Source organism: Oncorhynchus mykiss, chromosome 5 (assembly GCF_057628025.1).
Source record: "Oncorhynchus mykiss isolate SJ-2025 chromosome 5, ASM5762802v1, whole genome shotgun sequence".
Taxonomy (NCBI): domain Eukaryota; kingdom Metazoa; phylum Chordata; class Actinopteri; order Salmoniformes; family Salmonidae; genus Oncorhynchus; species Oncorhynchus mykiss.
In genome coordinates, this window is record NC_143026.1 from 36888423 (window position 1) to 37032601 (window position 144179).

At 42.1% G+C, this 144179-nt stretch overlaps 5 protein-coding genes across 51 annotated transcripts; 2 read left to right on the forward strand and 3 right to left on the reverse strand.

Moving 5' to 3' along the window:
- Nucleotides 1-13834: 13834 nt before the first annotated feature.
- Nucleotides 13835-16505, reverse strand: LOC110523709 (neuropeptide FF receptor 1). The gene is made up of 3 exons (XM_021602649.3): nt 16067-16505; nt 15321-15420; nt 13835-14911 (listed from the first exon to the last, which is right to left on the reverse strand). The coding sequence occupies exons 1-3, from the start codon at nt 16428-16430 to the stop codon at nt 14086-14088; spliced, it is 1290 nt and encodes a 429-aa protein (XP_021458324.3). The 5' UTR covers nt 16431-16505; the 3' UTR covers nt 13835-14085.
- Nucleotides 16506-25069: 8564 nt separating this feature from the next.
- On the forward strand, nt 25070-71756 carry antxr1b (ANTXR cell adhesion molecule 1b). 3 transcript variants are annotated; one of them, XM_036977388.2, is made up of 19 exons: nt 25070-25366; nt 25462-25637; nt 45300-45371; nt 45574-45645; nt 45856-45937; nt 46128-46158; nt 46465-46544; nt 47837-47905; nt 48009-48089; nt 48281-48341; nt 48772-48870; nt 51809-51878; nt 52627-52705; nt 52896-52991; nt 53142-53183; nt 53853-53948; nt 54074-54241; nt 58484-58564; nt 70197-71756. In XM_036977388.2, exons 2-19 carry the CDS (start codon nt 25483-25485, stop codon nt 70566-70568), a joined length of 1806 nt encoding a protein of 601 aa, XP_036833283.2. In that variant the 5' UTR covers nt 25070-25366; nt 25462-25482; the 3' UTR covers nt 70569-71756. The 3 variants fall into 3 exon arrangements, with proteins under 3 accessions (XP_036833283.2, XP_090090842.1, XP_036833285.2); XM_090234716.1 differs by having other exon boundaries at nt 25224-25361; XM_036977390.2 differs by having other exon boundaries at nt 25253-25366; nt 25497-25637.
- LOC110523713 (DNA sliding clamp PCNA) lies at nt 61904-79455 on the reverse strand. The gene is made up of 3 exons (XM_021602652.3): nt 79317-79455; nt 62780-62847; nt 61904-62642 (listed from the first exon to the last, which is right to left on the reverse strand). Exons 1-3 carry the CDS (start codon nt 79402-79404, stop codon nt 62433-62435), a joined length of 366 nt encoding a protein of 121 aa, XP_021458327.1. The 5' UTR covers nt 79405-79455; the 3' UTR covers nt 61904-62432.
- Nucleotides 75781-111004, reverse strand: LOC110523706 (AP2-associated protein kinase 1). Of its 44 annotated transcripts, none has more exons than XM_090234682.1 (21): nt 109934-111004; nt 105879-105997; nt 105542-105650; nt 103954-104096; nt 102299-102420; nt 101986-102067; nt 101571-101703; nt 101234-101337; nt 100881-100975; nt 100538-100689; nt 98544-98704; nt 97111-97506; nt 96474-96634; nt 92984-93213; nt 92733-92828; nt 92048-92137; nt 89111-89215; nt 88744-88842; nt 87501-87656; nt 87089-87199; nt 75781-80265 (listed from the first exon to the last, which is right to left on the reverse strand). In XM_090234682.1, exons 1-21 carry the CDS (start codon nt 110091-110093, stop codon nt 79493-79495), a joined length of 3597 nt encoding a protein of 1198 aa, XP_090090808.1. In that variant the 5' UTR covers nt 110094-111004; the 3' UTR covers nt 75781-79492. The 44 variants fall into 44 exon arrangements, with proteins under 44 accessions (XP_090090808.1, XP_021458313.3, XP_036833279.2 ...); XM_021602638.3 differs by having other exon boundaries at nt 88744-88845; XM_036977384.2 differs by having other exon boundaries at nt 92048-92140.
- anxa4 (annexin A4) lies at nt 110868-118572 on the forward strand. Of its 2 annotated transcripts, XM_021602650.3 has the most exons (13): nt 110868-111481; nt 112750-112808; nt 113456-113543; nt 114483-114577; nt 115750-115863; nt 116059-116149; nt 116538-116617; nt 116886-116942; nt 117167-117260; nt 117643-117738; nt 117892-117950; nt 118083-118205; nt 118318-118572. In XM_021602650.3, the coding sequence occupies exons 2-13, from the start codon at nt 112800-112802 to the stop codon at nt 118369-118371; spliced, it is 960 nt and encodes a 319-aa protein (XP_021458325.2). In that variant the 5' UTR covers nt 110868-111481; nt 112750-112799; the 3' UTR covers nt 118372-118572. The 2 variants fall into 2 exon arrangements, with proteins under 2 accessions (XP_021458325.2, XP_090090845.1); XM_090234719.1 differs by lacking the exons at nt 110868-111481; nt 112750-112808; nt 113456-113543 and adding an exon at nt 114236-114326.
- The last annotated feature ends 25607 nt before the right edge of the window (nt 118573-144179 follow it).

The following is a 144179-nucleotide window of genomic DNA, read 5'->3' on the forward strand; positions in this document are numbered from 1 at the left end:
CCTAGACCTTAGTGCTGCTTTTGATACCATCGATCACCACATTCTTTTGGAGAGATTGGAAACCCAAATTGGTCTACACGGACAAGTTCTGGCCTGGTTTAGATCTTATCTGTCGGAAAGATATCAGTTTGTCTCTGTGAATGGTCTGTCCTCTGACAAATCAACTGTAAATTTCGGTGTTCCTCAAGGTTCCGTTTTAGGACCACTATTGTTTTCACTATATATTTTACCTCTTGGGGATGTTATTCGAAAACATAATGTTAACTTTCACTGCTATGCGGATGACACACAGCTGTACATTTCAATTAAACATGGTGAAGCCCCAAAATTGCCCTTGCTAGAAGAATGTGTTTCAGACATAAGGAAGTGGATGGCTGCAAACTTTCTACTTTTAAACTCGGACAAAACAGAGATGCTTGTTCTAGGTCCCAAGAAACAAAGAGATCTTCTGTTGAATCTGACAATTAATCTTAATGGTTGTACAGTCGTCTCAAATAAAACTGTGAAGGACCTCGGCGTTACTCTGGACCCTGATCTCTCTTTTGAAGAACATATCAAGACCATTTCAAGGACAGCTTTTTTCCATCTACGTAACATTGCAAAAATCAGGAACTTTCTGTCCAAAAATGATGCAGAAAAATTAATCCATGCTTTTGTCACTTCCAGGTTAGACTACTGCAATGCTCTACTTTCCGGCTACCCGGATAAAGCACTAAATAAACTTCAGTTAGTGCTAAATACGGCTGCTAGAATCCTGACTAGAACCAAAAAATTTGATCATATTACTCCAGTGCTAGCCTCTCTACACTGGCTTCCTGTCAAAGCAAGGGCTGATTTCAAGGTTTTACTGCTAACCTACAAAGCATTACATGGGCTTGCTCCTATCTATCTCTCTGATTTGGTCCTGCCGTACATACCTACACGTACGCTACGGTCACAAGACGCAGGCCTCCTAATTGTCCCTAGAATTTTTAAGCAAACAGCTGGAGGCAGGGCTTTCTCCTATAGAGCTCCATTTTTATGGAACGGTCTGCCTACCCATGTCAGAGACGCAAACTCGGTCTCAACCTTTAAGTCTCTACTGAAGACTCATCTCTTCAGTGGGTCATATGATTGAGTGTAGTCTGGCCCAGGAGTGGGAGGGTGAACGGAAAGGCTCTGGAGCAACGAACCACCCTTGCTGTCTCTGCCTGGCCGGTTCCCCTCTTTCCACTGGGATTCTCTGCCTCTAACCCTATTACAGGGGCTGAGTCACTGGCTTTACTGGGGCTCTCTCATGCCGTCCCTGGAGGGGGTGCGTCACCTGAGTGGGTTGAGTCACTGATGTGGTCATCCTGTCTGGGTTGGCGCCCCCCCCCCCCCCCCCTAAGTTGTGCCGTGGCGGAGGTCTTTGTGGGCTATACTCAGCCTTGTCTCAGGATGGTATGTTGGTGGTTGAAGATATCCCTCTAGTGGTGTGGGGGCTGTGCTTTGGCAAAGTGGGTGGGGTTATATCCTTCCTGTTTGGCCCTGTCCGGGGGTGTCCTCGGAGTGGGCCACAGTGTCTCCTGACCCCTCCTGTCTCAGCCTCCAGTATTTATGCTGCAGTAGTTTATGTGTCGGGGGGCTAGGGTCAGTTTGTTATATCTGGAGTACTTCTCCTGTCCTATTCGGTGTCCTGTGTGAATCTAAGTGTGCGTTCTCTAATTCTCTCCTTCTCTCTTTCTCTCTCTCGGAGGACCTGAGCCCTAGGACCATGCCCCAGGACTACCTGACATGATGACTCCTTGCTGTCCCCAGTCCACCTGGCTGTGCTGCTGCTCCAGTTTCAACTGTTCTGCCTTATTATTATTCGACCATGCTGATCATTTATGAACATTTGAACATCTTGGCCATGTTCTGTTATAATCTCCACCCGGCACAGCCAGAAGAGGACTGGCCATCCCACATATGCTCTCTCTAATTCTCTCTTTCTTTCTCTCTCTCGGAGGACCTGAGCCCTAGGACCATGCCCCAGGAATACCTGACATGATGACTCCTTGCTGTCCCCAGTCCACCTGACTGTGCTGCTGCTCCAGTTTCAACTATTCTGCCTTATTATTATTCGACCATGCTGGTCATTTATGAACATTTGAACATCTTGACCATGTTTTGTTATAATCTCCACCCGGCACAGCCAGAAGAGGACTGGCCACCCCACATAGCCTGGTTCCTCTCTAGGTTTCTTCCTAGGTTTTGGCCTTTCTAGGGAGTTTTTCCTAGCCACCGTGCTTCTTCACCTGCATTGCTTGCTGTTTGGGGTTTTAGGCTGGGTTTCTGTACAGCACTTTGAGATATCAGCTGATGTACGAAGGGCTATATAAAATAAATTTGATTGATTGATTGATTGAGTGTATAATACTCAACTGAAGGTTAGACTAAATCAAATGTACAAGGAATAACAATATAAGCTCAACATGCAACAATTTCAACGATTTTACCGAGTTACAGTTCATATAAGGATATCAGTCCATTGAAATAAATTTAATAGGCCATAATCTATGGATTTCACATTACAGGGCAGGGGTGCAGGCAGCCATGGGTGGCCTGGGAGGGCACACACTTGGAAGCCAGGCCCACTGTCACGCCCTGACCTTAGTTATCTATGTTTTCTTTATTATTTTGGTTAGGTCAGGGTGTGACTAGGGTGGGTATGCTAGTTTTTGTCTTGTCTAGGGTTTTTGTATATCTCAGGTTTTTTGTAGGTCTAGGTATATGTACAGTATGTCTATGGTGGCCTGATATGGTTCCCAATCAGAGGCAGCTGTTTATCGTTGTCTCTGATTGGGGACCATATTTAGGTAGCCATTTTCCCTTGGGTATTTGTGGGTTCTTGATCTATGTTTAGTTGCCTGTTTGCACTATCCATATTAGCTTCACGGTTCGTTTTGTTGTTTTGTTAGTTTGTTCAGTGTTCTTTCTTTATTAAAAGAAGAATGTACGAATACCACACTGCACCTTGGTCTCCTCCTTACAACGGATGTGACACCCACCTACTAGGGAGCCAGGCCCAGCCAATCAGACTTGAGTTTTTTCCCACAAAAGGGCTTTATTACAGACAGAAATGCTAATCAGTTTTATCAGCTGTCCAGGTGGCTGGTCTCTGACAATCCCGTAGGTGAAGAAGCCAGATGTGGAGGTCCTGGGGTGGCGTGGTTACACGTGGTCTGCAGTTGTGAGGCTGGTTGGATGTACTTACAAATCCTCTAAAATGACTTTGGAGGCAGCTTATGGTAGAGCAATGAACATTCAAGTCTCATGCCAATTGCACACTCCTTCAAAACTTGAGACATCTGTGGCATTGTGTTGTGTGACAAAACTGCACATTTTAGAGTGCCTTTTATTGTCCACAGCACAAGGTGCACCTGTGTAATGATCATGCTGTTTAATCAGCTTCTTGATATGCCACACCTGTCAGGTCAATGGATTATCTTGGCAAAGGAGAAATGCACACATTTGTGCACAGAATGTAAGATAAATATGTCAGAATGTGTGCGTACTGTTAGCGAAGTCAGGTGCAGAGGAGAGCAGAGATTTGTGAACAGGCGCACACTTTATTTAGGCAAAAGTGCAAAACAGTCACAAGGATTATGTTTAACAATAAACATCTTCGTGAAAAATAACACGGAAAAAACAAGCCAGTCTGGCGTGTCAACAATACACACGTAACACAAACAATCTCACACAAAGACATGATGGGGAACAGAGGAATAAATAAATGTACAGTGGGGCAAAAAAAGTATTTAGTCAGCCACCAATTGTGCAAGTTCTCCCACTTAAAAAGATGAGAGAGGCCTGTAATTTCATCATAGGTACACGTCAACTATGACAGACAAAATTAGAAAAGAAAATCCAGAAAATCACATTGTAGGATTTTTAATGAATTTATTTGCAAATGATGGTGGAAAATAAGTATTTGTTCACCTATAAACAAGCAAGATTTCTGTCTCTCGCAGACCTGTTGTCAGCGCCGTGTGTATAGGTGGCAAGGAAGTCAGGCGCAGGAGAGTCGAAATAGAGTGTAAATGGAGTCTTTTAATAACTGTCCACAGAACATGCTCTATAAAACTAAATAGTATAGACATGAAAAAACATGGGTACGAGGACCCGTCGCGCACCAATACAACAAATAAACAACACTGACAATAAAACAATCTCTGACAAAGACATGAGGGGAAACAGAGGGTTAAATACACAACAGTTAAAGAATGGGATTGAAAACAGGTGTGTGGGAAGACAAGACAAAACCAATGGAAAAAGAAAAATAGATCAATGATGGCTAGAAGACCGGTGACGTCGAACGCCGAGCACCGCCCAAACAAGGAGAGGCAACGACTTCGGCAGAACCTCAAAAAGTCACACTCCAAACTCCACTATGGCCAAGACCAAAGAGCTGTCAAAGGACACCAGAAACAAAATTGTAGACCTGCACCAGGCTAGGAAGACTGAATCTGCAATAGGTAAGCAGCTTGGTTTGAAGAAATCAACTGTGGGAGCAATTATTAGGAAATGGAAGACATACAAGACCACGGATAATCTCCCTCGATCTGGTGCTCCACGCAAGATCTCACCCCGTGGGGTCAAAATGATCACAAGAACGGTGAGCAAAAATCCCAGAACCACACGGGGGGACCTAGTGAATGACCTGCAGAGAGCTGGGACCAAAGTAACAAAGCCTACCATCAGTAACACACTACGCCGCCAGGGACTCAAATCCTGTAGTGCTAGACGTGTCCCCCTGCTTAAGCCAGTACATGTCCAGGCCTGTCTGAAGTTTGCTAGAGAGCATTTGGATGATCCAGAAGAATATTGGGAGAATGTCATATGATCAGATGAAACCAAAATAGAACATTTTGGTAAAAACTCAACTCGTCGTGTTCGGAGGACAAAGATTACTGAGTTGCATCCAAAGAACACCATACCTACTGTGAAGCATTTCTGCAAAGGGACCAGCATGACTGATCCGTGTAAAGGAAGAATGAATGGGGCCATGTATTGTGAGATTTTGAGTGAAAACCTACCAGCATGACAATGATCCAAAACACACAGCCAGGGCAACTAAGGAGTGGCTCCGTAAGAAGCATCTCTAGGTCCTGGAGTGGCCTAGCCAGTCTCCAGATCTGAACCCAATGGAAAATCTTTGGAGGGAGCTGAAAGTCCGTATTGCCCAGCGACAGCCCAGAAACCTGAAGGATCTGGAGAAGGTCTGTATGGAGGAGTGGGCCAAAATCCCTGCTGCAGTGTGTGCAAACCTGGTCAAGAACTACAGGAAACGTATGATCTCTGCAATTGCAAACAAAGGTTTCTGTACCAAATATTAAGTTCTGCTTTTCTGATGTATCAAATACTTATGTCATGCAATAAAATGCAAATTAATTACTTAAAAATCATACAATGTGATCTTCTGGATTTTTTTTTTTTCTTCTGGATTTTTTTAGATTCCATCTCTCACAGTTGAAGTGTACCTATGATAAAAATTACAGACCTCTACGTGCTTTGTAAGTAGGAATACCTGCAAAATCAGCAGTGCATACCACCCTGCATACCACTGCTGGTTTGCTTCTGATGCTAAGCAGGGTTGGTCCTGGTCAGTCCCTGGATGGGAGACCAGATGCTGCTGGAAGTGGTGTTGGAGGGCCAGTAGGATGCACTCTTTCCTCTGGTCTAAAAAAGTAAATATCCCAATGCCAGTGTTTGACACTGCCCTGTGTAGGGTGCCATCTTTCGGATGGGATGTTAAATGGGTGTCCTGACTCTCTGAGGTCATTAAAGATCCCATGGCACTTATCGTAAGAGTAGGGGTGTTAAGCCTGGTGTCCTGGCTTAACTATTCCCCAGGTTGTTGCTGCAAATGAGAACAAGTTCTCAGTCAATTTACCTGGTAAAATACCGGATATTTTTTTTAAAAGTATCAAATACTTGTTCTCCCCGCTGTACATATATGAGGTCTCCAATCCAACCCAATTACATAAAATGGTTGAAATAGATGTGCTTTCTATTCTTGGCTCATTTTCCCTGATGAAATAATCATATCAATACTTTTACCCCAAATAAAGTTATACATTATTTTTGTGTGCTTCCAAATGAAGGAGAATCATGTATACAACCGACCCCACACAAACTCTACGGCCATGTTCCAATACCCACACTACAACATAAATGGGCATGATAGTGTTCAGCAGATGTAGAGTTGAGCTGAAGGCATACTCTTTAATATCCACTGGCTGCTACTTGTCAGTTAGCATCACTTGTCAAAAACATAACAATCAGAAGGGTTAATTAGTACAGTGGGTTAGGAGAAATTGCTCCGGTAACAGGTTAAATCCAACCTGCCATGTCACGCTGAGCTTTAGTAGCAACAGTGTCATATAGACTGGCAAATATCAGATGTGATACTCAAAATTCATTAAAATATAGTCAAAGCAATATGGTAAAGTTGCCTTCTGGGAAATATGGGAAATATGCTGACACCTGTCCATAGGGAATGAGGCTAGTGGGATTGTTTGAAACATTCAATATTTAATGAGCCTTTTGTAAATGGTCTCTTGGTGTGGGAGTACAATATATGGTGAGATTGCCAGGCAATATAGAACTGAGAGAACAGGGTTGCAGAACAGAATACAGAAAGCAGTGGTACAATCTCCAGTCTACAGGGGCCGGTGTCTGTGAGTGTTTGCTCCATTTGTGTTTTACAGTGCCTAGTGAAGGTCTGTACACCCCCTGCACAGTCTTCACATTTTGAGGCCTTAAAATAACATCTTAATTAGGGATTACGTTGGATTTACTTTCCTGCAGATCTGGGGGATTTTGCAGCTACGGGCACATTTGGCATTTCTTTCTTTTTTTATGTAGTTTCTTGAAAAAAAACTTTTATCAATACAAATACTTATCTCATTTTGTCAGGAACCATAAACTGGTATTGATTGTGACCATTTTATTCGACAATACATGGATTTTACTCAGTTTTCCAGAAAACATTACCATCACATCATGAAACATTACATTTTTGTTAAAAACTAAATGACAAAAAAAAATGGACTTTTGGATGATTTGATTTATATGTCTATAAGATTTGGTACTATGGGCCTGTGCCGGCTGTGCTTGTATACCTGCATACCTACCATCAACAACGCCATTTATTTTTGCAATAGTTATATATTTATCATTTTTACAGTAGTTATATAGGAACACGTTGAAGTAGACAGTAGACACTGTACACTTGAAGTAGACAGAAGTGTGATATTTAATGTGTAAATACACGATATATACAAAACCCCTTCAAATTAGTGGATTTGGCTATTTCAGCCACACCCGTTGGTGACAGGTGTGTAAAATCGAGCACACATCTGAACCAATCAGAGACGTCTATGTTTCACAAGATTGGACAGCACAGTATAGTACAGTAGAGCTCAGTACAGTACAACAGAGCATACTAGATTAGAGTACAGTAAGAATCTAAAATCTATTTTGACATGTTTAACACTTTTTGGTTACCACGTCATTCCATATGTGTTATTTCATAGTTTTGATGTTTTCACTATTATTCCACAATGTAGAAAATAGTAAAAATAAAGAAAAACCCTTGCGTGAGAAGGCGTGTCCAAACTTTTGACTGGTACTGTATATATTAGCCAAAGTGCAAGTAATCTTCAACTGTCCCTCAGGGAATCAATTGACATTGTAATTACACACTTAGGAGTCATTCATAAACATTTACTGCCACAGAAAAATACATTTTTGGGGGCGAAAATGATATCAAATCCTGTTGAATAATATCATGCAATTTACAGACGAACGGGGCAAAGTACAGAAAGATCCCTGATGAAAACCTGCTCCAGAGCACTCAGGACCTCGGACTGGGGCGAAGGTTCACCTGAAAATAACTATGCAGCGACGTTCCCCCTCCAACCTGACGGAGCTTGAGATGATCTGCAGAGAAGAATGGGAGAAACAACCCAAATACATGTGTGCCACGCAAGAAGATTTGAGGGCTGTAACGTACAAAATGTGGAAAAAGAGGTCTGAAAACTATCCGAATGCACTGTAGATTCATGCAAAAAAATAGAAAATAGACTAGCTTTGTCCTATAGGAAATGATTTGAGACTAGAATGTTTTTTATTTTAGAACCATATAAGATTAAGCATTGATTTGGGTATTTTAGCAGCTATTCAGTTAGATAGTGTTGAATTCGATTCCATATTTATACTCTGTAAAAGTAAGTAAATGCTAATACAAAAATCTACTTTCCATATTTCTAACCATGAGGAAAAACTAGTTTGGTTCTCAGTTTTAAGGCATATACGTGGAGTTAAATGGAGGACTACTATTTATATTAGTTTCATTATAGCATCTGTGACAACATGGGAAGTGCCATTGAGGCTATCTCCACCTGAAAGAAGTACATTTTCTTATTATTTTGTGTTTTATTAGTGTCAAGCTAATATTGCTGATTTACTGCCCCCTGATGTGCTTGAGTCCTGGACCAAATCTTTTGTCATTCATTTATTGTGGCCATTAGATAGCAGTGATATAGCTTAATGACATTAATGAACCTTTGGCAACCCAATATGAAGAAGAAGACAATGCTCTGATCGATCCCAACCCTTAGGAATCCACCCAGTTGATTCATTGAAAATGTTGGAAGCCCTCAATGTCAATGTCCATGCCTGCTAACACAGGTTGTATCCATCTAGATTATTCTATCTATCTCTATGGGCATACACCATCTCTAGACACCTGTTCCGGCAAATTGATTGGAGTATATCATTCAGAGAACACATTCATTGATGAACATGCTTTTAGGTTTAATTGCAGGATCTTATGCTATTCTAGATAGACATGGATTTTGACTGCACTGGATATTCAATTGAGACAGGTCTCTTTTTCAAGGGAGCCCTGCATGAAAAGATTGTTTCATTTGTTTTAATTTTATTACGATCCCCATTAGCCATGATGCCATGATGACAGCTAATCTTCCTTGGGGCTGACACATAATGAACAATACATTACAAACAAAAACAATTTACAATTTATATTTACAATTAAAAACAATGAACAAGGAGACATTACAGACAGTTAAAATACCTGAAAGGTAACTTTAACATTCAATTAGCGTGTTCAGGGATCGGTATCTGTCAAGTGATATGGTCGATCACATTTTTTCTTGAATGTGAATTTACTTTTTGCTTGGGAAATGTGAGTTGGTAAGGAGTTCCATTCAGTGATGACTTGAGGAGATTTGTCATTGCTAAGGTTTGGTGATTATATCTACTACTGGTATACACTAATTGGACTGAGAAATTATGGGGTTTCTTGAACTGGATTACATTTCTGAGAAAATTCTAAAGACCGGAGAGTCATTTACTTTTAACACAAAGCCATGGCCAAGGCAATGAGTAGTTAGTCTGACAGCTCTGTTTTGAGCTAGCTTGAGTTTTTGTAAGATTCTGTGTTGCTGCAGGTGATCATATGAATGGACAGTAGTCTAGGTGTGACAGGACCAAAGATTTAATCACCTTACAAATGTTAGATATTAGTATATTTCTCGGGGGTTCACACCTATACATTTTCCCATCTTAATAACAATGTGGTCAATATGATCAGACCAGGATAGCAATGCTTCCAATGTGTCACCCCATCTATTGACAAGTTTAATTGCGGGTCACCAGCAAGCATATTTCTAGGGCCAAACACAATTATTTTTTAAAATAATTAAGAACAAATTCAGATTTAACAGCATTCATACATGGAAAAACATAGTCAAAAAATGTTTGTTTTAAAGTGTCTATCCTATATCTGAGAGATGGAAAAAATATCAGGAAATTATTATACTGTATATATTTTTCCCCCCATATTTAACCCCTTTTGTTGGCACTAAACTATTTCCATATATACTTCCATGAATTTGTTTTACTGTTACCGGGCTACCTTCAGACAAGTCTTGTGAGACTGTTGGGCGTCCTAGAGTAGAATATGTACAGTTGAAGTCAGAGGTTTACATACACTTAGGTTGGAGTCGTTAAAACTCGTTTTTCAACCACTCCACAAATGTTTTGTTAACAAACTATAGTTTTGGCAAGTCGGTTAGGACATCTACTTCGTGTATGACACAAGTAATTTTTCAAAAAATTGATTACAGACAGATTATTTCACTTATAACTCACTGTATCACAATTCCAGTGGGTCAGAAGTGCACATACACGAAGTTGACTGTGCCTTTAAACAGCTTGGAAAATTCCAGAAAATGATGTCATGGCTTTAGAAGCTTCTGATAGGCTAATTGACATCATTTGAGTCAATTGGAGGTATACCTGTGGATGTATTTCAAGGCCTACCTTCAAACTCAGTGCCTCTTTGCTTGACATCATGGGAAAATCAAAAGAAAACAGCCAAGACCGCAGAAAAAAATGGTAGACCTCCACAAGTTTGGTTCATCCTTGGGAGCAATTTCCAAACACATTGAGGTACCACGTTCATCTGTACAAACAATAGTACGCAAGTATAAACACCATGGGACTACGCAGCCGTCATACTGCTCAGGAAGGAGACACATTCTGTCTACTTGAGATGAACGTACTTTGGTGCGAAAAGTTCAAATCAATCCCAGAACAACAGCAAAGGATCTTGTGAAGATGCTTGAGGAAACAGGTACAAAAGTATCTATATCCACAGTAAAGAGAGTCCTATATCAACATAACCTGAAAGGTCGCCCAGCAAGGAAGAAGCCACTGCTCAAAAACCGCCATAAAAAAGCCAGACTACGGTTTGCAACTGCACATGGGGACAAAGATCGTACTTTTTGGAGAAATATCCTCTCGTCTGATGAAACAAAAATAGAACTGTTTGGCCGTATTGACCATCGTTATGTTTGGAGGAATAAGGGGGGGGGGGTCTTGCAAGCCGAAGAACACCATCCCAAATGTGAAGCACGGGGGTGGCAGCATCATGTTGTGGGGGTGCTTTGCTGCAGGAGGGATGGCATCATGAGGAAGGACAATTATGTGGATATATTGAAGCAACATCTCAAGACATCCGTAAGGAAGTTATAGCTTGGTTGCACATGGGTCTTCCAAATGGAGAATGAAGTTGCAGCAAAATGGCTTATGGACAACAAAGTCAAGGTATTGGAGTGGCCATCACAAAGCCCTGAACTCAATCCTATGGAACATTTGTGGGCAGAACTGAAAAAGTGTGTGTGAGCAAGGAGGACTAAAAGCCTGACTCAGTTACACCAGCTCTGTCAGGAGGAATGGGTCAAAATTCACCCAACTTATTGTGGGATGCTTGTGGAAGGCTACCCGAAATGTTTGACCCAAGTTAAACAATTTAAAGGCAATGCTACCAAATACTAATTGAGTGTATGAAAACTTCTGACCCACTGGGAATGTGATGAAATAAATAATTCTCTCTACTATTATTCTGACATTTCACATTCTTAAAATAAAGCAGTGATCTTAACTGACAAGGAATTTTTCCTAGGATTAAATGTCAGGAATTGTGAAAAACTGAGTTTAGCTGTATTTGGTTAAGGTGTATGTAAACGTCCGACTTCAACTGTATGTGTTCGTGAGATACATGTACGTGCCCGTGAGAGTCTCCCCATTCTAAAGACGGGTCATGTTAGTGTGTAGCCCAAACTGTTCAGACTCATGGTCTGACAAACATCACTGTAGCTTGGCCACCTTCCATTGGATTGAATATAAATAAATATATCTCTACCTTAAACAGATGGATTTTGATGGGGATTGTTTTTATTATGGTAATAATATTTCCGCTAATTTGATTTCTGCGAGTGCGGGGACATCAACTCAAGGGGGTTAATGGATAGTGTGAAATTTTGGCAACTACGCCTTTTTTCAACTTACTCAGAGTTAGACTTCAAGTCATTGCGCAAGTTGGCAATGTCTCCAGGAACTGCCTTAAATGTCTTTAAAACTGCAAGGAGAGACATCAAAATGGTATCCATTAGTTCATCTGGCTCTGGGTAAGTAGAAAAAGGGGCTTAATGGACACAATGTCGAAACAGCCCTATTAAAAGGAGGTTTGATTTAGCTTTTTTAGTCAATTACAGGACAGTTGCCTAAAATATTGCCAATCACCTTGTTTGGTTTGCCTTGCTTTGGACCAGGCCTGATTTCTAAGCTGAAAAAATCCAGATTGCTTTGGTGTGTATCAAGGATTTTATCTTGACTATGAATCCTTTAAAAAGTATGTTTATCTGCCAGATAAAATAAATGACAAAATATTTTAAAAAAATAAATAAATAAGAAATGTTCCAGAGCTAACTCAGGGTCAGGCGTACAGGAAACACTGGATAAATAAACAACATTTTAAAATATCAGACGAGGATAAGGTTTTTGTAGTTGAGTATCTCTAATACACACTATGGAGAGATGATCGTTAAGATCATAGGTAAAGACTCCACTAGACATGTTTTTATGTTGGTTCTTTGTTTGAATTACAAATTAGAGAAGATTTTGTCAGAGTTTTCACATTAAGACGACTAGGTTCGGAATCTGTCTTGAGTTAAATTCAGCTTTGATTTAACTTTATTAAATGAGTACCATTCGCCAGAGTAGCCTGTTGTCTGGGCAGCCGAATGAGTAGAGCAGAGACTGTCCGTAAAGTAGAGAGTTCTGCACATTCTGACCTTTAGCTGTTGGGAAGAAGGGTTCAGAAATGTTGGGTCCACAGCCACTCCTGAGTTAAAATCAATACAGATGCTCTTTAATTGATCAAAGTCTGGGGATAGCCAGTCAAGATTCCCCAAACTGTCTATGAGGACAGAAAAGGGGTTATCAACTCAGATAAAGCACTAACTGTACCCAAATGGGAACCATTCAATGACTGACGTCTCATCATGTGTAACCAGAAATACTCTCATCTGTTGTAATGTCATTTCACTGGCCCAGAGGACCAACTCACACAACCACATTTACATATAATGGCTTTGGGGGCTGTTTGATGTGTGTATATCCACACCTGTGTGTGTGTGTGTGTGTGTGTGTGTGTGTGTGTGTGTGTGTGTGCGTGTGCGTGTGCGTGTGAGAATGAGTGTCTGCATGCGTGCATGTGTTTGTGTGATCCTATTGATATTGATGGTATAAGGTTTCGATTGTATCTTATCGTCCTAAAGTCAATCAACAGGTGTTACTCCAAAAGGGAAACCTCTAGCCCCTAACCCTAACCCTAAGCCTAACCCTGATATAAATGCAAACTGAGTGTGATGGAATCTGATGGTGTGCACTTGTCCATGGTGCATCTCCAGGGTAATCAGGACATGCTGGGAATGAATATGATATCCAGCATGGACATCTCATCAGCATACCAATTCCTCTGTGTAACCAGGGCAAAACTAATAGATTTGGCGCCCTCTAGCAGCCATTTTTTGTACACTTTAAAATGAAAACTTCCCCCTTTCCCATATTTTCACTAGATGGCCATGCTGCACAGTCTTATGAATAAGGAATTAACTATTTGGTCTTGAATGAGGGTTAGCGTTCGGCTTATGTTAGGGGTGAGGTTAAGGTTATGGTAAAGATGTTGTGATAAATACATCCCAAAAGTGTTGTATTAGATTTGGGGCTGGGACAATGATCATTTAATTGTGTAACCAACAGTTTACCCAATAGCATTTTTTTTTAACATTAAGTGGGTAATGTTGGTAATCATTTTACAAGCAGAATGGTGCATGTCAAGAGATTTTATAATTATTTTTGTTCCTGATGCTTTTTGTTTCAGACACATCAAATCATACTTCCTTTTTAATTATTTTTGGAACATGTTTTGCCATGTATGAATGTGGTATTCAATGTGTTTCTATAGGCTATTAGATGTAAAGCCAAATTCAATGTTTTATTTTAAAAAATGTCATATATTTTTTATACATACAGGGGTCCTGCAATTCAAAATCAAATAGCTAAATGATCTACGGTATGACATCTTAAAACAATTATATGCGTTAGCTTAGTAGAACCCCGCCTGTAACTGTTATGACAAAAAAAACATGACAATTTGCATGACAATCGTTGCCCAAAATTCCATAATCGTCATAGCCCTAATTACAGTCACTCCACCCAGGCACCAATCACCCTGTTGGGTGCAACATTCCTGTCATCCAGGACGATTCCATGGGTTACATGTGGGATAATCTTGGGAGTGGCCTTGGAGCAGTGGCCTTTCTTCCCACCAGATGACTCAGGGTTATCATTGAATACTCTGTTAGGAGGCGGGAAGTTGAAGCGTGTATTAACCACAACTGTTGTTATTGTTTGTGAACAGGGCCTGCAGGCCACTGCAGCCTGGAACCCCCTGCGGAAGTTCTCATTGAAGAAGCCATAGATGATGGGGTTAATCCCACTGTTAAAGAAGGCCAGCCAGTGGGCGACAGGGAATAGGTAGCTGCTGAGGAAGTCAATCTGCTGCGTGTCCAGATCCCTATAGTCAGTCAGCAGCATTAACGTCCACAGAGGTAGCCATGACACCATGAAGAGCACAGCCACCATGGTCAGCATCTTGATCACTTTAACACGGCGTTGGGAGCGGGCCCTTCGCACTTTTGCCAGCCTCACCTGCCTCAGGTTGATAGAGAGCTTGGCAGCGATGCAGCCATACATTATGCTGATGATGCCCAGGGGGGCCAGGTACACGTGCACAAAGATGACCATGGTGTAGACCCGACGCATCTCGGGTCGGGGCCAGTTCTCGAAGCAGACAAAGACAGGGTAGGTCTGGTTGTCCTGGAGCATGTAGGTGTCCTCCAGCTGGATGACAGTCAGGTTGGCGGCCGAGGGGCAGATGACAGCAAACGCCAGCACCCAGATGAAGAGGATGGTGAGGAGAGCAGTCACAGGCCTTATCCGATGTCTAAAGGGGTACACAATACCTGTGAACCTGAGAAAGGACGGAGAGGTAGAGAAAGAAAGAGAGACATCACCCTTCAGATGGCACCAGTGGCATTGTGAATATTACTCACTGATTATTTGTGCTAAATTATTATCACAAAATGCAATATAGTCCCTGCATTAGTAAAGCAATTAAACATTTCTCTGTCAGCCATTACTAGATTCCCTCTTCTTTTCCAGTCCTTTACCATCATTGAGATGGTAATAGACCATTATTTTGGTCATCCATTCTTTACCATCATTAAGGCTACCCAATAACAAAACGCTGAATATGATGAAAGAGGACCCTTTACAAATGTGTGGCTTGACACTTAAAGCAATGAAATTCACAAGAGCACAACCAGATGAGGGACAGGGCTAGTGTGGTGGTCTATCAGACTAGCCCACTGGGGTATTACCTGTCAACAGCTATGGCCACCAGAGTGAAGACGGATGCTGACACTGACATCCCCTGGACCAGGTTACTCATGGTGCATGTAATCTGGCCAAATGGCCATCCTGAAAAGACAAACTTCATTACACAAGCAGTAGCCTGGTTGCCAGTCTGTTTCTGCTCTCCCTCGCCGACTCATTAAAGAATTGTCATGCCAAACATGTTTGGCTTAAGACAGCCATGGAGTCAGCATGAGCAGATCTGGGACCAGGCTACATATGCATAGCTGGCAGGGATTAAGAAGGACACTATTGACTTGTTGTTTCACTGTGTATTTTTAGGTTTTCTTAATGTTTTGTATACTCAGTGTAAATATATGTGAAGGGAGCAAAGGGGTGAAAAGGTGGGAAAACGCATACATGTAATAGATATTCACTTTTTAAATCATATCAACACCAAGTTGATTGAAATTCAGCGTTTTCACTCCACTCCACAGGGAAACCTTTGATAAATACAAAGAAAGTCCCATTTGAATCAAAATACAAGCACTATTCCAATATTATGCTAAATTCCCAAGAGGTTAAGAAAATGTTAAATCAAAGCAGACTGGGAATTTAGATGTCTGGATTTAATGATGCAGACAAAAGGACTGCAGAACAGTTCTGATCACTCATTCGCAAAGCAACAAATGTATGCACCAGTAGTAACTATAATTTGTCACGACAAGCGTCCCAATAATGAGTCCAGGCTATAACAAGCAAAACTCCCCACCTGATATCAGGCTGTCAATCAAAGTCGTTGGAACACAGAACACTCCAATGAGCAGGTCACTGATGGCCAAGTTGAGGATGAAGAGGTTAGTGACAGAGCGCATGTTGCGGTTCCGGAGGACCACCAGGGAGACTAGCACGTTCCCCCCGACACAGAGCAGGAGAACCACCACATAGCATAGGATGTAGCTGATGGCCATGCCGGTGGAATGCAGGTAATAAGGCATATAGGTGCGGTTGGCGCTGTCCATAGCGACGCCGTGCATGTTGCTGTTCACAGCAGTTTCATTCAGTGACGCAATCTCCATTTTCACAAGTCCCCTTCCAAGTGGAATCACATTAGAAAAATGAGGTATAGTGTACATTTTGCCATTAAAAACTTTGCAGATACAGACAGATTTGTTTTAAGAAAAGGAAAGAATGGAAAAGGAAAACGATCAGATCGGTGTTCAAATACTATTGAAGGTATTGGAAAGACATTTGGGAGTAAGTATTTAGATATTTTTTATTTGTAAAGACAAATAGTTGAATATTGGAATGTATTTAGAAATACTCAAATACACTGACTCAAATACACTCCCATGCATTTAACCCAGGTATTTGAAAATAGTATTTGAAATAAGTATTTGGTAGTTGGCTATTTATAGGAAATTATTTGAAAATCCTCAAAATCCTAACAAATAATCAAATACAGATGTATTTGAACACAGTTCGAAAATGATAAAGCCATACACAACAACATTCCCTCAAAAAAAAAATCATCATAACCATACTCATTCATGAAAGGTTGACATTTGGACAAATCCCCTCCATCATGATTTGTTGTTATTATATTTTACTATAACTTATCAAATGGCACTTATGTTCTTACTGAAACAATTGCTTTACTGTATAAGCTCAGCGAGAATGGTGAGTGAAATTCATATGACTGAGAAGACCAAAGTTCCCATTTCATAGAAATCTGCAGGATGACTATTGTCAGAGAGGCACTTACCTTTGGAAGAGCTCCACAATAGTTATTTTGTCCGGTCTTGTCTGTGCAGCAGGTACGCTCTACTGTGCCTCGTAATGACTCTAGTCTGTCTCTAGACCCGCATCAGCATCCCTCATACTTTACAATGATTAGGCTACTGTACCACATGATAGTGCAACCAATAAATGCAGCCTATACTACAGGATGGAAAAATTATATTTATGTAAATTCATGCTTTCCATTTGGATTTATAGTAAGCCTACAGAACAACTTAAATGAAATTTGATGATCAGACTATAGTTCCTTGAAATAGCCTAATCTATTTTCCCCACCACTATAAGACTGTTGCCTATTCATTATCCTGAATAATGACACAATAACAAGTGAATTAGACACTTCCAGATCTGTCTAGAAACATGTAAATGGAGTGTAAGCTACTGTATGTATGATCATCTACAAGGAGAGTTATAAGGAAAGTCCCAAGAGACTTGAAATCAACAAGTAACAAAGTAGTTAGCAGATGTGACTGTACAGTATAGATACCAGCAGTGGTGTAAAGTACTTAATTAAGTTTTTAAAAAACGTTTAAGAATTACTTAAGTCGTTTTTTGGGATATCTGTACTTTACTATATATATTTTTGACAACTTTTACTTTTACTGTCTACCAGTGGACATCTAAGAGGGTTGCAAAATCCTGTTATATTTCAATTACTTGTTAGGTCTCTCACTTATGGGTAGTGTCTCCTTTTATGGGCAGAGTAAAGGAAGGTTCCTATCACAAAACGTCTGTTGTAGAGAGACAGGAGCAACGGACAATAGTGGACCACTCCACTTCCTATATGGGCCCATAGTTCACTCCTATCTTTGCTTCTTTTATCTCTCTTACGGATTTGATCAACTTGGACATCTGCTTTCCTGCTAAACTGTTCACATGTGGACCGTCAAGGACCCCACCGAACATAAGAAAGCAACTTCTCATTGAGCTCACAATGAAGAAAACGTTTCAGTCTGTAGTTCATGGCTAGCTCTTGCCCACTTAGCTACCTACTTTGTGGCACTTATTCCCACCTAGGTGGAAAAATAACATTTTTGACAGCTATGAAGAACACACATTCTCTTCCACTAACAACATGCTTGCTATAGCTAGGCTACCAAAGTGAACACTAGCTAGCTAACAACATGTTTGCTATAGCTAGGCTACCAAAGTGAACACTAGCTGGCTAACAACAGTCTACTAGCTACACGGTTACAGTGTCGAAAAGTGTCAATGCTCGAGCTATGGCAAATTCTAGCCTCAAACGTCGGGTACGATAGGCTACCGCTCCACGCTCATCGTCCTCCCAGCTTTCGGGTGAACAGACAACTGAACAACCCATACTTGCCCATACTGAGCACAACTGGGCTGAGGTTATGGACATTCTCCCCCCGTATATGCGGTTTGACAGCCTAGCATTAGGGGAAGATGACTTGATCATGGACGAGAATGAAGACGATATACTGTGTCTCTTCCATAGAGAAGAGGAGGTGGAGGAGGTTGGGAGGACAGAATGCTGAGAGGGACAGGTTCGAGGGAAAGAGGCTTCTGTCCCGTACCACCTCGGGAAAGCAACGTATCCCAGCCATACCAACCTGCTTGTTGTAGGCCAAATACAACTGGGACAAGCCCATATCTGGCAAAGCCCTAGCCAGGGACACCACTGCCATGGTATTGCACAATATGGAGTTCCTCCAGTCGTAGAATGCTCTCTGGACAGCCACCTCAACCCAGAACGCCGTGCCTCTGCTCTCTGTCCTGACTTTCCCTGGGAAGTTGGAACGTTTTTCTGCCTCCATCCACCACGAGGTGACATATCAGAGCGAGCTACTGGAAGAGATGGGCAACCTCCTTGACAAGAGCCAGCCAAACTCACTACTCTTCGAAGAGATCTGTGTAGTCTCAAACCTCAACCTCTGCGCCTCCAGGGGAGCTAACCAAGGCTGTGGGTGCGTCACGTTTGGGTGAGAGAGCTCTGTGGCTGAACCTGTCCAGCCTCACAGAGAAGGAGAAGGCAGACTTCCTAGATGCTCCCATCGAGCCAAAGGAACTGTTTGGCCCCACTGTCGCTACTATGCGGCAGAGTGTGGAACTGCACAGAGCAAAAGGAGAGGCTTTCGACCCGGATCCTGTCCCAACACAACTTCCACAATCCAAATCCAACTTCCACAATCCAAGAGTCCAAGTCAAACTAAGATTCTTTCTTTTCTGAGCTCAGAGAGAATAACAGAGTTACACAGTGCAGTGTAGACACTGAATTCCAAAGCATTGGGTGATAAGCACATATCTTTATAGTTTCCTGTTCTTGGGCGGGACTTTCAGTTCTCCTTTTATCCATACAAGGACACAGGAGCAAGCTGGTTTGCAACACAGGATGATACTCCCAAGAACAGGAGATTATAATATGATAGTTTTACAAGGTTAGTCACATACTCAGTTATATGGACACATACAATACAAATTTCCCCATTACACGAGCCAGTGTGCCAACTCGGCAGGAAGAGGTCAGTACCAGCGGCCCAGCATACTGCTAATCCACATCCGCTCAAAACAGAAACTGGGGCAGACAGTCCTACACCACAGCCACCCCAACTATATGAATATATGAGTCAAATGAACAGTGGCCACCTCGCCACACAGGCAGTCCATGGGTCCTGGGTCCTGACTACGGTTACGAGAGGCTACAGGCTTCAGTTCGCCAGAAAATTCCCCTCATTCAATGGAGTGGTGGTTTCAGTGGCGAATGGCGATTTAGCTCGAATACTAGAGGAGGAGAACTCCTTTCTGTTGAGCAAAAGGGCTTCTACTCTCCTTACTTCCTGATTCCCAAAAGGGTTGTGGTGGGGGGGGGGGGGTATCAGAATAAATAATATTTCCTTCTTAAATAATACTTCATATCAGAAGCGCGAGTCATACCATTCCGCCAGTGCCTCACCCTGTTCCAACTTCGCCAAAGGCCAAAGTCTCTATCCTAGGGCTAGTAGCTGTGAGGAAGGTGATGACTGAGGACAGATGCAGTTTACCAAGGCAGAGATATGAACAGACTATGGCCCACACAACTCCACCTCACTCACAAAAACTACCTCTAATTGCTTACAGTGCTTTAAGCCCTAAAGCAATTTCTGCCTTTTCTCTGGAATTGCAATATCCTGACCAGAACAGACAATACAATACATTACAATGGCATACATCAACCGCCAGGGTGGTGCCCGATTTCTGCGCCTGCACAAACTAGCCCACAAACTCCCTTTGTGGAACAGAGCACATCTCTTATCATTACACACGACCAATGTCCCAGGCGTACTGAAAACAGGGGCGGACTTGTTGTCCAGGGGGAATACCCTATATGGGGAGTGGGCACTCCATCACCAGATACTGGCCCAAATATGGGACAATTAAGGACAGGCATCTATAGATCTCTTTGCATTGCGCAAAAACGCACACTGCCTGCAATTTTCACGAACAGGCAATAGGGGTAAACGAGTTGGCACACCAATGGACCAACAACTTCAAGTGTTCCCACCTCTCAGTTTAATTCTCGCCACCCTATTCAGGGTGAGAGAACAGCAGGACCTATTGGACAAGGGGAAAGCCTTTTTTTCCCGTTTTTTTTTTTTACCCCTGGAGGGTCTGAGGGCTCACTTCACCAGAGCTATGGCTACAACATGGGCATTGTTCAAAGGCATCTCTGTTCAAGAGATCTGAATGTGTTGGGGTATTCCCCATACCTTTATGAGGTTCTACCGACTGGACATCACTGTGCCCTCAATAGCGCATATGGTGCTTGGTGTTGCTTCTGTTGACCTTGTATTTTTCACAACAGCATATTTGCACTTCTCATCATACAGTGGAACAAAAAAGTATTTAGTCAGCCACCAATTGTGCAAGTTCTCCCACTTAAAAAGATGAGAGAGGCCTGTAATTTTCATCATAGGTACACTTCAACTATGACAGACAAAATGTGAAAAAAATTCCAGAAAATCACATTGTAGGATTTTTAATGAATTTATTTGCAAATTATGGTGGAAAATAAGTATTCGGTCACCTACAAACAAGCAAGATTTCTGGCTCTCACAAACCTGTAACTTCTTCTTTAAGAGGCTCCTCTGTCCTCCACTCTTTACCTGTATTAATGGCACCTGTTTGAACTTGTTATCAGTATAAAAGACACCTGTCCACAACCTCAAACAGTCACACTCCAAACTCCACTATGGCCAAGACCAAAGAGCTGTCAAAGGACACCAGAAACAGAATTGTAGACCTGCACCAGGCTGGGAAGACTGAATCTGCAATAGGTAAGCAGCTTGGTTTGAAGAAATCAACTGTGGGAGCAATTATTAGGAAATGGAAGACATTCAAGACCACTGATAATCTCCCTCGATCTGGGGCTCCACGCAAGATCTCACCCCGTGGGGTCAAAATGATCAGAAGAACGGTGAGCAAAAATCCCAGAACCACATGGGGGGACCTAGTGAATGACCTGCAGAGAGCTGGGACCAAAGTAACAAAGCCTACCATCAGTAACACATTACGCCGCCAGGGACTCAAATACTGCAGTGCCAGACGTGTCCCCCTGCTTAAGCCAGTACATATCCAGGCCCATCTGAAGTTTGCTAGAGAGCATTTGGATGATCCAGAAGAAGATTGGGAGAATGTCATATGGTCAGATGAAACCAAAATATAACTTTTTGGTAAAAACTCAACTCGTCGTGTTTGGAGGACAAAGAATGCTGAGTTGCTACCAAAGAACACCATACCTACTGTGAAGCATGGGGGTGGAAACATCATGCTTTGGGGCTGTTTTTCTGCAAAGGGACCAGGACGACTGATCCGTGTAAAGGAAAGAATGAATGGGGCCATGTATCGTGAGATTTTGAGTGAAAATCTCCTTCCATCAGCAAAGGCATTGAAGATGAAACGTGGCTGGGTCTTTCAGCTTGACAATGATCCCAAACACACTGCCCGGGCAACGAAGGAGTGGCTTCGTAAGAAGCATTTCAAGGTCCTGGAGTGGCCTAGCCAGTCTCCAGATCTCAACCCCATAGAAAATCTTTGGAGGGAGTTGAAAGTCCGTGTTGCCCAGCAACAGCCCCAAAACATCACTGCTCTAGAGGAGATCTGCATGGAGGAATGGGCCAAAATACCAGCAAAAGTGTGTGAAAACCTTGTGAAGACTTACAGAACATGTTTGATCTTTGTCATTGCCAACAAAGGGTATATAACAAAGTATTGAGAAACTTTTGTTATTGACCAAATGCTTATTTTCCACCATAATTTGCAAATTCATTAAAAATCCTACAATGTGATTTTTCTGGGTTTTTTTTCTTCTCATTTTTTCATCTCATCTTTTTAAGAGGGAGAACTTGCACAACTGGTGGCTGACTAAATACTTTTTTTGCCGCACTGTATAGTAACCTACTTGCATGTATTCCTTATGTATATACAGTTAAAGTCGGAAGTTTACGTACACTTAGGTTGGAGTCATTAAAACTAATTTTTCAACCACTCCACAAATTTCTTGTAAACAGACTATAGTTTTGGCAAGTCAGTTAGGACATCTACTTTGTGCATGACACAAGTCACTTTTCCAAAAATTGTTTACAGACAGATTATTTCACTTATAATTCAAAGTATCACAATTCCATTGGGTCAGAAGTGTACATACACTAAGTTGACTGTGCCTTTAAACAGCTTGGAAAACTCCAGAAAATGATGTCATGGCTTTAGAAGCTTCAGACAGGCTAATTAACATCATTTGGAGGTGGAGGAGTACCTGTGGATGTATTTCAAGGCCTACCTTCAAACTCAGTGCCTCTTTGCTTGGCATCATGGGAAAATCAAAATATATCAAATATTGTAGACCTCCACAATTCTGGTTCATCCTTGGGAGCAATTTCCAAACACCTGAAGGTACCACGTTCATCTGTACAAACAATAGTACGCAAGTATAAACACCATGGGACCACGCAGCCATCAAACAGCTCAGGAAGGAGACGCGTTCTGTCTCCTAGAGATGAACATACTTTGGTGGAAAAAGTGCAAATCAATCCCAGAACAACAGCACAGGTTGTTGTGAAAATGCTGGAGGAAACAGGTACAAACGTATCTATATCCACAGTAAAACAAGTCTTATATCGACATAACCTGAAAGGCCGCCCAGCAAGGAAGAAGCCACTCATCCAAAACCGTCATAAAAAGCCAGACTACGGTTTGCAACTGCACATGGGGACAAAGATCGTATGTTTAGTAGAAATGTCCTCTGGTCTGATGAACTGCTTGGCCATATTGACCATCTTTATGTTTGGAGGAAAAAGGGGGATGCTTGCAAGCCGAAGAACACCATCCCAACCGTTAAGCATGGGGGTGGCAGCATCATGTTGTGGGGGTGTTTGCTGCAGGAGGGACTGGTGCACTTCACAAAATAGATGGCATCATGAGGAGGGACAATTATGTGGCTATATTGAAGCAACATCTTAAGACATCAGTCAGGAAGTTAAAGCTTGGTCGCAAATGGGTCTTCCAAATGGACAATGACCCCAAGCATACTTACAAAGTTGTGGCAAAATGGCTTAAGGACAACAAAGTCAAGGTATTGGAGTGGCCATCACAAAGCCCTGACCTCAATCCTATAGAATATTTGTGGGCAGAACTGAAAAAGCGTGTGCGAGCAAGGAGGCCTACAAACCTGATTCAGTTACACCAGCTCTGTCAGGAGGAATGGGCCAAAATTCACCAAACTTATTGTGGGAAGCTTGTGGAAGGCTACCCAAAACTGTTGACCCAAGTTAAAAAGTTTAAATACAATGCTACCAAATACTAATTGAGTGTATGTAAACTTCTGACCCACTGGGAATGTGATGAATGAAATAAAAGCTGAAATAAATAATTCTCTCTACTATTATTCTGACATTTCACATTCTTAAAATTAAGTGGTTATCCTAACTGACCTAAAACAGGGAATTTTTACTGGGATTAAATGTCAGGAATTGTGAAAACTGAGTTCAAATGTATTTGGCTAAGGTGTATTAAACTTCCGACTTCAACTGTATGTTGGATTATATGGTTTTATTTTATGTTGTGTATTTTGGATGTGTTTCAGATTATTTTGTGCCCAATAGAAGTCAGTGCTGTCTTATTCAATAGAAATGAATGGTAAATAATGTATTGTATCATTTTGCAGTCACTTTAATTGTAAATAAGAATAGAATATGTTTCTAAACACTTCTGTATTCATGTGGATGCTATCATGATTACAGATAATCCTAATTGAATCATGCATTTAAAAAAAATGCTAACCTCCTTTGTTATTGTAATGGTGAGAGGTTAGCATGTCTTGGGGGTGTGATGTGCTTCTGTAACTTTCTCACTTATCATTATTCACGATTCATCAGGATTATTCGTAATCATAGTAGCATCCATATCAATGTAGAAGGGTTTAGAAACATATCGAACAACATAATTAGCACCCTTAGGTTAGTCAATGCATATGATTAAAATAACATTTATGTAGAAAACAAGATTATGTTCTTATTAATGATCTGTGTCTTTGAGTGTGTAACAAGTTAAACCTGTAATCACTACAACCTATTGGAAAGCAATGGCTTTTACCAATTTAGCCAGATTTGATTGATTGTGACAGGTTTAAATTAAACTGCTGCTACTGACTAGTTCCAGTGTACGATAGATGTGTTGCTTCAAAACATGTGAAGCAACAAATATGAAAGACTTATCCACTAAAACATTTGCATAATTTAACATATTGTACATCAGACAGGATTTGTTACAAGTTTTTGCTGTTATAAACTTTACATAAAGTTTTTTGAAAAGTGTGCTAATGTGTTTTAAAATGAAAAGGAACAAGAGACTGAAGGGGAATCATGATCAGTGTAGTCATATCACACCTACCACTAAGTGGCGCTATTGCTGATGTAGGGAACAGTCAAAAACACTTTTTTTAAAGAAAGACAAAAGAAAGAGAGAAAGGAAAAAGTAATGAGGGACAAAAGTGTATCCCCTCTGCCAGTGTGTGTGTGTGTGTGTGTGTGTGTGTGTGTGTGTGTGTGTGTGTGTGTGTGTGTGTGTGTGTGTGTGTGTGTGTGTGTGTGTGTGTGTGTGTGTGTGTGTGTGTTTGAGAGAGGGAGTGTGTTTGTCCTGGAACAGCTCTTCCTGATTCAGGCCAAGCAGCTCCACTTCCCGTCTCCCAGCACAGGACTGCTGCTGTGGAGGAGATGGGACGCTGATCCAGACTGGGAATATTTCATTCCTGGAATCTTACATTTTAGAGCATTGTGAGGTACTGGGGAACACAGGAACTACTTTAAACAATCTGAAAGGAGATCATTTGGACTTGCTCTGGATTTTTTTTATGTGTTAATTTTGTCGTTGCAGCCTTCTCCTGAAGCTGGAATAATGTCTCTGTGCAGTTGCAGGCAGGCCATGCTTGCAGCAGAGATCTGCACACTGATGGCCATTCTGGTGGCAGGCACTGCAGGACAAAGCCCTGACAGGAGGGAGGCAGGGTCCTCCTGCTATGGGGGGTTTGACCTTTACTTCGTTTTGGACAAGTGAGTGTGCTCCTCTGTCTTCTTGCAAGCTCCCAGTCTCACCTTACTGTAGAAGCATCCATAGCGGCTCTGTAAGATTCTGCTTCCTTTTAGTCCCAGGAAGTCACCTGTTTCTGGCCGTTTCTCTGCATTCTTTTCAATTTTACCCAGATAAATACACTGAGCAATTACAATTTTCTTTACAAACTTCTCTAAACAAAAGGTAGTCTAATATTAATGTTTTGATAGCCAGATTAGCCATACTGTATTGCTCCAGGGCTAATTGGAAATGTGTTAGTGTGTTGGGGGGGGGGGGGGGGGGCTAAATCTGAGGAAGTAAATAAAGTTCCTCAGCTTCCCCACCTGCTCTATCACGAGGCTTCATACATTTCTACAGGAAAATGGAAAGTAGAAATGGAAAAAACTGCCAACTAAACATATCTATAAACTTGTCGTGCTCTTATTGGCCTTAGAATAAGTTAGTGCTGTCTTATTCAATAGGCATCCTCTTGTGAGCAGTCACACTATTCAGGATATTGGAAAGTTGCTTCGCAAACGAGATGTTTTTAGAACAAAATAGCCTCGCGAAACCATTAGTTCATATATTTTTGTTACAAGTTATTTGGATGCATATGGTACTTACCATAAAAATAACAATAAAAAAAAAAGTTAAAGTCAGCTCTTGAAACTGCAAAAGCAACCACATCAGTTAGGAAGTGGCAAAACAGTGCATTGGTACGTTAGATTTGCTTTACTACTTTACCGTTCATCTCTCAGAGCAAATTCAAATCATTCAGATGGAATGTTCTATGGATCACATGCAGTATTTCACACACTTTAATCATAATACAGTATGCATGTGTGTGACTGTGTTCATAGAGCCTGCAGGACAATGAATGGTAGGCTCCTTCACTTCCCTTTCATAGTGTAATGTGGAGTGAGTTGGGAGAGCTCCTGTCTTTCTCTAGACCCCAACCCCCTCTCCATGTCTGTCTGGTCTGCAGAACCCTTTCACCATTAGGCCCAGATGTTCCAAAGCTCCAGAGTTTCTGGCAGCTGTGTCAGAACTGGGACTCATATCACAGTACGGAGGATGGAAAAATGGGAGGGAAGCAAAGGGAGGAAGAGAAAGAGAGGTGGAGAGAGAGAGAAAAGGAGAGATCTTTTGATTCATCCTTTCCAATCAATGTATTCAGACTTTCAAGAAACAACATCTTTGAAGTATTTAATTAAACGGATCCAGAAAATATGTGGGACATTCTATAACTATTCATATCTGCAGTATTGCTATTGTGTCAGTCGGAATCGGCCAATCACTCAAAACCTCTGGCACATCTGTGGGCTTATAGAAAAAGGCACGTGTTGCGATCCATCCATCCATGCATTGCTCTATGTGCCATACTTTTCAAGTCTAAAGTGTTCACATCTCAAAGTCGCAGGGACATTATCCTATTTGACTGGTGTTTTGGAAAATGCTGTGCTCACTTTGTGCTGCACCAGTGAATAATCATCTGAATAATATTTTTTCCTTAATGCTGTCCAAACTACTCCCCATTTTAAAAGGTCCCTGCTTTTGTGACTGCACTAAAAAAACATATTTCTATGAAAACGTATTACATTAGTGCACACTTTTTCTCATTCTCTTGCTCTCTTTCGCTCCCACACACACACACACACACACACACACACACACACGCACACGTACACACACACACACACACACAATCCTCTTTCTGCTGGTTCTGCAGGGCAAAGATCATCTCTTCACTCAGACTAACTTTGATGTGATTCTGAAAAGATGCCTGATAGAAGTAAATCATAATGACATTTGTATAACATGCATTCAAATGAACACCCCAAAGAGGATAAAGGATTATTCCACCACGTCTCTTGTCGAAATGAAAAAAGCTAAGGAAGTACACAGTATTCTCAGAGGTGTCAGTAAAAGTGGGGGGGAAACGATATTGATTTGCTCTGTGGTTTTATCGGTAACATTGTCATTACAGAGTTTCTCTTGGTTTCTTTCTTTCTCTATCACCCCAGATATGGTATATAATTGTATAGAGTTCTCTTTTTTATTTTAATGCATCTGTTTCTGCTCTCTGGCCAACTCCTTATGACATTAAGATGTTCTATCAACAAATATGTCTGAATAAGCAGTAAGCAGGCCCAGGTAGACTTGAAGATAAAATTATCCATGGCAAGTGTATCAACATGCTTACATGCTTAGATGCTTGTGACTACTGCATGAGTTGAAATTGCATTCATCTCAGAATGCAGAATATTGAATGAACTGACTTCTGGCCTGCTTAAAGGCCCAGAGCAGTCAAAAACTAAATTGTCCTGTATTTTATATATATTTCCAACCTATGAGGTTGGAATAACACTGTGAAAATTGTGATAATGCCCTTTTAGTGTAAGAGCTGTTTGAAAATATGACCTTTACTCAAGTAGGAGTTTGCTGGGTGACTTTCACTTTTACTTGAGTAATTTTCTATTAAAGTATCTTTACTTTTACTCAAGTATGGGAGTTGGTACTTTTTCCACCACTGGCCGCAGTTATTGTAAAGTTTTACCCAGCAAATATAAATTTTATGTGATTGAACTATGTGATATTTGGCTATTCTGTTTTCATACATCATCTGAGTGATCTAACCAAATATAGTTAGCTAAAAGAAGAATACAATTTGACCCATTCTGAGACTTTGGCTTTTAGATGAACGTTAACCTAATTTACACAGACAAAGTAAATAGCAAAAAATCCTAGGTCTTTAAATATGTCATAACCAAGAATGCTAATGCTAGCTAGCTCGCTATCTTGTTCACTTGCTGACGTTAGCTTAGCTAATGTTGTTAGCTAACCCAGATCACAGACATTAAAACCAGTAGATACTGATAGCGCTGACGTTATCCATGTATTCCTATGGAAAACTCTCAATGGTGCAGAAGCCGGAAGTATTTCAATTTGAAGCGTGCCATATTGCTGAATGGGGCTGAATGGCACCAAAACAATCGCTATGGATAATGGTTCAAATGTCTGTAACTAGCAAAGGATCATGGTCGATGTAGTCGTTTTCATGTTGCCTGAGAAAGTCTTATTGTCTATGGATCCTCCTCTTAGCCTGCCAGCCCATGATTGTCTGTGTCAGCACATGGTCCTGCATTATGACAAATGTAGTAGTCAGAATGGATCACTATGTAATGAAATATCTTGATTTCTAGCAAACTTTTAAAATAATTTACTGTGGAGATCGAACTTGATCATAATATACCAATTTTAAAGGGCAAAACGTCTGTATAAAACATTTTTGTTTGGCCGTTCTAGCCATTGTAATTTACATAGGCTTTCTATGGCAGACCATGGCTTTTGGCACTGCTAGGTTGCTATATAGTAGCCGACCAGCAGAGTTCATGACTCCACGCTCCAGACTGGGGGCACTGGGGGCCTGGCCCGGATACCTTGCATGGCTAGCTAGTTAGCCACCAACACACATAGTGACAATGACATGCTAGCCACAATAATGGCTAATATCAATGGGTGGTAGTTAGCCATGTAGCTATCTAGATAACTTAGCTGCAAGGATAGCTAGCTAATGTTAGCATGCTAGACAACAAGGCTACTAGCTGCAACCTAAAACAAATATGTGTTTTATTTACACTTTCTTATCTTGTGAATGTAGCCTAATGCAAGGATTGCGTCGAGACGGATGGCAAGTGCCTGTCAGGCTCAAAGGCTGCCCCCGAACTCCTGTCATGGACGATTTGTATAGCCACAATTTTTTTTGCAATGCATCAGTGTGATAACTTCCCCGCCAGCTCATTGCCAACACTGTAGCCTATTTAATAGCAATTCGGCAAGAAAGAGGATCAATCAATGCTTCCCACCTCGAATAGGCCTATGCCTATTCATATTTACAAATTGTTTCAAACTATGTCGCTGTTCACGGTCAATATATAGCTATAGGCGGCTCGTTTAAGAGCTAGAGAGAGGGGGAAGAGATAGGCGAGTTGCCAGCTGAGATATGTGAATTATAAGAAAGGAACAGTGAAATATCCGTTGGAGTTTAGGCTACCCTTAAGTGGTTGCACAGATTTCGATTTTATCACAACTATAGTTGAAGTCGGAAATTTACATACACAAATTTCTTGTTAACAAACTATAGTTTTGGCAAGTCGGTTAGGACATCTACTTTGTGCATGACACAGTAATTTGTCCAACAAATGTTCACAGACAGATTATTTCACTTATAATTCACTGTATCACAATGCCAGTGTTTCAGAAGTTTACCTACACTAATTTGACTGTGCCTTTAAACAGCTTGGAAAATTCCAGAAAATAACATCATGGCTTTAGAAGCTTCTGATAGGCTAATTGACATCATTTGAGTCAATTGGAGGTGTACCTCAAGGCCTACCCTCAAACTCAGTGCCTCTTTGCTTGACATCATGGGAAAATCTAAAGAAATCAGCCAAGACCTCCGTAAAAAATGCCGTCATACCGCTCAGGAAGGAGACGCGTTCTGTCTCCTAGAGATGAATCAATCCCAGAACAACAGCAAAGGACCATGAGAAGATGCTGGAGGAAACAGGTACAAAAGTATCTATATCCACAGTAAAAATTAGTCCTATTTCGACTTAACCTGAAAGGCCGCTCAGCAAGGAAGAAGCCACTGCTCCAAAACTGACATAAAAAAGCCTGCACATGGGGACAAAGATCGTACTTTATGGAGAAATGTCATCTGGTCTGATGAAACAAAAATAGAACTGCTTGGCCAAAATGACCATCATTATGTTTGGAGGAAAAAGGGGGAGGCTTGCAAGCCGAAGAACACCATCCCAACCATGAAGCACGGGGTGGCAGCATCATGTTGTGGGGGTGCTTTGCTGCAGGAGGGACTGGTGTACTTCACAAAATAGATGGCATCATGAGGTAGGAAATTATGTGGATATATTGAAGCAACATCTCAAGACATCAGTCAGGAAGTTAAAGCTTGGTCGCAAATGGGTCTTCCAAATGGACAATGACCCCAAGCATACTTCCAGTTGTAGCAAAATGGCTTATGGACAACAAAGTCAAGGTATTGGAGTGGCCATCACAAAGCCCTGACCTCAATCCCATAGAATATTTGTGGGCAGAACTGAAAAAGCGTGTGCGAGCAAGGAGGCCTACAAACCTGTCTCAGTTACACCAGCTCTGTCAGAAGGAATGGGCCAAAATTCACCAAACTGTATAATATATAAGCTAGATGATTGTGATAATACATACATTCTTAGATTTATTTATTTTTTTATTTTTTTATTTCACCTTTATTTAACCAGGTAGGCTAGTTGAGAACAAGTTCTCATTTGCAACTGCGACCTGGCCAAGATAAAGCAAAGCAGTGTGAACAGACAACACAGAGTTACACATGGAGTAAACAATTAACAAGTCAATAACACAGTAGAAAAAAGGGGAGTCTATATATACATTGTGTGCAAAAGGCATGAGAAGGTAGGCAAATAATTACAATTATGCAGATTAACACTGGAGTGATAAATGATCAGATGGTTATGTAAAGGTAGAGATATTGGTGTGCAAAAGAGCAGAAAAATAAATAAATAAAAACAGTATGGGGATGAGGTAGGTGAAAATGGGTGGGCTATTTACCAATAGACTATGTACAGCTGCAGCGATCGGTTAGCTGCTCAGATAGCAGATGTTTGAAGTTGGTGAGGGAGATAAAAGTCTCCAACTTCAGCGATTTTTGCAATTCGTTCCAATCACAGGCAGCAGAGAACTGGAACGAAAGGCGGCCAAATGAGGTGTTGGCTTTAGGGATGATCAGTGAGATACACCTGCTGGAGCGCGTGCTACGGATGGGTGTTGCCATCGTAACCAGTGAACTGAGATAAGGCGGAGCTTTACCTAGCATGGACTTGTAGATGACCTGGAGCCAGTGGGTCTGGCGACGAATATGTAGCGAGGGCCAGCCGACTAGAGCATACAGGTCGCAGTGGTGGGTGGTATAAGGTGCTTTAGTGACAAAACGGATGGCACTGTGATAAACTGCATCCAGTTTGCTGAGTAGAGTGTTGGAAGCAATTTTGTAGATGACATCGCCGAAGTCGAGGATCGGTAGGATAGTCAGTTTTACTAGGGTAAGTTTGGCGGCGTGAGTGAAGGAGGCTTTGTTGCGGAATAGAAAGCCGACTCTTGATTTGATTTTCGATTGGAGATGTTTGATATGGGTCTGGAAGGAGAGTTTAGAGTCTAGCCAGACACCTAGGTACTTATAGATGTCCACATATTCAAGGTCGGAACCATCCAGGGTGGTGATGCTGGTCAGGCGTGCGGGTGCAGGCAGCGAACGGTTGAAAAGCATGCATTTGGTTTTACTAGCGTTTAAGAGCAGTTGGAGGCCACGGAAGGAGTGCTGTATGGCATTGAAGCTCGTTTGGAGGTTAGATAGCACAGTGTCCAAGGACGGGCCGGAAGTATATAGAATGGTGTCGTCTGCGTAGAGGTGGATCAGGGAATCGCCCGCAGCATGAGAAACATCATTGATATATACAGAGAAAAGAGTCGGCCCGAGAATTGAACCCTGTGGCACCCCCATAGAGACTGCCAGAGGACCGGACAGCATGCCCTCCGATTTGACACACTGAACTCTGTCTGCAAAGTAATTGGTGAACCAGGCAAGGCAGTCATCCGAAAAACCGAGGCTACTGAGTCTGCCAATAAGAATACGGCGATTGACAGAGTCGAAAGCCTTGGCAAGGTCTATGAAGACGGCTGCACAGTACTGTCTTTTATCGATGGCGGTTATGATATCGTTTAGTACCTTGAGCGTGGCTGAGGTACACCCGTGACCGGCTCGGAAACCAGATTGCACAGCGGAGAAGGTACGGTGGGATTCAAGATGGTCAGTGATCTGTTTGTTGACTTGGCTTTCGAAGACCTTAGATAGGCAGGGCAGGATGGATATTGGTCTGTAACAGTTTGGGTCCAGGGTGTCGCCCCCTTTGAAGAGGGGGATGACTGCGGCAGCTTTCCAATCCTTGGGGATCTCAGACGATATGAAAGAGAGGTTGAACAGGCTGGTAATAGGGGTTGCGACAATGGCGGCGGATAGTTTCAGGAATAGAGGGTCCAGATTGTCAAGCCCAGCTGATTTGTACGGGTCCAGGTTTTGCAGCTCTTTCAGAACATCTGCTATCTGGATTTGGGTAAAGGAGAACCTGGAGAGGCTTGGGCGAGTAGCTGCGGGGGGGGGGGAGCTGTTGGACGAGGTTGGAGTAGCCAGGCGGAAGGCATGGCCAGCCGTTGAGAAATGCTTGTTGAAGTTTTCGATAATCATGGATTTATCGGTGGTGACCGTGTTACCTAGCCTCAGTGCAGTGGGCAGCTGGGAGGAGGTGCTCTTGTTCTCCATGGACTTCACAGTGTCCCAGAACTTTTTGGAGTTGGAGCTACAGGATGCAAACTTCTGCCTGAAGAAGTTGGCTTTAGCTTTCCTGACTGACTGTGTGTATTGGTTCCTGACTTCCCTGAACAGTTGCATATCGCGGGGACTGTTCGATGTTAGTGCAGTCCGCCACAGGATGTTTTTGTGCTGGTCGAGGGCAGTCAGGTCTGGAGTGAACCAGGGGCTATATCTGTTCTTAGTTCTGCATTTTTTGAACGGAGCATGCTTATCTAAAATGGTGAGGAAGTTACTTTTAAAGAAAGACCAGGCATCCTCAACTGACGGGATGAGGTCAATGTCCTTCCAGGATACCCGGGCCAGGTCGATTAGAAAGGCCTGCTCACAGAAGTGTTTTAGGGAGCGTTTGACAGTGATGAGGGGTGGTCGTTTGACTGCGGCTCCGTAGCGGATACAGGCAATGAGGCAGTGATCGCTGAGATCCTGGTTGAAGACAGCGGAGGTGTATTTGGAGGGCCAGTTGGTCAGGATGACGTCAATGAGGGTGCCCTTGTTTACAGAGTTAGGGTTGTACCTGGTGGGTTCCTTGATGATTTGAGTGAGATTGAGGGCATCTAGCTTAGATTGTAGGACTGCCGGGGTGTTAAGCATATCCCAGTTTAGGTCACCTAACAGAACAAACTCTGAAGCTAGATGGGGGCGATCAATTCACAAATGGTGTCCAGGGCACAGCTGGGAGCTGAGGGGGGTCGGTAGCAGGCGGCAACAGTGAGAGACTTATTTCTGGAGAGAGTAATTTTCTAAATTAGTAGTTCGAACTGTTTGGGTATGGACCTGGAAAGTATGACATTACTTTGCAGGCTATCTCTGCAATAGACTGCAACTCCTCCTCCTTTGGCAGTTCTATCTTGACGGAAGATGTTATAGTTGGGTATGGAAATCTCAGAATTTTTGGTGGCCTTCCTGAGCCAGGATTCAGACACGGCAAGGACATCAGGGTTAGCAGAGTGTGCTAGAGCAGTGAGTAAGACAAACTTAGGGAGGAGGCTTCTGATGTTGACATGCATGAAACCAAGGCTTTTTCGATCACAGAAGTCAACAAATGAGGGTGCCTGGGGACATGCAGGGCCTGGGTTTACCTCCACATCACCCGCGGAACAGAGAAGGAGTAGTATGAGGGTGCGGCTGAAGGCTATCAAAACTGGTCGCCTAGGGCGTTGGGGACAGAGAATAAGAGGAGCAGGTTTCTGGGCATGGTAGAATATATTCAGGGCATAATGCGCAAACAGGGGTATGGTGGGGTGCGGGTACAGCGGAGGTAAGCCCAGGCACTGGGTGATGATGAGAGAGGTTGTATCTCTGGACATGCTGGTTGTAATGGGTGAGGTCACCGCATGTGTGGGGGGTGGGACAAAGGAGGTAACAGGGGTATAAAGAGTGGAACTAGGGGCTCCATTGTAAACTAAAACAATGATAACTAACCTGCACAACAGTATACAAGGCATATTGACATTTGAGAGAGACATACAGCGAGGCATACAGTAATCACAGGTGTTGAATTGGGAGAGCTAGCTAAAACAGTAGGTGAGACAACAGCTAATCAGCTAGCACAACAACAGCAGGTAGAATGGCGATTGATTAGGCAGAGAGGGTCGGATTAACTACACACAGAGCCTAAGTGCGGCTGGGGCCGACAGATAAAACATAAACAAGCAGAATGGATTACCGTGATTAATGGACAGTCCAGCATGCATCAGCTATGTAGCCAAGTGATCAGTGTCCAAGGGTCAGCGGTGGATGGGGCAGGGAAGCTGGACTGGCGAGTGTTATCCAGGTTAGAAAACTAACAATGACCAAATAGCTTGTAGCCAGTTAGCTGGTTAGCTTCTGGAGGTTCTTGAGTGTGTTCTAAAAATGTAAAGATAATAGCGGTTCCGTATCACATTGGGTGAGGCAGGTTACCTGAAGGTATAAACAAATTAAAAATCGAAAAGGGATAGAAAGTAAATATGGGTTCAGTGAGTGTTTGGGACGCGGCGATTCAGACGGTTAGCAGGCCTGTGCTAACAAGCTAACAGTTAGTAGACGGTGCTAAACACGGTAGCAGTTAGCGGACCGGGCTAAACAAGCTAGCAGTTAGCAGGCCGAATTTGCAAGCAAGGAGAATAGCAAGGGCTAGAGAGTTAGCCTTTGGGGACGTCGCGATGGGGGTATCTGTTTATTCCTCTTCATGCAGTGACATCGATGGACCGGTCGTGGGTCTGGATATTGTAGCCCAGGAGCTCAAAATGTTCCGTTTGCGATGGGAATCCGGGGATGAAAAATAAAATAAAATAATAAATAGGTCCGTTATGCTCTGGTTAGAGTCGCGTTGTTCGAACTGGCGAGAGCTTTCCGAGCTAAAGGTTAGCTGATGACCGGTTAGCTGAAGACCGCTAGCAATGTTTTGCTGAAGCTGGTAGTTCGTTGGCTAGCTTCAGTTGAGGGGTTCCAGGTCCGAAGTAAATATAAATACTTTAGGAAAAATAGCTACGTTGGGTGAGGCGGGTTGCAGGAGAGTATTTAGAAGAAGTTGAGGTTCAGCAAAAAGTTTTAAAGATATGTGAAGAAAAAAACGAAAACAAACGATATATACAAGGGACACGACACGACAATACGTCCTACTGCTACGCCATATTGGATATGGAGTACAGGGGATTGATGCATGTTGCATATAATTACCGTTAGAGTGCGTAATTGCCATGCGGTTTACATCAAATGCAACGGTGCCAAAATAATAACAACAGCAGAATATAGGCTACAGTTGCCAGCAGAGGACTTCTTTGTTACCTAAAATAAAGAAAATAGAATCAAAATTGAATGAGTAGACCTTGCCACAGTTGAGAGGCTTATGGTATTATAAAAGCCTGCAGATTACCAATATAGCGCAATGCTATTTTTTAAGACGCAGGTGTCACGCAGAGGTTAGTCAGGCGTTGGTATCAGGACATGTCAGTTAGACGTTCAATCCACAGGAGGTTGGTGGCACCCTAATTGTGGAGAACGGGCTTGGGGTAATGACTGGAGCGGAATCAGTGGAATAGTATCAAATACATCAAACACATGGTTTCCAGGTGTTTGATGCCATTCCATTTGCTCCGTTCCGACCATTATTATGAGCCATCCTCCCCTCAGCATTCTCCTGTGGTTTAATGGTAGGTGACAGTAGGTAGTTTGGCTCATTTTTGGCTCTTTTCACCCACCATATTCTAATTATTTTCACTTGCACACTGTAACTATTCACCTTCAGGTAATGGGCACTCAATCTAGTGGGCCACTGTAGGGTGTATACTTCTGTATACTTCTGGCCCTTCTTTGGACACTGTGTTAACAACACTCCAGGCAAGCTTCAATGCCATACAACTCTCCTTCCGTGGCCTCCAATTGCTCTTAAATACAAGTAAAACTAAATGCATGCTCTTCAACCGATCGCTGCCTGCACCTGCCCGCCTGTCCAACATCACTACTCTGGACGGCTCTGACTTAGAATACGTGGACAACTACAAATACCTAGGTGTCTGGTTAGACTGTAAACTCTCCTTCCAGACCCACATCAAACATCTCCAATCCAAAGTTAAATCTAGAATTGGCTTCCTATTTCGCAACAAAGCATCCTTCACTCATGCTGCCAAACATACCTTTGTAAAACTGATCGTCCTACCAATCCTCGACTTCGGCGATGTCATTTACAAAATAGCCTCCAATACCCTACTCAACAAATTGGATGCAGTCTATCACAGTGCAATCCGTTTTGTCACCAAAGCCCCATATACTACTCACCATTGTGACCTGTTCGCTCTCGTTGGCTGGCCCTCGCTTCATACTCGTCGCCAAACCCACTGGCTCCATGTCATCTACAAAACCCTGCTAGGTAAAGTCTCCCCTTATCTCAGCTCGCTGGTCACCATAGCATCACCCACCTGTAGCACGCGCTCCAGCAGGTATATCTCTCTGGTCACCCCCAAAACCAATTATTTCTTTGGCCGCCTCTCCTTCTAGTTCTCTGCTGCCAATGACTGGAACGAACTACAAAAATATCTGATACTGGAAACACTTATCTCCCTCACTAGATTTAAGCACCAACTGTGCAGCTCACAGATTACTGCACCTGTACATAGCCCACCTATAATTTAGCCCAAACAACTACCTCGTTCCCTACTGTAATTATTTTATTTATTTATTTATTTTGCTCCTTTGCACCCCATTATTTTTATTTCTACTTTGCACGTTCTTCCACTGCAAATCTACCATTCCAGTGTTTTACTTGCTATATTGTATTTACTTTGCCTCCATGGCCTTTTTTTGCCTTTACCTCCCTTATCTCACCTCATTTGCTCACATCGTATATACACTTGTTTATACTGTATTATTGACTGTATGTTTGTTTTACTCCATGTGTAACTCTGTGTCTGTAACTCTGTTGTATGTGTCGAACTGCTTTGCTTTATCTTGGCCAGGTCGCAATTGTAAATGAGAACTTGTTCTCAACTTGCCTACCTGGTTAAATAAAGGTGAAATAAAAAAATAATAAAAGGGTTATAATGGCCTGCAAAATAGAGGTGTTGTTGCGAATTTGCAGGGCAGGTTGACATGGGACACACAGGCTACACAAGCACAGCCCCCAGTCTCCAGAATCCCAATATTATTTGTTTTATTGGGTCTGCTCATGTAGACTACTAACCTACAGTCATTAGAAAGATAGTTGCCATAAGGTTGGAAATACTACTGTTAGTAAAGCACCATGAATAAAGTTGTTAAAGTTGAATAAAGTTGTTATTATAAACTTCCCTTTTGTCATATAAACCTATAGGTTGGATGTAGGGTCTTAATTTGAGACAGTTTTCAACAGCAGGAAAATAATCCTGCAGCGACAGGAAATGGTAATTATTATGTGGATTAGAATTCATATTTATTTAGAGGTTGATACATCTTTCATTAGGGCAAATCAAGTCTGATATTTTAAAGTGGAAATTACACACTTTAGAAGCCTTTTTAAACCTCATGCAGGAAAATTCTCAGCAACAAAAGAGTAATCAAATTAAGAGTCTACATCTGTAGCTGTTAGACTCTCTAAGATACTGTAGGCTATGCAAGGTGTTCGCTTAGGCTAAGCAGCAGAACGTTGTAGCGAATTTGAATGGCAGTCACAAGGACTCAAATGTATGGAGCGAGATACCTGCCAAAAGTTGAACGTACGTATCGTTAGGATCGTAAGAAACTCCCTACGTAATTGTTAGGATCGTAAGAAAACCCATGCGTGAAACATGAAACGTAAACGTAGCATTTAATCTATGAATGTACAAACACCATGTTCCGATTACGGACTAACATTTTAGGCTTGAACAAATCTTGTGTTGCAATTTTGACGTACAATAACACCTTACGGAGTTTTGGTAGTTTCATCTCACCAACAAACAAAACAAAATCCCCACATGGCCTTTCAGGAGTGCCTCGTGAACAATCATAACACAATATAAAAAAAATGTAAGCCAGGGAAAACGGAAAGAGGTATCCTGCACGTTTTCAAGTTAAAAGTCTCCATTTATTACTCCTCAGTTAAGTTTACATCACATTTAGGTAGCTAATGTAATGTATTTGTTTGCCAGCGCAAGTATAGGTAGTAATAACTGTATTATGCCTACAACAGTTCACTAGGTGTGTCTCTATAGCATGGGCATAATTATCTCTGGGTGACGTGGACATCCCCATGCATGCACCTTATCAAAATATGACTAATTAAACATGGCACCATCCCATTCTCTGGGCTCTGTCTGCAATCATAAACAGTAGTATCTACCAGGAATAATGAAACATATAATAGATGTTTGGTGAATCTATGAATTAGGTATGACCAATGGATTCTTTGCCACTCAAAATTGTTTTTTTTTTATAGATTATTTTCATATTTATTTCACCACTCAAAATCTTGCCAAAGCATAATCTGTAGGAGGGTTTAATATGAATTTATATGAATCGGGTCATGAACATATGAACTTTGAAATTAACAAGGGAGAGGTTAAACATAGTGTCACACCCTGATCTGTTTCACCTGTCCTTGACTCCACCCCCTCCAGGTGTCGCTCATCATCAGTGGTGTATTTATATGTGTGTTTTCTGTCTCTTTGTGCCAGTTTGTCTGGTTTGCCAAGTCATCTCTTAGCTCCTAGCCTGCCTTACGTCTTGTACTGTTCGGACTCTGACCCGGTTTATGAACTCTCACCTGTATCCGACCTGCCTTTTGCCTACCACTTGTGTTATAATAGGTATCGGAGCTCAACCATCTGCCACGTGTCTGCATATAGATCTCGCCTTGTGCCCTTATACATAGGCTAAATCTGGCATAAGCTTATTCCCACACTTTCCAATAACTCTGTTGCAGTGGTCTTGGGTAGTCTCCGTATAGGCTCCATCACGACACTGTTGCCCAGCTGAAGAGCTTGTGATCTCCGTGCAGCAACACAGTACTATGAGCCTTCGAAACAGCACCCCTCAGCCTCAGAAGATGCCCTTCTGGGGGCATGCATCAATAGAGTCATTATACTCTATTTGGGTAGTAGGCAAATATTAAAGTGCAGAGCGTGCATGATGCGTGCAACTCGTCATTCCAACACATTTGAACATTTAATTCATCCTTCATTTAGTTCAGTCAGTCAGTATGTCAGTCATTTGTCTGAGTTGCAATAGGAACTCAATCAAAGAGAATAGAACAGACTTATCCATTTCTTTATTGAAATCCATGTGAGTATTCAAAATTATCTAAATTCTCAAGTTCTTTAGCCTGTCACTTTAATAATTCAATGTTAAATGTAGGCCTGTTGTGGTGGAAATTCTAACCAAGTGAGAGATGCTTCAAACAATCATACTTTAATATTGATTAATTATTGCAGTACTGGAGCTGGTCAACAATCACTCGAAGTTGATTGCTGAGAGAACCCAACGAGTAGAACAAAGCCACAGCATTTTATAGTTAAGACACATCCTCCTGAATACATGACTAACAACAGATGTGTGGAATGAGTCAAAAGGTTAGGATTTGTATGTGAGAAAGGAGTATCCCCAGCCAGATAGCATTTGCTGTGAAGACTGTTCCAATTGTATAGAAATCAGCGTTCTTCTTCTTATCCGCTATCCATACCAAAGCCATCTCCTCCCTGGTACCTCAGTACACAAACACCAATTCAATCTAGGTTCTATCACCAAGCCATCATAAATCAATTGCCAGCGCCAAGCCCCAGAGGCCCAACTCAGTCCACACAGACACAGATGACAGAGTACTCATCAAAGCTATTCGATGCATAAACAGTGTTAAAACAATCTTGGCATTTTCCACCATTATATCCAAATAAAAAATAGTCCTTCGACTTGTAGAAATTGCAATTTAGGCTATCATTTTGTGTGCTGGTATCTTGCAGAGTAATTTAGAACTCTTTGTGTTTTATAACTGTTTTTATCACAGGCCTATAAATATAGCCTCTAAATAAATGTTTAACAAAATATTTGAAGAAGCATGTGCAGTGGCTGATAGGGAAAACAGATCTGGCAAGACGAATAGGCTACAAATAGTCTTGATCATTTGGGACCCCGTGGACATTTCGCCCAGAACAGGTTATAGCCAAGATTTAATCAATATTTTGTTTTGTCTCATTTATTGATATGGATACAGAGGCTGTGCAATGTAATGTGCAATAAAAATGGCTATAGTAAGCCAACATAGAGAGTGGAATTTACTAATACAACAGTCAAAATGCCTAATATAAGTCCTACAGTCTGTGCTCCCAAATACTGGAAAAAGTGTGATTCATTAGGTTACATGATCACCACAGTAGCCACACGCAGCTATAAAAATAAACAATGCAATTGTATGGCCATTAAATAACACAACAGCATGGCATATTTAGAGAGCGGAATAGGCCAAGCCTAAGTCATAAATACTTTCTATTTTGCAGCTCAAGCGGTTATTCTAGACAACGCTCTTCTGTGCCGTTTATCATTCTCACAGAAGTCATTTGCTGAAGGCCCAAGCCTATACTCCGCTATTAACTGGTATCATGTCGTTATTGAATGCAGTTCTAAAACAAGCTCTAGACTTTTATTTTGGAAATGAAACCCGAAGATGCAAAGCAACTCTAACATCTGGGCTAGAGTTGCTTGATTGACTAGCTAACTTCGACTAGATACATTCGGTTCATGTCCTTTACTGATGCCACATTACTGACAAAAGTTTGTACATATAAAAAAAGATCTGTAACCGATTAAAGGGAGACGTCAAGTAAGAATTGAATGTGTAAATGTCAATTTATAGTTGTAACATAGGGTTTGTATGTTTACAGATCTAATTTCAAGTTTACGTTTCATGTTTCACACATGGCTTTTCTTACAATCTTAACAATTTAGGTATGTATTTTCTTACAATCCTAATGATACGTACGTTCAACCTTTTGGCAGCTATCTCACTCCATAAACATGTCTCTTTGCAGCAGACCAGGCGCCAGAATGAATCAGTTGGACGGGCCTTTGATTTCCATATTTCTGTTTATGTATGTAGGTGCTTGCATTTTCCAATTTGTTTTATATGGCTGTAATAGTAAAGCCCTTAGGCAGCTTGTGTGTTTTAAGTTTGGCTGAAACTTACAATTGCATCCATCCATTTCTCCCGATCTGCATGATAGTTTCATTTCAATAATAATATTTTCATTTCTCTAAATCATTGTCTCGTGGTTAACAATCTAAAGTGAAATTGTAAAAATCTAAAAGTTCAAATTTAACTATGGCAAGAGCACTAACCTCTGCATATGGACACATTGATACACTGTGATCAATTGGCAGATAAAGAAATGAGAGCATAGAACTCAGAGAGAGCCTCTAGGCCAATGCAGCAGTAGGCCTAAAACTTCCATCGCCAACTAATTAAAATACGTAGGCCTAAAGCCGACAAATAAAAACAGTAGAAAATATCTTGATGAAAATGTTGGTTCTTTCAATCATATTCATCTCTCTCTCTGCCTCCCTTTCTATCTGTCTCGACTTGAGCTATTGCTAGTGTATCAAATCATCACTGGGTCCAGCCTGAAGCAGTGGCTAGCAAACTTGCAACATTGTATCAACCAGCCTATTCCCGGCCCTCAGAGTTTCCTGCACCAGTGAGCTCAGGACAGAAAGCTGTTTCTTATCAAATTTCCACTGGATATGTACAGTGCATCCGGAAAGTATTCAGACCCTTTGACTTTTCCATATTTTGTTAGGTTACAGCCTTATTATAAAATTGATTGAATATTTTTTTCTCCTCATCAATCTGCAGTCGTGGCCAAAAGTTTGTGAAAATTAATATTTGTGTAATTCTCAAAAGTCTGCTGCCTCAATTTCTTTAGATATTTTTGTCAGATGTTACTATGGAATACTGAAGTATAATTACAAGAATTTCATAAGTGTCAAAGGCTTTTATTGACAATTACATGAAGTTGATGCAAAGAGTCAATATTTTGCAGTGTTGACCCTTCTTTTTCAAGGCCTCTGCAATCTGCCCTGGCATGATGCCAATTCACTTCTGGGCCACATCCTGATTGATGGCAGCCCATTCTTGCATAATCAATGCTTGGAGTTTGTCAGAATTTGTGGGTTTTTGTTTGTTCACCCGCCTCTTCAGGATTGACCACAAGTTCTCAATGGGATTAAGGTCTGGGGAGTTTCCTGGCCATGGACCCAAAATATTGAAGTTTTGTTCCCCGAGCCACTTAGTTATCACTTTTGCCTTATGGCAAGGTGCTTCATCATGCTGGAAAAGGCATTGTTCGTCACCAAACTCTTCCTGGATGGTTGGGAGAAGTTACTCTCGGAGGATATGTTGGTACCATTCTTTATTCATGGCTGTGTTCTTAGGCAAAATTGTGAGTGAGGCCACTCCCTTAGCTGAGAAGCAACCCCACACATGAATGTGGATGCTTTATTGTTGACATGACACAGGAGTGATGATAGCGCTCACCTTGTCTTCTGCACACAAGCTTTTTTTTCAGATGCCCCAAACAATCGGAAAGGGGATTCATCAGAGAAAATTACTTTACCGTAGTCCTCAGCAGTCCAATCCCTGTACCTTTTGCAGAATATCAGTCTGTCCCTGATGTTTTTCCTGGAGAGAAGTGGCTTCTTTGCTGCCCTTCTTGACACCAGGCCATCCTCCAAAAGTCTTCGCCTCACTGTGCGTGCAGATGCACTCACACCTGCCTTCTGCAATTCCTGAGCAAGCTCTGTACTGGTGGTGCCCCGATCCCGCAGCTGAATCAACTTTAGGACATGGTCCTGGCGCTTGCTGGACTTTTTTGGGCGCCCTGAAGCCTTCTTCACAACAATTGAACTGCTCTCCTTGAAGTTATTGATGATCTGATAAATGGTTGATTTAGGTGCAATCTTACTGGCAGCAATATCCTTGCCTGTGAAGCCCTTGTTGTGCAAAGCAATGATGACGGCACGTGTTTCCTTGCAGGTAACCATGGTTGACAGAGGAAGACCAATGATTCCAAGCACCACCCTCCTTTTGATGCTTCCAGTCTGTTATTTGAACTCCATGACAGAGTGATCTCCAGCCTTGTCCTCATTAACACTCACACCTGTGTTAACGAGAGAATCACTGACATGATGTCAGCTGGTCCTTTTGTGGCAGGGCTGAAATGCAGTGGAAATGTTTTTTGGGGATTCAGTTCATTTGCATGGCAAAGAGGGACTTGGCAATTCATTGCAATTCATCTGATCCCTCTTCATAACATTCTGGAGTATATGCAAATTGCCATCATACACACTGAGGCAGCAGAAAATTAATATTTGTGTCATTCTCAAAACTTTTGGCCACGACTGTACACACAATAGCCCATAATGACAAAGCAAAAGCAAATGTATACAAATAAATAAACTAAAATCACACATTTACATAAGTATGGCACACCTGTATTTAGGGAGTTTCTCCCATTCTTTTCTGCAGATCCTCTCAAGCTCTGTCAGGTTGGATGGGGAGTGTTGCTGCACAGTTATTTTCAGGTCTCTCCAGAGATATTAGATCGGGTGCAAGTCTGGGCTCTGGCTGGGCCACCGATAGGCCATTGAGACTTGTCCCAAAGCCACTCCTGCGTTGTCTTGGCTGTGTGCTTAAGGTCATTGTCCGAAGGTGAACCTTCGCCCCAGTCTGAGGTCCTGAGTGCTTTGGAGCAGCTTTTCATCTAGGATCACTCTGTACTTTGCTCCCTTCATCTTCCACTTTATCCTAATTAGTCTCCCAGTCCCCACATTAACTTCCCCACATTATGATGCTGCAACCACCATGTTTCACCATAGAGAGGGTGCCAGGTTTCCTGAAGCTTTTCATTCAGGCCAAGGAGTTCAATCTTGGTATCTCCAGACTAGAGAATCTAGTTTATCATGGTTTGAGAGTCTTTAGAATGCCTTTTGGCAAAATCCAAGTGGGCTGTCATGTGCCTTTTACTGAGTGGCTTCCGTCTGGCCACTCTACCATAAAGGCCTGATTGGTGGAGTGCTGTAGAGATGGTTGTCCTTCTGGAAGGTTCTCCCATCCTCACAGAGGAACTCTGGAGCTCTGTCAGAGTGACCATTGGGTTCGTGGTCACCTCCCTGATCAAGGCCCTTCTCCCTCAATTGCACAGAAGGTTACAAAAAGTGCATTTACTGTTGGTGTAATTAAGCATGATCCAGGAGAATGATCCAATATCACTATGTCATGGATTTCTTTAACCCAGTTAATTGTAGAGAGCATTTTTTTAAATAAAAGTGTAATAAATTCTTGAATAGCATTTCTTACTTGGAGAAAAAAAAATAGTTGTCTTTTGTAGTTGGGAATAGTAATCTCCAGGTGTCCTGTAAATTATTTGTAGAGATTACATTTTTCAGCCTCCTTGGAGTTTCCTTGGATTTGCCTTTTTATTGCTACGTCTGTCGATTTTATCGACTGTATGACTTTGGTGCCATGCCATCGACTGTGCTGTCATGCACCAGATTGCTATAACATATGATGTGGTTAGCTGAAACCTAAAATACCTATCCAGGCTTTGTAATATCTGGCATGCATCAGAAACGTCTGAGCAGGGGAACACAACCTTTATCAAATTAGGTAATGCCCTGTAGGCGGGGTGCCATTGAGCTGATTGGAGGACACACAGGAGCAGTGATTGGTTTGTGGATAGGTCAATCATGGTAGCTTTACAGCTCCACAATAACAGACATCTTCCAACCTTTCTTTCAGGTCAGGGAGTGTACAGCACCACTGGAATGAGATATATTACTTTGTTGATCATCTGGCTCATAAATTCATAAGGTATAGTATAGTGTCACCTGGATACACCACTACATGTCCCAGAGAGCTCAATTAATATACACTGGTCAAGTCCAGTAAGGATGTAAACAGACATGTTATTGAACAAAGTATTTGGACAAAACAGCAACACACAAAGAGATTATGTCAGTCAACTGTGGAAATAACCCAACCCCCCCCCCCCCCCATCCTTCTCTCTCGCTAGTCCTCAGCTGCGGATGTCCTTCATTGTGTTTTCTACAGAGGGACGGATCCTGATGAAACTAACAGAAGACAGGCAAGGCATAATCCCTCAAACCGTTGTGCTTATGCTTTAACTACTCACAACTAACATAGGCAGGATTTACACAATACACCACCTTTAGTGACCTACTCATTTTCTTCATTGGTCAATCTTTTTGTGGAAGGTACTGTGTGCCAATCTTTCTATTGTGGGGTACAAATGACAGTACAAATGGCCTGTATTTTTATGTGTGTGTGTGAGCAGGGAGCAGATTCGGGCAGGCCTGGAGGAGCTCCGTATGGTGCACCCTGGGGGAGACACTTTCATGCACAAAGGGTTCCAAAGGGTGAGTAGTGGACTGGAAGCCAGTAGCTGAAGGTAACTAGGCAACAGCTTGACTTCCTACTGCAAAAATTAGAACAAGATATTTTTGTGTTCCAATAACCATTCTTATCTCTCTATATGGGTAAAAGCAGAAGACAAAATGCTGTCTCAATAAAGTATTCTTCTAAAAACCCTTCTATCTGCTCTTCCAGGCCAGTGAACAAATATACTATGCTGGAGACAGTGAGTAAATTATTCTTGTTATTTGCACTTGGAAAAAATTATTTGGGTAGCTCTCATTATGCTCCCAGTCATAAGCAGACACGGATGAAAAGCTACCAGTACAATTCAAACCTATTTATACTTGTTGAACCCTTTACTGAGAAACTATGGTGTCAGAAGTGTTAGAATTGAAGAGGTGTCCGATTGAATTATCCTATTATTTTCTTCCCCTTCAGTGACAGTACAGTCTGTCCTCTGAGAAGTCTTCTGTTCTGCTCTGTTGTCTTGTTCTAACTGTTGTCTTGTTGTCTTGTCCTGGTCCATCAGGTTTCCGTACAGCCAGCGTCATCATTGCCTTGACAGATGGCGAACTGAGGGAGAATCAGTTCGATCTGGCAGAGAGAGAGGTGAGAGAAATGCTTGTTTTAGACCTGCAGTAATAGATGATCTATTGGCAATTGTAACGTTCGTCGTCTTCCTCTGATGAGGAGTAAGAGAGGTCGGACCAATTTGCAGCGTGGTACGTGTCCACTTTGATAAGACAAACTGAACACTACAGAAATACAAAATAACAAAGTGAAACAAATGAAACAGTCCCGTGTGGTAACTAACACAGAAAATAATCACCCACAACTCAAAAGTGAAACCAGGCTACCTAAATATGGTTCTCAATCAGGGACAACGATAAACAGCTGCCTCTGATTGAGAATCATACCAGGCCAAACACAGAAATCCCAAAACATAGAAAAAGGAACATAGACAACCCACCCAACTCACGCCCTGACCATACTAAAACAAAGACATAATAAAATAACTAAGGTCAGAACGTGACAGCAATATCTATCTATACACTCAGCGTGGGCCGAGTGGAAATAGTCAGCCACATTCCACAGGATATTCCATTCCTGGAAGAGCAGAATTTCATACTCTACTCCCTGTCATCATATGTAATTATTATTATTAGAGTTGCCATTTCCATGTATCTCTACAGCTGGTTACATCAGTTGTTTCAGCTGGTCATTTCAGCCTTTTAATTACCGGATGTTTCAATCTTGTTTATACATTGGCCGGTGGCCAGTAGTGCAGAACTTCCTAGACTTGATTAAATGTCATCAAGACCCAAGAAGTCATCATTGGCTGTGGAAGAACACTCAAAGCACTACATTTAACCATCAACAATCGATAGGGTGGACTGCTACAAAATCGCCTGCCCCATTATAGACAGCAAACGCCTGTGTCTCCAAACGTCAGTCACGACTTAAGGCTAAGTACCTGCACAAACCTGCAGTAAGTAAGCCTTGGACAAGTATGCGTTGTCCGAGTCAGGGTCTTGGCCGTATGGGCATTTTCTATCTTTCTGTAGCGTAAGGCAGCTCAATGTACATGTATACAGCCCCTGGACAGGACGCTAGTCTGCCACAGGGCCTTACCCCGAATCGATCTCCTTAATGTTGAGTGCCAATCTAACCACCAGGCCACTGAGTTGGTTGCACAAACTGAGAAGGCTAGACAGAAACCCATCTGTCTTGCAAGCCTTCCATAGATGCTTCATAAAACACATCCTCATCCTTTACGGATACACCTTTATACAGTGCATTGTATTGGTTTTCAAAGTATCTGACACCACAAATGAAGTTCTCTCTACTTTGGTCAATATAGAGTTATAAAAGAGCATTCGTGTCTATTTGCGTGTCACTAGGCCGGCCGATCGCGTCAACTGGGTGCCTCTGTCTACTGTGTGGGAGTAAAAGACTTCAATGAAACCCAGGTGAGCCACATGTTTCTGTTGTGAGCAGGGGATTTAGCAGTTGGCTAGTCTCACATTATTGTTATTCCACTGTTATTAAATAAAACTTCTTCTCCCTCCGCAGCTTTGGACAATAGCCGACAGTAAGGACCATGTTTTCCCTGTAAATGATGGGTTTGAGGCACTGCAAGGAGCCATTGATTCCGTAAGTAGGGCAACAATGTCAGGGGCTGATAGAATGATGTAAACATCTGTTCACTATTGTAAGGTATAGTTTCAACATGGTTGAAAGTATACCAAGGCATACGTACTTTCAACAAATCTAACTCTAACATATTTACAGTTTGTGCTGTTCACCGCTGTCTCCATTATCCACATCTCTCTCTCTCTCCTAAGATCCTGAAGAGATCATGCATTGAGATACTGGCAGCAGAGCCCTCTAGTATCTGTGCAGGAGGTGAGTGGTGTATTGGAGTGGGTTTCATAATGGGCTCCAGCTGCATGACACTGCCACTTGTTTATTGATACGCTGACGACACGGATCAATCCACTATGTGTTTCTACTGTGTCTAATGACACAGCAAGGGGGAAACAGATTGACTTAAATATGTGTTTGACTCTGTGTAAATGAAAAGTGCCAGCTGAAGATAAATAGGCACGGTTAAAACGTTACATCCTCTCTAGCTCAGCCTAGCCTGCATTTGGCCTGAATATTGTCCGATTTCAGATAATCACAGATCATTATGGATAATTGCTGAGCTTTTGGCCTCAGGAAATAAGGACTTGAAAATATTATTATCAACTGTAATTCCTCTTTACCAATGTTATCAAGGTGATCAAATGCCATTGATGATTCTCCCTGTTCCCTCCCTTTCATCCTGTCTTAGAGTCCTTCCAGGTGGTAGTGAAAGGAAATGGTTTCTCACATGCCCGTGAGGTGGGGAAGGTCCTTTGTAGCTTCCGCATCAATGACACTCTTACTTTGAGTAAGTGGAAGTTACGGTACCAACAATTTCCGACCATTAACCCTAATGAATCTCATCAGCAACACCCCTGTTTTTAATGAGCAGGAAACAATCTCTTTAACTTTCACACAGGATTCTAGGTGCAGGGTAATGAGGCTTAGAAAGACATCTATTTCAGCAATGCCACAGTGAGTTGGCTGTTATTGACTGTGTCATCAGGCTGTGTGAGAAAAAGGCAAAGAGAAAGGATTTCAACCATGAAAGAGCTTAAAGGAATGAGCCTGAAAGAATACTCATTAGTTCAAGCAGGCGCCAGTTGGCCTAGCTAGCAAATAACATTCTGAGAACCATATGTTTCTTGGAGCTTGGTGAGAGCCTGGTTGTCCTATGGTTATTTTGCATACAACCTTCCACAACTTTTTGGGAATGATGCAGGATAGTGGCTTGGCGTTGGAACATTCTCACCACATTTAATAATTAAGGAATTTTGTTATTTTCTTGGTAATTCATTACTTTACCAGAATGTTTACTTGGGAGTTGAAACATAGTTACATTTCATTTCAATTTTGGTAATGTTCTAGGAACGTTATCCAACTGGTTTGACATTGGGAATGTTCTCAAATAGTTTAGAGAATGTTAAGAAACAACATTCTTCTGTTGGAATTTCAGTACTTCAGCATAACTTTTCCTACATGTTTCCTCATGGTTCAATTTAAGACGTTCTCAAATTGTTTGGAGAACGTTAAAACGTTCTATAAAAAAACAAGAAACCTTGAGTAAAGTTCAGAGAATGTTCTAAGAATGTTATTTAATATGCAGTCCATTCTCAGCATCAACAAAACTCTGTCCTCTATCTTGTTAAGTGTGTTCAGGTGTGTTGGCCGCACCCACTAATTGGCCACACCTGATCTTAATGAGTGCTTGTTTCCTATGAAATTAGGTCCGTTTGAATAGACTAAAATGAACAACTTTGTATGTCAAAAAATGGCATGCTAGCCCCATCCTGGTTCCGCAGTGGACTAATTCTATAGCTAAAGAACAGAAGATTATGGGTTTGAATCTCACTGATGCTGTGTCACAATAAAAAAAAAAACATGTTTTTGCATGATTAATATCTAAGGAAATGTATTTCTGTGTGTTCTATCTGTGCTTAGTTTTAAAAAGTTAACCCAAAATAAGGTAGCAGTATTGTTAAAAGTAATTAAACCTCCCATGAAAACTTTAAAGGAACCAGAGTAAAAAGTTCCCTGAACCTTGGGCCAATGTAGAGCAGCAGAATCCCACAAGGTGGCCTACACATGACAAAAAATGTGACTTTGGGCCAAGAAAGAACTTCTTTGCAACTGTGGTACAAACCTTTTGATGCAAGACCCTCACTGGCGGCGAATTACAACTAATGGAGTCTGCAGCAGTGCATTGACAGATCTGAGTTAGCGATGTAATGTGATTTCTTTGTTCCTTTGCATTCATCCACAACTAATATAGCACATCTGCTGTAGGCTGGGTGCCTCTGGGGATCATTGGGGATCAAGCCAGGTAAAAGGCTCTCTGAAGCTTCAAGAGCCAGGGTTTATTTCCTGTAAAAAATTCTAATTTCCAATAGATCAGGGACTTGCAATCACATCCTTTGATAAGCAATCTTAAGTATAGAGAGCAGTCCAATTCTTACACTGAAGTCTAATTTCTGCATTCTTCCCTCAGGCAGTAGGGGAAATTGGGCTATGTTTGCCTTGGCCACAAGCAAGAGCAACCTGGTCTCATATGATTCTGTATGTAAATCCGAGACACCCATTTAGTATGATACTGTATGTTACGTTTCCTATGGTATCTAGTAATTTGTGGATGTCCATCATCCAATTAGTATGATATGATACGAATTACAATTCATATATGTGACGAATTTTCAAAAAGTACAATATGTTATGAATTTACAAAACGTTAAATAATGTTACGAATTTGCAAAATGTATGATATGTTCCGAATTCTACTTTGGTTTGCTAACGTTAGCTAGCTGGCTAACATTAGCTAGGCTAGGGGTTTGGGTTAATGTTAGGAGTAAGGGGAAGGGTTAGGTAAAAGGGTTAAGGTTAGGGTTAGCTAACATGCTTAGTAGTTGCAAAGTAGCTAAAAAGTAGTAAGTAGTTTAAAAGTTACTAATTGGCTAAAATGCTAAAGTTGTCCGTGATGAGATTCGAACATGCAAACTTTGGGTTGCTAGACCCACCCAACCAACCACCCTGCTTTCATTTTTGCCTTAAGCAACCTTCTGCCTTATGTACTGTAACCAGACCAAACGTAACATATCATACTCATTTGAGTGTCCTGGATTTACATTTACTATGTTACACCTAGTCTATGAGACCAGGCTGTCAAGAGGGGTTTAGCATGCCTACTGTTCTTACAAATCCTAATGATTTTTGGTCTGTGTGTACACACACACACATACACACACACACACACACACACACACACACACACACACACACACACACACACACACACACACACACACACACACACACACACACAGAGCTTTCCTTCAGCTGGTTTAATACTTAAGGCTTCTCAGATGTACAGAGGGAATGTGGATCTCCTGACATTCTGTCAGCCAGGCTAAATAAACCATACTCACGCTGAACGATTTCAGTTGATTTAAGGTCTAGAAAGACAATATTTCAATTTGAACTATATTCTTTGAATCACTTTGATCTACAACTCGTTGGAATTATGCTAATCTAACTATGATTATTACGTTAATACTACAGTTTGTAAATGAACTTGCTCTAGTACACTATTTTGCTTGTTTTTGTTTTTATTTCCATGCACCTCTTGCTGAATGCATAGCTATAGGATTTCTAGTCTGGGGATTATCTATATACAGGTGACTTGTCTACTGTATACAGTATTAGGTATTCATATACACACATAATCTAAAGTGTTATCTTCTATAATCCCATAGTGAAAAGGCCATTGGTAGTGAGAGACACCTACCTTCTGTGCCCAGCTCCCATATTGGAAGAAGAAGGGACGTAAGTGACTCTTTAACTCTCACATCCCCACTGCTTTAATTGATGCATGTCAAACCCAACTCATGAAATGCAACCCATCTCTCTTGCTCTCAAGTCAATACAGTATTTTCTCAGAAAAGCAGCTATCCTTGGTCTCTGGAATGAAAAGAGGGATGTGTTGATTAGAGGAAAACAAATAAACAGTGTAGGTAATTATACCCTCCCTCACCTCTCACTTCCTCTCACCTCCACCATCCCCCCTCTCACCTCTCCCCTCCCTCTCACCTCCTCCATCCCCCTTCTCCTCCCTCTCACCTCTCCCCTCCCCTCTCTCTCACCTTCCCCTCCCTCTCACCTATCCCCTCTCTCCCTCTCACCTCCCCATCCCCTCTCTCCCTCCTTCTCAACTCCCCATCCCTCTCTCTCACTCACCTCACCTCTCCCCTCCCTCCCTCCCTCCCTCCCTCCCTCCCTCCCTCCCTCCCTCCCTCCCTCCCTCCCTCCCTCCCTCCCTCCCTCCTCTCAATATCCTCTCTCACCTCTCCCTCCTCATCTCCCCATCCCCTCTCTCTCACATCTCTCTCACCTCTCCATCTCCTTCCCTCTCACCTCCCCATCCCCTCTCTCTCACATCCTCTCACCTCCCCATCCCCTCTCACCTCCCCCATCCCCTCTCTCTCACCTCTCCCCTCACTCTCACCTCCCCATCCTCTCTTTCACCTCTCCCTCCCTCCCGCTCACCTCCCTTATCCCCTTTCACCTCCTTCAGGGAAGCTACCCTCCACGTCAGCATGAACAATGGCCTGAGTTTCATATCTAGCTCCGTCACCATCACCACAGTCAGCTGTGTAAGTACCAACCCTTCTCTACACAGGAAATCTCTCAACCATGGTTACATGGAGTATTGTGCTTCTAATAGAATGGTTTATTTTAGTACTTTACTCTTCTGTATCTATTCCTAGGAGGTGATAGAGCTTGTGTTCAAGCAGAGTAAGTACACCCGGTTCTAACCTTATTTCCTCTCCCTGCCTCCCCTAGTCTGATGGGATGTTCTTGGCCATAGCTCTGCTCATCCTGCTGCTCCTGCTGACGCTGGCTCTGCTCTGGTGGTTCTGGCCTCTCTGCTGCACAGTGGTAACATCTCTCTCATTATCAACCTCTCTCATTCAAAACAATTTCCTGTACCCAAGCAGAGACTCTGCCATGTATGCATGTGTCAATAGGATAGTCATTAACTCCTGTGGAACAGAATATTAGGATTCTGTGTCTTTTCCATCTTTGCAGATCATCCACGAGCCTCCACCTCCAGTAATGGAGGACAGCTCAGTGAGTAAAGCTTTTTTTCTTATTATTTACTGTCTCTAGGCCCGTGCCTCTGTAGAGTTGAAACGCCACTATCATACCATAAAATCAGACTCTCTGTGTGTCTCTCTGTCTCCTGTTGTCCGATCTGAAAACAGCCAGCAGCCTCTACCTCAAAGAGCTCTGAGAACCTGTAGAAGCATAATAGGGATTAGACTGAGTTATTGACTCACAGCTGACATTTTCCATTTTGACCCGACACAAGTTCCACTCAATGGTGCTGGATGCAGCCAGGACCAGACTGGGCAGATTGTCTGATCTTGTTTGTTTTTTTTAAATATGTTTTTTCTGTCCGGTAAACTGGATAGCAGCCCAGCTCTTTAGATAGAGAGGAGTTTAGTTATGCTACAAGTTTAGTTACAACTATTTTCAGGCTCTCAGACGTGGTTGGAGCTTCTAACAGGATGACTCCCTGGCCACACCACACATGGATGCCATGCTACCTACTTCTTTGTGAGACTTGGTTGAACTTGATCAGGACATCAAGTTTAGCGTGATGCCTGCCTTACTTGTTTGGCACAATACCACTGGTATTGTTGACTTGAGCTGGCTGAAGGGAGTAGTAGGCATCTGATATCATGAACATTTTAGGGCAAAGCTACCATCTGAGGGATCTATTTTTCCCCGTGTTAGGATGAGGATGAGGACGGGTGTCCCAAGAAGAGGTGGCCCACTGTGGATGCCTCATACTACGGTGGCCGAGGTGTTGGTGGCATCAAGAGAATGGAGGTGAGAAAGACATACACTGACTGTTGTACTCGGCCTGGTGTGCCCTTCATCCAACTTCATCCAACTGCTCATTATAATACCATTCCCCTGCCACTGACTGGCTGCTGTTGCTTGTCCTTGCTCAGGTCCGCTGGGGTGACAAGGGTTCCACTGAGGAGGGGGCCAAACTGGAGAAAGCCAAGAATGCCCGTGTCAGGATGCCAGAGCAGGAGTTTGACATGCCACTAACACACACTTTCAACAATGGCATTCACAAACCAATCAGTCCCCAGAAGTGGTACTCTCCTATAAAGGTATTGTATCCAGCTAGCATATTTGGTTCCTTGGAAGTTGTGTGAAGCTATTATAGGTAATAAAATAACATTCTGAGAACATGTTTCAATAAGACTTCTAATAACACTACTAGCTTAGGTTAACTGTTTTGACACTCCTTCGCTTAGGCATTAATCATGCAAACACATTCATTTTTTTAATTGTGGCATGGCCTCAGTGAGATTCAAACCCATGATCTTCTGTTCTCTATCCATGGAATTAGTCCACTGCACCACAGGGATGGAGCTAGCATCTCATGTTTTTTTTTACACATACAAAGCTTTTCATTTTAGTCTATTCAAACAGGCCCACTTTCAAAGGAAACAAGACTCATTAAGATCCGGTGTGCCCAATTAGTGGGCGCGGCCAACACATCTGAACAGCTTAACAAGATAGAGGTTAGTGAGAGTTTTGTTGACGCTGAGGACAGAATGTATATGTTTTAAAATAACATTCTTAGAATGTTAATGTTTTCTAGAACGTTGTTTCTTAATGTTCTTGAAACAATTTGAGAACATTACTTTAAATAGAACCATGAGGAAACCTGTAGGAAATGGGCCTTATGCGCATTCCATGATCGAACGTTCTAAACACACTTCCTATCGGTTTGGAAATTTCCGGTCAGTCTATTTGTTATCTACGGTATAACGTTACTACCACTATGTCGCATTTTTTTACTAGGTGTCTTCAGGACTTGCCTCAAATTAATATTGTACATCGAATTGTTACATCAACCTCCAAGACTCCAGCTAGCAAGATTGAAAAGGGGTTCAAGATGTCTATGTAGCTTCCTATATACAACTATGAAGGTGAGTACCAAGTCAGTGACATATATAACGTTAGCTAGTTACACTCATTAGCTAGCTAATTTAACTATTAACTGTAACTAGCTAGTTAGTAAAATGACGTGACTTTGACTGAGAATGTGTGTGTTTTCGTTAGCTTGGTTAAGTTATGCTTGCTAGCTAAAAATAATTATTAGTCATGTCTTCTACACAGTATCTAACAAATATACATTGACAGGGGAGATGACCGCGAGGGCTGCCTGCCACAGGTCCATGAGGATGAGTGAAAAGCCGCACAGCATGAGAGTAGAGAAAGGTTATAGATAGCTACTAGGGACCTTGTTAAACATCTCCTGTGAGACACTGTCATCATGGTCAAAATGTGTTGGAGACAGTGTCAACGTTTAATCTTATCAGTAGATAGATATTAAGGATGGGTCCCAATCCCAATTTAGAATTGCCCACTTAACAGGTTATTTCATAAAGATCTGTTGATGCAGTGTTTGGTAGTTTTGTTACTGAAACACAATGTATTCCTGTATAGTTAAATGAGCCCCTAGTTAAGAAGACTATGTTTATTGTTATTCATTCTCACTTCAGTCTTTCATCACACTTATCTTCACAGTGTTAAAGCACCCCGTACCAGTGATAGTGGTCCAAAGCCACTGCTCCTGTGTTGCAGGAAGTGTTCTGTGTATGCAGACCATGGAGATGAAGAGGGGGCTGGGCATGGAGCCAGTGGCTGTACAGGAGTACTGCACACTGAAGAATGTTAACTTCTTTCCATGTGGCTTCGTAGTGCACCAAGATGCTCCGTGGTTAGGATCCTCTCCAGATGGAATCATATTTGATCCCAGTGTGAGACCACACTGTCAGAGCAAAAACCAAGCCATGAGATCGAAGGAATTGTCCATAGAGCTCCTAGACAGAATTGTGTCTAGGCACAGATATGGGGAAGGGTACCAAAACACTTCTGCAGCATTGAAGGTCCCCAAGAACACACTGGCCTCCATCATTCTTAAATGGAAGAAGTTTGGAACCACCAAGACTCTTTCTAGAGCTAGCCACCTGGCCAAACTGAGCAATCGGGGGAGAAGGGCCTTGGTCAGGGAGGTGACAAAGAACCTGATGGTCACTCTGACAGAGCTCTAGAGTTCCTCTGTGGAGATGGGAGAACCTTCGAGAAGGACAACCATCTCTGCAGCACTCCACCAGGCCTTTATGGTAGTTTGGCCATACGGAAGCCACTCCTCAGTAAAAGCACATGACAGCCCTCTTGGAGTTTGCCAAAAGGCACCTAAAGACTCTCAGACCATGAGCAACAAGATTCTCTAGTCTGATGAAACCAAAATTGAACTCTTTGGCCTGAATGCCAAGCATCACGTCTGGAGGAAACCTGACACCATCCCTATGGTGAAGCATGGTGCTGGCAGCATCATGCTGTAGGGATGTTTTTCAGCGGCATGGACTGGTATACTAGTCAGGATCGAGGCAAAGATCAACGGTGCAATGTACATGAGATCCTTGATGAAAACCTTCCAACAGGACAATGACACTAAGCACACAGCCAAGACAACGTAGGAGTGGCTTCGGGACAAGTCTCTGAATGTCCTTGAGTGGCCCAGCCAGAGCCCGGCTTAAACACAATCTAACGTCTCTGGAATGACCTACAAATAGCTCCCCATCCAACCGGACACAGTTTGAGAGGATCTGCAGAGAGGAATGGGAGAAACTCCCCAAATACAGGTGTGCCAAGCTTGTAGCGTCATACCCAAGAAGACTAGGCTGTAATCGATGCCGAAGGTGCTTTAACAAAGTACTGCGTAAAGGGTCCGAATAGTTATGTAACTGTAATATTTTATTTATTAAATTTGAAAAAAAGTTTTTGCTTTGTCATATTGTAAGTAGATTGATGAGGAAAAAATATAATTTAATACATTTTAGAATAAAGCTGTAACAAAATGTGGAAAAAGTCAAGGGGTCTGAATACTTTATGAATGCACTCTATATACTGTATATATTAAACATAAGTTATCAAGTGCAAACTATCTACCAATCAGGGTTGGGGTCAATTAGGAAAATTATGAATGAATTTGAATTGGCCACACCCCACAGGAAGCAGAATTTGAAATTAATTTCAATTAAATTAAATAGAATTCAATTCAAAGCAATTCAACTGAGAAGTGAAACCTGAGTCTCATTTCTTTGACAAATATTTTATCAAAAGGATATGCCACATACAGTACTAATTCAAAGAATACACATACCATTTGAAATATTAGTTTGATTGTAACTCAAAGACCTCATACAGTATTTTTCTTTGTCATGAGATGTTGGGGCTCTCAAGTGGCGCAGCGGTCTAAGGCACTTCATCCCAGTGCTTGAGGCATCACTACAGACACTCTGGTTTGAATCCAGGCTGGATCACAACTGGCCGTCATTGGGAGTCCCATAGGGCGGCGCACAACTGGCCCAGCGTCGTCCGGTGTAGGCCATCATTGTAAATAAGAAATGTGTTCTTAAATCACTTGCTTAGTTAAATAAAGGTTACATTTGAAAAAATAATATATACAAATATTACATTTTTCCCTTCCGTACTACAATGTCCGATCGAATGCATTCTGGGAAATGTGTTTTTTTCTGATATTTAAAAACATTAAGGGAATTATTAATCATAGACAACCCACAACACAATCTTATAATATTTCCAGACCTCTGTAATTGTTTCTAATTGTTTTAGGAGAATGAGAATGTTTCAACCTTATGCAACCTGGTATAAATATTTTCATGGTGATGTGTAGTATAAATAAGCCATTTAAATGTAATTTAATTACATTTTACTTCCTCTAATTCAAATTATGCTTCCTGTGGGGTGTGGCCAATTCAATTAAGATTTAAGAATTGAATTGGAATTAAAGAGAAATTCACAAACTCAATTCGGAATTGACTCCAACCCCTACCAAAACCCAATCTATGATCAAAACACTTCTTAATTAGTTGCAGCCTTCCTGTAGTGTCATTGTTTCCAGGAAGTTTGCTTCAAAACATCTCAGTCAGCTGGATGAGTGGTTATATGAACCAGACATGAACTGAAATGACCTCAGGAAGATGAGATCTGCAGAGCATAGGGAAGCTGGTACTAGTCCCAACACAATACATTCTTTGCCCTTTATCTCTACTTACTCTCCTCACTGACTATTATTATGTCATGGAGCATAGCTTTTGATAGTCAAACAGCACCAGACAGTCAGCTAGCCAGACACACACAGATAGTTGTTAGACTGATCTAAAGACCTGTTTACTGGCATATACAGAATAGAAACAAACCAGAGGGGAGTAAAGCATCTGACAGGCATTCAGGCAGGCAATATTATCATCATATTGTCATCTACTATGTGACATTCTTCTCTTTCATTTATTGTGCCCATCTCTGTTCAGGGCAAGCTGGATGCTCTGTGGGTGTTTCTGAGGAAAGGCTATGATAGGGTGTCTCTGATGAGACCCTATCCTGGAGACAAGGTAAGACACAAAAAACAAACGGCATAGAGAAAGACACGTCCCACACTTGCTACCAGCTGTCACTGCACTGTACGGGATGATACGAGGATATGCAGAGTCATGGAAGGCACTTTTAGCAACTTATTAAGAAAGCCAGTGTGTGACTGAGGCTTACATGTAGGTCAGAGAAGGATAGCTTCCAGGGGCTTTTCCTTCAGAGCTCTTCTAAGGGATGGTAAGGCCCACTGGCCCAGCACTTCATTATACTGTTATGTAAGAAAAGTGTTTTTTTAAATGAAATCAGATGAAACCGTTTAGGAGGTAGAGACCACAATATGAAATGCCTAGGCCGACTCCGTTGCAAATCCTCAACAGAAAGAACTCAAACCCCTGGAAAATTATGGGAAAGAATAAGGTCTGGAGCCAAGACCACAGTCAGAGGAGCAAAGCAGACAGAATGGAAAATAGAGAGGGGTAGGCTTCAGTACCATCTTTATTTTTTATTCTCTTTTTGCACTTTACATTTTTTTTTGCAATGGTTCTTCCAGCAGTTTTTTCTAACTTTTTTTCTCCATCAAAACTATTCCACCAGGCAGCCGAGGAGAGGGAATTTTGATGAACTCCTTACAAACTCATCACGTTGGCAATTTTGGAAGCCAATTAAAGCTTTTAAATGCCTTCAATGCCCATTTCTTCATTAAATCATCTGCCGTGGCCCAATGCTTTTAAAACACTTCCAGCCAGGCAGTAAATAATCCACTAGAAAGGTTGCAGCTGATTGTAATAATAGCGGTGTACAGACAGAGCGGCTGTGAGGAAGGCATAACGTATCCTGGCATATACAGGCTGAAGAAGCTGAGGTGCTAATATTGCTCCAACCTGAAGGAATGTGTTTAAATCTGCTGAAGCCATTAAGGACAGATGACTAGTCACTACCCACATCCCCACCTTCCCGTAACTCAAGCCTAGCTGGGAGTTTTGTTTTTATATGGCCTCAATGACAGCTGTGGATAGTAGGATAGGGCGAACCATCCACACAATTCCCTCCCTTCCCATCTTTTATAAGCTGTTGCTACCTCATTAAATCTCCTTGTTTTTTTTGACTGAATTGAACATTTACAGCCAAACAAAAGACAAGATGGAGTCAGCATAATATTCAGAAAGGAAAACAATGAAGATGATAATGAGAGATTGGTCATACTAATTAGAATATGTTCAAAGATTCATCCACTTAGGACACATACATTAACATTGAGGAAAATACATGGTCAGTAACAGGCCTCATTAGGATATGTGTTGATGATAATGTATCCACGATAACAATCCGGACATACTCCAACCGAATGGAGAGATCCGTACCATGCTAGAGCCTGTACTGCAGCATTCAATGTCAGCAGAATGAACCCCGATGACTCCATGGTGTGTGACATGTACAAGGCAAGCATGTACGAGCTCCGCAAATCCATTAGGGATGCAAAAAGTTAATACAGACTCAAACTTCAATTGATGTTTGGACAACTCAGACTCTCAACGCATCTGGCAAGGACTACAGACCATCACGGACTACAAAGGCAAATCCAACTGTGGTACCCACCGAAGCCTCCCTCCCAGATGAGCTCAACACATTCTATGCTCGCTTCGAGGCAGACAATACCGAGCCATCCTGGAGGACTCTTGCTGCTCCGGACGACCAAGTGCTTTCGCTCTCCGAGGCTGATGTGAGGGAAAACTCTCAAGAGTGAACACTTAGATGGCATCCCTGGCTGCTTCTTCAGAGTGTGTGCTGACCAGCTGGCATACGTCTTCTCTGACATCTTCAACCTGTCCCTCTTCTAGGCTGTAGTCTCCACCTGCTTCAAGGAGACCATCATCATCCCAGTGCCAAAGAAAAACTAAGTGACATGCCCAAATGACTATCGCCCCCATCGCACTCACTACATCATGAAGTGCCTCGAGAGGCTGGTCGTGGCCCACATCAAGGCCCAGGCACCCGAATACCCGAGACACGATCCGGGACCTGAGAGGTTTCAGATCCAGAATTCTAAATAATGTCACAGGTCTGGGTCGGATCTGATATAATTGTCACAGGTCTTGGGGTAGGTGTAATTTTAACGGACTTGTTCAAAAGTTTGGGGTCACTTAGAAATATCCTTATTTAAAAAAAAAAAAAAAACATATTTTTTGTCCATTAAAATAACATAAAATTGATCAGAAATACAGTGTAGACGTTGTTAATGTTGTAAATGACTATTGTAGCTGGAAACAGCATAATAAGGCACGGCCCCATGTCACAAGGATCTGTACACAATTCTTGGAAGCTGAAAATGTCTCAGTTCTTCCATGGTCTGCATACTCACCAGACATGTCACCCATTGAGCATGTTTGGGATGCTCTGGATCAACGTGTACGACAGAGGGTTTCAGTTCCCACCAATATCCAGCAACTTCACACAGCCATTGAAGTGGAGTGAGACAACATTCCACAGGTCACAATCAACAGCCTGATCAACTCTATGCAAAGGAGATATGTCGCGCTGCATGAGCCAAATGGTGGTCACACCAGATACTGACTGGTTTTCTGATCCACGGCCCTACTTATTTTTTACTTATTGTGGGACAGAAGAAGCCTTGTGAAATCATGTGAAATCCATAGATTAGGGCCGAATGAATTTATTTCAATTGACTAATTTCCTTATATGAACTGTAGCTCAGTAAAATTGTTAATTGTTGCATGTTGCATTCATATTTTTGTTCAGTGTAGTTCACTTAAATCCATTCCCCTATGACAGTGTAGAAGTAGTACCATAACCTGTCCAATAGATGGCACGGTGTAGGCCTGTTCAAAGCACAAACAAATCTGGATTCTGTGATCTTAATATTGTGGTATCTGGATCAGAATGATCTTATCTGAGCCTTTTCTGAAAAACTTGGTCAAAATCAATCACATTGTATGGCAAAAAAAGGGGATTACAGTATCCAGGTCATTCTAAATCAAATCAAATGTTATTTGTCACATACACATGGTTAGCAGATGTTAATGCGAATGTAGCGAAATGCTTCTGCTTCTAGTTCCGACAATGCAGTAATATCCAATGAGTAATCTAACCTAACAATTTCACAACAACTACCTTGTACACACAAGTGTAAAGGAATGAATATGTACATAAAGATATATGAGTGACGGTATAGAACGGCATAGGCAAGATGCAGTAGATGGTATAGAGTACAGTATATACAGTGCCTTGCAAAAGTATTCGGCCCCCTTGAACTTTGCGACCTTTTACCACATTTCAGGCTTCAAACATAAAGATATAAAACTGTATTTGTTTGCGAAGAATCAACAACAAGTGGGACACAATCATGAAGTGGAACAACATTTATTGGATATTTCAAACTTTTTTAACAAATCAAAAACTGAAAAATTGGGTGTGCAAAATTAAAAAACACTCAACTCCCATTTCCTCTGTTACTTCTTTGAAGCTCTAAGAATAGAAACGGAGCGCCTTGAGGATTCGACAATTGGGGCGGTCTTAACCATTTGGTTGATGAAAAATATGTTGATGTGACCTTGAGCAAGGCACTTAACCTTAATTGCTTCAGGGTCACTGGATAATAATGGATGATTCCTGGCACTGATCCCGCTTTCAAGGGGAGCGGGATATGCAAAAAACACATTTCCAGTTCACACGTGTATAATACACACTTGAAACAAATGTAAGCACCCATCTAATTATTAAGTGTGCAGTGCACTTGGCTCAAGTCAACAATCCAAACAACTACAGTAATTGCTATTGAAGTGGTCGGCCTAGTGGTTAGTTGCCTGACTACAAATTATGTCCTGTGTCTGTTGATTTGACTGTCAGGGCGTGTGAGTATGTGTGTGGAGGCAGTCAGGCCTCTCTCACTGACTCATCCTCATTGTCCACAATGTTGGTCTGGGACAGCTTGATGTTGCCAGTGCCCAACTCCCCACTGGCTGAGAACTGGACCCCGCCTTCCGCACAAGTGATCAGGACAGCATCCCCGATTTGGGACAGGTCTCTACAAATCCGTGAGAATTCGCCAGATGGCATTTTCACCACACAATTGTGCTCTTGTTCCTAAAGAGAGAACAGGATATGGTGCGAGCGAAACATTTTGCCAGCTCCTCCACTTTCACTGTACATCAATGGACATTGAAAAGATCACATCTAACTTGCACTGAACCGATTGTGAATAAGGAATAAAGATTGCTTACTGGAATACGGAGCTGTTCCACATCCGAGTCCATTAACTTAGTCTCATAGTCAGAGACTTTCTCCTGATCTAACAACACAGAGACAAGGTTATCCATTAGGACATGCCCCAGAAAATATGACCTTCATACATGGAACAGGTCACTCAGCAGGTGTTTACAAAGAGTGTGTGTATGTGGCCAGCCTGGTCTCATAGACTAGACATAACATAGTAAATGTAAATCCGGGACAAATTATTTGTTAAGTTTGGTATGGTTACATAAGACAGTTACTTAATATCCTTTTTACTGCAGCGGGCTAAATCAGGGTTACACAGAGTGATTCTTGGTAGTCTTGAACAAATCTACTTTGAAACAAAAGTATACACCTCACACACATGGTTATGGGCTTATGTAGCATGTTAGATATAGAGTTGAAATGTATTCAATCTTGAGTTTGCATCCCAATATTACACTTTATATTCATCACAGAAGACTGAAGTATATCAAAACTGTTTGACATACTGTAGAAACCGAGTTTTCATTGTAAATAATAAATAAGTATTTATTATGAAAAATATGAATAACATTCCACCTAAGAGGCCAAAGACGGTGCTTTTTGTCATTGACTGCAGCAAAGGGCTAAGGCCAAAATGAAAGTAGAGTGGTTGGTCGGTTGGGGTGGGTGGGTAGGCATATAACACGAACATCTAGCAACCCAAATCTCATCACGTACAACTTTAGTATTTGAACTAATTAGCAACTTTTCAACTACTTACTACTTTTTAGCTACTTATAATATTAGCTAACCCTTCCCCTAACCCAGGTCCTGGGCACCCTCTCACACCCGGGTGCACGTTTTGGCTTTTGCCCTAGCAATACACAGCTGATTAAAATAACCAAGTCATCCTCAAGCTTTGATTATTTGAATCTGCTGTGTAGTGCTAGGGCAAAAAACTAAATCTGCACCCGGGGGGCCCTGGACCAAGTTTGATAACCTACCCTTCCCCTAACCCTTTTAGCTAACTCTTCCCCTAACCATAACCCTTTTAGTTAACCCTTCCCCTAACCATAACCATTTTAGCTAACCCTTCCCCAACCATAACCCTTTTAGTTAACCCTTCCCCTAACCCTTTAAGCTAACCCTTCCCCTAACCCTTTTAGCTAACTCTTCCCCTAACCATAACCCTTTTAGCTAACCCTTCACCTAACCATAACCCTTTTAGCTAACTCTTCCCCTAACCATAACCCTTTTAGCTAACCCTTCACCTAACCATTACCCTTTTAGCTAACCCTTCACCTAACCATAACCCTTTAAGCTAACCCTTCCCCTAACCCTTTTAGCTAACCTTTCCCCTAACCATAACCCTTTAAGCTAACCCTTCCCCTAACCATAACCATTTTAGCTAACCCTTCCCCAACCATAACCCTTTTAGTTAACCCTTCCCCTAACCCTTTAAGCTAACCCTTCCCCTAACCCTTCCCCTAACCCTTTTAGCTAACCCTTCCCCTAACCATAACCATTTTAGCTAACCCTTCCCCAACCATAACCCTTTTAGTTAACCCTTCCCCTAACCCTTTAAGCTAACCCTTCCCCTAACCCTTTTAGCTAACTCTTCCCCTAACCATAACCATTTGAGCTAACCCTTCACCTAACCATAACCCTTTTAGCTAACCCTTCACCTAACCATAACCCTTTTAGCTAACCATAACCCTTTTAGTTAACCCTTCCCCTAACCCTTTTAGCTAACCCTTCCCCTAACCCTTTTAGCTAACCCTTACCCTAACCATAACCCTTTTAGCTAACCCTTCCAGCTAACCCTTCCCCTAACCAAAACCATTTAACCTTACTTCTAAACTTAACCCTAACCCCTAGCCTAGCTAACATTAACCACCTAGCTAGAATTCGTAACATATCATAAGTTTAGCAGATTTGTAACATTGTATGTTTTGCTAATTCATAACATACTGTACGTTTAGCAAATTCGTAACATGTAATACCAATTGTAATTTGTAACATATCATACGAAATGGGTGATGGACGTCCACAATATATACCATACGAAACATGACATATCATACTACACTGAACAAAAATACAAACACAAGATGTAAAGTGCTGGTCCCATGTTTCATGAGCTGAAATAACATTTCCCAGAAATTGTCCATTTGTACACAAAATAATATTTCTCTCAAATGTTGTGCACAAATTTGTTTACATCCCTGTTAGTGAGCCTTTCTCCTTTGCCAAAATAATCCATCCACCTGACAGGTGTGGCATATTAAGAAGCTTTATTGCTGGGGACAATAAAAGGCCACTCTAAAAATGTGCAGTTTTGTCACACAACACAATGCCACAAATGTCATGCAATTGGCATGATGACTGCAGGAATGTTGACCAGAGCTGTTGCCAGACAATTGAATGTTAATTTCTCTACCATAAGCCGCCTCAAGTTGTGTTAGAGAATTTGACAGCATGTTCAACCGGCCTCACAACCACGTGTATGGCGTCGTGTGGGTGAGCGGTTTGCTGATGACTGTTGTTAACAGTGTTCCCCATGGTGGCGGTGGGGTTACAGTATGGGCAGGCTTAAGCTATGGACAACTAACACAATTGTATTTTATCGATGACTATTTGAATTCATAGAGATAGAGTATCAAAGGAATTTGATTCCTATATGTTTATCAACCAATTCAATTAAAACACTCTGCCCATTTCTAAGGATTTGTAAGATACTTATTTGCATAAAATAGACAGAGACCAGTCTCAAAATCAATCACTAGTGTTTATTCTCGAGAGTACTGATCATGGTACAATTCACAACAGGTTATAAACTAAAAATGACATCATAGGTTTTAAACTGTCTCTCCTCCACTCCGAATCAATGGCAGTATAGTTCACAAGCCTTCCCACATCGTCCACCACCTGTTAAATAATTTACTACTAGCCCAATGTCTCTGCTCCCCCTGTGCAGAGATAAGATAAGACATCTTATCTCTGCACAGGGGGAGCAGAGACATTGGGCTAGTAGTAAATTAAGGAACACAGCATTCTAGCCAGTCTGACGATAACTCCATTCATTTCTAACAAGGAACAGACAGTCCAAAAACTACACACATTACATTCAGTATTATGATTATAATAAGATTAATACATCCATACAGTAACATAGTAGTATTATGTTTAGTCATAATTCTGACTGAAATGTATACATAATTTAGTCATTATTCATAAAAATCCCTTAACATAGAGTGACGAGATCCTGAGGCCCATTGTCGTGCCATTCATCACCTCATGTTTCAGCACTATAATTCCTGGAAGCTGAAAATGTCCCAGTTCTTCCATGGCCTGCATGCTCACTTGACATGTCCCATTGAGCATGTGTGGGATGCTCTGGATCGACGTGTATGACAGGATGTATCCAGCAACTTCACACAGCCATTGAAGTGGAGTGGGACAACATTCCACAGGCCACAATCAACAGCCTGATCAACTCTATGCAAAGGAGATATGTCGCGCTGCATGAGCCAAATGGTGGTCACACCAGATACTGACTGGTTTTCTGATCCACGGCCCTACTTATTTTTTACTTATTGTGGGACAGAAGAAGCCTTGTGAAATCATGTGAAATCCATAGATAAGGGCCGAATGAATTTATTTCAATTGACTAATTTCCTTATATGAACTGTAGCTCAGTAAAATTGTTAATTGTTGCATTCATATTTTTGTTCAGTGTAGTTCACTCATATCCATTCCCGTATGACAGTGTAGAAGTAGTACCATAACCTGTCCAATAGATGGCACGGTGTAGGCCTGTTCAAAGCACAAACAAATCTGGATTCTGTGATCTTAATATTGTGGTATCTGGATCAGAATGATCTTATCTGAGCCTTTTCTGAAAAACTTGGTCAAAATCAATCACATTGTATGGCAAAAAAAGGGGATTACAGTATCCAGGTCATTCTAAATCAAATCAAATGTTATTTGTCACATACACATGGTTAGCAGATGTTAATGCGAATGTAGCGAAATGCTTCTGCTTCTAGTTCCGACAATGCAGTAATATCCAATGAGTAATCTAACCTAACAATTTCACAACAACTACCTTGTACACACAAGTGTAAAGAAATTAATAAGAATATGTACATAAAGATATGAGTGATGGTATAGAACGGCATAGGCAAGATGCAGTAGATGGTATAGAGTACAGTATATACAGTGCCTTGCGAAAGTATTCGGCCCCCTTGAACTTTGCGACCTTTTGCCACATTTCAGGCTTCAAACATAAAGATATAAAACTGTATTTTTTTGTGAAGAATCAACAACAAGTTGGACACAATCATGAAGTGGAAGGACATTTATTGGATATTTCAAACTTTAACAAATCAAAAACTGAAAAATTGGGCGTGCAAAATTATTCAGCCCCTTTACTTTCAGTGCAGCAAACTCTCTCCAGAAGTTCAGTGAGGATCTCTGAATGATCCAATGTTGACCTAAATGACTAATGATGATAAATACAATCCACCTGTGTGTAATCAAGTCTCCGTATAAATGCACCTGCACTGTGATAGTCTCAGAGGTCCGTTAAAAGCGCAGAGAGCATCATGAAGAACAAGGAACACACCAGGCAGGTCCGAGATACTGTTGTGAAGAAGTTTGGGAAGAGATTTGGATACAAAAAGATTTCCCAAGCTTTAAACATCCCAAGGAGCACTGTGCAAGCGATAATATTGAAATGGAAGGAGTATCAGACCACTGCAAATCTACCAAGACCTGGCCGTCCCTCTAAACTTTCAGCTCATACAAGGAGAAGACTGATCAGAGATGCAGCCAAGAGGCCCATGATCACTCTGGATGAACTGCAGAGATCTACAGCTGAGGTGGGAGACTCTGTCCATAGGACAACAATCAGTCGTATATTGCACAAATCTGGCCTTTATGGAAGAGTGGCAAGAAGAAAGCAATTTCTTAAAGATATCCATAAAAAGTGTTGTTTAAAGTTTGCCACAAGACACCTGGGAGACACACCAAACATGTGGAAGAAGGTGCTCTGGTCAGATGAAACCAAAATTGAACTTTTTGGCAACAATGCAAAACGTTATGTTTGGCGTAAAAGCAACACAGCTGAACACACCATCCCCACTGTCAAACATGGTGGTGGCAGCATCATGGTTTGGGCCTGCTTTTCTTCAGCAGGGACAGGGAAGATGGTTAAAATTGATGGGAAGATGGATGGAGCCAAATACAGGACCATTCTGGAAGGAAACCTGCAAAAGACCTGAGACTGGGACGGAGATTTGTCTTCCAACAAGACAATGATCCAAAACATAAAGAAAAATCTACAATGGAATGGTTCAAAAATAAACATATCCAGGTGTTAGAATGGCCAAGTCAAAGTCCAGACCTGAATCCAATCGAGAATCTGTGGAAAGAACTGAAAACTGCTGTTCACAAATGCTCTCCATCCAACCTCACTGAGCTCGAGCTGTTTTGCAAGGAGGAATGGGAAAACATTTCAGTCTCTCGATGTGCAAAACTGATAGAGACATACCCCAAGCGACTTACAGCTGTAATCGCAGCAAAAGGTGGCGCTACAAAGTATTAACTTAAGGGGGCTGAATAATTTTGCACGCCCAATTTTTCAGTTTTTGATTTGTTAATATCCAATAAATGTCGTTCCACTTCATGATTGTGTCCCACTTGTTGTTGATTCTTCACAAAAAAATACAGTTTTATATCTTTATGTTTGAAGCCTGAAATGTGGCAAAAGGTCGCAAAGTTCAAGGGGGCCGAATATTTTCGCAAGGCACTGTACATATGAGATGAGTAATGTAGGGTATGTAAACATTATATAAAGTGGCATAGTTTCTTATCCTGATTAAATGTTTAAAAAAAAGAAGAAAAAAAAGGCCCAGGTTGCACAGGTTGTTTCTGCATTTATTTGACACTACTCAATATAACAACTGACTGGATACATTTACCCTACATGATCAAAAGTATGTGGATGCCTGCTCGTCGAATATCTCATTCCAACATGATGAGCATTAATATAAAGTTGGTCCCCCCTTTGCTGCTATAACAGCCTCCACTCTTCTGTCAAGGCTTTCCGCTAGATATTGGAACATTGCTGCGGGGACTTGGTTCCATTCAGCCACGAGAGCATTAATGAGGTCGGGCACTGATGTTGAGCAATTAGGCTTGGCTCGCAGTCAATGTTCCAATTCATCCCAAAGGTGTTCGATGGGGTTGAGGTCAGGGATTTGTGCAGGTCAGTCAAGTTCTTCCACACCAATCTTGACAAACCATTTCTGCATGGATCTCGATTTGTGCACCACGAAAAAAAGCCCCAGACCATTATTCTTCTTCCACCAAACTTTACAGTTGGCACTATGCATTGGGTCAGGTAGCTTCCTGGAATCTGCCAAACCTAGATTCGTCCGTTGGACTGCCAGATGGTGACGTGTGATTCACCACTCCACTGCTCCAGAGTCCAATGGCGACGAGCTTTACACCACTCCAGCCGATGCTTGGCTTTGCGTATGGTGAGATTAGGTTTGTGTGCGGCTGCTCGGCCATGGAAACCCATTTCATGAAGCTCCCGTTTAACAGTTCTTGTGCTGACGTTGCTGTCAGAGGCAGTTTGGAACTCGGTAGTGAGTGTTGCAACCGAGGACAGATGTTTTTTATGTGCTAAGTGCTTTAGCACTCAGTGGCTTCGTGCTGTGAGCTTGTGTGGCCTACCACTTCACGGCTGAGCCGTTGTTGCTCCTAGACATTTCCACTTCACAATAACAGCACTTACAGTTGTCCGGGACAGCTCTACCAGGGCAGAAATTTGACGAATTGACTTTCTGGAAAAGTGGCATCATGATGGTGCCATGTTAAAAGTCACTGAGCTCTTCAGTAAGGCCATTGTACTAACAATGTTTGTTTGAGATTGCATGGCTGTGTTCTCAATTTTATACACTTTTCAGCAATGGGTGTGGCTAAAATAGCCGAATCCACTAAGGGGTGTCCACAGTATACTGCAGTAAATTTAACGTAATGAAGCTTTAATTATCATAATAAAGAACGTTTTTTTAAGCCTCCCCATTTAAGTTACATTTGAAATATCTCTGTTGTAGTGCCTTTCACCTTTCTAAATTCCTCTTTCTGTGGGTTCAAGATTATCCTGATTTTCTGCATCAAAACTATATTAGTCACTGCCTTTAGAATTTTGAAAAACGCGAAATCAACATTTTAATCCTGATTCAAGGTCAGATTGGATTACTGAATCCTTATCCGGAAGTTCAAAATGTAATTTTTTCGTTTTTAAATAACAAATTCTAACATTTAATCGAATTCGATTGCTAAAATTGAAAAAAGTGTAATAAACTGGGCCCTGATGACTGCCTCTTATTGCTCTCTTCCCTGTTTTTATCCCCCTCTCCTAATTTACAGGGCAGGTGCATTAGCTTCACCAGGGTGAAATCCTACCCGGCTCCTCGTTATCCAATCTACCACCAGCCCTCAACGCCAATCTACAGTCTGCCTCACACCTACAGTCACGCTTCCTCACATGGCAACCTCTCCCACATGCCCCCCTCTCCCACCTCCACTCTTCCACCCCTGCCATCCACTCCTCCTCCGTCCTGCATCACCCCCCCTCCTTACACCCCCCATCCAAACCAAGCTCTGCCCCCAACTTCTGTAAGTCCTCCCCTACCTGCTGCTCCACCCAACCCTCCACCTGTTTTTTCTCAGGCCCCACCCTCATGCAGAGCCCCTCCCCCTTCCCGCCCTCCCCCACACCCATCTGACCAATTTCTCTGAGGAAAAAGAAGGGAAGGAAGGCCAATGCATCTGTTAAAGAACTGAGCTGCAAGGACCCTGAGGGCCCCTGAAAATGTCCCGAATACTGTGCCTTTCTCTTCTCCACCAATCCAAACCACTATCAACAGATTGACAGGCAGGACAGCAAGTCCAGCTCTACTTCACTCAACGGTTCAGAGAGAAGCTGAGCAATTGATCTGTAAAACAATGTTCCATTAGATTTTCCATGTTCTCTATTCTAACTGATCAGGAAGTTGTATCATATTTTTTACTGTACAAGACTACAGTGAAGTTAATACCAACTCTTTACTGCTTTGCTTAATCAATGGAAACAGAATATTGACATCTTTAGCAGAAGGGATAAACAAAGTATTTCACAAGTTAAAAGATCAATGGCTCAGCTTTCAACTCTGTCTTTTATGTGTTATATAGGTACATCTTACATGTTGATTGATACAAACCTATGTGTATTATGGATGAATCACTGAATGAAATTTTTTATAAATCAATCAATAAGTATATTGCAAGGAATGACAAACATGTCAAACACATTAGCAATGAGGAAAACCTCTGACTGGGGAAGAACGGATGACTTTATTTGCTTGTTTACACAGAAATCATGTGAAGAGTTTAAGCCAAAGGAATGAAAAGCATGTCCTGTGGAATGTTAAATGCACAATACGTGATTTCAACAGCCGGATCCTGCTACTTGAGCTGATGGATGGAGCTTATTGATATTTTGAACCTTTTACATTGTTACAAAAAACAGTAACAACCTTAGATATTGGGTTATGACAGTTGTACTGAGCTCATACGGTATTATTGTAATATGTCATTAATTCAAATTATCATTGGAAATCTCCAAATCTGACAGATTATGCTTTTAAAATCAGCATGGCTGACCTACCATTGGCCAAATCAGGGACCAGCCAGAGCACACTGACCTTTTGACGTGACCTTTGGCTGTTGTTAACTGGGGAATTTTGGTTGTGTAACCATTCCTACAGCAGAACTAGGAATGAGGATCTGTGAATCCACTAGGGTCTAATTCCATTTCCAATCCAGATAAGTGTGTATTGAATGTGCTTACTGAGTACCTCCAATTAATGTATAGAATGTACAGAATGTATCCAAAACCAGCCAGGCCTTTTTTTCAGATTGTAATAAAATATTGAATTTCAGAACAAAGATGGCCTGTTATGTCATTAACCAAAATTACATACTGCATGAGAGCAGAGTACACAGATAAAGTTCAGGAAAAGTAAGGACGCTGTAGGCTATTTCATGCAGAGTACTTAACGTCAAACAGAATGCGTCTCAGAGGAAATAGCTAGACATGAATAATGCATTGAGAAGTCTGTACTGGGTTTGAGGTGAGACTGATAAATCAGTAAATAGCCCCTGTACAATGAGCTTTATGTGTTTGTAATATCATTTTAGATGTTCTCTCCCACTGCTCTCCCAGTTCATCTTCCCTGGCCCAGATAGACACACAAGAGGTGCGTTCAGTACAACAAAACAGAAACGGTACTGTACTGATCGACCAGTTGAAAAACTGTGTGATTATGGTGGCTTAGAGGGATAATGTGTATGTAGTGTGCTGCACACAAGTTTTGAAATTTAAAATGGTCACATCCATACGGATCAGGCCATACCCACCAAACAGAAGCAAACATACTTCAAAGGCTGTTGAAGAATGGTGAGCACCGTTTGAAAGTGGTTTTCCTTTAACTTTCTACCTGGGCTTTGCCCCTTTCATATTTATTTTGATCCTGACAAACTCCCCAGTTCCTGCCAATGACAAGCATATCCATAACACGATGCTGCCACCACAATATTTCAAAATAGAGAGGGCTTCACGTTGTGTTTTGTTGTATTTGATTTGACCCACACTTGTAGTTTTTAATTTAGAATGGATAACAGAATGGAAAATTTGTAATGGAATTTTTAACACAGGCTCCTTCTTTTCACTTTATCATACAGGCCAGTAAATGTGGAGTGAATGCAATGTTTTTGATCCCTTAGTATTTAAGTATTGTGGTGGCAGCATCATGTTATGGGTATGCTTGTCACTGGCATATACTGAAGAGTGTGATAAAATCAAAATAAATATGAAATGAGAACAAAGCCCAGGTAAAAAGTTAAAGGAAAGCCTTCCTCTTCTGAAAATCGAACCCTGGGATAGAGTTTTATTTTTGAGCATGGCAATTACACAAATTTGAATGCCAAAAACACACTAGAATGGCTTTCCAAGGGGTGTTGAGTGTTCGTGAATGGTCCAGTCTCAGTCCTGACTTAAATCAGCTTAAAAATCAGAAACAAGGCTTGAATATTGTTGTCCAATAATGATTCCCATCCAAATTTACTGAGCTTCAGCAATTTTGACCCCCAAAAAGTGATATACAGTATGTTGTACAAGGTTGGTAGAATCTTCTTTAAAATAATTCACAGCTGTAATGGCTGCCAAAGGTGCTTACACCAAGTATTAACTCTGGGGTGTGAAGACATACGCAATTGATACATCCTCATTTTGTATTATGTTAGTCATTTAAAAAAAAAAATCTATATTTTTTTCCATTAGTTTATGTAGATCGATAGGAATACAAAATGTAATTGAATCCATTTTATGATTACATTTTGAGGCAGCAACATGTGAAGACTGTGCAAGGGGTATGTAGACTTTCATTATCGACTGTACTGTATATCCTTAATACCTCTGGATATAACCACCATCTGCCAAGACCCGGTGCAGTGTTCCTGCCAGCACAGAGACGATACACCTGCTCTATAAGATTCATGCCCCAAGCTACCTATGCTTAGAACACTTCCTGGATGCTGACCAAGTCATTTGCTTGAGTTAACAGTGGCTAACTCCTTAAGGCTAAATAGAAAATGCTTATCCAAATTTTTCCCAGACATGACACGATGCAAATCTTATTAGTAACCCTAACATGTAATCCATATTGCTTTAGTCCTCAACTGGCAGCTTCATTAAATAGTACCCGCAAAACTCAAAATCTCAACATCAACAGTGAAGAGGCGACTCCAGGATGATGGCCTTCTAGGTAGAGTTGTAAAGAAAAAGCCACATCTCAGACTGGCCAATAAAAAAGAAAAGATTAAGATGGGCAAAATAACACAGACACTGGACAGAGGAACTCTGCCTAGGCCAGTGAAGTAATCTTTCACTGTAACACAATTCCAGTGGGTCAGAAGTTTACCTACACTAAGTTGACTGTGCCTTTAAACAGCTTGGAAAATTCCAGAAAATGATGTCATGGCTTTAGAAGCTTCTGATAGGCTAATTTACATAATTTAAGTCAATTGGAGGTGTACCTGTGGATGTATTTCAAGGCCTACCTTCAAACTCAGTGCCTCTTTGTTTGACATCATGGGAAAATCAAAATATATACGCCAGGACCTCAGAAACAAAATTGTAGACCTCCACAAGTCTGGTTCATCCTTGGGGGCAATTTCCAAACGACTGACGGTACCACGTTCATCTGTACAAAAATAGTACGCAAGTATAAACACCATGGGACCACACAGCCGTCATACCGCTCAGGAAGGAAGCGCGTTCTGTCTCTTAGAGATGAACGTACTTTGGTGCGAAAAGTGCAATCAATCAATCCCAGAACAACAGCAAAGGACCTTGTGAATATGCTGGAGGAAACAGGTACAAAAGTATCTATATCCACAGTAAAACGAGTCCTATATCGACATAACCTGAAAGGCCGCTCAGCAAGGAAGAAGCCACAGTTCCAAAACCGCCATAAAAAAGCCAGACTACGGTTTGCAACTGCACATGGGGACAAAGATCGTACTTTGTGGAGAAATGTCCTCTGGTCTGATGAAACAAAAACAGAACCATTTGGCCATAATGACCATTGTTATGTTTGGAGGAAAAAGGGGGAGGCTTGCAAGCCGAAGAACACCATCCCAAACGTGAAGCACAAGGGTGGCAGCATCATGTTGTGGGGGTGCTTTGCTGCAGGAGAGACTGGTGCACTTCACAAAATAGGTGGTGGATCGTACCTCAATCCTATAGAACATTTGTGGGTAGAACTGAAAAAGTGTGTGCGAGCAAGGAGGCCAACAAACCTGACCCAGTTACACCAGCTCTGTCAGGAGGAATGAGACAAAATTCACCAAACTTATTGTGGGAAGCTTGTGGAAGGCTACCCGAAACATTTGACCGAAGTTAAACAATTTAAAGGCAATGCTACCAAATACTAATTGAGTGTATGTAAACTTCTGACCCACAGGGAATGTGATGAAAGAAATAAAAGCTGGAATAAATAATTCTCTCTACTATTATTTCACATTCTTAAAATAAAGTGGTGATCCTAACTGACCTAAGACACGGAATTTTTACTAGATTTAATATCAGGAATTGTGAAAAACTGAGTTTAAATGTATTTGGCTAAGGTGTATGTAAACTTCCGACTTCATCTGTACAACTGGTCTACTGCTACATGTGAGCCCCAATTGTCATTAAAATGTGTAATTCCACATATCAGTCCCAATTTATACACCTGTACTTCAGGTCCAAATTACACACGGTACCTAAAGTCTGCACCTGTGCTTGAATCCAATTAGTCAACTAAGCCTGGCCTGAGCCGGAATACTCAAACTGTAAACCAAGTCTACCCCTGCACCTCAGCTCAAGTATAAACCAGGTCTACACCTTTGACTGAGTCCCAATACTAATTTAAACCAGATCTACACCTCCATATCTCAGCCCAAATACCCATAAAAACCAGGTGTACACCTGTGGCTATGTCCCAGTACTCTGATAAACCAGGTCTATCCTTGTGAAAGAGATACTAAACACACCTACTGACATTATATATTTAAGTTATATTACACTAATTGAGTGTATGGGTCTACACATGGCCAATTCTCCCTGAAATAACACAATATGACATTTACAATTAAAATCATTGATTTAAATATGTGTTTGGCTAATGGATAATGGTAAAATCATCTACAAGATCATCTTGATCATGTATATCCATTATCTAACTCAACTTCAATCTATTGAAAAATAAATAATCTTCTATGAATTTAGAGCCACTATATTTTCCCATTGGTCACAAATGTGACCACTAAGATATTTCCATTTACCACGAGCATCAGGAATGCAATGTATCAAAAATGAAGGCACATATGTAAACTAGACCCTTTAAAAATGACAGGTACAAGGACAATATTTGAACATTTCAACAATGTATTTGTTTTTTTTAAACAGTTGAATACAGACTTCTAGTACCAAATGTTTCTGTAAAAGTACACCTTGTAGATGAATGCTTGATGTCTTGTGACCATTTTGAAAAATCATATGAAACATCTCTGAATCACACTAGACACATTCATCATATAATACTTGTTTTTGATAAGTACAACTAACTTCTCTAGAGCCTGTAAAGTACAAACTTTTCCCCCCCACTATTGTGACTGATGGGATTAAAATGGGTTAAATGAGCTATTATAGAAGGACACAGAGAGACAATCCTGTTGGGAGTGACCTCATATAGGCATGCCTGTGGTAAATCACAGCGCCAACGGCAACGAGCTAAACTAGGTGGCAGAGGGGCTGGAGGCAGTAAAAGCAAAGGCCAACTATGATGCCATAGAGCCCTGGCAGAGAAGGTTAGGCACTAGACTCACACACCCAAGGGAGCGCTGAGCCTCTGTGGCCTGCCCCTGGATCAACTCCTTCTGTGTGACAGACAGGTAGATCACTCTACTACCGCTATTTCTGTTGCAATTTCCTACATGGTGAGGGTGATGCTGAGAACATCTGAAGCAATCAGAGATATAAAGACTCTTCACTTCCATAGTGTATAAGGACTACATTTGGTAAAATACCCTTCTGACCGATCAATCTGGATCCAAACAATGACCCAAACAATTGAGTCATTAGTGGTAAGAATGCCACTTGACAGTGAGTACAATCACAAATGTGTAAATAAGCATATTGTTAACATGAATGTTTAATCAGATTGGTAGACATGTAAAGCGACTGAATAATAAGAAACAAGCAGCCTACTACATCATTTCATGAAAAATCCTTCATTCTGTTTACAGCACAGTGTGGATGTTAACAAAGCATTGACCAGTGAGGGTGTTGTTGAACAGTAATCACAGGTGAGAGCATCAGACTGCTGTGCTGTCCTCAACAACCCCTTCCTATGAATGGAACTTCATAGATTAATACCAGGAATAGACACACATCCAGAGTGAGAGAGATAACAGGAGAGCATATTAAATCCGTACAGCATTCGTCCAAATGACGCACACAAAGTGAGAGAAAAAAAATACGGCAACATACGCCATCCATACAGTATTAATCGAATGTGGAACATTTGGAAAATGATCGGTCAGAGGTTCCTGATCTGAAGTGCAATGTAAGGCACAACAAGGAAGTCTTTCATTTACATCATCAATATTATGTGGCATATTATTAAATGTTTTGCCTTTGGGTGGTACATAGAGACTTTTCCTATTGCCTGTAGGGTGAAAAGGTTTGAGAATCATTGCTGTAAGTAGGTTATTAAGCATTAAAGGGAAATAGATGTACAATATATACTGAGTGTACAAAACATTAGGAACATCTGCTCTTTCCATGACACAGGCTGACCAGGGGATTCCAGGTGAAAGCTATGATCCCTTATTGATGTCAAATATTAAATCCACTTCAAATCAGTGGAGAGGAGACAGGTTAAAGAAGGATTTTTAAGCCTTGAGACAAGTGAGACATGGATTGTGTATGTGTGCCATTCAGAGGGTGAATGGGCAAAACAAAATATTTAAGTGCCTTTGAACGGGGATATGATAGTAGGGTCCAGGTGCACCGGTTTGTGTCAAGAACTGCAATGCTGCTGGGCTTTTCACACAACAGTTTCCCATATGTATCAAGAATTGTCCACCACCCAAAGGACATCCAGCCAACTTGACAACTGTGGGAAGCATTGGAGTCAACATGGGCAGGCATCAATGTTCCCTCAAAAATTTTTCATCATTGAGCAAATTTCTGCTGAGCGCAAACTTCAATGTGTAAATTCTGTGCAACTTCCGGCACGCGTTTTCTGTGAACACTGACGCTGTACCCGCTTTAAAAGTTAAAACTAACAGTGGTCAAGTAGGCTACTTGCTCATAATGTAGTCCTACAAGAGTGGCCAACCATCAAAAACAATGGGGAAAATGCATCCCATAACATTTTAACATGGAAATAGCTGTTCTATCATTCAGCCTACAATAGCAGCCAATGTGTGGTGTTCACTTTGATATCAAAACAAGTGCATCTACCCATGACCGCTGATGCTGTAAACACAGTCCAGTTCAAAGGAATGGTACAGATACATATATGGCAATGGTCTATTTGCATATAGGCCTACTGCAGCTTTGATTGGTTATGCCGCACCGGTCTGTGTAGAGTATGTGCCCGAGTCATGCCTGTCAATGTAATAGAATCCTGCTCTGATGTGTTCTGCCAACAAACAAAATCTCTTGTAAAGTTAGTTTTGCATACTAGGTCTTGCATATTTTGTTTTGTTTCGAGATGTTGCATTGAAAGTTGCTAATATTGCGTTGATTCGATCACAATTCCCACAGTAAAGGGAAACGGTGATTGTGTTAACAGGGAAAACTAGACAGTTGCGTGAGGTTCAATCTCGTGCTTCTCTGCGCGCTCAGATATTTCTTGTAGCAGTTCCAGGGAGCTGCGTGCCCGAGCGCAGCTTAGACGGAACATTGGCCAGCATCCCTGTGGAACACTTTCAACATCTTGTAGAGTCAATGCGAATTGAGGCTGTTCTGAGGACAAGGGGGAGGGGAGGGGGGGGGGGGGGGGGGGGGGGGGGTGGTGCAACTCAATATTAGGAAGGTGTTCCTAATGTTTGGAATACTCAGTGTCAAGCTGCTGTCTCTTGGCCTCCATACAACATTACTATATGTTAGAGTGCATTTTGATCCATAGTAACTTACCAAGACATTCAAATAGAGCATAGAGACTCTGCTATGGTTATGGACCAAAGCTAAGTTTCCTTCACAATAAGCCTTTCCTCTTGCTGTTGACAACAGGTCTTTTTATAAAACATTTAAAGACCTGTTGACATGTGAAGAAGGAAACTGCGTAAAACAACAGTTTTAAAAGTATGGAGTAATAGAGGGAGAATATACACGTTTGACAGAGGTCAAATGTCACCAGCTCATCAGGCAAATACTCAACTGATGTAATTTAGTACCATAGTATATCAAGTCGAACCATATAAACCCAATGTGATTTACACAACATTAGTATATTATTAACATGGTGTTGAAAACAATGTAAAAAAAATATATATACAGTAAGTATACAAACACAAACCTTTAACAAATAAAACAAAATCCTTTGTTCTTCTTTTCCTTTTACACGGGAGATTTCTCAAATTCAGAAAGTGTAGATTGCCATTAGTACCTTTAAAGTGAAACGATCCTGGACAATCTTTATTTTCAATATAGTTTTAGCAGTTTGATGTGTCCTGGAAATCCTCATGAAATGCAAATGAAGTGCCGCAATCTACCAGTGTTTCATCTGAAGGCAAATCAGAAAGCTGAGGTAGAACGAGCGTGTAAAAAAACAAGTTGAATATGGGCAAGATGGAGCGAGTCATGATTAATACTGCAATTGCACAGAAAAACAGTCAGTCTACCTATTACATCCTCAACAGAGGGAGCCAGATTAATCTAGATTGCATACTTACAAGAGGGCTGCTGGGACTGGGTTATGCCCTCCACAGGGGGAAAGAGCAGGGCTGGCCTGGGACAGACTTCCGCTGATAACCTCCCCATTACGTGTAGGCACTAGATGGAGGCCAGCTTTGGCATTTGGTGTGGGGCCAGATTTTGAATTTGGGGAGAGGGAAGGGGGGTCCAGATATCAAGGCTTTCCCTGTTGGCATCTGGGGTGGAAGGGGGCCCTGATGAATGGATCCACTATAGCTCTGCCTCCAATGGTCCAGGAGTGCAGGGGGCCCACAGCCACCGAGCCCACAGCAGCCTGCTGCCCCACACTGGAGACCACTCGGTGGGCTGCGACAGGCTGCTGGGGCAGGGGGACCTCTGAGCACCGGGAGTACCTGGGCTGGGCCTGCCAGATGATGGGCCTAGGGGCAGCAACCGGTGTGAACAGGGCCTTCCCCTGGACACTGGGATGTAAAAGACTATGGGGATGGTGGGTGTTTGGCTGGACCTGGCAGAGGGGCTGTTTGTTGGGCTGTGGAGGGTGGGAGACAGAGACAGCAGCTCCAGCTATCTCATTCCTCTTCCCAAAGGGGGCCTGGAGAAAAGGATCAGATGGCAGAGCAGGCTTGTGGGCCAGAGGGAAAGGAGAGTTGGTAAACACATCTCTCCCTTCTTTCCCTGCAATCCTGAAAGGGGCCTGCAGGAAGATATCAGGGGAGGGGACTGTGTGCTGCTGTGTAGGAGGTGAGAGACACTGGGACTGTTTCTGGCCAGGCTTGATTGGCTGGTCAGAGGACTTAGAAAGGAACGGGCGAGAGTTTATCTCATCTGGGTACAGTGAGGGGGGAATGATGCTGCTGTGGGCAAAGGGAAGTCTCTGTCTGTGCTCCTCTTCAACAGCTGGTCCAGAGCTGTCGGTCCTGGAGGAACCTGGTAGTGTCTCACAGCTGCTAGGTTCCCTCTGCAGGTCTGTAGGGTACAGAGGACAACAGTCAGACTGACAGGCTGTTTAAATAAACCAGGATAGTCAACTAACATTCAAGTTCATTACACATTGTAATGACTAGTTTTGTTATGGTGTGCACAGAATGTGACGGAAAATGATATACAAATCTAAACATGATTTGACATACCATTCACTTACAGAAGTAACTAGTGTATTCGGCACTGAAAATCAAAATGTGTCAATTGAATTTCTGAATGGTAAGTCAAGCAAGACCAGACAGGAGAGCAATCTGAAGCTACCATTGCCCCTCAGAAAGTATAGTGTGAGAACAGGGGAGTGGGGCAATCCTTTTCTGAGAACTAGCAAGCTCTAACAGATAATATATTAATATTTAGAAATAAAACAAAATTGGGCGGGGAATTAACTCAGTAATACTTTAAAAGGTGTAAAACCAAATCGAAAGTGTCAATTTGATAATGGACATACAGTGCCTTCAGAAAGTATTCACACCACTTGACTTTTCACACATTTTGTTGTTACAGCCTGAATTTAAAATGGATTACATTTGGATTTTGTGTCACTGATCTACACACATTGTCTTGAGTCAATAAGTATTCGACACTTTTGTTATAGCAAGCCTAAATAAATTCAGGAGTAAAGATGATGTGCAATAATAGTGGTTAACATGATCTTTGAATGACTACTTCATCTTTGTACCCCACACATACAGTTAACTGTAAGGTCCCTCAGTTGAGTAGTGAATTTCAAGCACAGATTCAACAACAAAAGACCAGGGAGGTTTTCCAATGTCTCGCAAAGAAGGGCACCTATTGGTAGATGGGTAAAATTAAAGAAGATACTGAATATCCATTGGAGCATGGTGAAGATATTACTTACACTTTGGATGGTGTATCAATACACACAGTCACGACAAAGATACAGGCGTCCTTCCTAACTCAGTTGCCGGAGAGGAAGGAAATTACTCAGGGATTTCCCCATGAGGCCAATGGTGATTTTAAAACAGTTACAGAGTTGAATGGTTGTGAAAGGAGAAAACTAAGGATGGATGAACAACATTGTAGTTACTCCATAATACTAATCTAAATGACAGAAGACGATTAAACTTGACTATCTAGAGGAAGTAAAAGTCGTAACAAGGTAGCCTGTACAGAAGAAAAAAATATTCCAAAACATGCATCCTGTTTGACACTAAAGTAATACTGCAAAAAATGTGGCAAAGAAATAGTTTTTTTTCCTGAATACAAAGCGTTATGTTTGGGGCAAATCCAACACATCACTGAGTACCAGTCTTCATATTTTCAAATATGGTGGTGGCTACATCATGTTATTAGTATGCTTGTCATCAAAAAAGACCAGGGAAGTGTTTTTTTGAGGACAAAAACTTAGAGCTAAGCACAGGCAAAATCCTAGGGGAAAACTTGTTTCGCTCTGCTTTCCAACAGACACAGGAGCATACCAACCTGCATCACACTGCCTGCTGCTTCTGAAGCTAAGCAGGTTCGGTCCTGGTCAGTCCCTGGATGGGAGACCAGATGCTGCTGGAAGTGGTGTTCAAGGGCCAGTAGGAGGCACCCTTTCCTCTGGTCTAAAGAAATATCGCAATGCCCCAGGGCAGTGATTGGGGACATTGCCCTGTGTAGGGTGCTGTCTTTTGGCTGGGACATTAAAAGATCCCCTGGCTAAATTCCCAATCTGGCCTTCATACCATCTTGGCCACCTAATCATCCCCTGTAACTAATTGACTGTGTTCTCAGTCAATTTATCAGGTGAAATAAGTTTTTTTTAAATGTACCTTTCAGCAAGACTAGAACACGAAGCCAAATATACACTTGAGTTGCTTGCCAAGATAACACTATGCCACTTAGGAACAATTACAGTTTTGCCTTGAAAATGGCTGTCTAGCAATGATCAAACCAAACGGTTCTTCCACTTTGACAAGACAGATTGTGTGTAGCGCGATTACAAATCCATTTTAATCCCACTTTGTATGACAAAATATGGAAAAAGTCAAGGAGTGTGACTTGACTGTGTCCACCTCACTAATAATCACCAACATGAAAGCTTGACAGTCAGGAATCATAGAAAATATGGAGATGACTATTTTCTGCAAATTTTGATGGCAAAAAAATGACACATTTTCAGTGCGGCCCTTCAGACCTCATTGAAGACTGAATGCAGCCCCCGGGGCAAAATGAGATTGACAACACTGGGCTAGAGTATGATATTTACAACAAAACCTACTTGAAATATATTTATACAGAATGAAAATACATTTAAAAAAACAATACATGATAAACAAGAGTTATAGAATCAGATAAAAATATGAACAAGGATGGAGAAAAAAAAAACTAGTCGCAGGGAACTCAGTGACATTTGATCAAAATATGTTTTGCGAAGGAACAACATGAAAACAGATGGAAGGAAAATAATTCAATCCTCCAAAGGGTTTGTAGGGTCTGTATGCAATTTTCCATGATAATAGTTATATTGATTGTGCCTCTCTTTAATAGTAGTATATAAAAGAAAACTAATTGGTCCACAGTAAGGAAGAGACAGAGGGGCAAGCAGGCAGGCAGGCATGCATTTCCACAGAGGCAGTCTTACCTGTGCAGACAGGGAGCAGACAGAGAGCAGTGTTAGCTTGCAGTTCCAGAAGGGGAGGGTTAATGGGGTTAACCCCATTTTAAAAGAGTTAATATGACATGAGAGCCACCATGGAAATAAGTATGTGTGTGAGTTCTTGTATAGGAGTTATCCCTATCAAAATTCTAAGTGTGTGTGTGAGTTCTTGTATAGGAGTTATCTCTATCAAAATTCTAAGTGTGTGTGTGAGTTCTTGTATAGGAGTTATCTCTATCAAAATGCTAAGTGTGTGAATGTATTCAAAGCAAGGATTAGGAATATTTTCCATCATATTTTCTCAAGAAACTATGAAATCCACTCCGAATGTCGTCTCCCAAACATGAGTAATTAAACCTCTGTGCATGTGTAAATAAGGTAAAAATAACTAGTGATTCATTTGCAGTACATGATTGAATTGATGGTACTTCAGTAGAAGCAGTTTTTTTTTTTAAAGGCAACAGCTAGTTAAAATGTGTCGCCCCTCTCCCTCTGAATCAATCTTTCTGCCAATCCATTACGTTAACCACATGATTGCCACTGTGAGGGTGTCAAATTCCCAACAACCCCCCCCCCCCCCACTCAATCAATACTCCACACAACAGTACATTTACATGAATATGTTTATTCGACATCCCTTTCTTTGTAATTCTTTAGTTATCTCACAAAAATAGATTTGTGCACACAGAAATCACAGCTCTGACGCAGGATTGGGTGTCATAGAAACGGACAGGGATCCAGAACAACAGTTTTTTCCACTTTTTGCAAAAACAACAGGGTAACATGAAGGTTCTCGTTTTTTTACAACAACAAATGTAACTACCTGGAGGGCAAGACCTTTACAACAGCACAGTGGTGTCTACAGGAAGAAGCAAGGATTGCATAGGTCAATAGCCACATGAGTATCTATCTATCTATCTGCAGATGGTGTGAGGAGGGGGGGCTAAGATGTGAACTTCAGCCTTCCATTGGTTGCACATGTCTACAAAAGCCTGAGAAAGATGGGACACAACATTGGATTTCAGAATACTGTCAATAAATGTTGTTGCTTGGCATGCCTTGTTTTCGAATACTGCAGTAGAGCAATTATCTGTAATTCCTTAAATGCCCAACAGCATAACAGCATAGCGAGCAGTCCTATCAGGGCGTGTATGTGGTGGTCGTGGAGTCCTGTGTAGTGCTTGCCCCTATGTCTGATACACAACCACTTCGTTATACACTTTGCAGTCATGACAACATGATATGACGAGTCATTATTTCTTTCCGTTCACCATATTCAATCAGATCACAGACTCCAGTGGTCCCACTCAAAAAGACACAGATGCCCTACTCTCAGATACAGTGGCTTGCTTCCTCTATAGGCAACAGAGTGACTCGGCGCAATTCAAGACGGCCTGTGCTTTTCAATATGACGAACACCAACACCACTGTCGATGTCACTGTTTTTGCAGCGAGTTCAAACAACAACACAACCGCATCACATCCAACAACTCAGACTAGCTAGGAGTTACATTACTCTATGTCCACACATACACACACACACCAATGACAACACTGTCTACCAACAAACCAGAACATTCAACAACACGGTCATGCTTCGATATGCATCTTTTTGATCATGTAAAATCTGTGCCGGAGAAAGCATGGAGTCGCAGCACTATTTCAGCGAAGACTGTAGTTCTGCCTTTGTACAGCGTGAGTAAGTATGGTACAGTATAAGACATGGTAAAGTTCCCTGTGTAGTGGTCCCATTGCACAACAAACTAGTTTGTTTATAATACAATCCTCCTTAGGTGAAGGCAAGTAAACAGATGCTACTTGGAGAAATCCTACCCAACCCTCAACAGATCAAAGCTAAGGTTGTCATAACTGTATGTTTTTACTGATGTCACAACGGCAACCCGGGGAGAAATATGGCGAGAAACACATTCTCAAACACAGCTGCACAAACAGGAAAAACATCATGTATTTCTTCTATAATAGTCATCTTTAGAATTATATTTATATATATATATATATATTATCCATCTTTATTTATAGACTAATATTCAGTTCATACATTCATTCTCTAACACTATTCATACTCACATTTAATATTAGTTACATATGAAATTAATTTTTCTATATATATTTTTTTTTTTATTCTCACAATGTAACGCTATGATGACAGATGAAGAACAGAGCACATTTGACCAATTACTTTTTGAGGAACCAAAACGTTAAGACCACTGGGTCCGTGGGTATTGCAGGTAAACATACATTTACAGTATGTAGGGCCGATAAATGACTATGATATAGGACCTATGTACAAGTAGGAATGCACGTTTGCAGGGAATGATTGCGTGGGCACATACAGCCTGAAATGAAAGGGATGATATGGACTGTCTGTATACATGTAGTCAGACTAAAGAGGGCAAGAAAAGAAAAACGAGCAAATAAATGCTTTCGAAAAGCATCAACGTTGTCAACGTGTAGCCGACTCCCTAGCCAAGCTCGTGTTTTCACATCTTAGCTTCTTCCTTTGGGAATGTTAACTCCACATTTCTGTTATTGTAGGCTTAAAGCCTTATGTTGGTGCAAATGTATTCGCTTTTTGAGAAGAACTGACTCGCTAATTTCCACATATAAGGAAGGCTCAACCTCTGGAACAGCTGGTGGACTGTTCCAGTCATTTTAGATCTGACATCCCATCCATCCCGCCTGCAGGCTATGATACCTCATGCTAAGTGCTAAAACACAAGCCCTGGCAACACAGCCACTGAACAGGTAGATAATTAAATTGGCAGATATACCCATGAAATAATTCTGTCTACAATATACAATAAATCAATGGTGTGATATTGGTGTTACCAAATGTGCGCAAACAAATAATAACCCAAGTGAAACATAACAGTGGAAAAAGGAGACAACACATCTACTTGTGCACCATAACAACGAGCCAACAACTACAAGAGTGGAGTTCTCTGGTTCCTTATAGGACACAATGCCGTGTGACTGGACACTGTTCCTAGACATACCAGAGACAGGAATAAAACATGGTGAAACATTCTACAGAAAGAAGAACTCTTGGATGAAGTTAGTGTGTCGTGAACGCAAAAGGTAGAAGCAGCGTGACGTTGTTTGCCATGATGACCCCAGAAGGGCAAGAGAATATAAATGCTGTGAAAGCATGAAATGAGAGGGCAGAGGGGAGAAGAAGAAAAGTGGTGGGCATGATGGGAATCAATACCAGAGGCATGATGGGAATCAATACCAGAGGCATGATGGGAATCAATACCAGGGGCACGATGGAAATCAATACCAGAGGCACGATGGGAATCAATACCAGGGGCACGATGGGAATCAATACCAGGGGCACGATGGACGATGGGAATCAATACCAGAGGCACGATGGGAATCAATACCAGAGGCACGATGGGAATCAATACCAGAGGCACGATGGGAATCAATACCAGAGGCATAGGACAAACACGAACAGGACAATGGCCCAGTGTGTTTGGAATCACAGATGGAGTTTACATGGAACAAGCGTTAGTCACGGGAACGAATAGTGGAACGGGGGTGTAACAATTAATGGTGGGGTCTACTCTCCTCTCGAGCGTCACTACTTCTACCCCCCCCCCCCTCTCTATTTAGTTTCCCGGCTCCCCAGCGCCCTCTACAGGTCGATGAGCTGGTCCACCATGAGCAGGGAGCGGGCCAGGCTGGGCAGGCTGGATTCAGAGCTGCCACTGTTACTGCGAGAGTGGCCTCCTGAAACTGGCCGGACAGAGACGAGGGGGGCAGGGGGTGGGCCAGGGCGAAGCAGGGGGGAGGAAGGACAGGGAGAGAAAGCAGGGGAAGGAATAAAGAACAGACAGAGAAGCCAGGGAAAAGAGGAAGAGAAGATGCAGTTACAGAAGACAGAGAAAGACAGGAAGTAAGCGGAATTGCTCTCCACATACAATCTATGAGCGTCGTTAGAAGAAGGAATAACTACACACAGGGAGAATGTCTACTCAGATTAATCTAAGAGGGGAAGATGAGCAGGGTTCAATTACACTACTGAGGACACTGACTGGAATCAATCCCAGAATTCATCTGACCATGGCTGAGGAACAGTAGGACATCATCATCTCAGAGTGTGGGACAAGGCCCACAAACCCATTCTCTGCCCTTCCTCCTGGCCCTGCATGAAGGCTGCCTTGAACACCACCCTGTCCTTACCTTGAGAGGAGTTTTTGGAGCCCATGACAGGGATGGGGTCAAACTCATCCTCGTTGCCCGTATCTGCACTTGGCACAGGCTCAAAGCCTGAGATCAGGAGATCAGAGGAGTCTGCAGAGGAGGAAGCCGGAGAAAGGAGGAAGGGGAGGTTAAGGTGTTTGGGAGAGGAATAAGAAATGGCTGAAATAGAGATAAAGGAGGAATAGGAGGCGGTGACGCGCAGCTACAGAGGTTCAGAGTAAGAATGCAAGTCAGTAGAGCCTGCTAGCGTAGTTGTGACTAGAGCTAGCCTCTTAACAGGGATAACCTAATCAGTTGTTCCTACGGGGCACATCACGTTTAAACGGGAGCACACTCGCCTCTCCAATTGTAGGCCTAAGTGGCACAGTTCGGGCTTGTGGGTGTGCCTTACCTGCCAGCAGCTGGGTGCAACTCGCAGATACCAGGTCAAACTCATCCAGAACAGACCCAGTGCCAGTGGAAGCGGGAGCAGAGGAGAGAGAGGAGGCTCCAGAGGGGGGAGAGATGAGAGAGCAGCCCAGCAGAGTGTCTTCCCCAAGCAGGGGGTCTGGGGGAGGGAGGGCAGAGGAGGCGAGAGTTAGACAAGATAACAGGAATTGTTAGTTAGTTTAGTAAAACATTTTAAAGAACCAAGGACAAAGTATGAATAATATTATACATGTTCCTAGTAGCACTTATTAAAGGCTCAGCGCAGTCAAAATTCTGTTTTGCCTGTGTTTTGTATCATATTGTACAACAGCTGATGAAACGAACACTGTAAAAGTGTGAGCAAATTTGATCAGTGTTATTCCGGAGGGTTGCTGGTTGTATACAATCTACATAGGACCTTCTAACCAGCAGGTTTGCACGGGCGGGAGTTTTGGCTTTCCCAAGGCGATGTCACCATGTGATAAATTGGTTAATAGACCAATAACAAAGAACCTTCTAAAACCCCTCTGCCAATAACAGCTAGTTTTCAGTTTTCCCTTCCCCACCCACGCCATTCCCAGACAGTCCTAGCAAAACTCTTGCTTGAGATTTTTGGGGGCAAAAAAAAGCTAATTTCGCCCTTGCTACTGATATAAAAATAGAATGTATGGTAATAGAGGCACTACACATCTAAGTTTCCAACCGTAAGTGAGTCATTGTACTATGCCCTGTCCAGTAATAAGCCGACACAGATGTGATGCATTTTTGCTTGCATCATCAAATCATTCAACAAAGCCCCAGGTGAGGCAATTACAGAGCCCTGCATGATATATACAGCATAGTAAACGTCCCAATTCTCAAAAAAAAAACAGGACGTCATCTCTTTTTCACAGAGTTGAAGTGGGCCTATGCTTTTTCATTTCAATTAGCCATTTTATTTCATGTCAGTTTGAATCAGAACATTGGTTGTGAATGACATGTTAGTATCTAACCAGGCTAATAATAGACAAACACTCCAAATATCAATCAACTGTGGTCATTGTACTCAATGGCTTCATTCCATCCTCTGAAAACCTTACACAATGACCCAATACCATTGTGGAGCTGGTATTATCAGTAAAAATGTCAACCTAATCCTCGGATCTAAATCATCATCTTCCACTGTTGCATTGTATTCTGGGAACATCTAGATTGTGTGTTGTCTTGCCTGTGAGACAGAAACTAACCAGGAAGCAGTGCAGAGTCTGTCTCAGACTGGGACACAGGAGCTTCCAGACCAGGGATGAGAAAGTCCAGACTCACCAGAGACTCCTCTATTGGACCCACTACTGTACACGTAGAGAGAGAGAGGGAAGAGAAGGCGAGCGGGAAGCAGAGAAAGGGAGGAGGAGAACAAGGAAGGGAGGCAGAGACAGGGAGAAAGTGAGGGATTAAGAGGACACCCACAAGAGAACAAAATAAGATAAACACAGGGCAGATAGAGGACATTGCCAATGGAGCATTCAATGGAAAACCTTGACTTTTGGAGAGCAATGTAAAAGTGGGTAAAGTTGTGAAATCTCCAGGAGAGGCTGAAAGACAAAGTACTTTTACCATTGACAGCCTCCTCCATAGTTCCACTAAAAGGATCAGCCATGGACAGGAGGTCAGGGAGCAGGAGGTGTGTATCTGGGGACTTCAGTCCCTCAATAAGCTTCTCTATAGGCCCAGAGAGAAAAGAATAGCGAGGAGGAGAAAATGGAGAGAGAGAGAGAGAGAACAGTAAGAAAAAGTGAGAGGCAGTATTACTCCATCTAGCGAGTACAGCATTACATATAGTCATGGCCAGGACAGCAAACACCATCAAATTGAGCAGTGCAAGTGAGGATGGAGAAAAGGGGTGAAGAGAGAGAGAGAGATGAGAAGAGAGTGAAGGACAAGTGATGAATAGAAAGGAAGAAATGCTATAGGGAATGTGGGAGAATGGGTGTTCAATGAGGGCAAATGATGGCACAGCTCCAGCACATCATGTGATGGAAGTATAGAAACCACAATATCGTATTTACATTTTTTTTTTTTTAATCTAGGCCTATATAGATTGGCTCATGTACATTTTCTGGAACTAATCTACTCCAAAGATGCACTCCGTGGATCCTCCAAGCCTGCGTCACCCATTATTTGCAGAGAATGTACAGAACATCATTTATCGCTTATGTATAGGCCTATACAACTACTACAACTATGACCACATTCAATCCACGCATATCGTTAAGGGCCATTTCCTGGTATAGTGTAAACAGTAGCACCGCAGTTCATGGGGAGCCAATAAAGGAACATTGCTGATTAATTCATATTTACATTTGAGTAATTTAGGAGACGCTCTAATCCAGAGTGATTTACAGTAGTGAGGGCATAGTTTTTAAAAACGTTTTTCGTACTGGTCACCAGTGGGAATCAAACCCCCAACCCTGGTGTGACATGTTTGGGGCGCCAGGTAGCCTAGTGGTTAGGGCGTTGGGTCAGTAACCAAAAGGTTGCTGGATTGAGACCCCGAGCTGACAAGATAAAAATCTGTCGTTCTGCCCCTGAACAAGGCATTTAACCCACTGTTCCTAGGCCGTTATTGTAAATAAGAATTTGTTCTTCACCGACTTGCCTAGTTAAATAAAGGTTAAATAAAAAATGTGCCATGCACCACCAACTGGGTCACACGAGTGGCCACTAGTGTCCCCTAGCTCCAAATATGAGATGTAATGATATGACAATCTATTCCAGTCAGTAGTGATTGAGAGCCCCCATGGAGATCATCTACCATGGTATTTACTGTACATTATCAACATTGAGGTTGTTTTAATCAATAGAAGCTCTAAAAAAAACTGGAAAAGTTTTCAATTGTTAAAGTAAGCTATTGACTTTTTCATTAGCTTTGAAGGGTTTTGTAAATCGATTATGTTGATAAATAAATGCAACAAAAATAGTAGAAAATGTTTTTTTTTATCGTACCAGTGGCTTAAACAAAAAAGAGATAAAGAAATGAGAAAATTGATAAAATAGTTTGGGGATAAATTAATTGATTACAGATGGATAAGACAAAGGTGATAACAGAATGACATATTAGGACAAAGAAGCAAGAGACAGAGCTAAAGAGAGGAAATAATCTCTCCCTACAGGAGAGCAAGAGGTTCTTCTAGGGCAAAGAAACAGTTTGCTTGAGGAACCGCTCACATTCAAGAAATGTTTTTATATAAGCTTTCTTTCCACCACATTCCATCAGGCCAGTTAAAATGCATTTAGAATTAGTACTCTCAAAGCAAAAGAGATGTTTGTTCACACAGCCACAAAACCCGAAATGTTACTTTCACACCAGATGAATAAAACGGTCACACAGAGAGCGCTAGCTAGTAGCTACATCCACTAGCTGGGGTTAACCCTAAAGACCACTCTGCACACCGGGTTCTCACAGCACAATACAACCCACACCTGTCTCTCCACTATGTACTTACAGCTGAGCCAGTGGACTGTCACGGACCAAGGTACAGAAAACAAGTCCACTACAGCCCCTTAAACTGGGGGGGGAGAGAGAGCACTGTACATCAGTGCTAGCAACGTGACTAGCAGTACTTTGGCTTCCTTAGACCAAAATGCCACGTTACAATTTGAAGTGCTGCAATATTTGGGGCTTTATTTTAGGCTGAATCAAGAAAAGAGGAGGCTTTGAAAGGTTTTTGAGAACCACTAAGTAGAACAGTCCAGGGTTGCAATGACCACTAATTGTGTGTGGATACCAAGGGTGCCTTCGTAAATTAACTCTGGGCCGTTTGTAAATTCAGAGCCTTTTGCTCTCGGAGCGTTCAGGGTGCATACTGGAGACACTGGCCCGAGGAGTAGGGTTGATCAGAGCGTTCTGACCTCACAACAGCAGTCAAGCACCGAAGCTAACTAGCGAACATTGGCTAGATTGCTAGCTACTTTTAGACACACAGAGAGAGATCACTCTAACCATTTTACCCACCATAGCAGAGCTGGTTAGACTGTTTTCATGTAATTATTATTATTTATTTTTTTAAATGTAAGTCAGTTAAGAACAAGTCAGTAAAGAACCAATTCTTATTTCCAATGACGGCCTACCGGGGAATAGTGGGTTAACTGCCTTGTTCAGGGGCAGAACGACAGATTTTTACCTTGTCAGCTCGGGGATTCGACCTTGCAAACTTTCAATTACTGGCCCAACGCTCTAACCACTAGGCTACCTGCCGCCCCTAGAGGGTTATTCCCTGTAACGGTGTTACTGGCAACAATTTAATAAAGTTTTAAGTCAATGTTTACTGGCACCTGTCCTAACAGACACGTTGTTCGTAAATTCATTAACTATTCTGTGCTCTAGCACTCTCAAACCAGAGAGCTCTGAACTTAAAAGTAGATTCCCAGATTGAATTTACGAACGCACCCTAATTCTGGTCTTAACGTTGACAATAGATTGCCAGCATCACAGTATGTCATGTTGATACACGAGTTAAGTGATTTGGAGTATAGAAAAGGACACTTCCTTACCTGGAGTGTCTGAGAGTGCTAGGATGCTGAACGGGACCGGAACAGTCAAAGACTCTCCTGTATCCAGGCCAAGGAGGTCTTCAGATTGCTCTACTTGTACAGTAAGTAGCAAGGCGGGAGAAAACAGACACACTAATGAACACTTCAGAGGTACACAAAATACGGCATGTCCATCTCCGTCTGATTAGAAGAAGATATGAAGGAGCATGGAGAGCTCAAGGCAAAGAGACAGTGTTTTCTTGGAATGTTATTCAGTGAAGAATGTCCCATTAAATGGCTAGCTAGGGATTTGAGCATACAGAGTTAATGAAATCTTTCAGATTGAACGCTAAGACATTTCTGAGGGCCACTGATGAGGTCACAGAGAGGACCATTCACTCAGCAGGAATATAGAAGCACTTATCAACTTCTACTGTCCTCCAATAGCTGCTGAATTTTCTCTTCACTTCAGTTTGCTCCTCATTTCATGCACCTTGTTTGGAGAGTTGGGTAGCAACAGAGTTCTCTTCCCTTATGGCCATAGAATGACATAGAACAGTGTTTTATAGGATTTCTATGGGTATGTCACCGTAGCTGTTTAATGGAGGATAGAGGACGTGATTGCGATAGGAAGAGAGGAGCTATGGGAATATCTGAGATATATACAGTAGGGAGATATGAGTGATGGAGATGAGAAGGGTCTCACCAGCAGGTTGGTGGGCTGTTTCCCCAGGGGAGGAGACCTCCAGCAGGCCAGGTATCAGGTCCTCTATGGGGGCCGTCTCCACCTCTGCAGACACGTCTAACAATGAAAAAGACAAAGTACTGCAGCTTTATCTGGTTGGAAATACTATTACAGCAGAGGATATATTACAAATTAGGTATAATAATGTACTTTTATCTCCCATCTCTTAGAATTATGAACACATTATTTCACACACGCGCGCACAGCCTTACCATCAGCCTGTTCGTCAACCAAGTCTTTGTTAATCAGATGCTCCGCACTGAGATTGGAGAAGTCATCATCACCAAAAGGGTTCCAGGCGGGCTGACTGAGGGAGCCGATGGGAGGGCCAGGGGCAGAGGCAGGGGAAGGGGAAAAGGCAGCAAAGTTGCCATCCTGGGCTGGTTCAAACATACTCTGCTGAAGGGACTGGGTAGAATTGGGTGGAATTGTACCAACAGATCTGGAAAAACACAAAAAAGTGCGGAACAGGTCATCTTGGAAAGACAGTACTGTGCAGTACCGAAGAGCCCTTACTGCTGCTCGATCATCCTATTTTTCTAACTTAATTGAGGAAAATAAGAACAATCCGAAATTCCTTTTTGATACTGTCGCAAAGCTAACTAAAAAGCAGCATTCCCCAAGAGAGGATGACTTTCACTTTAGCAGTGATAAATTCATGAACTTCTTTGAGGAAAAGATTATGATTATTAGAAAGCAAATTACGGACTCTTCCTTAAATCTGCGTATTCCTTCAAAGCTCAGTTGTCCTGAGTCTGCACAACTCTGCCAGGACCTAGGATCAAGAGAGACACTCAAGTGTTTTAGTACTATATCTCTTGACACAATGATGAAAATAATCATGGCCTCTAAACCTTCAAGCTGCATACTGGACCCTATTCCAACTAAACTACTGAAAGAGCTGCTTCCTGTGCTTGGCCCTCCTATGTTGAACATAATAAACGGCTCTCTATCCACCGGATGTGTACCAAACTCACTAAAAGTGGCAGTAATAAAGCCTCTCTTGAAAAAGCCAAACCTTGACCCAGAAAATATAAAAAACTATCGGCCTACATCGAATCTTCCATTCCTCTCAAAAATTTTAGAAAAGGCTGTTGCGCAACAACTCACTGCCTTCCTGAAGGCAAACAATGTATACGAAATGCTTCAGTCTGGTTTTAGACCCCATCATAGCACTGAGACGGCACTTGTGAAGGTGGTAAATGACATTTTAATGGCATCGGACCGAGGCTCTGCATCTGTCCTCGTGCTCCTAGACCTTAGTGCTGCTTTTGATACCATCGATCACCACATTCTTTTGGAGAGATTGGAAACCCAAATTGGTCTACACGGACAAGTTCTGGCCTGGTTTAGATCTTATCTGTCGGAAAGATATCAGTTTGTCTCTGTGAATGGTCTGTCCTCTGACAAATCAACTGTAAATTTCGGTGTTCCTCAAGGTTCCGTTTTAGGACCACTATTGTTTTCACTATATATTTTACCTCTTGGGGATGTTATTCGAAAACATAATGTTAACTTTCACTGCTATGCGGATGACACACAGCTGTACATTTCAATTAAACATGGTGAAGCCCCAAAATTGCCCTTGCTAGAAGAATGTGTTTCAGACATAAGGAAGTGGATGGCTGCAAACTTTCTACTTGTAAACTCGGACAAAACAGAGATGCTTGTTCTAGGTCCCAAGAAACAAAGAGATCTTCTGTTGAATCTGACAATTAATCTTAATGGTTGTACAGTCGTCTCAAATAAAACTGTGAAGGACCTCGGCGTTACTCTGGACCCTGATCTCTCTTTTGAAGAACATATCAAGACCATTTCAAGGACAGCTTTTTTCCATCTACGTAACATTGCAAAAATCAGGAACTTTCTGTCCAAAAATGATGCAGAAAAATTAATCCATGCTTTTGTCACTTCCAGGTTAGACTACTGCAATGCTCTACTTTCCGGCTACCCGGATAAAGCACTAAATAAACTTCAGTTAGTGCTAAATACGGCTGCTAGAATCCTGACTAGAACCAAAAAATTTGATCATATTACTCCAGTGCTAGCCTCTCTACACTGGCTTCCTGTCAAAGCAAGGGCTGATTTCAAGGTTTTACTGCTAACCTACAAAGCATTACATGGGCTCGCTCCTATCTATCTCTCTGATTTGGTCCTGCCGTACATACCTACACGTACGCTACGGTCACAAGACGCAGGCCTCCTAATTGTCCCTAGAATTTTTAAGCAAACAGCTGGAGGCAGGGCTTTCTCCTATAGAGCTCCATTTTTATGGAACGGTCTGCCTACCCATGTCAGAGACGCAAACTCGGTCTCAACCTTTAAGTCTCTACTGAAGACTCATCTCTTCAGTGGGTCATATGATTGAGTGTAGTCTGGCCCAGGAGTGGGAAGGTGAACGGAAAGGCTCTGGAGCAACGAACCACCCTTGCTGTCTCTGCCTGGCCGGTTCCCCTCTTTCCACTGGGATTCTCTGCCTCTAACCCTATTACAGGGGCTGAGTCACTGGCTTTACTGGGGCTCTCTCATGCCGTCCCTGGAGGAGGTGCGTCACCTGAGTGGGTTGAGTCACTGATGTGGTCATCCTGTCTGGGTTGGCGTCCCCCCCCCCCTTAAGTTGTGCCGTGGCGGAGGTCTTTGTGGGCTATACTCAGCCTTGTCTCAGGATGGTAAGTTGGTGGTTGAAGATATCCCTCTAGTTGTGTGGGGGCTGTGCTTTGGCAAAGTGGGTGGGGTTATATCCTTCCTGTTTGGCCCTGTCCGGGGGTGTCCTCGGAGTGGGCCACAGTGTCTCCTGACCCCTCCTGTCTCAGCCTCCAGTATTTATGCTGCAGTAGTTTATGTGTCGGGGGGCTAGGGTCAGTTTGTTATATCTGGAGTACTTCTCCTGTCGTATTCGGTGTCCTGTGTGAATCTAAGTGTGCGTTCTCTAATTCTCTCCTTCTCTCTTTCTCTCTCTCGGAGGACCTGAGCCCTAGGACCATGCCCCAGGACTACCTGACATGATGACTCCTTGCTGTCCCCAGTCCACCTGGCTGTGCTGCTGCTCCAGTTTCAACTGTTCTGCCTTATTATTATTCGACCATGCTGATCATTTATGAACATTTGAACATCTTGGCCATGTTCTGTTATAATCTCCACCCGGCACAGCCAGAAGAGGACTGGCCATCCCACATATGCTCTCTCTAATTCTCTCTTTCCTTCTCTCTCTCGGAGGACCTGAGCCCTAGGACCATGCCCCAGGAATACCTGACATGATGACTCCTTGCTGTCCCCAGTCCACCTGACTGTGCTGCTGCTCCAGTTTCAACTATTCTGCCTTATTATTATTCGACCATGCTGGTCATTTATGAACATTTGAACATCTTGACCATGTTTTGTTATAATCTCCACCCGGCACAGCCAGAAGAGGACTGGCCACCCCACATAGCCTGGTTCCTCTCTAGGTTTCTTCCTAGGTTTTGGCCTTTCTAGGGAGTTTTTCCTAGCCACCGTGCTTCTTCACCTGCATTGCTTGCTGTTTGGGGTTTTAGGCTGGGTTTCTGTACAGCACTTTGAGATATCAGCTGATGTACGAAGGGCTATATAAAATAAATTTGATTGATTGATTGATTGATTGATCTTGTTGTTACACATTCAAAAATAAATATATTTAATTAAGGCTGATATTTCAGGTGATGATGTCATTTCTCCATATCTTACATTAACTGGTTGAGGCCATCTTCTGCTGTGGCCTCTTGCAGTGGCTGGGTGGAGTCACTTCCAGGTAGCCCACCGACCGAATTCTGGGTAAAGTCACTCGGGGTGTGCTCTGCAGCCTTTGGAGAGTGGGGCGGAGTCTTGGACAGAGCAGGAAGAGAAGTCTGGAGTGACAGAGAGAGAGAGGAAGAAACAGATCATCTAAATAACACAAATAGGGGGAAGAAGAGGATACTCATTTTAAAGAACTAAACCCAATAACACTCACTAATGAATAACTGTCAATGCCAAATACATACAACACAAAAGAAAATGAGGCGAACAAAGTAAAATAATAACAATTAAAGTGAAAATAATGGACTGGCAAAAAGGTAAAACAGAAGTCTATCACACCAAAATGAGGATAATTCAAACATTCGCAAGGATCGCAACGGATTTCGCAGGGGGTTTTAAGGAACTAAGAGAACAACACTCAAATGAGCAAAACCGAAAAGACAGGAAAACGATGAAGGCTGATGGCATTGCCATGACGATGGATGGCTGGGTGAAACAACGGATGGCCTGATGTCACTTTCAAGCAAGCTTGGAGTGTGTGTGACAGCTCAGGGAGCAGACTCGTTGCAGGCTGCAGGTATGTTACCGTCTCTGTCTCAGCTGTGTTCTGACTGGTTTTAGCAGGGATGGACTGGGCCTGGACAGGTGGCTGCTGGGCCACTGGTTGTAGAGAAACTGGTTGTAGAGGAACTGGTTGCTGCTGAGCTGTAGGCTGCTGTGCAGCCGGAGGTTGGACTGGAGTGGGCTGAGCGGTTGGCTGCTGCTGGGTCTGGCTCTGGCCGGCCTGCTTACGACGTGCTGGGGCTTTGGGTGGGGCTGGGCTAGATGGGACCTGGACCTTCTGGGGGGTGGGACTGGCCAGCGAGGGAGGCACGGCCTGTAGTGGGGCGCTCGGGGCCTCCGTCTTGGCCTGCACAGGTGGGACTCCTCCCCCTGCTGTGGTGACTGCTGCCGCGATTGGCTGCTGCTGCAGTTGCCCTGGCTACCACACAAAGACGGACGACAGCACACAGCGTCAACAAACCATGACAATGAAGACAAAGCTGCTTTACACACAGACAACACAGCGTGCCACTAAGAATACATGTGGCTGTTATCGTGGGTTCAGAACGATACATATAATACCGGAGAACTGCCTTCCCTACCTAAAAACTAAGGACACCATTCGCCATTGCTTGTGTCTTTGTTCTAAAATCGGAGACTGTAAAACATGTCATCTCATGAAAATGTAAAGGGGAGCCATTGTGTGGTACCGTCTTTGGTCCATTTTCCTCTTTAATGCTCACTTCTTCTCTGTTTGGTCAACAGTTTCCTGCACTTGACTCTCCTTTCCTAAGCTTGTTCCATGACACAGTCTATACAAAGGGCGAACAATAACCCAACCCTGAGCAGCAACTCGCCTTACAGATGGTATAAGTGTCCTGAATTCACTAAGCAACAAAATCCTACACATTTTCTACATTTCTTTGAAATACATTTTTCCTGACCCATTAGAGTGTAAAGAGGAACATTTTCATTCAAAAAGTTTTTTAGCAATTATATTAACACATTTGTGTAAAAAAAATAAAAATATTAAACTCTGTGGTTTGTACTGTAATTCTTTAAAAACTTCCAGATCCTCAGAGCACTATGGAGGAAACTGCCGTCATCCACCACCAACATGGAAGCACCCACCTGGTGATGGCAGTTATTTTGTACCAGAAAGCTTACAACTATCACAATGCACATTAGAAATCTTCAGTATCTGTGGTTTCTTCTCAGAGCAGGAATGCTGATTTGAGATCAGTTTTTCCTTTTAAATAACAATAAATAAGATTACGTCATGGACAGGGGGGGACCTGATCCTAGATAAGCACCCATTCTGAAACATTGTATCCCTGAGAACAGTCAACATCCACTTTCTGCCAACACTGCTAAGAGTGGGATCGACCAGACCCAACACTGCTTGACTTCAGAGACAAGCCAGCAGTGGGATGCAGGGTGGTATGGCTGTGGGCTTGGGTGGCTGCCTGACTTTACCTGCTTCTGCTGAGCACCAGCTTGGGGCTTTCCACCCAGCTGAAGTGTGGCCTGACTAGGAGGGTTCTGTGAACGGCCGGTCACTGGCTGAGGCGGAGCTGTGATCTGTGCCTTCTGTGATTGGAGGGCTGCCGCTTGCTGGGCAAGGTTCAAGTTGACTCCTGCAAGGAGTACAGAATCTGGTTACTATACAAGCGATGAAACAATTAAAATATATTTTTCATGCTATATACATACATAAAATGTCGTGGTCACATTACATTAAAGGACAGAAATATAAAATGTATTTCCATTGGTTTATTTAATGGTACACAGACAAGATAACAGTTAGACTAGACTAAACACCCACCCATCCCCACAGGACCCCGTTTACTGCAGATATTATAGCAGTCATCTTATTTGTTCAATAACAGTAGTCCACAGCTCAACATTTGTCTCTTTAGCACCAAGCACACGGGACAGAGAAAGTGCCACGTAAGCAATTTCCAAAGCACCCCCATTGATACCATGGCAGAGAGGGAGGCTCTTGCCAATGTAACGCAACCATCTTTTTGGCTGCCATATATGCTTCCCGCAAACCATAAGGTTCATGGAAGAGGATGTCACCGAGAAGAAGTGTAATTGGTGAACGGGATTTTTTTTTTCTCGCAACAATGACAGTTCATGTCCTATAGGATTTATAGGGAATTAGCTTAGCCTATGGCCCATCTGCATAATGCTGCTGCCATGGTAATGTGGTCTAATAGATACGGAAATTAATTGGCTGCTAAGTGTTATTTTGTTTGTTAACCGCATTACCTCCCTGTTGAGAAATACAGTAACATAATTAGACAATGAAGGTGCCACAAGCAGTGAGTGGCTTGGCTCTGCTTGGTTAAATAATAGATGTAAGGTAATTTCCCCATCAAAATGCAAACAAGTACACAACTCTCCAGTGTCCTGTCGATCACTGGCGGAAAAGCAGCACAAAAACAAAGTGACGTCATTCTGCTCAAGAGCAGTCAGTCTGGTTAGAGGCGGGAAAAATAATCAGAGCACGGCAACTCTCTGGCAAGACCTCATTAGATGAGACTGTTGAGAGAGACTAAACAGACCAGCCAAGTGTTCTCTACATTGGTTTCTAATGAGAGCCCAATCATTTTTTAGTAAATTTAACTTGGATCTAATTTGAGAAATAATTCGACCAAATTTGGCAGAATGTTCTGAGCAGTTTGAGCCTTAAGAGAATATTTTTGATTTATCAAAACTGGGGAGAAAACAAGTATGTTTCAGGTCAGTTCAGGTTCAGCTCTGTGAGCTACCTAGCTTCTTCTGGTACATGCCCACTTATGCAGACATTTATTTATCGTGGCTAATACTCAATGTCCTCCATCTACTTAAATTCTGTCCAACTTAGCATGCTACCATTAGGGTAGAGCAGGGTTCTGAGCAAAAACAAACAGGATTGTTTTGGTAATAGAAACATCAACATGAAGATATTTGTAAATATGTATGCATTAATATACAGTATTATAGGTCCCTAGTTGTATTGTTTGTATAAGTAGTTATATCTGTAGTTTTTATTTGTTTTAGGCCTAGTAGTTGTATAACTTGATGCTGTTTATGGAACATTTACATTATTATTTTATTGTTATTATACAGTAGCTGCCATATTATTCTTGTTACCAAGTATCTTCATTTGGACACTATTGAAAACAAGATGGTGCATCTAAAGAGATTTCTTCCTGCAAAATGTAAAATACATAGAGGTACACGTGATCGTATGCTGATGTAAGGAAGGTTTTAAATTATTATGTTTTAGTCAAATAATGTATCCGTTTGGGCTTCTTGCGGTCAATTTGCAGTCTACAAATGATTAGTAAGTAAGTTCCGGCCTGGGGTAGAGAATCTACCTCAGTCGCTTCTGTGTACGTATTGAGTACCTAACATGCCTCCAAATAAACCAATGTTAGCCTAGTTGCAGTACAACAGCAGAGTGGCCGGTTGGTACATACCCAGAGGAAGGGCAGGGAGATTGGCCCGTTTGCGAGGGGTGAGGGCAGCCGGTTGAATTGGTAGGATGCCAGTGCTGGGCTGGGCATGGCCAGCTTTGGGCCTCTGCCGTGGCGTGATGGAGGTCTCAGTGGTAGGGACAGGATCTGTCAACCTGGGGGACAAAGGTAAGAGTTGGTGGTCAACTTGTCAATGGTACGAAATTACCTTATGAATGATGTCAAAACAGAACAGAGAACACACAACTGACAAAAAATAAGGATACTAGCCTCAAGTCTGGCGTGTATAACCAGAAGATTACTCAGGCAGCCCCCCTGTATGACAAACACCAGCACACAGACTTACCTGGCCTTACTCTGTGTCTGGCTCTGGCTCTTCTTCGCTGCAGCTGCCTCACTGGCTTTGATTGGCTCAGGAAGTTGAGCAGGAATTGGAGAGTTCTATATGGGGGTAGATTAGAGATGAAAGTATTGTACATTTATATTTAGGAGGGAATGGAACCACATGACAACAGATGACAAGCACATTCAATAGCATCAGGGCATGGACTGAATAGAACATTGGTAGGTCTGGCTCTGAGCCCATTAGAGACCAATCCACAGACTATTCCCCAAACGGAGAGAGAGACAGACATACAGACTAGAAAAGGTCACCCCCCTACAGATGTCACCCTGACCACAGAGCAGAGAGAGACTGACCTTCACATTCTGAACAGGGCAGTCCCGACGAGCCAATTTAAAAGCAAAGTAGGACACCTGGTAGATGTCAGGCCTTTTGTCAGGGTCGGGCTCCAGCATGTACCCTGACAAACACCAACAGAGTGAGGAGGAGAGGTGGAAATGTGAGAGAAAAAGTGAGCCCATTTGAACCACACCAGAAGAGAGAAAAGCGACACACTGCCTAACCCACAACCTATAGATTAAGCATGGTTAGATAAGGAGGTAACATGTAGCACAGGGCTCATAAAATACGTAATGGCGTTGTAGAATCTACACTAATTTCCATAGCAGATACAGTGAGTGGTGGAATACTGACGGATGAGGCAGTGCAGGTTGTAGGAGTAGCGGGAATTGTCAGGAATGGTGAAGCTGGCATCACAGATGGCCACCTGACTCTCCCCGAAGGGTAGAGTGAAGTAGCACAGCTTATACAGCAAACAGCCCATCGCCTGGAGAGAACACACACACAATAATAAAGTTACATACCATTTCGAGCCAACACCCAAATGCCTCGAGAAGCCTGAAGGGAAAAGGATTCTCCACACAAATATGGCTCTTCTAACTTCCTACTGTACTAACTAAACCAATTAGCTTGACGTTTTCATTTAGTTTCATGAGCATTCTGTAACAGATACGCTACAACGTGGACTGTAAAAAAAGCCCCATACAAATCAGAAGCTGGCACTGATACCATGACTAAAGCCTAGATCTAAAACACAACGTCCACTCACCCATATGTCAGCTTTAGTAGTGATAATCTTGCTATTGTAGAGGTTTACCATCTCAGGAGCACGATATGACAGAGTGGTGTACCTGAGAGAGAATAGGAAAAGGCCACAAAAAGGAGGATAAAGAACACCATGATGTTGAACTAACACAGGGCTAACCTCTGCCGAGGCTCGGCTGAAAAGGCCTATATTCCTCTGAACTGTATTCTTCTACAGCTGTAAAAAAAAAAAAAAAAAAAAAAAAAAAAAAAAGCTAAATTCAAAGGAAATAAAATGGCAGCATATTGTATGCATTAAGCTACGCAAGTTCACAAACTTTTTTATTTCATCATCGACTATTGGCACTCCTTCAATCTGTGGGTTCTGGAACTTATTGGTAGCGCTGCCAAAGTCACACAGCACATAGTGGCCTTTATCATGTAACAGGATGTTCTCCACCTGCAGAGATACAAAAGAGAAGCAAAGCCAGAGAAGGATAAAATATGAGTCACATAATGTGAATTGGATGAAAGTGTCTGCTGAACGGTATACAGTGCATTTGGAAAGTATTCAGACCCCTTGACTTTTCCACATTTTATTACGATACAGTCTTATTCTAAAATTGATTAAGATTGTTTTTTTCCCCTCATCAATATACACACACAATACCCCATACATTTTTGCAAATGTATGAAATAAAACATTTAAAAAATATCACATATACATAAGTATTCAGAAGAAGTTTGGAACCACCAAGACTCTTCCTAGAGCTGGCCGCCCGACCAAATTGAGCAATCGAGGGAGAAGGGCCTTGGTCAGGGAGGTGACCAAGAACCCGGTGGTCACACTGACAGAGCTCTAGAATTCCTCTGTGGAGATGGGAGAATCTTCCAGAAAGACAACCATCTCTGTAGCACTCCACCAATCAGGCCTTTATGGTAGAGTGGTTAGACGGAAGCTGTTCCTCAGTAAAGAGGCAGATGACAGCATGCTTGGAGTTTGCCAAAATGCAAACAAGATTCTCTGGTCTGATGAAACCAAGATTGAACTCTGGCCTGAATGCCAAGCATCACGTCTGGAGGACACCTGGCACCATCCCTAAAGTGAAGCATGGTGGTGGCAGCATCACGCTGTGGGGATGTTTATCAGAGGCAGGGACTGGGAGACTAATAAGGATTGAGGAAAAGATGAACGGAGCAAAGTACAGAGAGATCCTTGATGAAAACCTGCTCCAGAACCTGCTCCAGAACGCTCAGGACTTCAGACTGGGGTGAATTTACACCTTCCAACAGGACAACGACCCTAAGCACAGAGGCAACACAACGCAGGAGTGGCTTCAGGACAAGTCTCTGAATGTCCTTGAGTGGCCCAGCCAGAGCCCGGACTTGAACCCGATCAAACATCTCTGGAGAAACCTTAAAATAGCTGTGCAGCAACGTTCCCCATCCAACCTGACAGAGATTGAGATGATCTGCAGAGAATAATGGGAGAAACTCCCCAAATACAGGTGTGCCAAGCTTGTAGCGTCATACCCAAGAAGACTCGATGCTGTAATCGCTGCCAAAGGTGCTTCAACAAAGTACTGCGTAAAGGGTCTGAATTATGTAAATGTGATATTTCCATTTGTATTTTTTTTTAAATAAATGATCAAACATTTCTAAAAACCTGTTTTTGCTTTGTCATTATTGGGTATTGTGTGTAGATTGATGGGAAAAACTAACAATTTAATCAATTTTAGAATAAGGCTGTAACCTAACAAAATGTAAAAGAAAATCAAGGGGTCTGAATACTTTCCCGAAGACACTGTGTGTGTGTGTGTGTGTGTGTGTGTGTGTGTGTGTGTGTGTGTGTGTGTGTGTGTGTGTGTGTGTGTGAGATATATATAATTTATATGAAAGGAAGACTTAGCCAAGAACGAGATGAGACAGAGGGAGTGGGAGCAGAGTAAGGAGGTGAGAGAAAACACAGGAGAAGGATTCTATTCCTCCGCACCTTGAGGTCCCTGTGGATGATGGGTGTCTTGCCCTGGTGCAGTCGAGACACGGCGTCACATGTGTCACAGAAGATCTGCAGCACCTCTGCCTCTGTGAAGCCTGTCTGCAGACGTTGGTTCATCAGGTTCACCACCTGGCCCCCTGCAGAGATACATCGCTCATTACTGAACACACACACAAGGTATGGAGCTAGCAAGGTTCCTCAGTACACCCATCTCGCACTCAGACACTCAGTCTCTTGATCATGTAAAACAGTGGTGCTCAAACTTTTTCAGCTGGGACGCCATTTTTTTCACCAGAATTTCTGGGGACCCCATTTTCTTTCCAAAAGAGTTTCTCGTGACCAAACCTCATCCCAAATCTAAATGACAGGCATAAAATCGGTAAATTTATATTTTCACATCAACAAATAACCTTCAATTGATTACATTTTCAAGAACCCCTCCCCCATTACTGAATAATCTTCTTCTAAAACTTGTGTGTATTGTCCTACAAAATAACATGTATTCTTAATGTTTTTTGGGGGTGACCCCACGTCAGTTCCCCCGCCCGCACTAGTGGTCACGACCCCAACTTTGAATACCACTGATTGAAAATGCCCACTTCGCAATAGGAGCCTTTATAAAAAATTAGGAACACCTTACTAATATTGAGTTGCACCCCCTTTGCCTTCAGAACAGCCTCAATTCAACAGGGCATGGACTCTACAAGGTGTCAAAAGCATTCTACAGGAATGCTGGCCTATGTTGACTCAAATGCTTCCCACAGTTGTGTCAAGTTGGCTTGATATTCTTTGGGTGGTAGACTATTATTGATACACACAGGAAACAGTTGAACGTGAAAAATCCAGCACGTTGCAGTTCTTGACACACTCAAACCAGTACGCCTGGCACCTACTACCATACCCCGTTCAAAGGCACTTCAATCTTTTGTCTTGCCCATTCTCCCTCTGAATGGCACATATATACAATTGATGTCTCAATTGTCTCAAGGCTTAAAAATCATTCTTTAACATGTCTCCTCCCCTTAGTCTACACTGATTGAAGTCAATTTAACAAGTGACATCAATAAGGGATCATAGCTTTCACCTGGTCAGTCTGTGCCATGGAACAAGCAGGAGTTCCTAATGTTTTCTACACTTTTTGTACATCTACTATGCCTATAACATACAATCACATCATGGAAAAAAACCTGGTGCAGCGCAGAACTCAAATGATATGCAAAGACAAGTACAACAACAAAGTCCCCACACCAGTGGTAGGCCCAGATCACGTGTCAAACTCATTCCATGGAGAGTCGAGTGTCTGAGTTTTCGCTCCTCTCTTGTACTTGATTGAGGAATTAAGGCCACTAATTAGTAAAGAACTCCCCTCACCTGGTTGTCTAGGTCTTAATTGAAATGGGGAAAAAAAATAAACAAGCAGACACTAGGTTCTCCATGGAATGAGTTTGACACCCGTGGCCTAGATGGAAGTTAGACTAATAGTTAGACAGAGAGCGCCCTCATGTGGAGTGACAGTTGTCTGTCTTTATTATTGTCTTTCAACTACACTTGATTGAACACAGACCCTTCAGTAAGCACTCACCTTTACAGTAGTCCATGAGGATGAGCACTTCCCACACATCTCCTCCTCCACAAGTGGTGATACTAGAGTCCAGATAGCCAACGATGTTCTTATGGCCGACCAGGTCCTTCTGCAAGAGCACATGCACAACCAGATTACATTAACAGACAGTGAACATTATCATGCCATTTAAGTTCAAGTTCAACATGAATGTCCCCAGAAGGGAAATATAACTGATAAACAATGTAGTGCAGAGTTCACGGGCCTTCCCGTGTTTTCATGTAAGCAGAAGAGAATAATAAACAGAGTAGCTCCCCTCCAAGCATGCCGGGAGTGGGGTAATCTCACAGCTACTCACCATGATCTGGATCTCTCGCTTGCACACCTGCAGGTCGTGCTCATTGTTGACATACATCCTCTTGAGGGCACAGCGGAGTCCTTGGCTGGTTCGTACCAGGAACACGATGGCAAAACCACCTGTAAGAAAGAGAGAGAGTGATTGAGACCGAATTAAGGTTCAGTGTTTGGAGGCAAGCAACCATTGGAAGTCTGAAGTGTTGGCAACACCACTCTGTGCTAGGGCTGGCACAATTACAGAAAATAAACTGTCTTAATCATTTTTTAAATCATTTATTTATTTTAAATAACAGCTGATTAAAGACAGTACAGCTGAGCATTGGTGCGGTTGAGTCTGTTTGTGTGGTAACAAAAATGGACTCGATACAACATGAAACTTTGTTGCTCCTTGCTGAAATAAGCAGGGTGTTGTAGCAAACAAGTCTTCGGTTGCCTAGGCAACACCCCCCTCCCTGCAGCAACAGCAAACATAGAAATAGAATGAATTGAACAGGCATGGAATCTCTAGCCCTGGCAATATGACTGTTAAACTCAATGGCTGCCTGGTATAGAATGTTCATTCAGATTATGTTAACTGATGTGGCTCATGCAATGGAATGTATTTTTTGTAATGTCAGTTGAGTTCAACATCAACAAATCACAGCACATATTGATGGGTACACTTCCTGCTTTTACTTCCTGCTTTGCTCCTGTGGGTACACTCACAATGGCCGCCAGTCCACCCATATCCCAACATTGATTTGAATGGTCATGTCACTTGAGTAAGCTCTGGTGGTAGAGCATTCCATGACGTCATGGCTCTGTTTTGGTTTGGGTACCGTGAGGAAACCCATAGTGGCGTGTCTGGTGGGGTATTTATGTCTGTTTGATGTGTATGCAAACAGATTATACAAGTGGTTAGGCATTTAAACACATATTTTTCTTAAAAAGACTAGACGAGAAGTAGTCAATTTCTCCTCAACCATGAAAGACTATTGTGCATATTGTTGATGTTAGTTCTGTGTGTACAGTTAAGGGCAAGACATGCTGCTTTGTTTTGAGCCAGCTGCAGCTTTTCTAGGTCTTTCTTTGCTGCACCTGACCATATTACCAGACAGTAATCAAGATGGGACAAGACCAGAGCCTGAACAACTAGTACAGTTGATCTGTGTAAAAAAAAAAATACAGAACACATTTTTAGAACAGACATACCTCTCCCCATCTTCACAACAACTTGGTCAATATGACTTGACCATGATAACTGACCATCCCAATGTTGCTGATGACACGCATGTCGATTAAGGCAGCCTCCCGCACCCCTCTGAATCAGAGGGGTTAGGTTAAATGCGGAAGACACATTTCATTTGAATGCATTCAGTTGTACAATTGACTAGGTATCACCGTTTCCCTTTACTCCTAGGAGTTCACCTTCTTCACCTGCTTTTAAATTATATCAAACTAGAGTGTTCATATTTTCCAGTGATGAAGACATGTCTCATGGTATGGTGGGGTATGCAAAATGGGTCAACATTCCTGAATGTTTTGGCTTTCAGGTCCAAAAAGTTACTTTCTGACCACTTCTACCAATATTTATGGAAAATTCTGTTCAAATCCAAAGGGGTGTGGTCAAAATGTGATTGCAATCAAATGGAACGACCCAGTAGTGCTAGTGATGGCAGTAGTAATGGTGGTAGTTGTAGTAATGGGGTTTTCATAGGCTCTGCTTTACTTATAGTGACCTATTTTTGGGTGGTTTGTAGGTGTGGAGTTATTACAGCGGATTATAGTGGGTTAGCATAGTAGGCTAGATTGAGTAGTACAGCCTCATAATCCATATAATGTGTCTTTAAACTCTCTAAATGTTTCCGTTCGAACATTCTGAAAGTTTTGTGGCAGTGATTTCAGTGTAGTATGTTGAAGCCTGTATTCCACCATTGAAATTAATGAGGATACAAGAGTGAAAGGTTGAGAATGTGACTGCTGAAGCAAGTCACACAAAATCTTAAATAAATACTCTTATAAAATGGTGATTCGTGTCCCATTACAAAACAATATGATAAGAAGACAATGCAAGATATTTGAGTAAAGAAATTGAATAGGCCTAACCATTCAGTAAAATGTAGCATCCATAATATAGTGTGCGTAGCACATATAATTACATAAAGAAACCCTGGAGTAGCATCCATAACAGCATCATTAGTCATCATTTGCCAACTGCCTTAGTGGCATCATGTTTAATTCCTGACTTTCAGTGCAACTCAAGCCTCCATGATGGCATTGCCCCAGGGAAACTGAAGGCCTGTCTAGCCTAATGGTCTTAGCATGGAATCCACTGTCTTTAGCTAATGTTGATAACCTATCTAGGCTATATGTTATACCATACTGGTGTTCAATTTCAGTGTGTTGAAACTGCAGTGTACTGAGATCTATACAGTGTTGCAGTGCAAGTTGCTGAAATAAGACTGGGGCAGGGATAGGCTACTTCAACAATGTGCAAGACACTAACTCTCTCTCTCTATTCAGCATGTTTTAGACTCGATTCCTGAACAGTGTACACCGCAAAGCAGCGCTTCAGAAGGATGGACAGAATAGGCAGAAATCATGAGATGCAATTTGCCTTCGAAACCAACAAAAGCGTTGAATGTGAAAAAGTGATAGGTCCATTATTGTCATGATGAACCGAGGTTGTTAGAGCAAAATTGCAGTCTTTAAGAAGAAGGTTGTGCAAAGTAAACTACTTTTGCAAGATGTCAGGGCTACATCATTACCTTACCAGTGAAAACAATCCACACAAATGACTCTACTGAGCAGGATAATGCAGGCACTGCAATTTCCCAGCATGCAGCACTCACATCTCTCTACACACTCACATTAACATGCACATAGCCACATACTCACCTGGGGATATAGAGTAGCAGGTTAAGAAAATCAGGTGTATACCTTTCATTCAAGTGTATGATACAAAATGGTACGGTTGTATGGTACCAGGGGTTGGGATAAATTTGAGAATTGAGATGTGCAATTATTGTAATGTATATTGTGCAATTATTGTAATGTATATTGTGTTTATTTAGGCTAGGCATTTGGCATTTTTAAAGGCTATTTCATTTTTCTATTCTTGAATTATTTCATTTCAAGAACTGATTACATTTACATAAACTTTAACAAGATGGCTGCTTAAGGTGAAAAATATACTGTTTTGAGAGGTGATTTTACCATTTGCACAGGGAGTCAGGGATTAGCCTAATATTACGTCACTTCCTCACATCAAGGCATTATCTGCAGGTTCTTTGGACTTCACTACCAAGTACCCAAGTGATATCCAAACGATCAGCAACTTGATCTGTATGGTCTTGGGTTGTCAAAAGGACACAGATACCAGGTTTAATGTCCCCAATGGACTTTAGTTTAAGAGTAGGCCTACAGATACATCCACACCCCAGACATCTCTGTGCTCTTCAGTACCTGAAAATGAGCCTCTTCTCATGTCCATGGTCACACATTTTAATAAACCATACAACACCCAAAACAGACTGTCCCTGAGTACATTTAATCAGCGCCTCATATGTAAGGGGATTTCCTGCCAACAGATTTACCAAATTAAGCTGCTGCTCAAACAACGAAAGAGCTGTCAGTCAGGCGACAGATAAATCACTATCAGGCAGCAGCCCTTACACTTGATCATCAAAACAGGAAAACTATAAACAGCATGACACCTTTGAATTGCTTATCCACCTACATTGAAATGGTAATTGGGCTGGGTGTGTCCGATATTCAAATGTCAGGAATAGGATTACATCATGGCATTGAGTGAAAAATTGACAAACGTGTGTGTCTGCCAATGACATAGCCTACTGTAATGTAGCCATATCATTCTGAAACCTAGGCCTGCCTCTGGCTTAAGCACTACTGAATGCCATCATGCGTGTAGCAGCTACCTGACTGGTAATGACTGATCAATGTTCAAACATTGTGGCAGTTTGCGGTCTGACTGAAATGTCACATTTCATGTTCTCAGTCAGCATGGGCATCTAAACATTTCCAAAAGACAAGCCTCAATTCCTCCATCTCACTCACCTTCGGCCACTGTTTCTTCAATAGTGACTTGGTGCCGCCCTATGGTACATGAACGTCCAATTAAATTGCCACCTACATGGCTGGATCCACTGCTACCTCCTCCAGAACCAGGTCCTGAACTGACCAACTCCCGACGAGATGAATCAAAGAACTTCCTCATGATAACTATCAGTCAGATGATGAGGAAATATTATCCTCACTTCAATCAAAACGACGCAGAATGCTCAAATGACGACGCAGAAAGCTCAAATGTCCTTATTTCCAGCGATGTCAGTTTCCCAAATTAACTTTGTTTTCTGGACAAGGCCTAAGGTTTGTCTGACAAAACCAGTCTTGTTGTTTGCAGATGCCAAAAACAGCAGTGATTTCTTCACCAGCAGCTAACGTTAGCTGTCAATTATGAGCTATGACCGAATAACCAGTCTCCCATTTGATGACAGACTAATATAGCTATAGAGATAAGATAGACGCTAATATAATTCCGCTAAACCTTGTGCAGTATTCGACTTGCTCATCTTGGAGGAGGACATTTCTCCATCAGTGCAGCTATTCAGGGGGTTGTGGGTCCCTCCATCTCCGCGGTTATCTTAACGTTATGACATTTCATGTAGCTAAGGTTATCCTGTAAAAATTATGTCCGTTGTAATATATCCCCGGTAAAACGTGCCAATATTACACGATCCTTCCATATTCAATGTCGTTCAGCAAATAATGATTATTTCCAAGTATGCTACAATTCATCATCTAGCCAGCTAGGCTACCAATTAGCCAACGTCAGCTAGCTTACTGCCACGAACCGCTACCTAGCTATTTCGCAACAGGAAATGCCTATCAAAATGACAGGAAATGGTAATTAAAATAAAATGTACCAATTGTAGCTACTTTCGATCTCAGTTTGGTTTGATAGCTCCCTTAGAAAATATAGATAAGATATAGCTAGCTAGTAAGTTAGTATATGTTAGATGTACGCAAGATTTACACGCTTCGGCTACTTCGACCACACCAACATATCAGCAGCTGCCTGCTACAGCCCTTAGCCTACAGCTTTACTGCAGTGGAGTCATGGGATCTGTAGTCATGAGGTCTGTAGTGAGGGGGGCACACTGGTGGCATTGACTGGCGGGGGCGCGGGTGAGCAGCCACAAGGGAGCATCTCTCAAATGAATTAATTGAATTAACTTTTTTCATTAGTATACTAGAATATGAGAATGGGATAACAGGCTATTTTCCTCTTGAAGCATAATAATACAATCAATAAGTTTGTAGTGGAGAGAGAGAGAACAAACAATATGGTACACGAATCACAATTATCTGCAATCACAATTAAGAATTGTAAAAAAATCATAATAATAATTAAAAGAGAGAGAGAGTGTGTGTTCTTCACTGTAAAATATAATGTAGCCTGCCCTAGTGTAACCACAAAGGGGTGGGACCGAAAACTCTTTATGCCATCCACTGTGTTGCGTTTTAACGGCCGACGTTCGCAGAAGAGAGCTTCCTTTCGGTCTTCCTCATTTGAAAAGATAGGTCGTTTTTACTGTCTATAGGGTAAGTAAACATTTTTATGTAATTTTATAGGTTGAGGTTAAACGAGAAATATAGGCTCGATGTGTATTGTGTTGTTTTTAGCTAGAAGCTTTAGAATACCTACTATCTGACACATTCAAGGGTGTGTCTCGAACAGAAAATGAACTTCAAAAGTTATTATTCCGTTATTATTCAGCAGACAGACAGACATACATCGCCTCCTGCAAACTATATACTTATTGAATTGGGCCATAAGTTACAATCACAAGCGGGGCAACTTGGAAACTAACAATTAACTATAAGAACTGTGTTGCGTAACAATGTCTCCATATTTACCAAAGGTTTGTAGAGTCTGCGCAGTTGTTACTTTGAAAACTGCATTTCATTGATTGCATTTACTTCAGTGGGCTAATGTAGGTTACTTATATAGGCCTATTGATGTAAAAAGTGATTCAGTAAGGTGTGACTTTAGATCTAGTAATGTTTTGATATGGCAGTGTGACAGAGGCAGGGGTCAAAAGGGTTCTTCTTGTGCCAGGTATTTCCACCCCAAACTGAGCAGATGTAGACAGGACATTTCTGAATGAGTTGTCATCCTTGGCTAATGAAGAGGCACAATATGGACAACACCCCTGGACTAAAAGGAACACTAAAAGGGACAACACCCCGGACTATAAAGATGCTGCCTCCTATTAATATAATCATTAACGACATAAACTATATTGAGTGACACCATGAAGTAAATAAGCTCTGACCAGAGATGTATTTTGTCTGATTTGGATTTTGGGGGAAGTGTTGTCGGCTAATTGTTTCTGTTGGTAGAGTTGATTTTTTTTTTTAGAGTTGGAAAAAAAGCGTGTGTGTGTGTGTGTGTGTGTGTGTGTGTGTGTGTGTGTGTGTGTGTGTGTGTGTGTGTGTGTGTGTGTGTGTGTGTGTGTGTGTGTGTGTGTGTGTGTGTGTGTGTGTGTGTGTGGTAATGAAACATTAATGAGGGTAATGAGTATTTAACCCAGTCTTTCCTACTGTGAAAGCCCACCACATTGTTATTCTCTACAGAGCTGGTTTAGGTAATGTAGCAACAGGCCCATTTGCTTTTGATCAACTGACCAAAGTGGGAATTGACAAATGTATGTAGATGGTCTATGTTTCGTCAGCCCATCTGTATCTGTTACTCAGGGGTCAGAGGTATTGTATGGATAATGGTAATATAATGCGCATCTCAGGAAAAATGCTGCATGTGCGTTTATTAACCATCCTGGGAAATAATATAACGTTTTTTCTTTCGATAGCTTTTCCCATCTCTCTTGCTCACGTTTGGAAACTCAATCTCACTGGCATAATGGCAGCGGTAAGTCTCAGCTCCCAAACGTGTCTACTGTAGTGTGAGTGAACTAAATGATTGTAGTGCTCAACATTTTCATACATTTGCATGATCAGATTTACATTTGTTTGCTTTCGTTGCTTAGTATTGGAAAGGATTTACTTATCAACAGTATGTTCATTGTAGCTTGCATAAAACATGTATGATGTACTCTACCAATGAAATTGTCCAATTCAATTTGTACTGCTGTAATCCTACTGACAGCACAGACGAGAGCTTTTTGAAAGTAGCAGCCACAGTATACTACTGAGGCAGTCTGACATATAGGCTACACCTACACTGGACATAATAAATGCGCGTTGCTGTTACTGAACAAACACACACAGATCTGTTGATGTGTATGTTTGTGCATGTGTGTACCTATAGCCCAGGGGTACTCAACTTTTCTGTTATTACACACACCTGGTGTCCCAGGTCAAAATCATTCACTGATCGGAGGTGAACAATGAAAAAATGCAGTGGAACTTACTTCAAGGTCCAGAGTTGAGTTTGAGGGCGATAGCCTACGACTCAAAGTACAATATCCAAATAGTGTTGGATAGTGACTGGATAAATGCCAGCTGCTGAATTCATAGGGAGTTATATGTATGCCATTTTAATATTTGCCACTGCAGATTGGCAACCGTGGAACTGTGACTGAAGCCGCTGGCTTCAAGGTAGAGGAGGATGTAAACAGACTGAGAGGAGCCATGAAGGGGGCTGGTGAGTGATCCCAACATTCTAAGCGATGACTAGCTGTTTGTTTCTATGAACAATTCAGACATTCCGAAAACAATTTTGGATGAGTATGGTAGGATCCCCTTTCTACTGATAAATAGGTCTTAATTCTAAAAGAGTTGTATGTCTTTCCTTTCAATGAAAGCTTCAAAAATACCTTCCTGTTGAACAGTATGCTACCAGTACTTTCACGTCAGTTGTAATTATTCTAGAACTCTCTACAGGCCCTCTACACAGGACTGTAGTTACTTTCCATTTCTAAGACCTCATTCATTCCTCTGTGTGGCCTGGGAGTAATTTCTTTCCTTCTCCAGTATACTTGACTCATCTTTTTTTCTTTTTTTCCCCTCCATTTTCATAATTATTTTTGCCTTTCTCCTGTTCTAGTCAAAAGTTACTGTAGGATTGCATAATCTTTGCACCTGTGTTATATTTTGTGTCTATACTTTATACATGTCTATGCTGTAGGGATACAACGCAGAAAATACAATGAGCATTGTAAGAAAACAAGTTACACGCCGTTAAACACAAGCCTACAAGATAGTATACAGCCTGTGCAATTTGTTTCTGAATGGGCGAATCTTAGCTCCACATTCGGGAATGCTGATGCTGTTAGCTAGACGTAATAGGTTTCACCTGATTCTAGTGTGAGATGCATTAGAAACAGATGGCACATACACTGAGAACCAACTGTGCCTGTGGGACCAGGGTTTTTCCAGGGTGAGAGAGAAGCTTTGGAAGCCAGAAGTGTGTCTGTTCAACATCCAGGTTGAAATCTGTCTGAGTTCTTTGTAACTGTGTGATATCGGAGATATTTCGGATATTTCAATGGTGATTGATGCTGTTTTATCAACAGCAAGTTATTTTACCTAATGGATCAGTATAATGTGAAGGTTAATGTAACCCTGTGATGGTTTCTTATAGGCACGGACGAGGCAGCTGTCATTGAGGTCCTGGCACGTCGTAGCATTGCTCAGAGGCAACGCATCAAGGAGGTTTACAAGCAGACCGTGGGGAAGGTAAGTGTTCTCCTGACTTATGCCTGTCTTATTACATTTCTCATATCACCGTTTGAATTATCAGACTATTCTCAAAACCTTTCAAAATCTAAACACCACCAGCTCCAGTAATGGGGGGGGGGGTGTATTTAATAGTTCATAGTGACAGGAGAGTGCAGGGGTTGTGTAAATGGTTATATTTATCATGTGATCAGTCATGGATGGATATACTACAAAGCAGGATCATGGAGTTAGCCAGCTAACTGGAATAAATATTCTGAAATAACTTGTAATTTTTTTTTTAAGATAAGCTTGAAATGGGCATTCTCTAATTGACTCAACAACCAAAAACACATGTCTAGGTTTTGCTTTCTTAATGAAGTGGAAAATCAACAAATATTTCTGGCTACTTTTTTTAATTTTAGCTGGCTAACTTATTGATGTGTTATAGTATACCCTTCTGGTGTGTGGCTTTGTGTGTGTGTGTGTGTTTTTATGGGTGTGGTGGTGTCTGGTGTTATTGGTAACATTGTGCAGACAGTTGGTGCCTCAGGTTGATCATTAACTCTTACACAAAGATGGTTATGTGTTTCAGAGAATAGAGAGAAGCTTGTCTACATGAGGGTTGAGGTTAACCTGATTTTAATTGAAGACCAATGTCAGTCAGGACACAGGAGACTATAGAATGACAGGCCCCATGTTAAACGCCAACTAAATTCAACATTTAAAACTAAAAGGGAAGTCTGATCAATGTCTACTCTATTGACACTGTTAGATAGGAGCTGGCACAGTCTGGCATACAATAAATCATTGATAAAGTTATCTAAAAGGTCCCATGAATGAGGAAGCTTGCCACAGGGAAGGACAAAGATTGCTGGTGGAATCCTCCTGGTCAGAAACAGTGAGTCATACAGTGCACGGGGACGCCCACAGGCAGGCTCATGAAGAAGCTAAATGTGTCTACTACAAACCTTCTGTGCACAGCTCTTTCGCAGCCACGCCCTTCTGGAAGCAGACTCGTATCTGGAATGTCTGAAGCATTTAGTCTGACAGATTAAACATTTTGAAAGCCTTGTTTATCACCTCTGAGATACGAGTGTAATGAGAGAAGTAGTGTATGCTTACTTGAGCACTAGGCAGGAGATTGTGTCAGTCAGGGCCCATTTTAAATGTCTGTGTCTCTGTCCCTGTAGGACCTGACCGATGATCTGCAGGGAGAGCTGACGGGGAACTTTGAGAACGTGGTGCTGGGCCTCCTGATGACCGCTCCTGTGTATGATGCCTACGAGCTGAGGAACGCTATGAAGGTCAGAGGTTATTACTGCTAGAGACACCATCACAATGGGGATTTATGTAATGCTTTCAATACTGTAACGCTTTTCAATAGCTATTGACATTGTATTGGGCTATTCACCTCATCCACAACCCATAAATGTGTTGCATCACACTACTCTTTGAGGTACTTACATAGCTCTCCACATCTCTATTTTACTGAATGCTAGGGTGCTGGAACAGAGGAGGCTGCTCTCATTGATATCCTTGCCTCAAGGACGAACGCTGAAATTAGAGCCATCGCAGCGGTGTACATCAAAGGTAGCAGCTACACAGTACACAGCCTTTCTGTGCCATGTATTGAGTCTCCACCTGTAGAAGAGGTATCGCATACGGTGTATGGTACAAGTCAATACTTTAGTATTGATCACTGTATATGAAGAGGAAATCTGATCTAGGATATCAGTGTCTCGCCCTCTTGAGAGTGTACGGGCAAACAATGAATCACACAACATGAACACAATGCATGATATGAATGATTTATTAGTGTCTACTATAGAGCAATATTCAACTTTTGTTGCCGGCCATAGTGTTTGACAGGGTGTTCACAAACCGTTTCAAGTGTTGTGTGTTATAATTGCAGAGTCAGATCACTGGGTCTAAGGTCATTCTTAACTCCTACTTTTTGCTTAATCGTGTGTGATGGCAGATTATGAAAAGAACCTGGAGGAAGATATCGATGGTGATACTTCCGGAATGTTCCAGAGGGTTCTGGTCTCTTTGCTCACGGTGAGAATAGACCGTGACAATATTGAACTCTCTGAATACACACCTGGTTGACCTTCATATTCCAACAATCAAAGGAAAGCCAACCGAACTACAGTACATGAATTGTTGTAAAGGAAATAGTCACTCCCCCTTCACTTCATCACTTGGGTACAATTTAACACATAATGGATGTTTGTAGTTTTTAGAGGCCTCTTATGGCCAGGTAATGGTCATGTCATTGTCTGACTCTTTACTAACATGGCCTCTGTGTCTGTCCTGTGACTGACAGGCGGGGCGAGATGAGAGCAACACTGTGGATGAGGCCCAGGCTGTGAAGGATGCTAAGGTGAGAATATGGACCCAGAGAGGAGGTGACCTGGCTCTGTCTATCTCGCATAGTAGCACATGCTGGGGTATCAGGATCACCCCACGGTTAGGAAGATGAACAGTAAGATCAACTTTAGACATAGTTTTTTAAAACCTAATCTCACATCAAATATGTCCCAAAACAGTCAGTATTGGGAGATTTTCTGTTTGGGTTTGTGAAGTACTTTTGCCGTGGGTTCTCAGGATATCTACGAGGCTGGGGAGGCTCGTTGGGGAACAGATGAAGTCAAGTTCCTCACTGTGCTCTGTGTGAGGAACAGAAATCACCTACTCCAAGGTACTGTCCCCACAAAAATATTTCAGTGTATATTCATTTAGCAGCGGTACACCAACGGTGTACACCACCGTCGCCCCAATATTTTATAATAATAAAATAAGAGATATTTTTACATTTCTGTCGAGACTCACGTTTAAGATGAGAGTAACAAGTTACACATCACCAGAAGTGACCTTGTTTGTTGTTTGTTTATTATGCTTTACACTTCTCTTCAGTTAAGATACTTACTTCCACACTGACTTTGGCACAAAATGTAATGCACAAACACTGTTCTGCTGACCTGTTCTGGTTATTTCAGGAACCAACATTATGTCATGTGCTTCTTACTCACTACAACAGTATGATTGATTCCATATCTCTCTCGCTCACCTCATTGTCTCAGTGTTTAAGGAGTATCAGAAGATCTCTGGGAGGGACATCGAGGACAGCATTAAGAGGGAGATGTCTGGCTCTCTGGAGAATGTCTTTCTGGCAATAGGTCAGACGGATCCAATTTGTTTCAGTGCCTCTTGTAATAATGTACCGAAGACTGATAAGACAGAGTCCAATCAGTTCTGATGAAAATAAGCAAAAGTTAAGCTTGTTGAGCTATCATGCCTGATGTATCGATCTGATTTATTTTTTTTTGCAGTGAAATGCCTTAAAAACAAGCCAGCATTCTTTGCAGAGCGGTTATATAAATCCATGAAGGTAAAGATTTTGAAATTGAGACTTTTTTTTTAACACACATCCCATGGAGGTGTGTTATATCTGTTTACACTTGTGGGTTATCAGACTGAATTCATCAGAATGTTGACCGCTCCTTCCCTCCTGTCTTTTCAGGGTCTGGGAACTACAGACAGCGTACTGATTAGAATCATGGTGGCCCGGGCCGAGATTGACATGTTGGACATCAAGACCGAGTTCTTGAAAGCGTACGGCAAGACTCTCCATTCCTTCATCAAGGTGAGACCCTGGTCACGAGAGATGAAGTAATGGTTTGTCTCAGTAAAAGTTAGATTTGTGCCCATTTCTTTCTGTTATTTTGATGTAATCTGAGTGTTTCTGTATTGTTTAGGGAGACACATCTGGAGATTACCGCAAAATCCTGCTGGAGCTATGTGGAGAGTAGGACGTTGAACATCTAGGACATCGTTCAGCGATGACTTCACTCTGCAACAACACCATTGGTGCCTCTACTATCTTCTGTTTCCTTTGCTTAAAGGTCTCTCAATATCCTCTGCTCTTCTGTAGCCAGAGCATTTTAGACTGACCATGATGCCTTTTTTCACAGTTTGTAAAACTGATTAAACCAAAGACAGGTGACATTTTACACCTGCTTGCATTCTCTTTATTGATCCCCTGTTGCCGCATCTCAGGAAGCATAAAAGATGGACCTTTTGAACCTCTGCCTCCCAACCCCCATCTCAGCAGAAAGCCATCTTCATCTCTTACTGTTTGAAGTCCATTTAATGAATTAGTTTGGATGGCTTGTTCGTTGAGTCAGCCCTGAGTCATTTGATTCAATTACCTTAATTGGATGTTAGTCTGATTTGGAAGGCAAAGTATGTCATCATCATTGTGCCTAGACCCTGTCCTCACATTTCAAGGCTGCGCTGAGACTTTCACTCAGGTAATCCCAACCATAAATGATCCGCATTCTCATTCTACCGCAGGCCCACAACAGGTGACCCTCATTCAAATTAATTTTTTATATAGCCTTTCGTACATCAGCTGATATCTCAAAGTGCTGTACAGAAACCCAGCCTAAAACCCCAAACAGCAAGCAATGCAGGTGTAGAAGCATGGTGGCTAGGAAAAACTCCCTAGAAAGGCCAAAACCTAGGAAGAAACCTAGAGAGGAGCCAGGCTATGTGGGGTGGCCAGTCCTCTTCTGGCTGTGCTGGGTGGAGATTATAACAGAACATGGCCAAGATGTTCAAATGTTCATAAATGACCAGCATGGTCGAAAAATAATAAGGCAGAACAGTTGAAATTCATTGACTTGTTTTAATCCACTTTTAATCCACAATCCACTTTAATCCACTTGTTTTAATCCATCCAATCTTGTATCTGTAACAATTCAAACTAGCCCTGTGGAATTTTCAGATAAGGGGTTACCAACTGAGCAAAGTAGGTCTATGCTTGTATTCGAGACTCCGTCTGATCTGAAATCCCTCAGCTGCGGCATGCCAGAAGTTTCAAGTTCAAGTTCAAGTTTCTTGCTTCTTAAGCCAACATGGACATTCTGGTAATATCTGAAACGTAATAAGACTATGCCGAATGTGTATCTGGCTGGTTATGTTTTTTTTTAGATCTGACAGTTGGTGGATGTGTTGCCATATGTACAAAGGACAACTTAAATGTTTAAATGCCAGCTTCTGATAGGCTGAAAGAGATTTAGCTAAATGCAGATATAACTCAGTTGATAAATTAACCAACCCGCCCCAACTTTAAACACCCTGAAAAATCTACTCTTTTAGATATTATTTTGACAAATGCCCCAAATGGAACTTTTGGTAATTAGTGGCCATTGTCTCGTTGCCTGCATAAGAGATGCAAAGCTACCTATATCTCACTCTTGTATTATTACAAAGATAAATTATAGGCAACAATTATTTTCTGATCTGGGATTGTATGAATGGAAGGTTGTGTCAGATATCTCAGACTTGGATCGGCCCTACATTTTTTTACTTCTTTGCTCAACTCTATTACAGATAAGCCTGATCCGTTCAAGAAACTAAGGGGAAGGGATAGAGCTAATGCCTGGTTCATTAACTATCAGAGACATTTCAGAAGATACATTTAGCTTGGGTTAAGGCTAGGCTGACTGATTCTACGTCTGACTGGCAGTCCTTCAGACGCTTAAGAAATAGATGTCTATCCCTGGTTAGAAAATTAAAATCGACATAATTACTGAACTGTGTTTCTACTAATGGTGGGAATCCAAGGTAGTCAAATCTCTGAAACAAAACTCCAATCCCTCATTACCCCAGCAGGTTATGACAGCCTCTGGTCCCATAACAGGGACCAGAGGATGGACATTTGTGGTGATTTATTTTAATAACCACTTTGCCTCAGCAGGCCATCTAGCTTCTACAAACTTTGATTCCAGCCGAGGGAGTCCATTACTCACCGCGAGCCAGGTTACATTCCCAGATATGCATTCCTCATTTTCATTTCAACCATTTGATGTCTATGATGTACTAAGTGCCTTATTGAAGATTGATGTGGGCTGACTCACTTCAAAATGGATTTGTCACATTACACATGTTTATTTATTTTACTAGGCAAGTCAGTTAAGAACAAATTCTTATTTTCAATGACAGCCTAGGAACAGTGTTCAGGGGCAGAACGACAGATTTGTACCTAGTCAGCTCGGGGGTTTGAACTTGCAACCTTCTGGTTCCTAGTCCAACGCTCTAACCACTACGCTACCCTGCCACCCCAGGGTAGGCAGGGTTTAGAAGATTATTGTGGGTGTGGTGAAATGCTTGATCCTTTTTTGCTGCAGCTTTCTGTCCCACTTATTGCAGAATCATTAACCTATATTTTTAACTTGACAGTTGTTTCCGGGGTTATCCCTAAGATCTGGAAAACAGCACAAGTCCTCCCCCTACACAAAGACGGAGATCCTTCTGACTTGGATAACAACTGTCCAATTTCCAAACTATCTTGCATTGCCAAAATGTTCGTCTCTGGCCAACTCTCAACTTAGAACTTTTTAAACTTCTCATTCTGTTTTTAATGCGCACCAATCTGGTTTTAGACCGGGTCATAGCACTGTTTCAGCAGCTACACGTGTCTTAGATGATGTGCTATAGTTTAGACTATAAAAATCATTGTGCTGCCTTATTTATTGACCCGTCGAAGGCATTTGACACGGTTGGCCATTTATTACTTGTTCAAAGGTTGTCTGAATTGCAATTGGTTCAAGAACTATCTAACTGACAGAACACAATGTGTGCTTACTGACGGTATCAAATCTAGTTTCCTCAATATTGCAAAAGGTGTGCAGCAGGGGTCAAATTTGGGCCCTGTTCTCTTCACAAGTTAGGTAAATAATATTGGTCTGTTAAAACCTGTAACATTCATCTCTACGTGGATAATGCAGTTATTTACTCCTGTGCCTCCTCAGTACACCAGGTCATTCATGATTCATGGTTCAGCATGGTAAATACAAGTTAAATAATCAAATAAACATTTCACAGAGTTGTGAGATTCAAACCTTGAAATGTTAAATCCTTTATAGGGAATAAATATGTGGTAGTACCTTTTAATACCATGGGGAGGAGCCCTTACCATCTTCTGGAATGGTAAACTCAGAAACAAGTTATGAGTTCTGATAAAGAGCAGCTTCATTTAGTGCAATGTTAGGTGGCTGGAAACATGATTTATAGTTTTTGGTAGGTCTAAACTAAAGATTTTTCCATAAGCTTTACAGTTAGTGGGTGACTTCAGTTGGAACAGGAACTTCGTCAGTACACACATTCTATGAGCATATTTCCATGGGAATGTACTGTTTTGTTTGGGTTGTATTGCATCAAACTTGGTTTCTAGTGCTCTGTGTCAGGTTCGTATATATCAGGTTCCAGGTTCAGGCCGTTATACAAGCTATTATAGTGAAACTGAGCAGAACACTTCACTTTTGCACACCAACAGACAAGATCCTGGTGAAATGGAGCCAGCACAGCACACTTCAAACAGGGTTTCATGTCTGCAGTTGGATGAGTCCGTGTTTTTGAGAGAAAAAAAAGCACTGGTAATTACACCATGTCGTGTCTCCACTTCACACAACATGGCGTGATACTGTATGTCCATCTTTATACCAGGTGATGGATACCCAGGTTGGCGTTCAGTGCCAGGTTCCATGTCGGGGTACAATTACCACTAAGACAAACATGGCACAGAAACAGAAGCCCTGTTGTTTGAATACTGTACACTGTTAGAAAGAAAGGTGCTATCTAGAACCCAAAAGGGTTTCTACGTGGAACCAAAAATCATTTCTTCCTGGAACCAAAAACTGTTCTCCTATGAGGACAGCCAAAGAACCCTTCAGGAACCCTTTTTTTCTAAGAGTGTAGTTAAAACATTGTGGTAGATTGTTGCTTTAAACACTAAGAAAGGGAGAGCTGACACATTATTGATTTTAATTCCTTTACAGAGGAGACTCTCAGCATGAAGCAGCAAAGAACTGATGTGACCGAATACCCATACCAGCGTACTGCATACTTAAATGACATACTATGTACTCATTGTGATATACTATTTAGCACGTATCATTTAGTCAAAACTGTGCAGTATGCATGGCCGCAACGCAGTAGCAGATCCTGACTGGCTGAGTAGGTAGGCCGGGGCCGAGTGCAGGGGGATTTTCCAAATTCAACAGACATGCATCGCATTAACCAGCCTAATATTAGCTCATTTCTAATTCAATTAATTTCTCTAAACTCTGAATAGGAATGGAGTGATAGGCCTACTCAGGCTGGTTATAGGCTGATGATCACATTTGACCTATACCGTAGGCCATATAACCCATCTAGTCCATCGAGCCATTTAAAAGGGATTTACTAGAAACCGATCATTTGGTTCCATTAAAACATATTTATTAGCGCTGTAACATACAGTACCAGTCAAAAGTTAGGACACACCTACTCAATCAAGAGTTTTTCTTTATTTTTAGTATTTTATACATTGTAGAATAATAGTGAAGACATCAAAGCTATGAAATAACACATATGGAATCATGTAGTAACCAAACAAGTGATAAATCAAAATATATTTGAGATTCTTCAAAGTAGACACCCTTTGCCTTGATGACAGCTTTGCACACTCCTGGCATTCTCTCAACCAGTTTCATGAGGTGGAATGCATGTCAATTAACAGGTGTGCCTTGTTAAAAGTACATTTGTGGAATTTCTTTCCTTCTTAATGCATTTGAGCCAATTTGTTGTGTTTTGTCAAGGTAGAGGTGGTATACAGAAGATAGCCCTATTTGGTAAAAGACCAAGTCCATATTATGGCAAGAACAGCTCAAATAAGCAAAGAGAAATGACAGTCCATCATTACTTTAAGACATGACGGTTAGTCAATGCGGAAAATTTCAAGATCTTTGAAAGTTCATTCAAGTGCAGTCGCAAAAAACATCAAGCTCAATGATGAAACTGGCTCTCATGAGGACCGCCTGTCACGCCCTGACCATAGTTTACTTTGTATTTTCTATGTTTTGATTGGTCAGGGTGTGATCTGAGTGGGCATTCTATGTTTCATGTCTTGTTTGTCTATTTCTATGTTCAGCCTGATATGGTTCTCAGTCAGAGGCAGGTGTTCGTCATTGTCTCTGATTGGGAACCATATTTAGGTAGCCTGGGGTTCACTGTGTGTTTGTGGGTGATTGTTCCTGTCTATGTGTTTTCACCAGATAGGCTGTTTAGGTTTTCGTTACGTTTATTGTTTTTGTAGTGTTTGTGTTTAGTGTGTTTTTTTTCATTAAACATGAATCGCAATCGACACGCTGCATTTTGGTCCGACTCTCCTTCTCACGAAGAAAACCGTTACAGAATCACCCACCACCAACGGACCAAGCAGCGTGTCAACAGGCAGCAACAGCAGCGTAAAGAGGAATGGACATGGGAGGACGTTTTAGATGGCAAGGGCTGTTACACTTGGGAGGAGATACTGGCTGGAAGAGATCGCCTCCCATGGGAACAGGTGGAGGCACTTAGGAGAGCAGAGGCAGCCGGAGAGAGGAGCCGGCGATATGAGGGAACACGGCTGGCAAGGAAGCCCGAGAGGCAGCCCCAAAAATTTCTTGGGGGGGGGCTAACAGGGAGTATGGCTACGCCAGGTAGGAGACCTGGGCAGACTCCCTGTGCTTACCGGGGGGCTAGAGAGACCGGACAGGCACCGTGTTATGCAGTGGTGCGCACGGTGTCTCCAGTGCGGGTGCATAGCCCGGTGCGGTATATTCCAGCTCCGCGTGTCGGCCGGGCTAGATTGAGCGTCGAGCCTAATGCCATGAAGCCGGCTCTACGCAGCTGGTCCCCAGTGCGTCTCCTTGGGCCGGTTTACATGGCACCAGCCTTGCGCTCGGTTTCTCCGGTTCGCCTGCATAGTCCAGTGCGGGCTATTCCACCTCGCCGCACTGGCAGGGCGACCGTGAGCATTCAACCAGGTAAGGTTGGGCAGGCTCGGTGCTCAAGAGCTCCAGTGCGCCTGCACGGTCCGGTTTTTCCAGTACCACCTCCACACCCCAGCCCTCCGGTAGCAGCTCCCCGCACCAGGCTTCCTGTGCGTGTCCTCGGCCCAGTACCACCAGTGCCAGCACCACGCATCAGGCCTACAGTGCGCCTCGCCTGTCCAGCGCTGCCAGAGCCTCCCTTCTCTTCAGCGCTGTCGGAGTCTCCTGCCTGTTTAGCGCTGTTAGAGCCTGCCTTCTCTACAGCGCTGCCGGAGTCTCCCGCCTGTTCAGAACTGCCAGTTAGCATAGAGCTGCCAGTTAGCATAGAGCTGCCAGTTAGCATAGAGCTGCCAGTTAGCATAGAGCTGCCAGTTAGCATAGAGCTGCCAGTTAGCTTAGAGCTGCCAGTTAGCAAGGAGCTGCCAGTCTGCAAGGAGCTGCCAGTCTGCATAGAGCTGCCAGTCTGCATGGAGCTGCCAGTCTGCAAGGAGCCGCCAGAGCTGCCAGTCTGCAGGATGCCGCCAAAGCTGCCAGTCTGCAAGGAGCCGCCAGAGCTGCCAGTCTGCAAGGAGCCGCCAGAGCTGCCAGTTAGCATGGAGCAGCCAGGGCCGCCAGTCAGCATGGAGCAGCCAGGGCCGCCAGTCAGCATGGAGCAGCCAGGGCCGCCAGTCAGCATGGAGCAGCCAGTCAGCATGGAGCAGCCAGTCAGCATGGAGCAGCCAGAGCAGCCAGTCAGCATGGAGCAGCCAGAGCTGCCAGTCAGCATGGAGCAGCCAGTCAGCATGGAGCAGCCAGAGCTACCAGTCATCATGGAGCAGCCAGAGCAGTCTGCCAGCATGGAGCAGCCAGAGCTGTCAGTCAGCATGGAGCAGCCAGAGCAGCCAGTCTGTGTCGACCAGTCTCTTCCAGATCTGCCAGTCGTCCAGACTCTTCCAGATCTGCCAGTCGTCCAGACTCTTCCAGATCTGCCAGTCGACCAGACTCTTCCAGATCTGCCCGTCGTCCAGACTCTTCCAGATCTGCCCGTCGTCCAGACTCTTCCAGATCTGCCAGTCGTCCAGACTCTTCCAGATCTGCCAGTCGTCCAGACTCTTCCAGATCTGCCAGTCGTCCAGACTCTTCCAGATCTGCCAGTCGACCAGACTCTTCCAGATCTGCCAGTCGACCAGACTCTTCCAGATCTGCCAGTCGGCCAGATTCTCCCAGATCCGCCAGTCAGCCAGGATCTTCCAGAACCGCCAGCCAGCCAGGATCTGCCGGATCTAACCACCTGCCTGAGCTTCTTCTCAGTGCTGAGCTTCTTCTCAGTGCTGAGCTTCCTCTCAGGGCTGAGCTACCCATCTGTCCCGAGTTACCTCTGTCCCAAGCTGTCCCTCTGTCCCATGTTATCATTGTGGTGGGTAACCTATTTAGGGACGTTTAGGAGGGGGATTAAAACTGTCATGGAGTGGGGTCCACGTCCAGCGCCAGAGCCGCCACCGCGGACAGATGCCCACCCAGACCCTCCCCTATAGGTTCAGGTTTTGCGGCCGGAGTCCGCACCTTGGGGGGGGGGTACTGTCACGCCCTGACCATAGTTTACTTTGTATTTTCTATGTTTTGATTGGTCAGGGTGTGATCTGAGTGGGCATTCTATGTTTCATGTCTTGTTTGTCTATTTCTATGTTCAGCCTGATATGGTTCTCAGTCAGAGGCAGGTGTTCGTCATTGTCTCTGATTGGGAACCATATTTAGGTAGCCTGGGGTTCACTGTGTGTTTGTGGGTGATTGTTCCTGTCTATGTGTTTTCACCAGATAGGCTGTTTAGGTTTTCGTTACGTTTATTGTTTTTGTAGTGTTTGTGTTTAGTGTGTTTTTTTTCATTAAACATGAATCGCAATCGACACGCTGCATTTTGGTCCGACTCTCCTTCTCACGAAGAAAACCGTTACACCGCCACAGGAAACGAAGACCCAGAGTTACCTCTGCTGCAGAGGATAAATTCATTAGAGTTACCAGCCTCAGAAGTTGCAGCCCAAATAAACTCAGGCAATGGACAGTAGACCAGTGGAAATCTGTCCTTTGGTCTGACGAGTCCAAACTTTGAGATGCACGTGTCTTTATGAGACACAGAATAGGTGAACGGATGATCTCTGCATGTGTGGTTCCCACCGTGAAGCATGGAAGAGGAGGTGTGATGGTGTGGGGGGGCTTTGCTGGTGACACTGTCAGTGTTTATTTAGAATTCAAGGCACTGTCGATGTATTTAACATGGCTACCACAGCATTTTGCAGGAATATGCCATCCCATCTGGTTTGCGCTTAGTGGGACTATCATTTGTTTTTCAACAGGTCAATGATCTAACACACCTCCACACTGTGTAAGGGCTATTTGACCAAGAATGAGAGTGATGGAGTGCAGCATCAGATGACCTGGCCTCCACAATCACCTGACCTCAAACTAATTGAGATGGTTTGGGATGAGTTGAACCGCAGAGCGAAGGAAAAGCAGCCAACAAGTGCTCAAGATATGTGAGAACTCCTTCAAGACTGTTGGAAAAGCATTCCAGGTGAAGCTGGTTGAGAGAATGGCAAGAGTGTGCAAAGCTGGCAAAGGGTAGCTACTTTGAAGAATCTAAGATCTAAAAAATATTTTGATTTGTTTAAGACCTTTTTGGTTACTACATGATTCCATGTGTGTTTTATCATAGTTTTGATGTATACGCTGTTATTCTACAAATGTAGAAAATAGTTTTTTTTAAACCTGGAATGAGTAGGTGTGTCCAAACGTTAAATTGGTACTGTATGTAAATGAGATATTTCAACAACCAAAAATTCACTGTCATTATGGGGTGTTGTGTGTCGATGGGCGAGGAAAAAAAACATCTGTTAATCAATTTTGAATGCCAGCTGTAACACAAACACACTTGGAATAAGTTGAAGGGTATGAAAACTTTCTCCATATTTTGCTTATGGTTTATAATTGTGTAGACAAGTAGAAATGCTAATTATTTGCACTTGGCTTGGCAAGAGGAACTAAAGTAAATTGGCAACTATTCTGAGCACACAGAACCTGTGACAAAATATTTGCCTGTGTTTAAGAATGCAATAACCAGGGTAATTTTTGGAAAAATCTAATTACTGCTATCCAAGAAAAACTTGAGAGGAACAAATAAATACATTTTAGGAAAAGAGTATTAACTGTGAATTTAGGAAAACACTATTAACTGTATTAACTACTAATCTTAGTTAAAGTTATTTCTTTAGGACAGGGTCAGACAGACCTTTTCCACATATCTTTCATTCTATGCATGACCTCCATGGAGACAGAGAATGGCCCAGTCAAAATTAAATCTGCTAATTATGTGCAAATGGAACGCTCCATCTAAGGTGATGACCTGCCACAGGAAGACATATGGCACACAAGGTTGTATGCATTATTTTTACCAGCCAGAGGGAGTAAATCAGTGATGGGCATTCCGAGTCTTTCCAGTGAGTCGTATCATTTGGCTCCGTTCAGCAAAAGAGATGTTAATTTGGCTCCCAAGCGGGCTCCCAATCAGCTCTTTGTTCAGTAGTACTTAAAAATTGCAAATCTCTAATGTAAAGTCTACAAAGTTGCCTGCCATTATGTCAGATCGTGACGTGTGAGTTAATACACGTTTTACCTGACCCAATTATTAGATGGCTTGCAAAAAAAATAGAAAATAACACACTGTAAAAATGTGTGTGGCCCATAAAAAGTATCTCTCCTCACTATCTATTGTTCCTGGAGTGAGGAATCACAATCGTCAGAGAATGTTTTTAGAACTTAAGCAGTAGTAACAGTATGTCAATCAGAGTCAAATGAACAGCTCTTTCACAAATGAGATTCGGTTCTCAATGTTCAACAAAAACAGATGTTCAAAAAGAGCCGTTTGTTCTGAAAAGACCCATCAGAGTGAATGACAGCAGCAGAATTAAACTCTTCTCCTTTCACAGAGGTTTTCCATCAAATAGGAAATGATCTGAGCGCGTGACTCGGAAATAATCACCTTTCACATCATCTGATTTACAATTTCAATATTTCCAATCTCTCATGACTCCATTCGCACCTCTAATGTTCACATGGATATATCAACCCGCTGTCGCATTGGGGGAAGTAATATTCTCCTTCCACCAAGATCATGTTCTCAATCAGAGTGAATTGAAGTGAATTGGCTGGGCTGGATAAAAGCATTTATTCTTAACCCTCTGCTTCTGATGACTGCAAAGCAGTGGTTCTGCTGGTAGTGTCATTATTTGCACATTGCTGGTTGCTCAGAGGGAAGGAAAGTTCTGTATACTCACAATCGGTATCTGAGCTCTGCTCTTGTCCATAAGGTGGAACTGATAACCCAAGAGAGAGATCCCTCTAAGTGCTGCCAGATGTTTCACAATTGAGGTGACAATTGATATGTCATAAGAACTTCCACATGATGTGAGGTGACTAAGCACAGCAACATGAAATAAGGATTAGGGGGTGAGTGCTGGAGATACAGGAGAGGAATGAGCAAGCAGGCCTAATATAATGAGCTCTGTGATCAATAATGCTTCTCCAGTGATTTTTCAGCCAGGTCTGAAGGTGAAACATTTCAACATGTTCTATTATATCAAACTGAGAGTCTTGAAATAGGAGATGACATTAGATCATACATGGTTTGGTCATTAGTTGGGCATGTTCCTATACAGTCTATTTCTTTCAATCAATTTCAGATGCTCTTGAGTTGGCCTGCTTCTTGACAACGTAATTGAACAAAAAGCATTGACCAACATGCAAGAATTTCAAAGATTTTACTGAGTTACAGTTTATTTAAGGAAATCAGTCAATTGAGATAAATTCATAAGGCCCTAATCTGTGGATTTCACATGACTGGGAATACAGATATGCATCTGTTGGTCACAAATACCTTTAAAAAAGCTAGTGGCGTGGATCAGAAAACCAGTCCGTATCTGGTGTGACCATTTGCCTCATGCAGTGTAACACATCTCCTTCGCATTGTGTTGATCAGTCTGTTGATTGTAGCCTGTGGAATGTTGTCCAGCTCCTCTTTATTGGCTGTGCAAAGTTGCTGGATATTGGTGGGAACTGGAACATGCTGTTGTACATGTTAATCCAGAGCATCCCAAACAGGCTCAATGGGTGACATGTCTGGTGAGTACGCAGGCCATGGAAGAACTGGGACATTTTCAGCTTCCGGGAATTGTGTACAGATCCTTGCGACATGGGGCCGTGCATTATCATGCTGAAACATGAGGTGATGGAGGCAGATGAATGGCACGACAATGGGCCTCAGGATCTCATCACGGTATCGATGTGCGTTCAAATTGCCATCAATAAAACGCAATTGTGTTCGTTCTCCATAGCTTATGCCTGCCCATACCGTAACCCCACCGCCACCCTGGGACACTCTGTTCTCAACATTGACATCAGTGAACCGCTCGCCGAAAACTGCAGATTTTAGAATGGCCTTTTATTGTCCCCAGCTGGGAACATGGACAAATTGTGCCATCCTCTCAGACAGACAAAGCTGATTTGTAATTATGTAATAGAACACATTAGAAGACAGGGATGAGTTGGAGTAGTAAAAGTGGAGAGCTATGACCCTGTTGCAATGTCTGAAATCCCACTGTGCTGTAGCTCTCCATTCTATTTTCAGTCATGGAAAAAATGACAATGTAAGTAAAATGCCATGTATATTTCAGGTTAGGATTGTTTTCCCCATGGTCAGAGTAGTGAACTGTAGTTGATGAAATAGCAGCATGACGGCTGAGGTACACTGTTCTCTCGCCAGAGACACATTGACATTGGAACAAGACGTGTCCTTTGACACGCTGCACCCAAAGGAATCACAAAGGGTCTTTGTTGGACAAAGTAACACAGGGAGCTTTGCAAAGAACATATAATCCTATTTTTGTATGCAGTCCCTGTACTTATAGTCACTTTGGATGAAAGTGCCTACTAAGGGCATTAATCATTATTACATTATTTTGAGTGGCATGTGTAAAGGACGCCACGCTGCTTGCTTAGCGAGTACCACCTCCTCACGATTCAGCCCATACCTGGCATGAATTCGGGACCTCTGCCTTGCTAGCACGTGACCACTCTCCTGAAGCGTCTTACCAGTCGGAGCCAAGCTAAAAGCTACCTATTTGCTGGCGCAAGTGGGGACACTTCAGGCTGATGAGTACGTTTTACACATCCCCATGTGCTAAACAGTATGTAGCTAGAGTTATGTGTACTGGGCATGAGGTTGAATTGCACTGGGAGCATTGCACTCCCAGTTTTAGTACATTTAGTTTGGGCCGAATATGTTCTTTGCAAAGCTCCCTGTGTAAATTGTATTTTAATGTTTAATTAAGGACTCTTGGAAGATTAGTCCAAATGAAGACTAAAAGAGATCATAATAAAATAAAATAAAATATACTGAGCAATGCCGACTTTGACACGCAGAATCCTTGAATCTCCCCTTTGCTCAAAAGCAACAGCATGCAACTCTGCCTCTTATGTGACTACCCTCAAAACTAAACAAGTACTCCCACGTCCCTGCTGCCATTTAGTCAAACCGACCTTCCCTCTCTGAATGCAAAGCCTCTCTCAACAGGGAAACAAGTTCTTCTCTCTGAATGAGCATCATTAGTGATGGAGTGTAAAGTGTTTCTTAATGGTGAGTGGTAAGAGGATGAAGTCACATGGAGATTTTAAAGGTGAATAAAAGAGAAGAGCAGTCACAGATAAAGTAAATCTGGTCTAATACAAGTTTCACCTCCAGCACAGAAGCAGAGAAAATCACTTATACAATAATCACACCGCACCTTCTGTCCTGTAAACACCAGCCCGAGAGGCTTGCAGGAAGTCACAACATCAGCTGCTACAGAATCGCATAGTGTCACAGATACATTATTAGTGTGCCTGTCAGTCAGGCGTCAAGCTTTAATGATAACATTCAACAGCTGACATTTGACACTGGCAGCTATACAGGTCAAAGTTAGAACATCAGTACGTACAGTAGGTAAAACAGATCACTATAGACTAGCAAACTACTTACTTCAACATAAATGGTTAACTCCTGTTTCCCTTCCCCTTATACAGTGGGGAGAACAAGTATTTGATACACTACCAATGTTGCAGGTTTTCCTACTTACAAAGCATGTAGAGGTCTGTAATTTTAATCATAGGTACACTTCAACCGCGAGAGACGGAATCTAAAACAAAAATCCAGAAAATCACATTGTATGATTTTTAAGTAATTAATTTGCATTTTATTGCATGACATAAGTATTTGATACATCAGAAAAGCAGAACTTAATATTTGGTACAGAAACCTTTGTTTGCAATTACAGAGATCATACGTTTCCTGTAGTTCTTGACCAGATTTGCACACACTGCAGCAGGGATTTTGGCCCACTCCTCCATTCAGACCTGCTCCAGATCCTTCAGGTTTCGGGGCTGTCGCTGGGCAATACGGACTTTCAGCTCCCTCCAAAGATTTTCTATTGGGTTCAGGTCTGGAGAATGGCTAGGACACTCCAGGACCGTGAGATGCTTCTTACTGAGCCCCTCCTTAGTTGCCCTGGCTGTGTGTTACAGGTTGTGTGTTTCATGCTGGAAGACCCAGCCACGACCCATCTTCAATGCTCTTACTGAGGGAAGGAGGTTATTGGCCAGGATCTTGCGATACATGGCCCCTTCCATCCTCCCCTCAATACGGTGCAGTCGCCCTGTCCCCTGTGCAGAAAAGCATCCCCAAAGAATGATGTTTCCACCTCCATGCTTCACGGTTGGGATGGTGTTCTTGGGGTTGTACTCATCCTTCTTCTTTCTCCAAACAGGGCGAGTGGAGTTTAGACCAAAAAGCTCTATTTTTTTCTCATCAGACCACATGACCTTCTCCCATTCCTCCTCTGGATTATCCAGATGGTCATTGGCAAACTTCAGATGGGCCTGGACATGCGCTGGCTTGAGCAGGGGGACCTTGCATGCGCTGCAGCATTTTAATCCATGATGGCGTAGTGTGTTACTAATGGTTTTCTTTGAGACTGTGGTCCCAGCTCTATTCAGGTCATTGACCAGGTCCTGCCATGTAGTTCTGGGCTGATCCCTCACCTTCCTTATGATCATTGATGCCCCACGAGGTGAGATCTTGCATGGAGCCCCAGACCGAGGGTGATTGACCGTCATCTTGAACTTCTTGCATTTTCTAATATTTGCGCCAACAGTTGTTGCCTTCTCACCAAGCTGCTTGCCTATTGTCCTGTAGCCCATCTACAATTTTATCCCTGATGTCCTTACACAGCTCTCTGGTCTTGGCCATTGTGGAGAGGTTGGAGTCTGTTTGATTGAGTGGGTGGACAGGTATCTTTTATACAGGTAACTAGTTCAAACAGGTGCAGTTAATACAGGCAATGAGTGGAGAACAGGAGGGCTTCTTAAAGAAAAACTAACAGGTCTGTGAGAGCCGGAATTCTTACTGGTTGGTAGGTGATCAAATACTTATGTCATGCAATAAAATGCAAATTAATTACTTAAAAATCATACAACATGATTTTCTGGATTTTCTGGATTCCGTCTCTCACAGTTGAAGTGTACCTATGATAAAAATTACATGCTTTGTAAGTAGGAAAACCTGCAAAATCGGCAGTGTATCAAATACTTGTTCTCCCCACTGTATATCAATCAATATTGAAAGTAAATCAAATACTGGAAAATAATTAATCAATACATTTTTCCTTTACACATGGTCTAAATGGACTCAAAATGTGCAGCTTCACACCGAGACAAAACACACATACACATCCACCCACACGTTCACACACATATACAGTTGAAGTCGGATGTTTACATACACCTTAGCCAAATACATTTAAACTCAGTTTTTCACAATTCCTGACATTTAATCCTAATAAAAATTCCCTTGTCTTAGGTCAGTTAGGATCACCACTTTATTTTAAGAATGTGAAATATCAGAATAAAATTAGAGAAAATTATTTATTTCAGCTTTTATGTCTTTCATCACATTCCCAGTGGGTCAGAAGTTGATATACACTCAATTAGTATTTGGTAGCATTGCCTTTAAATTGTTTAACTTGGGTCAAATGTTTTGGGTAGCCTTCCACAAGCTTTAGAATTTTGGCCCATTCTTCCTGACAGAGCTGGTGTAACTCAGGTTTATAGGCCTCCTTGCTCGCACACACTTTTTCAGTTCTGCCCACAAATATTCTATGGGATTGAGGTCAGGGCTTTGTGAAGGCCATTCCAATACCTTGACTTTGTTGTCCTTAAGCCATTTTGCTGCAACTTTGGAAGTATGCTTGGAATCATTGTCCTTATGGAAGACCCATTTCCGACCAAGCTTTAACTTCTTGACTGATGTCTTGAGATGTTGCTTCAATATATCCACATAATTGTCCTGCCTCATGATGCCATCTATTTTGTGAAGTGCACCAGTCTCTCCTGCAGCAAAGCACCCCCACAACATGATGCTGTCACACCCGTGCTTCACGGTTGGAATGGTGTTCTTCAGCTTGCAAGCCTTCCACCTTTTCCTCCAAACATAACGATGGTCATTATGGCCAAACAGTTCTATTTTTGTTTCATCAGACCAGAGGACATTTCTCCAAAAATTACAATCTTTGTCACCATGTGCAGTTGCAAAAAGGCAGTCTGGCTTTTCTATGCCGGTTTTGGAGCAGTGGCTTCTTCCTTGCTGAGCGGCCTTTCAGGTTATGTCGATATAGGACTTGTTTTACTGTGGATATAGATACTTTTGTACCTGTTCCCTCCAGCATCTTCACAAGGTCCTTTGCTGTTGTTCTGGGATTGATTTGCACTTTTCGCACCAAAGTATGTTCATCTCTAGGAGACAGAACACGTCTCCTTCCTGAGGGGTATCACGGCTGTGAGGTCCAATGGTGTTTATACTTGCATACTATTGTTTGTACAGATGAACGTGGTATCTTCAGACATTTGGAAATTGCTCCCAAGGATGAACCAGACTTGTGGAGGTCTACAATTTATTTTCTGAGGTCTTGCCTGATTTCTTTTGATTTTCCCATGATGTCAAGCAAAGAGTTACTGAGGTTGAAGGTAGGCCTTGAAGTACATCCACATGTATACCTCCAATTGACTCAAGTGATGTCAATTAGCCTGTAAGAAGCTTCTAAAGCCATGATATAATTTTCTGGAATTTTCCGAGCTGTTTAAAGGCACAGAAAACGTAGTGTATGTACACTTCTGACCCACTGGAATTGTGATACAGTGAATTATAAGTGAAATAATCTGTCTGTAAACAATTGTTGGAAAAATTACTTGTGTTATGCACAAAGTAGATGTCCTAACCGACTTGCCAAAACTATAGTTTGTTCACAAGAAATTTGTGGAGTGGTTGAAAAACGAGTTTTAATGACTCCAACCTGAGTGTATGTAAACATCCAACTTCAACTGTACATACACGTTTCATACAGTCATTAATCTCCATTAGAAAGAGTAACCTGGTAGCACTTTAATAATTGGCTGAGAGTTGCACGGGTGGGGAAACTTCACAAACACATATGGAGCTGAATTGAATCACCTGGTTTCCCAAATTACGCAAGATGTTAGTTCTGTGTTAACCAATATTAGACTGCTCTAAGGAGTGACTGCAATCCACATAGGTAGAACATTCATCAAGATGTTAGTTCTGTGTTAACCAATATTAGACTGCTCTAAGGAGTGACTGCAATCCACATAGGTAGAACATTCATCAAGATGTTAGTTCTGTGTTAACCAATATTAGATTGCTCTAAGGAGTGACTTCAATCCACATAGGTAGAACATTCATTGCCAGGAAACGCTTATGTTAGCACTTTCGGACTAAAAACTCAATTTTACTCAGCATAGTGTCTGAAGTTACACATCACACTATTACAACAGTGATTGTTTTTGGAATAAAATGATTAATATGTTTTATTAAAGGTGCAATATGCAAAAATTGCTCTGACTTTGCCTGGTCGCCAAAAATTCAAATATTTTGCATAATTTCAAAACAATCAATGAAGACAATCATTGTACCATCTGTACTAATCCGCTGTGAAATATCTTTTCAATAATCCAAAATGTTGTATTTTCAGCTGTTTGAAGCTGGTGTACAAAACCAAAAGTAAAAGCAAAAACTACATTTAAGATTGGGATGCATAGAAATAGTATACATAGAACATATCTTCCACTTCTTAGACTTGCTTACAATGAGAATGACAGGTCTATAAATCACATCAATGAGAATGACAGATCTATAACTCACATTTCTATGTGAATTTGGTCGGTCGCCCAATAAGCTACACATTGCAATTTTCTTAAACATCCTTGGTATTGTGTGCTTGTTGTGTAGACCTTTCCACTCCTACCCATACATGGCTTGAAGAATGCAGATTTGTTTCCTGATAAGTGTAACATGCTATAAATTACATCAGATCTCAGCCTCTGCGTTTCACAGAGCTGTCTCATTTACACTATACAAGTGGCACTTGCCTAGAAACACTAGCCTCACCCTCATGTGGGTGCTAACAAGCTAGCAAGCAAGCTAGGCAGTGCTACATATCCCACAGTGTTCAGCTCCCTCACCCAACACACTACAGCCTTTCTGAACTTGAGCACTGCATGTGACAAGAAGTTGCCCCCGTCCCTCCCACTAATTGGGCAACTTATGCAATTTTTTTTGTTGTCTGAGTGAGAGAAATGCTGTAAAGTAAAAGGACTCAATGTATTTTGAAAGATGAGACGTTAAAGATTATAATAAATAATGCTTTAATGTCATACAAGCCAAACACCCGTGAGACCAAATGTGCACTTCACATTTCCATATCATAAAACTCATGTCATATAGAGTTTATGTTTAAGATCACTATGCTGGAATGTCTACCAATGGCATGTCCCTATTTTTATGAGAAATTACATTGGTCATCCAAAACATTTATAAAATGTCTATAAAGTATAAATATCCCACACTTTAGATGAGGCCACACAAAAATACTTAACTAACGATTAGTAAATGGTTTATAAGGACGTATATTAAACATCATATGAATGATCTTATGAATGATTATTAAATACTTTAAAAGTTGTTTATAAATGTGTGAATAACTAGGTTACCAACATTTATAAATGTGGAAGTAAGGATTAATAAATGATTAATAAACTATTCGTTTTGCAAATGTCAAGAAATAAGCTGCATGGATGTCAGACAAAATGTCAGACTCTCAAGTTCATTAGGGACTGTTACATGCTTAACACCCCGGCCATCCTACAATCTAAGCTTGATGCCCTCAAACACAAATTATCAATGAACCTACCAGGTACAACCCCAAATCCGTAAACACGGGAATCCTCATAGATATCATCCTAACCAACCTGCCCTCCAAATAAACCTCTGCTGTCTTCAACCAGGATCTCAGCGATCACTGGCTCATTGCCTGCATCCGCAATCGGTCTGAAGTCAAACAACCACCCCTCATCCCTGTCAAGCGCTCCCTAAAACACTTCAGCGAGCAGGCCTTTCTAATCGACCTGGCCCAGGTATCCTGGAAGGATATTGACCTCATTCCATCAGTAGAGGATGCCTGGTTGATCTTCAAAAGTGCTTTCCTCACCATCTTAAATAAGCATGCCCATTCAAAAAATTAAGAACCAGGAACGGATATAGTCCTTGGTTCACTCCAGACCTGACTGCCCACAAAAACATCCTGTGGCGTACTGCATTAGCATTGAATAGCCCTCGTGATATGCAACTTTTCAGGGAAGTTAGGAACCAATATATACAGGCAGTTAGGAATGCAAAGGCTAGCTTTTTCAAACATAAATTTGTATCCTGTTGCACAAACTCCAAAAAGTTCTGGGACACTGTAAAGTCCATGGGGAATAAGATAACCTCCTCTTAGCTGCCCACTGCAGTGAGGCTAGGAAACACTGTCACCACTAATAAATCCACGATAATTGAGAATTTCAATAAGCATTTTTCTACGGCTGGCCATGCTTTCTACCTGGCTACACGTACCCCGGTCAACAGCCCTGCACTCCCCAAAGCAACTTGCCCAAGACTCCCCCATTTCTCCTTCACCAAAATCCAGATAGCTGAAGTTCTGAAAGAGCTGCAAAATCTGGATCCCTACAAATCAGCCAGGCTAGACAATCTGGACCCTCTCTTTCTAAAATTATCTGCCAAAATTGTTGCACCCCCTATTACAAGCCTGTTCAACCTCTCTTTTGTATCATCTGAGATCCCCATAGATTGGAAAGCTGCTGCGGTCATCCCCCTCTTCAAAGGGGGTGACACTCTAGACCCAAACTGTTACAAACCTATATCTATCCTACCCTGCCTTTCTAAGGTCTTCGAAAGCCAAACAGATCACCGACCATTTCGAATCTCACAGTACCTTCTCCGCTATGCAATCTCAGGGTGCATCTCAGCCACGCTCAATGTCCTAAACGATATCATAACCGCCATCGATAAGAGACAATACTGTGCAGCTGTATTCATTGACCTGGCCAAGGCTTTCGACTCTGTCAATCACTGCATTCCTATCGGCAGACTCAACAACCTTGGTTTCTCAAATGACTGCCTCGCCTGGTTCACCAACTACTTCTCAGACAGAGTTCAGTGTGTCAAATCGGAGGTCCTGTTGTCCGGAACTCTGGCAGTCTCTACGGGGGTGCCACAGGGTTCAATTCTCGGGTTGACTCTTTTCTCAGTATACTGCAATGATGTTGCTCTTGCTGCTGGTGATTCTCTGATCCACCTCTACGCAGACGACACCATTCTGTATACTTCTGGCCCTTCTTTGGACACTGTGTTAACTAACCTCCAGACGAGCTTCAATGCCATACAACTCTCCTTCCGTGGCCTCCAACTGCTCTTAAATTCTAGTAAAACTAAATGCATGCCCTTCCACCGATCGCTGCCCACACCTGCCCGCCCGTCCAACATCACTACTCTGGACTGTTCTGACTTAGAATATGTGGACAACTACAAATACCTAGATGTCTGGTTAGACTGTAAACTCTCCAATTCAAAATTAAATCTAGAATTGGCTTCCTATTTCGCAACAAAGCATCCCTCACTCATGCTGTCAAACATACCCTCGTAAAACGGACTATCTTACAGATCCTTGACTTCGGCGATGTCATTTACCAAATAGCCTCCGACACTCTACTCAGCATATTGGATGCAGTCTATCACAGTCCCATCCGTTCTGTCACCAAAGCCCCATATATGACCTACCACTGCGACCTGTATGCTCTCGTTGGCTGGCCCTCGCTTCATATTTGTTGCCAAACCCACTGGCTCCAGGTCATCTATAAGTCTTTGCTAGGTAAAGCCCAGCCTTATCTCAGCTCACTGGTCACCATAGCAGCACCCACCTGTAGCACGCGCTCCAGCAGATATATTTCACAAAGCCAATTCTTCCTTTGACCGCCTTTCCTTCCAGTTCTCTGCTGCCAATAACTGGAACGAACTGCAAAAATCACTGAAGCTGGAGACTCATATCTCCCTCACTAACTTTAAGCACCAGCTTAATGCACCCCGGTATCTCTACTGTATCACTTATCTTCTGCATATCTATCACATATCTATCACTCCAATGTGTAATTGCTATATTGTAATTATTTCACCACTATGGCCTATTTATTGCCTTACCTCCCTTATCCTACCTCATTTGCACACACTGTATATACACTTTTCTATTGTATTATTGACTGTATGTTTGTTTATTCCATGTGTAACTCTGTGTTGTTGTATGTGGCGCAATGCTTTGCTTTATCTTGCCCAGGTCGCAGTTGTAAATGAGAACTTGTTCTCAACTAGCCTACCTGGTTAAATAAAGGTGAAATAAATAAATAAATAAAGTCAATCCATGCACATGAAAGTGTAATAAGAAGATTTTAACTGGGCTTCTTTGGAGCTTCGATGACACAAACAAAGGCTAGTATTGAATGAAAACACTGAATCAGTGTGTGCTCACACTCACTAAAGTCTTATTGCAGAGATGATTCCACTGATGAGAGCAACAAATCAGATGTTAGAATTCTCACTATCTCTTCTATATCACCAGGGCAAAACGTGGATAAGCTTAATAAGTCTGGGGCTGTTTGTGATTTTAAAAAGAAAATAGAAAATGTTTTACGGTAGTCGTGTCCTATTATAACAGATAATTAATATGACTAGACTGAAACTGTATAACAACTTGAAACTTTAAATGAGAACTCTTAGAGCCAAGAATGGTAACTTGACAAGCAACAGATAGACTATAATGGACACCATATCATTTGCAAAGGTTAAGAAAATTGCTTGCCCTTGACAGATTAGTGACATTGGGGCAGAAGAGACGAATGGAGTTAAAAACAGAGTTGTGACGTAGGCAGGCAGTTTGAGGCGATCTAGAATAGAACAGAGTAAGATGCTCTGTGAATCGTGACTGATGGAGATATGGAGAGAGGAAAATACCGAGATCGACACCCTTGACAACAGCAACAGGCATTGTTGGACAAGCTGTCAGCTCTCTGCCGTTCTTGGCTCCTCGCAGATAATCAAGCAGTCACACAGCTGTCTTTACCTGTCTGCATATTCAGTGTACAGTACCATAAAAAGACTCCAGATTACTTCGAGCCCAGTGTGTGATTATGGTAATAGAAACAGTGTGATTAGTGCTGACAAGATAAGATTATATTTAACCCACCAATCAAAAGTGTGGGATTTACTTTGCTTTTCTCATCATGGGATTCTTAGCAGTTTTGCATGCTAATGTTATTCCATAGTAATTGCATGCATTATAACTGGGCTCTTTTTCTCTTATATTTGATCATTCTCCACCTACGAACTCAGAAGAAAATTCATACCTCAACAATAGCCAGAGGCAGAAGAGGCAGACAGCAGATAATTAGTTCTGAGACAACAAAATAACGACACTGACTGCATTTAAGATGAAAAATGAATGAAAAGATATATCCAAAATTGAAAGATTAAAACACCTGAGGGGTTTGTCATCTCATTCTGTTGCTGCTGCTGTGGATAGTTTTCCTCAATAATGACTTATAGCATTTGTGTGACTGTCCTTGTCTATAAGTGTATCAGTGTTTTGTTAGTTGTCATGTTTTGTGTTCTTTCTGGACCACAGTAAGCATAGCTGCTGCTTCTGCAAAAGCTAATGGGGATCCAAGTAAACAAATACCATTTAGAAAATAAATCTAGATTTGATTGCCTGTCAAAACCAATGAGGTATATAGACGGGTTAGCTGACAACATCATGAAAATGATGCGCGCCCATCGATAGGGGAGGAAACCATGCTTTGTTATGATTCTGAACGTCCAGATAGCTAGCAGCAATAAGCTGCCATGTGGGGAATTGTAGGTGGCTCGTTTCAGTTTTAGCTTGTTCTTGATACCATGTCTTGTTTTGAGGTGTTTGACTGATTTCATATCATACTAATATGACTAAAATTGTCTTGATATTTAACCAACAACTGTAAAAATGTATTTCAGAGACAATAAGTGCTCAGTGTGCAAATGTGTTTATGTTTTCAATAAACATTTGGAGACTAAATATATGTTGTCAAAAAATGGAGCCAATCCTGCCTGTTTGCTCCATAGTTGTGGACATTTTGGTTTTGTTGTTAAACAACCAACCTGTCTATCAACCCTAGATTGGTAATGCTATTTAATGGCCAGGTTTTGTTGCCAATGATCTGCCATATTGGAACTCCCCAGAAGAAGCAGTCCTCCATAGGAATGAATGGAATTCTACAGTATTTCAATTAAATGTTTCAATGACACATTTACATGTATTTAAATCTTTTGTTGTTGTAGTGGGGACAGTGACATTATAACTTTCCAAAAATTATACTTTAACGAAAACATGTATTTTATATTTTAATATTTTAAATTGTTTATGTTTAGCTCACATAATATTATGCAGAAGTATGCATTAAGGTTTTTGTAATAGAATAAATGTAGCAAAAACAAATATAGACATGAATAAATGCATTTCTATTGCTTCTAAATAAATAAAAATAACGGTGGGGGAGTGCCAAGATGGAGGCCCGGTGGCTTCAAAACAGCTCCCCTTGTCTGTATTCTAGTTTATATATAAATCATTTGTCAAAACAATGACAGCTCTTATAACTACAATTGTTCCACTGTTCAACACATTCATTTCATGTGTATTATCATTTGTCTTGGAGGATAAATAAACACTACCCAGAATGACTGCAGACCTGTCATCTAATGCTGCCAGTGGAGGTAACAGTGCTGACATAGGCAGCAGCCTCTACCAATGCAGGTAGCAGAGCTGTCATCTACAGCAGCTTCTGCTGCTGAAGGTGGCAGACAAGCCTTTTTGAAGATACATTATGGTGTCAGTGTCAAGGCAGAAGTTGAAATGGAATTGTCTCTATTGGAATCATTTCATTGACCTTGCACTTTTCTATTTTTAGCTCATTCCTCCTCCTAAGATGTCTCAACCTCAGTAAATGTCAAAGGCAGTTTGCTGGAACCTGTCATTGGCAAAAACCTTTAAAGAGCAACAGCCCCTAAAAAACTACTTATCATTTAGAAAACAGCCTACAATATGTGGCATTGATCATTTTGGTCATAAAGTCAGTCTTGTGGTCATGACAGCATCAGCACATTCATTTTAATGCTCTGCCCACAGCTGGCAAAACAGAAGTAATCATCGATTCAGAGTGCAGCTTCATATGACCCCATCATAATGCCTGAAGTAAATGTGGGTTGACTTTGGATATCCATATGGGGCTGGTTAGGGATCATGGGTAAATTACACAATGTACATATGTTAAAATTCCAATAGCTACAAATTTCAAACCAACTGTAAATTGTAGAAACCATGTACAAATATTGAAAGCTTTTAATGAGAAAACTTAAAGGTGTGCAACACGAAAATATTGTCTCATTTACATTTTGTAATTTATTGACAGTCCCTAACTGGCTTCGGTGATAGACTATCCAAAGTCATACCAACTTTGCCACAGTTGTACGCCAGCCGGCTGAAGCGAATTGGCTAAAGATTTTGTTTAACTCTTCCCACCTTTGAACACACATACGAGACACCCACATCAAACCTTACCCCAAAACCAACTCACGTTTGAATTCAGTCATGGTCGCTAGAATTTCTTAATGAACTAAATCTAAAACTTAATGATTCAAAATCACTGGAGTACAGGAGGTGTACTGCTGGATCTGGTGGTGTGTTGCAAAACGGGTAGAATTGTAGGAATTTAGCTGTGTTCCCCAAAAACAGACCTTGCTTGGGGGCCCTGCAAAACTGCTGTACTCCACTGATAAAAATACAACGTTTTCAGGAATATGAAAATATTCTTTGCAATAACAACATTCAATTGTAAGTCAACTCTCCATAACAAAATAAAATACAATTTTATTTGTCACATGCACCGAATACAAGCCCCAACAATGCAGAGTTAAAAAGTACGAACAATTTGCAAAACAAATGTCAGGAAATAGTAACAAAATAAGATACTTTATACAAGGAGTACCTGTACCGAGTCAATGTGCAGGGGTACGAGGTACTGTAGTTGAAGTAATTGAGATAATTTATATATTGTTTTATTTAACCTTTATTTAACTGTGCAAGTCAGTTAAGAACAAATTCTTATTTACAATGACGGCCTACTCCGGCCAAAACCAGACAACGCTGGGCCAATTGTGCACCGCCCTACAGGACTCCCAATCACAGCCGGATGTGATACAGCCTGGATTCAAACCAGGTACTATAGTGACGCCTCTTGCACTAAGATGCAGTGCCTTAGACCGCTGCGCCACTCAAGAGCATGTAGGTAGGAGTAAAAGTGACTAGGCAATCAGGATAGATAATAAACAGAGTAGCAGCAGCGCATGTGTAAAAAAGTGTGAAGAATAGAGTTTGAAAATGTGTCAATGTGTGAGTGTGTGTTTTGTGTGTGTGAGCGTATGTAGTGTGTGAGTGTGTGTGTGTGTTAGAATGTCAGTGTAGTATTTGTGAGTGTGTGGGTAGAGTCCAGTGAGTCCAACCGTTCTGCTACAGTCCCTTCGATGTGAATGGGGGCATGCTCGGCCTTCCGTTTCCTATAGTCCACGATCAGCTCCTTTGTCTTCCTGACATTGAGGGAGAGGTTGTTGTCCTGGAACCACGCTGGCAGATATCTTGGCGGGTACCCAGGGGTAATGCCATGCATGAAGCAGTATGCAGCATTTTCCTAATGGAAATGTCAGCCTGGGTAAGAGGAGAAGAGGTGTGGGGAAATGGGGGCACAGTGTGCCAGCAAGCGGACAATGCCTCTGTCTCTCAATTGATAAACACTGGTCACACAGACAGCTAAATGAACAGGCACACTTGAAACCCCAATGACAATGTAAAAATAGAGTATGAATCTCAACAAGGAGATGGCAGCTGGAAAACTACATCTCACACAACATAAAATGCATGCAGGGGCATATCAACAGCAGGTACAGTCAAGTGAGACCTCTCTTTTTTAATAATTCCATTTTCAAGTTACCTTGTTATATAATATGAAAACCTATGCAGGGAGGATATTCTGCTACTGGACATGGTAAGAGATGTTTTGGGTGATAAGATGTTGATGTGTTGAAGTAATTCATGCATTTACAAATTGAGCACCTGGTTACAGGGGGTGGACAGCGTTCATCCCAATGTTCAGGCTGCTCTCGTTATCTCATCCTCTGGTTCATGGTACAAAGAGGAGTCAGGACCCATCAGCGTTTT

Excerpts from the sequence above, each read along its gene's own strand:
- LOC110523709 (XM_021602649.3), bottom strand. The coding sequence starts at position 16,430 with ATGTACACTATACCTCATTTTTCTAATGTGATTCCACTTGGAAGGGGA. Across the intron at positions 15,421-16,066 it reads GATTGACAGCCTGATATCAG|GATGGCCATTTGGCCAGATT; the intron begins GTGGGGAGTTTT and ends TTGTCTTTTCAG. Across the intron at positions 14,912-15,320 it reads GTGGCCATAGCTGTTGACAG|GTTCACAGGTATTGTGTACC; the intron begins GTAATACCCCAG and ends GTCCTTTCTCAG.
- antxr1b (XM_036977388.2), top strand. The coding sequence starts at position 25,483 with ATGTCTCTGTGCAGTTGCAGGCAGGCCATGCTTGCAGCAGAGATCTGC. Across the intron at positions 54,242-58,483 it reads AGTGGTACTCTCCTATAAAG|GGCAAGCTGGATGCTCTGTG; the intron begins GTATTGTATCCA and ends ATCTCTGTTCAG. Across the intron at positions 58,565-70,196 it reads GACCCTATCCTGGAGACAAG|GGCAGGTGCATTAGCTTCAC; the intron begins GTAAGACACAAA and ends CCTAATTTACAG.
- LOC110523713 (XM_021602652.3), bottom strand. The coding sequence starts at position 79,404 with ATGGGGAGGTTATCAGCGGAAGTCTGTCCCAGGCCAGCCCTGCTCTTT. Across the intron at positions 62,848-79,316 it reads CCAGTCCCAGCAGCCCTCTT|ATCAGGAGAAAGTCTCTGAC; the intron begins GTAAGTATGCAA and ends CTGTGTTGTTAG. Across the intron at positions 62,643-62,779 it reads TGGAACAGCTCCGTATTCCA|GAACAAGAGCACAATTGTGT; the intron begins GTAAGCAATCTT and ends TTCTCTCTTTAG.
- LOC110523706 (XM_021602637.3), bottom strand. The coding sequence starts at position 110,093 with ATGAGGAAGTTCTTTGATTCATCTCGTCGGGAGTTGGTCAGTTCAGGA. Across the intron at positions 101,338-101,570 it reads CAACCTGCACTGCCTCATCC|GGTACATGCTGGAGCCCGAC; the intron begins GTCAGTATTCCA and ends GGTGTTTGTCAG. Across the intron at positions 80,266-87,088 it reads CTCCAAAAACTCCTCTCAAG|ACCTGCAGAGGGAACCTAGC; the intron begins GTAAGGACAGGG and ends TGTACCCTACAG.
- anxa4 (XM_021602650.3), top strand. Across the intron at positions 117,951-118,082 it reads GGTTATATAAATCCATGAAG|GGTCTGGGAACTACAGACAG; the intron begins GTAAAGATTTTG and ends CTGTCTTTTCAG. Across the intron at positions 118,206-118,317 it reads CTCTCCATTCCTTCATCAAG|GGAGACACATCTGGAGATTA; the intron begins GTGAGACCCTGG and ends TGTATTGTTTAG.